Source organism: Ammospiza nelsoni, chromosome 7, assembly GCF_027579445.1.
Source record: "Ammospiza nelsoni isolate bAmmNel1 chromosome 7, bAmmNel1.pri, whole genome shotgun sequence".
NCBI classification, from domain to species: domain Eukaryota; kingdom Metazoa; phylum Chordata; class Aves; order Passeriformes; family Passerellidae; genus Ammospiza; species Ammospiza nelsoni.
The window spans coordinates 306,914-428,809 of record NC_080639.1 but is presented as its reverse complement, the minus strand read 5'-3'; the positions used below and the strand labels follow the sequence as shown (position 1 = coordinate 428,809).

At 49.7% G+C, this 121,896-nt stretch overlaps 7 protein-coding genes and 14 non-coding genes across 24 annotated transcripts; 8 read left to right on the top strand and 13 right to left on the bottom strand.

The window, feature by feature from the left end:
• The first annotated feature begins 497 nt into the window (after window positions 1-497).
• Window positions 498-25,829, top strand: COL6A2 (collagen type VI alpha 2 chain). Of its 2 annotated transcripts, none has more exons than XM_059475511.1 (28): window positions 498-698; window positions 4,802-4,939; window positions 5,624-6,222; window positions 6,696-6,716; window positions 7,358-7,423; window positions 7,825-7,878; window positions 7,960-8,004; window positions 8,184-8,210; window positions 8,531-8,557; window positions 8,661-8,705; window positions 10,025-10,078; window positions 10,482-10,544; window positions 10,791-10,853; window positions 11,297-11,386; window positions 12,185-12,247; window positions 12,626-12,688; window positions 12,813-12,875; window positions 13,360-13,422; window positions 13,836-13,886; window positions 14,828-14,863; window positions 15,286-15,348; window positions 15,592-15,654; window positions 15,858-15,893; window positions 16,116-16,161; window positions 16,287-16,439; window positions 16,611-17,063; window positions 17,341-17,379; window positions 24,419-25,829. In XM_059475511.1, exons 2-28 carry the CDS (start codon window positions 4,831-4,833, stop codon window positions 25,024-25,026), a joined length of 3,063 nt encoding a protein of 1,020 aa, XP_059331494.1. In that variant the 5' UTR covers window positions 498-698; window positions 4,802-4,830; the 3' UTR covers window positions 25,027-25,829. The 2 variants fall into 2 exon arrangements, with proteins under 2 accessions (XP_059331494.1, XP_059331495.1); XM_059475512.1 differs by lacking the exon at window positions 24,419-25,829 and adding an exon at window positions 20,076-22,799.
• Window positions 25,830-26,600: 771 nt separating this feature from the next.
• LOC132075659 (uncharacterized histidine-rich protein DDB_G0274557-like) lies at window positions 26,601-28,748 on the bottom strand. Its single transcript, XM_059476264.1, has 4 exons — window positions 28,702-28,748; window positions 28,265-28,300; window positions 27,704-27,888; window positions 26,601-26,890 (listed from the first exon to the last, which is right to left on the bottom strand). The coding sequence occupies exons 2-4, from the start codon at window positions 28,281-28,283 to the stop codon at window positions 26,852-26,854; spliced, it is 243 nt and encodes an 80-aa protein (XP_059332247.1). The 5' UTR covers window positions 28,284-28,300; window positions 28,702-28,748; the 3' UTR covers window positions 26,601-26,851.
• Window positions 28,749-30,179: 1,431 nt separating this feature from the next.
• On the bottom strand, window positions 30,180-36,248 carry FTCD (formimidoyltransferase cyclodeaminase). Of its 2 annotated transcripts, none has more exons than XM_059476154.1 (14): window positions 36,078-36,248; window positions 35,140-35,323; window positions 34,651-34,779; window positions 34,452-34,540; window positions 34,022-34,201; window positions 33,796-33,933; window positions 33,372-33,503; window positions 32,672-32,733; window positions 31,884-32,013; window positions 31,612-31,773; window positions 31,187-31,230; window positions 30,968-31,106; window positions 30,591-30,686; window positions 30,180-30,431 (listed from the first exon to the last, which is right to left on the bottom strand). In XM_059476154.1, the coding sequence occupies exons 1-14, from the start codon at window positions 36,129-36,131 to the stop codon at window positions 30,345-30,347; spliced, it is 1,626 nt and encodes a 541-aa protein (XP_059332137.1). In that variant the 5' UTR covers window positions 36,132-36,248; the 3' UTR covers window positions 30,180-30,344. The 2 variants fall into 2 exon arrangements, with proteins under 2 accessions (XP_059332137.1, XP_059332136.1); XM_059476153.1 differs by having other exon boundaries at window positions 35,140-35,326; window positions 36,078-36,151.
• A 318-nt stretch (window positions 36,249-36,566) lies between these two features.
• Window positions 36,567-36,648, bottom strand: TRNAS-CGA (transfer RNA serine (anticodon CGA)). Its single transcript has one exon. It is a non-coding gene; the product is annotated as a tRNA-Ser (tRNA).
• Window positions 36,649-36,772: 124 nt separating this feature from the next.
• Window positions 36,773-36,844, top strand: TRNAP-AGG (transfer RNA proline (anticodon AGG)). Its single transcript has one exon. It is a non-coding gene; the product is annotated as a tRNA-Pro (tRNA).
• A 386-nt stretch (window positions 36,845-37,230) lies between these two features.
• TRNAA-UGC (transfer RNA alanine (anticodon UGC)) lies at window positions 37,231-37,303 on the top strand. The gene has a single exon. It is a non-coding gene; the product is annotated as a tRNA-Ala (tRNA).
• Window positions 37,304-37,601: 298 nt separating this feature from the next.
• Window positions 37,602-37,673, bottom strand: TRNAP-AGG (transfer RNA proline (anticodon AGG)). Its single transcript has one exon. It is a non-coding gene; the product is annotated as a tRNA-Pro (tRNA).
• Window positions 37,674-39,638: 1,965 nt separating this feature from the next.
• TRNAA-CGC (transfer RNA alanine (anticodon CGC)) lies at window positions 39,639-39,710 on the bottom strand. Its single transcript has one exon. It is a non-coding gene; the product is annotated as a tRNA-Ala (tRNA).
• A 4,952-nt stretch (window positions 39,711-44,662) lies between these two features.
• Window positions 44,663-44,950, bottom strand: LOC132075246 (feather beta keratin-like). The gene has a single exon (XM_059475455.1). It carries the CDS (start codon window positions 44,948-44,950, stop codon window positions 44,663-44,665), a length of 288 nt encoding a protein of 95 aa, XP_059331438.1.
• A 4,800-nt stretch (window positions 44,951-49,750) lies between these two features.
• Window positions 49,751-49,832, bottom strand: TRNAS-GCU (transfer RNA serine (anticodon GCU)). The gene has a single exon. It is a non-coding gene; the product is annotated as a tRNA-Ser (tRNA).
• A 1,816-nt stretch (window positions 49,833-51,648) lies between these two features.
• Window positions 51,649-51,720, bottom strand: TRNAA-UGC (transfer RNA alanine (anticodon UGC)). Its single transcript has one exon. It is a non-coding gene; the product is annotated as a tRNA-Ala (tRNA).
• Window positions 51,721-52,090: 370 nt separating this feature from the next.
• Window positions 52,091-52,162, bottom strand: TRNAP-AGG (transfer RNA proline (anticodon AGG)). Its single transcript has one exon. It is a non-coding gene; the product is annotated as a tRNA-Pro (tRNA).
• A 1,466-nt stretch (window positions 52,163-53,628) lies between these two features.
• Window positions 53,629-53,704, top strand: TRNAA-UGC (transfer RNA alanine (anticodon UGC)). The gene has a single exon. It is a non-coding gene; the product is annotated as a tRNA-Ala (tRNA).
• An 834-nt stretch (window positions 53,705-54,538) lies between these two features.
• On the bottom strand, window positions 54,539-54,610 carry TRNAV-CAC (transfer RNA valine (anticodon CAC)). Its single transcript has one exon. It is a non-coding gene; the product is annotated as a tRNA-Val (tRNA).
• A 1,133-nt stretch (window positions 54,611-55,743) lies between these two features.
• Window positions 55,744-55,815, top strand: TRNAP-CGG (transfer RNA proline (anticodon CGG)). Its single transcript has one exon. It is a non-coding gene; the product is annotated as a tRNA-Pro (tRNA).
• A 605-nt stretch (window positions 55,816-56,420) lies between these two features.
• Window positions 56,421-56,492, bottom strand: TRNAP-AGG (transfer RNA proline (anticodon AGG)). The gene has a single exon. It is a non-coding gene; the product is annotated as a tRNA-Pro (tRNA).
• A 3,199-nt stretch (window positions 56,493-59,691) lies between these two features.
• On the bottom strand, window positions 59,692-59,773 carry TRNAS-GCU (transfer RNA serine (anticodon GCU)). The gene has a single exon. It is a non-coding gene; the product is annotated as a tRNA-Ser (tRNA).
• Window positions 59,774-59,907: 134 nt separating this feature from the next.
• TRNAM-CAU (transfer RNA methionine (anticodon CAU)) lies at window positions 59,908-59,980 on the top strand. The gene has a single exon. It is a non-coding gene; the product is annotated as a tRNA-Met (tRNA).
• A 480-nt stretch (window positions 59,981-60,460) lies between these two features.
• On the bottom strand, window positions 60,461-82,163 carry MCM3AP (minichromosome maintenance complex component 3 associated protein). Its single transcript, XM_059476250.1, has 28 exons — window positions 81,395-82,163; window positions 81,086-81,309; window positions 80,373-80,451; window positions 78,978-79,125; window positions 77,810-78,006; window positions 76,696-76,835; window positions 76,114-76,311; window positions 75,631-75,899; window positions 75,297-75,459; window positions 74,579-74,739; window positions 73,855-74,099; window positions 72,888-73,078; window positions 72,140-72,240; window positions 71,211-71,342; window positions 70,532-70,645; window positions 70,231-70,383; window positions 69,616-69,813; window positions 69,229-69,297; window positions 68,390-68,524; window positions 67,830-67,983; window positions 66,402-66,660; window positions 65,980-66,077; window positions 64,738-65,128; window positions 64,361-64,618; window positions 63,746-63,875; window positions 62,818-63,012; window positions 62,035-62,185; window positions 60,461-61,916 (listed from the first exon to the last, which is right to left on the bottom strand). Exons 1-28 carry the CDS (start codon window positions 82,161-82,163, stop codon window positions 61,758-61,760), a joined length of 5,481 nt encoding a protein of 1,826 aa, XP_059332233.1. The 3' UTR covers window positions 60,461-61,757.
• Window positions 82,164-82,480: 317 nt separating this feature from the next.
• On the top strand, window positions 82,481-84,297 carry YBEY (ybeY metalloendoribonuclease). 2 transcript variants are annotated; one of them, XM_059475684.1, is made up of 3 exons: window positions 82,481-82,845; window positions 82,931-82,999; window positions 83,114-83,348. In XM_059475684.1, exons 1-3 carry the CDS (start codon window positions 82,507-82,509, stop codon window positions 83,198-83,200), a joined length of 495 nt encoding a protein of 164 aa, XP_059331667.1. In that variant the 5' UTR covers window positions 82,481-82,506; the 3' UTR covers window positions 83,201-83,348. The 2 variants fall into 2 exon arrangements, with proteins under 2 accessions (XP_059331667.1, XP_059331668.1); XM_059475685.1 differs by lacking the exons at window positions 82,931-82,999; window positions 83,114-83,348 and adding an exon at window positions 84,060-84,297.
• On the top strand, window positions 83,198-95,089 carry POFUT2 (protein O-fucosyltransferase 2). Its single transcript, XM_059475683.1, has 9 exons — window positions 83,198-83,429; window positions 84,060-84,310; window positions 85,332-85,476; window positions 85,770-85,880; window positions 88,029-88,095; window positions 89,526-89,651; window positions 90,209-90,389; window positions 90,635-90,758; window positions 91,051-95,089. The coding sequence occupies exons 1-9, from the start codon at window positions 83,254-83,256 to the stop codon at window positions 91,202-91,204; spliced, it is 1,335 nt and encodes a 444-aa protein (XP_059331666.1). The 5' UTR covers window positions 83,198-83,253; the 3' UTR covers window positions 91,205-95,089.
• Window positions 95,090-121,896: the final 26,807 nt, after the last annotated feature.

The following is a 121,896-nucleotide window of genomic DNA, read 5'->3' as shown; positions in this document are numbered from 1 at the left end:
ACCCAAATCCAGAAATTAATTAATAGAAACTGGTAATACTCTTGGCTGGCTCTGAGGAAGGCTTGCATATTTGCAAGGGCAATGATTCCACGATTCTGGGCAAGCTGCTCTTTTTTAAAATGTTCTTGTTTTCATTTGCTCCACTCAGGATACGTTACAAGAATAGAAAGAGGAGCAGGACGGCAGGGGGGAAGAAAGAGAAAGACTATTTGATGGTATAAATAAAGATGTGGGGCAGCAATGCCAACCCCGAAAAGGGGCCTCTCATCATGGAAAAATGACACTTATTCCAGTTTCGCGTCAAACAAAGATGCCTTCAGCTCCAGAAGGGACAACCTCGGCCCAGCCCACCCCGAGCCGCGCGGGAGCGGAGGGGAGGGGACCCTGCCAGGTCTCGGTGGACCCACAGTGACTCTCCGTGGATGCGCGGAGCTACTGCAAACGAGAGTGCCCGTTCTGGAGGAGGAGGAGGAGCTCAGAGGGCAGTTCCCGGCGGCGGGGAAATAGCGGCGCTGGGCTGGAGACGCCTCCGCTGCTCCTCCCGGCCGCTCGTCCCGCACATCGCAGCGCCCGGAGCCCGGAGCCGCCCGCCAGCCGGGGATGCAGGAGCCGTCCTGACACCGGTCGCGCCACAGAGCCCTTTTCCCTCACGCTGCACAGGGACTTGGGGGACAAGTTTTGATGACCTAATTTTCCAGGTAGGCAGACTTTTTCACTCCGAGTACAGGGGTTCTGTGGCTACTTACTGGCGGAGCTCCAGCCGGGAATAACATAAATCCGTCTGAAATTTCAGCCTGTGCCTGCTGCTGCTTACTGGCTTTCCAGCGAGGTGCCTATTTCACATTTAGACAGTGAGTGCTATAAGAGAATATAAATTTTTCCTTTACTTTCAGGTCTTGGCTAGTTTGGGTGTTTTCCCAAGGTTTTGGGGTTTTATTTCCAGGTGTAAGTAGTGTGCACCACAAACTGCTAGAGATCTAGAAAATCCCTCAGTTGAAGGGGGTGGATTAGTTCAGCAGTAACAGTGAAGTGATAGGAGCAGGACAGAGAACTGCTCTGCTGCACGATTTCCACTTCAGTTTTGGGATTTCAGAAGATATGATTTAGACTCACCTGTGGTCCCTGTCTCCTATTTTTGCTGAATTACATCAGCACAAGCCCGTCTGTTTTGGGAGGTGGCAGCACATTTAGGAATTCCTGGGAATTCATTGCGCTTGGTGGCAGGGGTTTGCTCCCCTCAGCCTTCCTGCAGACCAGGCTTTCCCTGGCTGATATCCCTGGATAATTATGTGGAATACCTGGAGAAGATCCGAAGTCTGTAGCTGAAACCTCTCCCATGGGTGCTCTGCCCAGGGATGAAAACTACAAGGCAAGTTTGCGTAGTGGCTGCAACCAGCACTGAAATTTCCTCCTTGTGCAGTGTGTGTAAACCACAGGCACACAGACGGGAAGGAAGAGGAGGTGCATTGAAAAGAGTTTTGTTTCAAATGAGACCAATTTTTCTTTTCTAGTTTCATTTATTAAACATCTGAGTGGAGAAAATGCTGCATGCACAAGTGAGTGACACCACAGGCATTGCATGCTGGGCATGGCCATGGAAAATGCTGGGACTAAGCAGCAGGGAGGCTTCAAACTTTATTCTGAATATTTTAGCACAGCCAGCATAACTCTCCTTTCTTGAGAGGAATGCAATTTGTGTGGCTTTAAATTTATGTAGCTTTAGATAAGTTCCTTGAAGACAGTGTTAATTTAGACAGCAGAGCATCTTGATTTTTGGAATTTGGGGAACAGTTTGGTCAGTTACAATGGGTGTTCTGGCGTTGGAGGAGACATACACAGTGCACCAGGGGGACCTTCAGGAATATCAATGTATAGGATAAAGCAGACCATGGCTCTGCCTGGCCAGGTGCATGAGGTGACATTTCCACTGCACTGGGATCTGCTCAAAGTGTTATTTGGGATTTTCACTAAGATGTAAGAGCAAAAATAACCAGATATAATTTGCACATTTGAGCCACTGCAAGGGAATTGTTTGCCATAATATCACTTTTGGTTCAGTTACTCATGTTGGAAGAGAAGCAAGCGGAGAACTTGGGTCCCCCTGCCACTCTTTTGCAGGGCTCTGTCTAGATAAATCCATATATTTTCAGTTATGTGCATAACATCCAGGTCACCTGGGATCTCCGTGTGAGACCAGCAAAGACTATGCATTTCTCTGCACCTGAGGTAGGAACACAGACCCTCATTCAGGGAGAATGGTGCAAGACAGTGCCCTCATAAATTTTTCAGAGGATCCACTGCTTGAGATTCTCTGTTGTTTTTCCCTTGTGTGCAGAGTGAAAGAGGTGATACACTCAATGATACAAATACTGAGAGAAGGCCTCATAGGAGCAAAGGTCCTGCTCTGGCAGAGAGAAAAGTCAAGGAAGAACAGGATGGGCAGACCCAAATGTTCAGGCATTATGAGTCAGATCCCAATTTTCTCTTTGCATTAGTTTTTTGAACTGTGTTCAAGAATTGCATTCAATGTACAGAAAACAGTTAGTCTGAAATACTGGTGAAATCTGAGGTTTCCATCTCAGCATCTTTCAGTGGCAGGTGGGACTTTAAGTCAAATATCAAATGTTACAAGAGCGTCACAACAGCTGGTGGTGCTCTGAGGATGACAAAATGGGCAGCATTGCCCACCCCAGCCTTGGCTGGCCCTGAGGTGGGTACTGGAGCCCCCAACAGCCCCCCACTGTGTATCCAGGGGGGTTAATACCAGGTGGGAAGCTGGGAGAGCAGGAGACTGACAGAGCTCAAGCTGCAGAGTGGGATAGAGGAGGTGCCAGGAGGATGCCAGGGAAGTGGGTTGTGTCTTGTGTTTTCAGGAGTCGCTTCCTTGCCTCGTTGTTCTGCCCATGGAGAGTCCAAGGCTGTGGTGCTTCACTGGCCCAGTCCCAGGGGCTCTGGGCAGGAGCTGTCCTGTGCCAGAGCTGGCCCTGGTTGCCTGTGCAGGCCAACTGCTCTGCTCTACAGTGCCTTCCCACCCACACACACAGAGGGAAGGAAGGAGGGAAAGAGGGAGGTGGTTAAACTCAGCATGCAGTGATGAGTCAGACACTTGGCCAAAGCCCTCAGTGCTCCCAGCCTCTCCAAAAGTTGTCTCCATCTTCCTCAGCTAAAGGCTGGCTTTAAAATGGTGCTGTCTGAAGGCTCAAAGCTGTTGTGTCCTACAAAAGATCAGGATCTCTTGCAGCTCTGTTTTATGAAGGGCAAACAAAACAAGGAAAGCCTACAGTAGGCTTAGAGAGGGAAAATCTTGATCTTAACTAAAACGCACATTTAGCATGGAAGTGTTTTATCCCTGCCATACCACTTTTATTCTCTGCAGCACAATGGAAGTTTAGCCACACTGACTTGAGAGGGGCATCATAGAATCGTAGAGTGGTTTGGGTTGGAAGGGACCTGAAATACCATCCCATTCTATCCCATCCCATCCCATCCCATCCCATTCCCTGCCATGGGCAGGGGCACCTTCCACTAAACCAGGTTTCCCCAAGCCCCATCCAGTCTGGCCTTGGACCCTTTCAGAGACAGGGCAGCCACAGCTTCTCTTGGCAACCTGTGCCAGAGCCTCCCCACCCTCACAGGGAACAATTTCTTCCCAATACACCACATAACCCTGCCCTCTGGCAATAGGAAGCCATTCCCCCTTGTCCTATCACTCCAAGCTCTTGTCCAAAGTCCCTCTCCAGCTCTCTTGTTGACCCTTTTGGTACCAGCCAGTGCTGTAAGGTCACCTCAGAGCCTTTCCTTTTCTAGACTGAAGAATCCAAATTCTTTCATAAGCACAAGGCCTAGTGTGGAGGAGGGCTGTCACTGCTGCAGGGTCTCAGTAGCACTGACACCTACCTTTCCAGCATAAACCAGTTTGCAGAAGCCTGTGGTGCACTGCAGCTGGCACTATAAACTGGAAGGGGACTTGTCCCACCAGGCAAGAGCTAGGGCACCATGTGGAGAGAGGTCTCAAGGGAAGCCAGGGAGGGCTGAGCTGCCTGTATTCTTCAGTGATGCTGTTCCTCAGTCAGCCGTGGCAGAACTCAGCTGCATTGCTTACTTGCCCTCCCCCTGCATTGCCATTGCCACCAAATGCATGTTCAGTGTCCCTTCAAGCCTTGCACTCTTCCAAAAGTTACCCCCCCTCCAAAAACCCCAAAACATTCAAGAAAGAAACTGTAGACAGTCAAGAAAGAAACTGTAGACAGTCAAGAAAGAAACTGTCTTTTTGGACTGGATTCAGGTCTTTTTTTCATGACATCCCACAAGCCCCTTACTGGTTAATGTTGAGTTGGCTACCATGCAGAGAAGCATCTCTGGGCCACCAGAGGGCCATGTTGGTTGGTTCTGGGATCCTCTAGACACAAAGGTGAGCATCTCCCCTTCCTCCATATTCTACGATGATGACAAGTGTTGCTTGAATGTTGCCTGAGAATATCCTTTCAAATCCCATGTACCTTTCAACACTTCCATACGTTCCTAAGAATTTTTCAGACCAGATCTCTAACTCTTCTGCTGCTTTAAGTTGTCATAACCCTACATGAAATAAACTCCCCCATGCAGCTGTGCCTTGAAGGCATGGTGATGGGTTGAGCACTGAAGATGTGCATTTCTTCAAGAGATTTTTTTATTTGTCCCTTCACTCCATGGGGAGTGGAAGGGAGCATTGACAGGGAGCATAGGCTGGCTTTGTGTCACGCCAGCAGAGTCAGGAGATTGTGCATCATGTTTAACATGTAACCTGTGTGTTTTTCCACAGGCATCTGAATATCCTGAGGGGCTGCTGAGATGTTTAGACAAGCCTTGCTTCCCACTCTCCTTTGTGTGGCTCTAGTTCCTCTCCATGCCGCTCAGCTTGATGTGGATGCTGGAGATGTCAGTCCTACCTCCTGTGCAGGTATTAACCAAATAATTTGGGTCACCTTAGTGGGCAGCCATTTTAACAAAAACAATGCTCAGTTGTAGAACCTGCTTGGCAGGAACTGATACTGGGACATTCCACCTCCCCTGGCCCTTTACACTCCTGTGGTAACAATCCATCTGTGGGGAACACCGTCCTCCACCCAAAATCACGTTTCCATGTTTGCTTTGGTGTGCAGAGAACTAGAGATGGAAAGAGCTGGGGTCTGCCAGTGGTGGTCTCTCCCAGCAGATGCAGTAACAGTCACCAGTCAGTCACCAGCAGTCAGCTCTCTATCTGATGCCAGAAAATTGTTCACTTTAAATCTGGTGATTTCCTCATTTTTCAGTTACACTGCAGAGGTGATTTACGGGTCCAATTGGACTCTTACCAAAAAAAAGCAGGATTTTCAAGACTGATTTAGTACTGAGCAGTGCTGGATTAATGGTTGGACTTGATAGTCTTAGAGGTCTTTTCCAACCTTAATTATTCTGTGATTCTATGGCAGATCTTAGAAGTCCTGGTCACTGGGGAACCATCTGACCCAAACACAAGTGTCACTTCTAGAGCTAGGTGGGACTTGTGCGTTTCCCGGCATCACACTTGGTCCAAGTGTCTGGGGGATAGCAAAGGGGGTGCGTGAAGTGCTCTGACATGGTCTGAATAAATGTTTCCATGCAGAAAAGAGGAACTGCCCCATCAATGTCTACTTCATCATTGACACCTCAGAGAGCGTGGCTCTGCAGACTGTGCCCATCCAGAGCCTCGTGGACCAAATAAAGCGCTTCATCCCCATGTTCATCGATAAACTGGAGAGCGAGCTCTACCAGAATCAAGTCTACATCACCTGGCAGTTCGGTGGGCTCCATTACTCAGACGTGGTAGAAATTTACAGCCCTTTGACAAGCAGCAAAGACATTTACCTGCCCAGGCTATCTGCCATTAATTACCTGGGCCGGGGCACCTTCACAGACTGTGCAATCTCCAATATGACCCAGCAGATCCAGACCCAGATGGCCAACGGCGTGAACTTCGCAGTGGTCATCACCGATGGCCATGTGACGGGCAGCCCCTGTGGGGGGATGAAGATGCAGGCTGAGAGGGCACGAGACATGGGCATCAAGCTGTTCGCGGTGGCCCCCAGCGAGAAGGTGTACGAGCAGGGTCTGCGGGAGATCGCCAACCTGCCGCACGAGCTGTACCGCAACAACTATGCCATCACCCAGAGGGACACCCTGGAGATCGATGTCAATACCATTGACAGGATCATCCAGGCTATGGTAGGTGCAAGGAGGGGAACAGGGGGCACAAGAGGAGCAGTTCACAGATGGGGGATGCTTTCCCTTCTGTTGGCTTTTGGAGATAACCTTTTGTAGGGAAAGTGCAGCTTTTTTCTGGTAGTTAGCCAGGATGCCTTGCTGTGTGTCTCTGTTTCCCAGCTTGTCTGGGCAGGCTGCCACCCTAGTCCTGGCTCTTGCTGAGGACCAGGCCATACCCCAGCCTGCTCCCCATCCAGAGGCATGCGGAAGAGTGTGCCACACTGAGACACATGCTCACCATCAGCATCGTCCTTGAGACTCCAGCTATGAGGCACTGTTAATCAGGGGCTCTCCAGAGGGCATCTCTACAGCCAGGGGACCTTTACCACCTCCTCTCCCTTACCACCACACTCCCTTCCAAGGGTGAGCTGCTGTCTCCCCCATGGGACTGAGCACCTTAACTGATCTTCTTCCTCCTGTTCTCTCCTTTACAGAAACATGAAGCCTACGGCGAGGTGAGTGAGCAGCATCTCTGTGTCTTTGCCACATGACGGGTTTAATTTGCCCCAGCTGGAACAGACCAGCTCCCTCCCCAGAACAGCATGGACCTTCATGGGATGGGTCCCTGCCCACCTGCAGAGTCTACAGACACATTCCCTTATCCAGCTGTTGTAATGGCACACTGGACTCACTCCCTGCCTCCCCCTCACCTGCAGTGGGTTCTGGTCTATGGAATAGACTCATTCCTTCACTTTGGTGACCCATTACATAAATGGTGCCCCTGCTGAAGCTCCTGCCCTGCTGGTACTACAGGAGCAGGGTTTGGCACACAGAGATTGTGCAGGGGATGCTCCAAAGAATATGCCAGTCCCATGATGACTGCAGATGAGCAAGCCCCCACCACCTCTAACACGTGGCAGTCTTGTTCTTCCAATCTGGGCCCAGAGCCAAGCTATAATGAACATGCTCATAGCAACTTTCCACTCTTAATTTACGCGCAGCACTTCTTTGTGTGCTTGTTGCTGCTTCAGCCCTGATCCAATAGATTTTAGCCCTGAGTTGATGGGGAGAAGAATGTGGAGAGCTGTGGGTGCAGAGCTGAGCTGAGTTTGGGATGTACACTATCAGTACCTAAGTTTAATTTCTTGTATTTCAGTGCTACAAGATGAGCTGCCTGGAGATTGCAGGGCCACCTGGTCCCAAGGGATACCGAGGACAGAAGGTAAGTGGGAAAGGCCTTAGCTGTGGGAAAGGTAATAATGCCCCTGCCTGCCACAACCACTGCAGGGTGCCCTAGACCTCACTTCACATCACCTCAGCTATTTTCTCAGGTAGCACCTAGCTGGGAAATATCCCCCAGCATCTGTCTTGGCCCTTGGAGAGACAGCCAACACTGGTGTGCCCATGTCTGTGCCAAGGCTGATGCACTGCCAGCCTTGCAGAGAGACACTGGAGCACCTGAGGACACCAGAACTGAGACAGCAGTTGTCACAGCAGACCTCTCACATGCACAAGGGTGTCCCACTCTCCTGCTCCAGCTCTATGTGCTCTGATTTCCTAGAAACTGCCATTTTCTCAGTCAGCACCAAGCCTGGACTTATGCTGAGTTTTTCCTTTCCTTAGGGTGCAAAGGGGAACATGGGTGAGCCGGGTTCCCCGGGGCTGAAGGGACGACAGGTGAGTTGTGGAAAATCCTCCCCTCTGTTTGCTACATCTCTGATGACCTCAAGCTAACTCTCCGTGCCTTCCTCCCCAAAGGGCGACCCAGGTATTGAAGGTCCGATCGGATACCCTGGTCCCAAGGTAAGAATCACATAGCTAATGGCTGAGCTCTTTGCATTCCCCGATTTTTGGTAAAGCAAGGGAAACTTTGCTTCTCCCTCACACCTGCCCATTTCCTGCCCCAGACCTCTGTGCTCAGCTCCTGCTGACTGACCAGGCACTAACACAGGGATTTGTTGTTTTTTTTTTCCTTTGTCCAGGGTGTCACAGGGCTGAAAGGAGAGAAGGTGAGAAAGAAGAGATGGAATGGCTGTCTGGCACTTGGCAGGGACCACGCTCCTTTCTGATGCACAGAGGAGAGATTAGCTGTGATGGGGAAGGATAGCAACTCTATTAATGTGTAATTTTGGGCCTGGGGAGGAATTTCCAAGGGCATCGCAAAGCCTGTCTCCTCCTTCAGGCTTTGATCACGGTCTGGTGAAGTAGGAATGGGTTTAGGGTGTAAATGGAGGGCGAGAGGTAGGTGGTGGGGATGGGGACTGAAGGGGGAGGTGGGGTGGTGGGGGATGCAGGCAGCGTCTGACTTCCTGTCCTTTTCTTTTCCCAGGGAGAAATTGGATCTGATGGACGGAGGGTGAGAAAGAACTTGCACTAACTTGCACTTATTTCCAGCTCCCAAACCCTGGGACTGTGTGTTAACAGATCCCTCTTCTTTTTTTTTTTCCCCACGACCCAAGGGTGCCCCTGGCTTGGCAGGAAGGAATGGCACAGATGGACAGAAGGTAACTGGGAGCACTGGGAGCACCCTGTAATGTTGCTGCCACTGTTCTGTTTCCTTACCCTCTCTCATCCTCACGGGCTGTTTAGTTTCTTTTCTCCCACATGCTGGCTTTCTGTTCCAGCTGAGGTTCCTGTGAACTTATCTGTACATTATTCTGCATGTCCTGTAGAAATGCATGAAGTAATTCCGGTCACAGGAATGAATGTCACAATATGCTGAATTGAAAGGGACCCACAAAGATCAAGTCCAATTCAACAGGACACCCCAACAATCCCACCCTGTGCCTGAGAGAGTTGTCCAAACTCTCCTTGAGCTGCGGCAGGACTGGGGATATGATCACTTCCCTGGGGAGCCTGTCCAGTGCCCCACCACCCTCTGGGGGAAGAACCTTTTTCTTATATCCAGCTTAAATCCCCCCCACAGCTCCATGCCATTAAGTGTCATCCCTTGGTCAGCAAGCTCTCTGCAGGATATGGAGGTGTGACCCAGTCTGTGCTCCTGCTGAGAAGGTGATAAGGCCAGATAATTCGGGTGTAGATACCTTATCCTGATTGTTAGTGAGCCCTACAGGACACAGACACAGAAAGCTTCACAGAAATTTGGTTTTCAGGGCAGTTTGTCACTTCATCTCTAAGCTATAGTTTGTATTTAGTATTAAAGCCCTAAAGACAAATTCAGAGGTCTCACAGCAAAGTCCTTGGCTTTGTCCACTGGCCAGCACACCCTGGCTTTGCACAGTTTCCTATACCCAGCCCCCAGTGTATCTCTGGGTAATAAGTTCTTCCCACTCCTCAAGCACTGCTGAAGCTCTAAAACATCCTTCACTCCTCCCCACTCTAAAACACTAAAGCCCTTCAGCTGCCCCCAGCCTCTGTCCCAGAGCTTTCTCAGCACACTCAGCCCTGCACTGTCTCAGTGACAGAGTTGTTTTGGGACACAGGGTGAGGCAGTCCCTTCTCTGGGGTGTCTGTCAGCAGAGTGGTTGCTGCACACCTAAGCTGCTCTGACGGGAGAGGCATGAGAGAGGAGCAGCACAACCCTGAACGTGAGTGACCGCCAAATCCAGCCTCAAGGGACATTCCCATCTCTCAGGGTACACTCATGGGATGAGCCTGCCTGATTTCCTTTAGTCTGCTTTCTTCTCCACTTTTCTTCATGTTCAAGGAATGCCCTTCCTATTTATTCTCCAGCTGTTGACAGATAAGGTCAGCAGATGATGCTAACATTATTAACATTATTAATGTCAGCAAGAAAAGCTGTGTTTTCTCTTCAGCCACCTATAACTTCTCAGTCTTTTCCTTTTGAATGTAATCTCTCCAGGGCAGGCTGGGGAGAATTGGACCACCAGGATGCAAGGGTGACCCTGGTGACAAGGTAGGAATGCTTTACTCTTTCACCAGCACATCAGTTATTTAGCTGCTGAGTGGTACATAGGTAGAAGAGTGGCCAACAAGAGATTACTGGCCCATTTTCCTACTGGCTGTATAATCTGATCCCAGACCTGGGATCCCTGGAATGGGGACCATGATTTGATTTTTCTGTGCCTCCTTTCCATGGACAAGCAAGCTGGGAGCCCCCAGTGTCCCTTCCTTCCACACAGGGAGGAGGAATTGCCTCTTTCATGAGCATTAGCAACAAGCAAAAATGACTTTAGCCTCTAGAGCAACTTTCTAAGCACTGGCTTAGAAGTGTTATTTTGATTAGGAAGTTTTATTTGATTTATTCTGCATGGAAGTGTTCCCAATGTGAAGTGGTTCTTTGTTATTTCCCTCCCCAGGGCCCTGATGGCTACCCAGGAGATGCGGGAGACCAAGGAGAAAGAGGAGATGCAGGCATAAAGGTACAAGTGCTCTGGACAGACAGCAGGGTGTGGGCAGAGGCAGCCAATGGGGACAGCTAAACACCATTGCCTGTATTTTTATATATATAGCCTAAATCCTTTACTGTTTGTGGAGCTCATAGGCTTTGGGGTCTGGATTTCATCACCAGGCACAGGTGGTGAGGGAAGGGCCTTGCTCCTTTGGCTGCTTGTGGTACGGGGTGCTGGTGAGGCAGGCAATGACCATTGGCTCTCTGGGTCTTTCAGGGGGATCCTGGCCGGCCTGGTCGCAGTGGACCCCTGGGGCCCCCAGGAGAAAAAGGAAGCCAGGTAGGTTCATGCTGCATTCAGATGTCTCCAGGGTTTTACTGTGGTCTGTTCATAAAATCACAGAATGGTTTGGGCTGCAAGGGACATGAAAGCTCATCCAGTCCCACCCCCTGCCATGGGCAGAGATGCCTTCCACTAGCCCAGGTTGCTCCAAGCCCTGTCCAGCCTGGCCTGGAAAACTTCCAGGGATGGGGTAGCCAAAGCCCCTCTGGCTTTGGGCAGGACTGGACAGATGCTGTAAGGAGCAGTTGACAAGCCTGACTCTGCTCCAAGGCTGGACCCCCTGCTCATGCCATGTGGGCATGCTGGGTGTGTGGAAGCAGAACCGGGTGCTCATACACATTTCTGCTCGAGGAGGACTGCTTGACACGGGATAAAAATGGGAGGTGTTTGCACACTTTGACCTCTCTTCCAACAAGCTGTATTTCTTTTTCTTCTGCAAGGGACTTCCAGGCAACCCTGGAGCTCAAGGGCCTGCTGGAGCCAAGGGAAGGAAAGGTGAAGTGGGACCTCCTGGACCCAAAGGAGAGGCTGTAAGTGGCTGAATAGATCCCTGGACATTGGGCACTGCAGGAACCTGAGGCAGTTTAATGGATGAGTGCTGAGAAACTCCCCTGTTCTGCTTTGTGCATCCCAAAAGATGTGCAGATGCTGGTCTCCTTGTCTTTCCCATCCTCACAGAGCAGAACTCCCATAATCCTAAGCTTAATGTTAACCATTCACCTTAGAGAAGCATCCTGTGTTCCCACATAACCACACAGCTCTGCCCTCCATGGATGCTCAGGGACACTTTGGTTGTACTCTGGCAAGTTCCCCAAACCTCTGGCTCCTTGAAGGATCTCAAAGAGTCAGGATCTGGTGGTCATTATGGCAGAGCTCTGTGAAAAGGGCAGTGTCACATATCAGTGGTGTCGCACAGACCCAAGTTAATATGATGGGGCACTGCAAATTTTGGGGAGTGGGTTAGAGAGGAGGGCATGATCCCTGGCACAGCTCCACCAGCACCAAGGGGCCAGAACCCAGCCAGAGTGTCCCCTTGTGCAAAATCCAATGGGGAAGGCAACACTAGATGAGCTGGAAATAAATAATAGTCTTTATCCCTGAGGGAATGAACCAGGTATGTTTGTGGTCACTGTTGTGAAACACACCTGGCTGTTGCTTCCCAAAAGGAAGCATGGGCATCCCTGCTCCCCTGCTGCTGGGAACCCACTTGCTTAGCAGGCAGGTGTACATCTCAGAGGGAGGAGGAGGGCAGCCAGGGGTCACTGCCCAGGTGACATCCATCCTTTCACCCATTTCACCCCATTCATGTGACTTCTCTGTCTGCCAAGGGGCGACGTGGAGATCCAGGGACGAAAGGCAGCAAAGGCACTCCCGGAGGCATAGGAGAAAGGGTGAGTGAAGCAACTGCCCAGATTATTGCAAATAAGCCCCAATGTATAGGACTGAGGATTGTGTGATGTGCTACGACCCAGCCATGCAGTGTCCATTTAGCATCCGTGCAGCACCAGAGCTAGGAATGCAGATCCCACTGCGCTGTGCTCCCACTGTGCTACTGGCACCAGGTACAGCCTCCTCCACCAGGGTTTGGTTTGGAGAGGGGATGAAGTGCAGCAAACCTCAAGGTTGAAAGACACATTCAGAAGTCATACTGCCCTGATATTGTTTCAAACCAAGAAACACAGGGTTGAGAAGGACATCACAAAGCACTGCCGCACACACAGATAGCATTGGAGACATCCCTGACCAGGAATATCTTTCCCTTCTCACAGGGAGATCCTGGTCCGGAGGGTAATCGTGGTTTGCCTGGTGAGGTTGGAAACAAAGGAGCCAGAGTAAGTATGGAGCAAGGCTTGGTGACAGCCAGGAGGAAGGGGGAGCGGTGGTGCCACCCAGGGCAGCTTGCCTGGCTTTCCTCCTCATGCACTGTGTATTCTTCTGTCTTTCTTTGCTGTTCAGGGAGAACAAGGACTTCCAGGACCTCGAGGCCCTTCAGGTGCTGTGGGAGAGCCAGGGAGGATAGTAAGTCGCACTTGGGCATGTGTGTGACCATGCCCTCCTTCTGTGGTGAGAACTTGCCCTGCTGACACAAGCTGTCTGCACTGTCCCTCCCAAGGAGAACCTGCACGCGACCTTCTCTCAGGGAGGCTCCAAAATCGAGTGTTCCCATGACAGTGTGGAAGGGATCTCTGGAACGGGTGGGTCACTGGGGAGAAAGAGGATGGGACTCCACAAGCACCTATTTGTCCCGGGTCTGTGCTTAGTCCATCATGCCACTGTGGCAGTAGTGCTGTGACATCCAGGTGGCTCTACAGGACATGGGACCCCCACTGCTGAGACACCCACTGCTGAGACAGTCACTGCCACAGTAAACTCACCAGCAAGGGAGATGGTCCTGCAGCATCATCTTGAGAGCTGGTTTCTCCAGCACGGTCCCTTGTGTGCCGGGGGGCAGCAGGGAACATCCTCACTCACTTCCTGCCTTCTCCCTAAATCTGTCCTGCAGGGATCACGTGGGGACCCTGGTGACTTGGGCCCAAGAGGTGATGCTGGACCACCAGGATCAAAGGTAAAGCTCATGAATTAACCTCTACATTTGGAATGGCTTTTTTACTTATTTATTATTTAAAAAAAAAAAAAAAAGTAGGCAGTTTTCACAGCAGAAACTTGTGTGCCTCATAAACAGAATCAGACCTGAGCCTCCCTATGGGGTAGAGATGTAGATCTTTCTCTGACCAAGGAGCTCTGATTACACTCGTCACTCAGAGCAAACTCAGGGGCATCCCTGGCATGTGACATTCCCAAGACCCTCCAAATGCTTGCTCTGCAAAGCTATTCCAAAGCTATTCCCAGCTGCAGAAGCCTTGGCTCCTGGTGGTGTCTCACACCCAGAGAAGATGAAAATGGCTGTAACTGTCACAGACAGAAGCAGGTCAGAAGGGCCGGGTTTGGTACCTCACAAGTCTTTTTTTTTTACCAAAGGGTGACAGAGGCAGGCCTGGCTTTAGCTACCCTGGACCCAGAGGACCACAGGTATGTATTCTTCATCCAGTACGTGAGGAGATCTGTTTGAGTGGACGTTGCGATTGGATCTGAAGCGACTGAGAAAACAGGGAAGGAAGAAGAAAAATGCTCAGGGTCACAGATGTGTGGAGCCTGTGAAGGAGAAAGGGTGTTCAATACCAAGACTGAACCTGGTCACAGTCCATCAGGTGCTGGGGACCCCAGTTCCAATCATGGTGATGATCTCTCAAGCATCAGCCTGAAGCTACAACTGCTCTTCAACTTTTCGCCCCTCACTGCAATCTTTGGGTGTACTGGTGTATTGGAATGAAATCCCAATATTGCCAGATGGAACGTGCCTGGGCTCGTCTGGCCCTTGCTGCTTGACCAAGGGTGGCAGCTGTGGTGGTTTCACCTCAGAGACACCTTTGGCTGGCTGGATATTGCAGCTGGGCACTGGGGACAAGTCCAGGCATGCAGGAGCTCAGGTTTACCTCTGGCAGAGAAGCTTTAAGGTGAGGTGAAGGAAAAGGAGTCGGGTTCTGCTGGAGGATTTGGATCCAGAGCTTTATGCTGGCCCACAGGCCTCTGAATCCAGCAACAGCTCTGTCAAACAGAGCTGTGTCAACAGAACTGTCAAACCACGTGGTTGCTGTGTCTTTTAACCCCAGGGAGAGGGGCAGGGAAGGGGTAGGGAGCCACCAACCAGGTAAGGGGGGGAAGTCTCAGGGGACAAATGACACCTGGATGGCCCAATGTCCCCAGGGCTGAGAGGCATCTTTTGAACTTCGCCAGGAATGCCAAGATTGACAGCAGTCAGCAGGGGGCAGGGGAAGGGAGAGGTGATTGGCACACCTGGAGAAAGAGCCGGGATGACTGAGACAGTCACATTACATCACATCAAAACACTGGTGCACAATGTGGGGCCAGTCCTGGACAGCTGCTAACCTCTTCCTCCTCTCCTTTTGCAGGGTGACAAGGGTGAGAAGGGGCAGCCAGGGCCCAAGGTGAGTGTGCTTGTCTCCATCATCTGTTTTGTTGTACTGACTGGAATGCCACGGAGTTATCTCCCAGCATCCTGGGTTAATGGCTAAGGAGCCAGACCTGCCAGCAGCTGCCCTGGATGTTCCCTGCAGCTGCAGCCTGATTATATCTCCGAAGCCCATCTGCCCATCTCCTTTTGAAATCATACGAAAAATGTGTTGCAGAGCTTCTATTTTTGGGATTTTTTTGGTGGTTTGTTTTTTTTTTTTTTTTTTTTTTTTTTTTGTTAATGCCTGTATAAACATTGGTTGCTGTGCTCTGAGCTGCTGTTTTAGAGGATGGTCTCCCAGGCCAGGCAGGCATGTATTTGTGATGCCGCAAAACCTCTGCCTGAGCACATCCAGATGTGCTCCATGCCGGATCTGTTTCTCCTTCCATCGAGCAGGGAGGACGAGGTGAGCTTGGACCTAAAGGAGTACAAGGGACCAAAGGAGAGAAGGGAGAGCCGGTAAGCAGATTGCCTGTGCTGCCCCAGGGTCAGTGTCTCCCTCCCACATTGCTGCCCTGTATGCTGGGGATGACAGTGCCGCTGTCTGCCTGGTCCCTGTCCCCAAGCTCAGGTGTAGCAGGCTGGTGACTGTGCTCAGCAGAGCTGGGGCTGACCAGGGGGTCAGGAGGGGCCCTGAACACCAGGGGCTGCATTACTAACATTGCCCAGGAAATATTTGACTCTTCTGTACTTCTTCCCCAGGGTGATCCTGGCCCAGGAGGAGAGCCTGGACAGCGTGGTCCACCTGGTGAAGCGGGCCCTGAGGTACAGTCCCATGGCATTGTGTCTGAGCAGATGCTGTTGGAGGGGACACAGTTTCCAGATGTATCCACTGGCTCACAGTGGGCCTTCTCCCCTTCTCCTTCCCCTTCTGCAAAAAGGCACATTTTTGATGGCTCTGACATCTAGTTCCCAGAAAAAGAACTCTTGGGAAAACTGTGCCTGAAATCCCTGTGCTCTTCTTACAGGGGACGCCTGGCCCACCAGGAGATCCTGGTCTGACTGTAAGTAACGCCTGCTACTCTTCCTCCTGGGGCAATAATGGCTTTTCCGTGCACAGCCCAAGAACAAAATAGGACATCAGGTCCTTCTGCTGCCCTGGCAGAGGTGGCCTGTGGCTACCCATGAAAGCCAGGGAAAGAGGGGAGAGGGCTGGCTGGGTGGGAAGGGAAAGGGCAGCCTTTGCTTTAGAGGGAAGCATTCACCCTGCACCTCTTTCCTGGCAGGACTGTGATGTGATGACCTATGTGCGAGAGACGTGCGGATGCTGTGGTGAGCTGATATCACCTCTCCCCAGGGAAGGGGAACAGCCACATGAGGGATTGGGACAGGGGGTCACCAGAAGGTTACCAGCATCACTGACCCCTGTGTTTCCCTTCCCCTGCCCCTCTCCCCAGACTGTGAGAAGCGCTGCGGTGCCCTGGATATCATGTTCGTAATAGACAGCTCTGAGAGTATCGGCTACACCAACTTCACCCTGGAGAAGAATTTTGTCATCAACGTGGTCAGCAGGCTGGGGTCTATTGCCAAGGACCCCAAGTCAGAGACAGGTATGGCCTTTGTGGGGACACAGTGGGGCATGGGGAAAAGAAAAGGGTCTTGGATCCTTTCAACCTCAGTGGTTATTTTCCATGTCTTTTCAGACCAATTGGGCAGCTCTTTGACTCTATCCACTTTTTCCCAAGGATGCAAAGCCAAGTAATGTGACACTTTTTTGGCAGGTGCCCGTGTTGGGGTGGTGCAGTACAGTCATGAGGGGACTTTTGAAGCCATCAAGCTTGATGATGAGCGTATTGATTCTCTGTCGAGCTTCAAGGAAGCAGTGAAGCGCCTGGAGTGGATCGCTGGAGGCACCTGGACACCATCTGCCCTTCAGTTTGCCTACAACAAGCTCATCAAGGAAAGCAGGAGAAAGAAAGCCCAAGTGTTCGCTGTGGTGATCACAGACGGGCGCTATGACCCCCGGGATGACGACAAGAACCTCGGGGCTCTTTGTGGCAGAGATGTGGTGGTCAACACCATCGGCATAGGCGACATGTTCGACCAGCCGGAGCAGAGTGAGACCCTGGTCTCTATTGCCTGCAATGAACCCCAGCGAGTCCAGAAGATGAGGCTCTTCTCAGACCTAGTGGCAGAGGAGTTCATTGACAAGATGGAGGATGTGCTCTGCCCAGGTCTGTCCTTGTCTTTGCATGGAGCTGGAGTTTTGGGCCCCAGGGTTTGGGGAAGGGGGCAGAGAGGTGTGCCAGTAAGTTGGCCAGCAGCTGGGTCATCCATAGTGGGATCTGACCTTAGCCCTGAACTAAGAGTCCTTCCTCAGATACAGACCAACCTTTTGGGGCAGTCCTTTGATGTTCCTGTAAGAGACATTGTCCTGCCACTCCTACTGTGCAAACTGTGAAAGGGGATGGCAACACATGGCTCATTTTTCCTTGTTTCTTTTGCTTCCAGATCCACAGGTTGTCTGCCCCGAGCTGCCCTGTCAGACAGGTAAACATTTCAAGTAGCTTCGTGCCATTTGCACAGACTCTGGGGGGAGACTGCACGACTCTCAGGAGTAGGAGAGCGGGGAGCAACCCTGTTCAGTCCATTTGGAAGGCAGGAGTTTGGGGAATAGTGTTAGTTTACGTGAGGAGAGGCCCCAGGGCTTCATCTCCTGCTCTTTCCCTGTCTCTGAGTTCTCTGCACAGGTAGGTACAAGTGCACTGTGTGAGTGCACCAGCATGGCTCATCCCTGATATTTCTCCCCATCCAAATTCCTGGGAGCCTGACTTGAGTTTGGTTGTGACCTCCAAACTCAAGTCAAAATCTCCTTGCTAAACACCCACTTGCATGACCTTTTTAGCAGAATGCTCCTTGGGAGTGACAGGCAGAGCAGATATTAGGGATCAGTTGGAAAATGGCAATTTGGTGGACCTAAAGCTTTGGCTTCTCTAATGCTGGCTGTATTTAATTAACAATTAACTCAGGGTGTTGTATTAAAGGAAAAGACAGTAAGGATCCTCTGGTGCTCTATGTGCTTGAAGGTAGCTTTACTGGCTCACATTTTGCTTGTTAAGGGGCAGATGTGCATCCCAAATTCCTAGAGATCCTGTCTGTCTGAATCTCAGTGTCTGTTTAAATACTATAGATGAAATCTGTGCTGATGCACAAATTTTATAGAGGACCACAGTTTTGCCTGTTCTGCAATTTTTGTCTCTTCTCTTGCCATTTTTTTTTTTTTGTGCAGACCACAGCTTCAACTGAGCCTTATAAAGAATATAAAATTTCATTTTTAAGTAAGTCCCTTTGTTCCCATGCAAAGGAAAGGAAAACTGCTCCCAGGATGCACAGAAATCCAGAGAAGATCTATAATTATGCCTGTCTAAAATATCTTGCTGGTATTTTGACTATTTGCACCTGGTCATGATGGGGACATAGTGTGCAGCTGTGATGCTGAGCTTCTCTGATGTGTCCTTTGAAGAGCTTTACCTGCAAATCTGTGCACAAGGAGGTGAAACCCCCAGGCCACACTGGTGATTGCTCAGGTGTCTTCAAAGGTTTTGGTTTTTGCAGCCTTCCTATTTCCAAGGAACACAAGCAGTGGCACACTTGTTTCTCCCGGGCTTGGTCCGTCGAAGCCCTGCAAAGCAAGGCAAAGTTGTCAGTTCTTTCCTTGTAGTGCAGTTGGGTGTTCCTGTTCCTGATGCAAGGTGGGAACATCAGACAGAAGACAGAGGCAGTGGAATGGCTTGTTTGCTGGTGCCAGGGGACCAGAACAGGAATGGCTTGAGGAGGCATCTGAGGGGGTTCCCTCTTCAGTGAATCCCTTAAGCCATGCCATACACAAACCGGGCTAAGTGCGGGCAAGACCTGTGCCCCAGAGGACTTGGGAGGTAGAGTGATGAGGCTGGGTAAGGTTGGCCTTCTGTCAAAGTGCCCTTTCAGCATGGGCAAAAGCTGTTCTAGGTCTGGTAGATGAAATTTTAAGTAATAGTTTCAGGAGTCTTTGGGCAAGGAGCCTCCCACCCACCACACTGGCCGGTCCATGCTGCGCTGCTGTCACCATTTAGAAGGATGTGCAGTGGTCACACTTCCCTAGTGGCAAGGGAACATGTTGGATGGGATGGGATGGGACATAAGGCACATGTCAAGGCCTGGGGCTTCTCTGGTTTTCTCAGAACATCCCATGAGCTTGTGCCAATTCCCATGCAGTTCCTCCGGCTGGAGACGGTGCCCTTCGGAGGGAATGTGAGTGTGCCAATGCACATCCGTCCCCAATGCGTGTGCTGCAGACCGGCCAGACAGGTCAGGGAGGCAGCTCAGCCAGCCCAGTTCTTGGCCCCATGGCTCAGCGTGGTGGTTCTGACACTTGGAGGGGCAAATCAACTGCCCCAGCTTCAGCCTGGGTAATGCCAGCAAAGCACAGGCAGGGACAGGTACCGCATAAAGCCTGTCTTCCCCCCATGCTGCCTCAGGGCTTTACCTGAGATCTTCCCATTCTCAGCACAGCCCCTTGTGTCTCATTAGTTACTGCTGTGCTAACAGGATACTGGGGGGTCAAATGCTGAGCAAATCTGAACTAATCACTTGCTTCATAGAGATCGCATGACATCCTGAGAGGCTCTTGCTAACCGACGCAAAAGGCTTTGCTTGGAGCTTTGGGGTTTTATTCAAAGTTAAATTCAGCACAGCCAGGTGCAGACAGAGGCTCTCGGGGCTCTCACCAGCCCCGACACCATACAGCTCTGACTGCAGTCACAGCCCTGAGGCTGAGGGCCAGGCAAAGAGATCACATAATGCTGTCTCTTAGATGTCTGCCTTACAGCATCACTTGGGCAGTTTGCACAAAGCACATCCTAAGCTACATGATGGGTGAATCCCATCTGCAGAAGGAAGTGGCCTTTTTCCTGAGCACTGTTCCTTCTCCATCATGCCTATGGCGGATCAGTAGGAACTGGGGAGTTCAGGTTCTGTGTAATTTGCTGGAGTCACTCAGTTGATGTGTGAAAGATTTCAGGGCAAATCTCATGGTTCCTTAGACACAAATGGCAGAAAGATTTAAAATCTGGCTTTGGTCTTTACTTTCCTGTCCTTGTTAACTCTGTTCTTCTCTGGTGCAGTGCAAGTAGGAAAGCCAGGTAGCTTTCAGAGACACAGCCATTGCTAGCAAGCCCTGAAAATATTCTTTTGACGCTCACTTGCAGATGACAGGAACCCTGGGAGTGTAAACCCACTTATTTTCCACCCCATGGAAGAGGGAGTCAACATAGATTTCCCCAGCACCATACACTCGATCGCCCAGTTCCTAAACTCCACGCGGGAATCCCGGGACCCCAGCATGTACACCCAGCTGGTGGCCACTTTGGCCTTTACTGCCGAAAAAGCCAAGTTTGCCACTGGAAATGAGCGGCAAGAGTGGATGGACTTGTTCATTGACACCTTCAAAATGGTGCACAGTGAGATTGTGGGAGACCCAGAGACTGTGCTAGGGCTGTGCTGAGATCTCTCTTGGGGGTCACAGGGAGGTGGAGGCTGAGTGGAGGTGGAACTCATCGCTCCTGTGTGGCAGAGGGGACAGCACAGGGGAAGATGCTTTTAGTTCAGCAGAGACAGAGGCAGTGGAATGGCTTGGTTGCACTCAGATGGGGACAGGACACAAGGAGCAGTTCCCTCCAGCTTGGCCACCATGGTGGCTTTCCCTAGTAGTGTCAAGGAATGCTCTTGCTCTGCCTGCTGCTTTATTGCCAAGAGCCTAATGATGCATTTTCCCCATGCCTTCCTGCATATGTCCTTGTGGACCCCCTCCAAAGCATTTTCTGCATCCTCTCTCTCAGTTACCACAGGCTCTCTCTGGGTACTGCAAGGCTGACTAAGCAAGGTGCATCCCTGCTCACCACATTGTCTCTGTGGACCCCCTTGTGGGCAGCTGGGGGTGTGGAGGGAAGGAGCAAGCAGGATGGGAGAGGGAGCAACCCTCCCTTTCTATAGGGAGCACTGTCCCCTGGGCAATGCTTCTCTCAGAAGCTTTGTGGTCTCCCTTGGCCTTTTTCTCTGCTTGTACATTTGTGTTTCCTCTGTCACAATCCACAACATGTACCTGTCCATATACAAAAGGCAGATATTCTGTCATGTGGGGCTGGGTGGTCCAAAGCAAAACTCCTTGACCGACGTGAGTTGTTTAAAAGCAAGCTTGATGTAGTAGAGCCTACTCAATCCACACCCAGTGCTGCTTTGGCTCAGAGACTGCAGAGCCACCACCTGCACTGCAGGTATGCGTGTTTAGACAAGGCCTGGTATCTCCATCCGCTCAGCTGCCCCTGGTTGCACAGAGTCAGGCAGGCCAGTGCCCTTCCCACCTCCAGTTTTACTGCTCTCAAGCTCTATTTAGAGGTAGTGGAATTTTGTGTGCAGACACAGGAGTAGAAGCGCTTACTCTAACTGACATGGTATTATTGCAATAAAATATACTGAGCAAATGTCATATTTAATGGGCAGAAGGGAGATGTGCCATCTTCAGGAACGTGGCTGTAGTATTTCCAGGTGTAAAAAGTGGAGCCAGTTGCCAAGCTCAGCCATTGGAATTGCCTGCTTTGCACTTACTACAGTGCTCCCCCAAGGTTTCAGCACTTTTTCCTCCCAGGGACAAGTTGCTGAGAGAACTCTACTGCTATCAGTGCAAAATAGAGGGGAAAGAGTTCTGAGGGCTTTCCATGACATGCTGTGTGTTTTAGGTGAAAGCAAAAAGATCAGCCTCTGCTTGACTCTGGTCATAATTCACATATTCCAGACAGTCTGTGCAAAGCCAAACTCCCTATTCTCTCTTGATTTTTTACTGCAAAATTAGTGTGACTTAGCCTGCTGGGATGCAGGACTGAACTCAGAGTAGTTAAGCTGCTCCAGCCATGATGCCAGAGAAAAATCTCCCAAACCCCATTGATTGGAAAAGGTCTCAGGGCTGGAATATTTTGCTGAACAAAGAGAGAATTGGGGAAGATTTCAGCTAAGGAGGTGTTGATTTTATTTAATTTCATAACACAGTGGCCATTTATTTCTAGCCAAACACTAGAAACAAAGTTTTTTACCTCTCAAAAACCTTCAGCTCTTTGGAGGTGGGAAGAGGGAGAAAATGTCTCTTTGCATGAGGAGTATTTGTGCTTGTTATTGTTAGAGGCAAATGGGTGAAGGAGTGGTTTTTTTTGAGCATAATCCTAGCTAATCCCTCTGATAAAACCAGATGGATTTCATCACAATAGCAGCTCCTTCAGTGAAGCTCTTGGGCAAAGTAAGGACATGATAAAGATAAGGAGCTCTGTAAAGGATGGTCCATGCCTCTCCAAAGACAGGATGAACTAGGAAAGGAGGAAACCCCAAAAAGGTCTGGGATGTCAGTCCCCACTTCACTTTCATCTACACTGTCAACACTGGGAAAGAATAGAGGAAATACAAGTTCCTCAGGTTTTAGAAGAAGCAGGAAGGTGATGTGAATGGGTGGGGCTGCTCTGCACACACCAATGGCAGAAAAATCAATGAAAAAGAAAAATCAGTTTCTGATTATTTGTGTTGCCTTCGTTAGACATCCTCGACTGTGAGCCACAGGCATTCATGATACACATGAAAAGGACCAATGCACCAGTTAAAAGCACGACAACATTGGTTGGCCTAACTCATGGTGGTGCCTTTGAGAGCTTCTCTTCCAGTTAGGATGAGAATCTTGCTGTAGAAAAGGGTGCTCAGGTCCTCAGCCTCTCAGAAATGGGAACAAGCTGCAACCAGAGCCTGACACTGAACAGGACAAAGCCAAGGCTTTGCTGCCTCACATTCCCTTGGGATAACTCATACGTAAAGGCACCTTATCAAACACTGGAAAGCAGTCTTCTCCAGCTGTGAGGGCTGAGCAGCAAGCCTGGGGAACGCTCCTATCAGATGTGCACTACACTCTGGCTGAAGCTCCATGGATGCTGCCCTCTGCTTAGCCAGGAGTTCTTCAGGCTTTCTTGTCATCTTAAAAACATGTGGACAGCCTTGGGGGAGGCTGTTAACACTGCCCCAACATGACACACAGCCCCTGCTCCCACCTGCTTTCACAGACCCTCACGTAGGTGTTGCACTGTGTGGTTGCAAGGGGGATTCCTTCCTGCCTTTCCCCCTCCATGGCTGCTCAGAGCAGGTGAGGACCAGGAGTGCAGGTGCTGCCAAGGTGAGGTATCCTTGTGGCAGCAGTGCCTGGAACTGCAGCATTAACGTGCCTTTGCACAACATTTCTCACAGAAGTTTGGGCAAAGGTGAGTATGCGCCTTTATTGCTTCAAAGGAGAGGAGGTAACAAGTGAGAAGACAGAAGGAAATGGCCTCAGGTTGTACCACGGGAGATTTAGATTGGATATTAGGGGAAATTTCTTCACTGAAAGGGTGGTCAGGCACTGAAACAGGCTGCCCAGGGAAACAGTGGAGTCATCATACATGAAAGTGTTCAAAAAACATGATGTGGTGCTTAGGGATATGGTTTAGAGGTTAACACAATAGTGCTGAGTTAATGGTCAGACTTGAAGATCTCAGAGGGCTTTTCTAACCATTCAGATTCTGTGATTCCCTGGTTCTGGGCTGAACCCAGGCGTAAGCACTGTTCAGCACTAGGAAAGCTCTGTCAGGCTGGATTCACTCATAGTGTGGAAATTTAATCCAACATTACACTCCTATCCCCAAGGTTACCCCTTGTTGCCAGAAATGGATGCTCAAGGTGGGGCTGCTCCAGAAGCTCCTGTTCTTTGCCAGGGATGCAACACAACATGGCAGCATCTTTGGGACTTCACCCTTTCAAGATTCAATCTCAGACCCACTCCCGCTGCTTGGGAATGCTAGGGGCATTGCCCTGCTGCCAGCTCAGGAGGAACTCAGAGGAACTGAATGCAATGCGCATAACTACAGAAAAGGGAGGAAACAGTGGTCCCTACCAGCTGACTCAAAAGATAGCTACTTTCTTCTACTTTTTGTTTTTTCTTGAGTTTATTCACTGCATATATTCATATATTCTATATGGTTAGACTGGGCTTGGAGCAATCTAGTCTACTGGAAGGTGTCCCTGCCCATAGCAGGGGGTTGGAACAAGATGAACCTTAAGGTTCCCTCAAACCCAAACCGTTCTGAGATTCTCTGATTCTATGATTTTATATTAAGAGTAACTCTGATGGTAAGCCGCTCTCCTGAAGTAACTGAGAGGTTTGCAGGTGCTGCTTGCCATTAATCTCTGGATATTCCTCTCACAAATAAGAGCTGGAAATTGATGTAGGGCAGTGGGCGTAATTCTGAGACTTAAATGCACAGACATGTCTAACTTCACTAGGGTCAGTCCCAGAATTAACATTCATTAAATGCCCAGTAGCTGAGGGCATCAAAAGCAAAGCTCCTACATTTCAAGCTGTAAAGACAGGCTTTGGTAGTGGGCTTGGGCTGGTCCTTCTTTGGACAAGGGTGCACAGGGGCAACTCCAACCCAAATTATCCTCTAGTTTTCTCATTCTCCCAGCTCCTGTCTTCTTCTTCCCCCTGCAGAGCTTGCTGTAGCCCAGTGCACCCAGCGCCCTGTTGATGTCGTCTTCTTGCTGGACGGCTCAGAAAGGATTGGGGAGCAGAACTTCCAGAGTGCCCACCGCTTCGTGGAGGATGTGGCTCAGCAGCTGACGCTGGCCCGGAGCAGCAGCGACCCCATGAACGCCCGGATCGCGCTGCTGCAATACGGCAGTGAGCGGGACCAGAACGTGGTCTTCCCGCTGACCCACAACCTCACCGAGATCTCCGACGCGCTGGCACAGATCAAGTACCTGGACTCGTCCTCCAACATCGGGTCAGCCATCATCCACGCCATCAACAACATCGTGCTCAGCCCAGGCAACGGGCAGCGACTTGCCCGGCGCAATGCTGAGCTCTCCTTCGTCTTCATCACCGATGGCATCACGGGAAGCAAGAACCTGGAGGAGGCCATCAACTCCATGAAGAAGCAAGATGTCATGCCCACGGTAGTGGCTCTTGGGAACGATGTGGACATGGATGTCCTGCTGAAGCTTGGCCTTGGAGACCGGGCAGCCATCTTCCGGGAGAAAGACTATGACAGCCTCTCCCAGCCCAGCTTCTTCGACAGGTTCATTCGGTGGATTTGTTAAAAGAAGGGCACATACACAATCCTTCTCTCACTGATATACACACCCCTGATATTACCTGTTGTATTTTCTTCCCCCTGTATGGTTGCTAGCCCTGAAGACTTGCCCTCTGGGTCCTCCTTTCTAACCAAAATCCAGAGCTCTTTCATGATTTTCATGATGAATCATCATCATCATGAAGAGTCATCATGATGAATCTTACATTTATGGTGCTAATTAAAACCCAGATCAAAGCAGGATACAGAGCCATATGAAATACTTCTGTAAAGCTTTGCACACACCAAGCCTTGCACACACCAAGCCATGACTTGTGTATGTACTGTAATCCTAGGAGGGCTTATCAGAGATGCAAGAAACCTTTCCAGTGTAGTAGGACCAATGAATAACTCAAACTCTCAATATCTCCTAGTGCCTCTAGCCCATCCTTTCTGGGAACAGCAGGATGGTGTGAGAGGTACTGCTGCCTTCCACAGATGCTTCTTTGGGGGGGTTTATCTATGTTAAATTTCACAAATCATCTCCAAGATCTTTATTTTCCTGTGGGCCACCTGCCTTGATTCCTTCTGTTATTCTGCCCTTCATCAGAGCCTGCTCATCTATTACTGCACTCAGAATTTCAGCTGAGAGGGGCAGCATGACTCCCAGCATCAACAAAATACTGGACAGCCACCAGAGCTGCCTCCCAGTCATCCCAGTATGCTCAAAGCATCCATAGTACCTTCCTCCCACCAGTATCTCCTGAGCAATGCCCAGATTTGAATTCAAATTGTGCTGTCTGCAAAAATAAACAAACCTTTCCCAACCTATCCTGAAAATGCCTCTTTTTTTCTGTAGTTGTGGGGTATGGAGACCCTGGGGGGCATCCCGATGGTTGGGGAAACATAAGAAGCTTCCCTCAAAAAGCCGATAAGACCCCATTGGCTCCTTCCCCCGTTCCTATGTCTGTTCCTGCATCCCTGAGCCACTCCCTCCCTATTCCCTGATTGGCCATTCTCTTTGTACTGCCCCGAGACCAGAGTGACCCCGGGCCCCTGGGGAGAGAGAAACCTGGACCCTCCATGTGTGTGTGCCTGGGACCCGAACATGTTACTGCGTGGCTGAAACATCTGTGGATACCATGCACAGGCCCTTTTTGCTTCTTTATCCTGGACTTTCCTAGCAGCAATTTGGGCTGCAACAGTGTGGATTTTTAAAATTATTTTTGATGAGCAGCTGGTTTTCCTGGTTTCAAGCTGGTAAATCCAGATAATCATGGAATCACAGAATGGTTTGGGTTGGGAGGGAACTGAAAGATTATCTCATGGGCAGGAACACAGATTGCTCCAAGCACTGGTATTGAACACTACCAGCTCTTCATGCTCCTCATCTGTTCGTGGGAGAATCCCTCTGCCATGGTGAGCTTTTGCCTATAAATTATTACCCTGGCATGGAGGATGGCAACCCACATAATTACAGCATCCCCCAGGCACTCCCTCTGCTACGCCTAGGAAAGCTCACACGAAATGTAAGGAAGTTTACGGGATCAATGTTAGCAGCCAGCATCATTGCCCAGGAAAAAACACACAGACACCAGCAGATTGGAAAACAACATGTGATGACTTTCAGCAGGCTCTCCCGGAAGATAAAGGGTAGAAATGTTGTCCATTAACTTGGACATTCCAGGTCAAACGATTTACAAACTCTTGCACACAAGAAAAATCACTCAGCAGGCAAAACACTGCTCCAGGGGAAAGGGGGAGGGAGAGGATTGACATGCAGGGGGTTCCCACGAGGAGTTTGGCCTCATCTTTTGCTGATCACCATGGAGCAGGTGGAATATGCCAGACCTTTAGTCAGAGTCAGAGCTGCTGCTTGAGCTGCCAGAGGGCTGGGGAAGAGAGAACAACTTTAGGACAGCAGGGAAAGGAACCTCTGTCACAGCATTCCTGAGATGGGTTAGTGACCCTGTGGTGGCTGCCCCATATTGTGGGAAGGCTGGAGGGTTTTTATTATTTTTTTACAAGACTCTTAAGGTCAATAAAGGAAATTCCAGAAAGGTCTTGCTTTCTGCCAGCAAAGACCAACATCACAGCAGATCACTTCCAGAGCTGTTTCCCTGTGAGAGGAGCTGCTGGCAGGATTTGTTTGAGAAATGCTCCCACCCCCAATGCTGGAAATAGGGCCTCGTTTAGCAGTTCCTCATTCAGACCCACTCAGGATGGTGCCCATCCCTGGAATGGTATTTTCTGCAGAATTTAGCACAAGGAATTGCTTTTCCTTTTCTGTTTTTTTGTGGTTTTTGTTGTTTTTTTTGTGAATTTTTTGTTTTTAAGGGGGAGTCAAACAGTTCCTCTGCTGCAAGACACTGAGTGAATGTCCATTATGGAGGCACAACTTGCACTCAAGTGAGCAGGACAAAGTCCCGGGATTTCATATACTGCACGGTGTGCCCCAAGCCATGCTATCACTTTAAATGGCTTCAAGGAATTTCATGGATTGCTTTTCAAATTACTCACTTAATATGACTCATTCTTGCCTATTTATTATTCTAACAAGTTTCCACATCTAAAAACAGCCACTGATGTTTGGGCAGTTTGTTCCAGCCACTACAGGGTAGGAGAGGAGAGTCCCAGCTGCTGTGGTATGCTGGAGGAGGTCTGCAGCAGAATTAGGGAAAGGTTCACTGCTGTTTCACTCTTACCTTGCCTTCATGGTGCTTGCCATGCTTCTTCTTATCGTGCTTCTTATCGTGCTTCTTATCGTGCTTCTTATCGTGCTTCTTATGGTGCTCCTGGTGTCCGTGAGGATGATGCCCTGATGGGGGGTGCCCATGGGGGTGCTGGACCGGCGGAGCAGGGCAGACTGCCACGCCACCAGGGTAGGGACCTGTGCCAGGACCAGGGTGTCCTGGAGGGGCAGCAGGGCAAACTGCAATGCCACCAGGGTAGGGACCTGTGCCAGGACCAGGGTATCCTGGAGGGGCAGGAGGGCACACTGCAAGGTGTGGGTGTGGCTGGCCTAGGAAGAAGAGGAACCTGTAAGTGGGCAGAGACAGCCTCTCCCCAGACAGACAGTACAGGGAGCTGGTGCACCCTTCCACCCAACGGGCCCACTCTGGTCTTCCTCACAAAGGACATCCCACACCCCTCTGGGATGCAGGTAAACCCCCCAGGTGTCTGAGGCCAAAGCATAGAGCTCCCCTCTAAGTCCTCCTGATGGCTGTGTGGTACCTGCAGCCCTGCCTGGCCCCACAGCCCCTCACCTTGGTTGGGGTCACACATCCTTAGTGGTCTCCAAGCTGAAAGGGAAGGACAGGCACTATTAGTCACCTCCTGCCATGAGACATCGCCCAGCCAGCAGCTGGGACCTGTCTGCTCTGCCCCACATCTGCCCCAGCACAGGGACCACGCTCGCTTCCCCCAGAGTGCCATTCCCCCACAGACCCCGGCCGTCATCCTGTCCCTTTGGTGACAGCACCAACTCCCAGAGCGACTGTCCCCCACTCCATGCACCCCCAAAGCCTAGGCATGTGGTTTCCATTTTTAATAGAAATAAATCCACACTGGCCCAGCTGGGGTGCCGAGCTCATGCCCTCGTGGGCCACAAGAGACTGGGGACACGTGCCTGGGTACAGTGCCCACCTTGGGGACAGTGCACCCATGCTCCCACTGCCCTCATGCTGCCCTGCATTCACCAAACCTGTGGAAGAGCTCCCAGAAGAAGCAACGTCGGCAGCACTCGGGATCCCCGTCCTTGGCACGGCTCTCCCGGCTGTAGGCCATCCTTAAATAACGGGGCCCTGCCCCTTTGAGCAGGGGTGCGGCGGGCAGGGGTGACACCTGAGAGGTGACACCACGCCCTCACCATGGGCATGCGAGAAACGTCAACACGCCGCTCCCAGCCGGCACAAAGGTCCCACGGGGATAATAAACACAGGCTATGGAGGGCGGTGATTCCAGCTCCCGGCGACAAGGGAGGGATAGAGTGAGTCAGCTGACCCCACTATGAACCCTGACTGTGCTCCCTGTGAACCGGGTGACCTTCCCACAGACGGGGCTGTGGGACAGCAGGTGTGGGGGCCTGACACTGCTCACAGTGCTGCCAGGGTGTGCAGGTGGAGGACACAGTATCTGCTGACACACTCGGTCAACAGGGACAGGAGGCAGGGCTGGATGCCCTGATTTTCAGGTTTTCCTCTTGGAGGATCTATGAGGAGGGTGTAGGATTTCTCCCATCTCAACCCACCCCATCTCCCTGCTAATGCCTCTGATGGTGCCTCATGTTTGGGAGTGCTCCCTTCCTAAGCAATTCAACGGGTTGGAATTGTCACACACAGCCTGAAAGACACCTGGCAGAAAGGGACTGTGCCAGGTCTTGCCCCAGATCTCGGGTAGGAGGGTGTTTCATGGGGGTTTCTGAACAAAGGAACTGTACAGGGTCAGGAGGTATTCATGCACGGGGATCTCCTTACAGGCAATGCTACAAGGATCCTGCCATCCCTTCTGTTAGGATCACTGTGGTCCCAGACACTGCCAGCCCAATCGTCTACTTCTGCCCTGGGGATCGGAGGATGGAGCCTGGGGTCTAAGTACCAGACAGCAAAAATTCCCCTTGTCCAGGGAAAGGCCAGGGAATATGATGCTGGATGTGCCTGAGCAGACCAGCTGTTACAGATACATATTATAATATTGACTTTTCACAAATATTTAAATGGATTTGATATGTGTGATGTTAAAGTAACTTTGTTATATAATTTCTATTTCTACTGTCAATTAAGCTTACACATAGTGAAATAGCTATGCTTGTGTTAAAATGCCTGCTTGGATGGGATAACATCCAATAAACACAGGATGAGGAAACCTTCTAGATATGCCAACTATCAGCACTCACCATTAGAAGAAAGCATGGACCAAGGCCCAAACTGGAAGTGATTAGCAGAAGGAGTCAAAACCACAGCCAAGAAACACACATGCTCTAAAAAGGTGGACCAAAGGAGGGGCCATGTCAAACAGTTCCTGGAAAATGTAAACTAGTTTATGGATACGCATAAGGGTCTATGAATATGCAACAGGCTGATGTAAGGGAAAAGGTATTTAAGGGGGATCCCCAAAGGTGGCAGTGTGGTCTTGGCTGAGTGCCAAGATGCACCCGTAAGAACCTTTGCTCCATGGTTCTTGTCTCCTATTGTCCTTTATTAAACTTCTTAAGTTTTCACAGGAGAGTGAATGTGTTATTCACACAGCCCTCCAGAGGTGAACACCTTGCCAAGCATAGGCAAGGCCAAGAGTATTTCCCAGCTGTATTTGCCACTGCAGAACCCCCGGAGCGCTCCCAAGCCTTTCTCAGGCCACCCGCTTTTCCAGCAGTGCCAGCACAACTGCCGAGCCTTGCTTCGCCTCTTCCAGCAGCCCAGACACCTTCTGTGACATCTGTGTGGGGACAAGATAAGTCATTTGCCACCCGACAGGCCAGAAGAGCCATCCCCTGGGCACCACATGTGTCCCGCCGGTGGCAGATGGGCACAAGGGGTTCCAGGCCACCACTGCCCCCTCCGCCACCGCTCAGCTGCACCGCCAGGCCCAGCTCACCACAAGCTTGAACTTGTCGTCCGTGATGTCCTTGAGGTTGATAATGACATTGAAGTAAGCTCCGAACACTGCCGCTTCCAGCATTTTGGCTCCCACCTGGGAAAAGTCAGGCTGGCGAGAAGCTCTCCTGGTGAACCAGCTCCACCATACGGCGCTGAAGCAAGTCAGACCCTCATGCTGCAGGACTCCCACCCTGCACCACCCAGCAGCATGCAGCGCTTTCCAACCTGTTGGTATTCTCAGGAAATGGCTGCCAAAGAATTACTGGGTGGAAATTACTGGCCAGTTTGGGAAGCACAGCTGGAGAGATGTACCCTGGAAGTCAGGACATGAGGGAACACCTTGCAGGGCAAGTGTGTGTGAGCTGGGGCCATTACCTGGATGTCAGATTTGCAGGCCAGGTTGCAGTGTTGTGCCAGCTCCTTCAGAGCAGGCCAGAGCCCATTCACCTTCTCTGCCAGGCCATAGGGCACCCCCACGGCCATCTTCAGCCCCTGCTGCATGGCAGCTGTGCGTCTGAGAGGAGGGACAGCCCTGGGTTGAGCGCTGGGTGGCTGTGCCCACACAGTCAGCCAATCCCCACCAGCCCAGCTCACCTCTCCCGCTCCTCAGGGGTGTTCTTGGGCAGCTTCATGGCTTCCTGCAGGCAAAGAAAAGCAGGTTTGCTGCCATCACCCATATCATGCCTTGCATCGGGTGTCAGGGCACATCCCATAGCTCCCATGCTCTTGCAAACCTCCCTTATGTGACAATGTCCCTTCCCCAGGCCCTGCTTTAGCATCCCTGGAAGTGTTCAAAAAGCAAGCAGAAGTGGCACTTTGCCATATGGTTTAGTGGGCATGGGTGTACTCAGTGGAAGGTTGGACTTGATAATCTTGGAGGTCTTTTCCAACCTTAATGACTCTGTGATTCTAAGGTCAGAGCCCTGGTCCTAAGGAATCCAGAGCACATCGATCCCAGCCCTCCTCCCAGCTGGAAAGTCCTCCTGTTTCCCTGTAGGATGCCTCTGCTGGAACCTCACCATGTAGCTGTTGAAGGCACAGGAGTCAGCATCCACCATTGCCACCAGCTCGTCCATGGCCTGGTGGAAAGGGGGGACCAGCTTCCTCATGATGGAGTCCAGGTCCTCAAACTGCCGCTTCCCGTAGCTCATCAGCCCCACCATGCTGCCCAGTGCTGCTCCCTGCCAGGGTAAATCCTCCAGTAGGACACAGTGGGCACTGCTACCACCATGCCAGCTCTGCTTGGCACACCAAGGCCCTTTAGGCCTCTGTCTTGGTGTGGGGCACATACCAGGGCTCCCGCAGCCGCAGACACGGAGCCTCCTCCTGGCGCTGCTGACCTTGCTCCGACCGCTCGCACAAAGGCACCCAGTGGCTTGGCCACCAGCCCCCTGCCCACGTCTCCTGCCTCCACCAAGTACCTGCAGCACAGGTGTTTTAGAGCCCTCCAGGCACAGGGACACCACCACCACCCAGACCCAGCACTGCCCTCTCCAGCATTGGCCCCGTGAATTAGTAGGGGACTAAAACCCAGCCTGAGGGTCAGGGTAAGGACTGGGAACCCCATGGGGGACATTTGGGGAACACAGGCGGTGTGGGGGTTGCTCTGCATTAGCCAGGTTGGGCTGATGCAAGCAGCATTGGTGGGATAGAAACACCTCTGCAGCCATGGCCCAGGAAGGGTGACAAGGACTTCACCTCGTGGATGGATTTCCCTTCCTTTCCCCCCACAGACTCATGTTTCACACAGGTGCCACAGCATGTGAACCAGAGGCAGTGAATTTTGCATGGGGATAGGGGAAGAAATTTAGCATTCAAATCTGGCCACAAAACCTGCTCCCACTGCCTGCTGAAGCAACCTGGAGTTTCCCCCACTCCATGTGTACAGCCATCAGCATTTGGTAGCAGGGACCGCCCTGATCTTGCCCAACCACCCAGCAGAGATGTCCCCAGGCTGTGAAGAGGAGCTGGGAGCAGCCACCACTCCCAAAACAAGCTGAGTACAGGATGCAGGCATCAGGATCCCCCCATCCAGGGAGGAATGGGCACCATGACAAGAAGTGGGATGTGAGTCCCTACTCGATGATGCGCTCCCGAGGGTGAAATGGAGACAGGGAGTCCAGACCCAGACGACTGACCACCTGCAAGGAGCAGCACCACTGTGTCAACCCTGTCACGTAAGTCCTGTTGCATCCTCATTCCCCACTGCTAATAACCATGGGTGAGTCAGCACTGGGACTGGGCCACCACCCAGGGAGAGGACAGCTGGCACCACCAGCCTATCCCATCGCAGACTCGGGGGTGGTGTGGGGTCACCTCTGAATGACTGGGAGCTATACTGATAAATCATTAGCTTGCTCTTATCTAGCACATTCCCCACAGGCTGGAAAAGTCCCTCCCTCCTGCAGTGGAACAGCAGAGCTTGTCTCCTCCTTTCCAGCTAACTCCCCGTCCTGGGACAGCCTCCCATAATGCCACACACTGTCCTTGAGCCCTGGGTACACTTCCTTCCCCTCCTGGCCTCCATGCAGGCAAGACGAGCAGCTGCCACCCACATTCAATCCTCATACGTTGTGGTTCCTGCTCCCTATGCATCTCAGCATCCTTAGCTCAATAAGCAGCTTGTCCTACCCCACAAAATCCACACTGGAAACAAATGTCTGAGGCCTGAGCAGTCCCAAATTTCTGCTCAGTGCCACTTTGGGAGGCTGGTGGGGGGGTGGGATGTGTCTCTCCCATGATCCCACCCTTGTGATGGTATCAGGGGAAGCCACATTACCAGCCTGATCTTCTGTTCCTCCTCCAGTATGAAGAGTTTTTCCTTCTTGATGTAAAAGTCAGCTGCATCCAGAATGGCCTTCTTGGGAACAAGCCCTACCAGCTGAGACCCCACCACAGGGAGATTCAATTCCTGCAAAGGACATCCGAAATGTGATTTTCCCCAGAGGCCTGCTGCCACTACTACCTCAGCCTGGTGGTCCTCATCCCTTCGCAGGACATGGGAAGCTCACAGAAAATCTTTCAGCAGAGGAGCTGGGAGCTCGCAGCAAGTTGATGAGTTTCTGGGAGTTTTGTGCCATTCAGCACTTTGGCTGAGCTAAGCATGAGAGAAACCAGAGCCTGACCTGACAGTGAGGAAGGAAACTTGTTGGGAGATGTCCTCTGGGAAGCCCCCTTGGGAACAGGCACCCCAAGCCACCCACCTGTGCATCTCGGCAGATCTCCTCATAGACGGTGTGGAGTGGTGTGGTCTCAAAGTCCAGCAGGTTCGTTGAAACCTGGGCCATGTTCTCCTCCTCCAAATACCAGCCAATGCCTTGCACCTTCTTCAAGCGCCCAGGCTGCCAACAACTGCCACATTCAGGGCACAGCCCAGGAGGTGTGGGGACAGGCAGGTGTGCTCCTGGTGTGCCCGTGCTCTTGATGTACCTGGCTGGGGCCGCGGCCCTGCTCACGGATGTTGAGGGCGATGCGATGAGCCTGCTCCTTGGTGCACAGCAGGTTGATGTTGTACGCAATAAGGAAGGTCCGGGCACCTGTCACTGTGGCTCCCCACCGGGGGACAAAAGTTGGGGGCCCAAAATCAGGAGCCCACTCTGGTTTTGCAAGCTGGAGTGGAGGGAAGAGAGTGTGTGTACTGGCACTGCCAGGAGCACATGCCACCCTCGCAAGGAGGGCATCTCCCTCCCCAGCTGGAGTCTGCCATGACCACCTGTGTCACCAGCTCCTCTTGGTGCAAAGGGACTACACCAAGTAGTCCTTGGTAGCCCCCAGTAGTCCAAGGCAGCCCCCAGTGTGCTCCCTGAAGCCAGGGAAGTACAGGTCAGGTCTGCCCAGCCGGTGCCACCACCAAGCTCACCTTCTCAGGGAGCGCCTCGTACTCCCCAGCACGGATGGAGGGCAGGGCTTTCCTGCTCTCGTGCCGTGCTGCCGCTCCATACAGGTAAACTGCAAGACACAGCTGGGGGTGAGCACTGCCAGGCAAGGCTGGCACTTTCTCCAACAGTTGAATCATGCAGGATGGGATGGAATGTGGAGAGGTTCCTGAACCCACTCACCAGGTACACCTAGCTCTGCTGCCAAGCGCTGCCCGAAGATGTGGGCACAAGTGACACACTCCTCCATGCTGACATTCCTCACTGGCACAAAGGGACAGACGTCCAAGGCCCCCATCCGAGGGTGCTCACCTGGTGGTGGGGCAGATATACAAGTGGGAGGTGGGAAGAAAAAGCAGACAAGGAGGGAGAACACACTTTTGCACACTCTTACAGACTGGACACCATTGCTGTGAGAAAGTCATAGAATCACAGACTAACCCAAGTTGGAAGAGACCCACCAGGATCATTGAGTCCAACCCCTGGGCCTCCACAGGGCAGCCATAACAATCCCACCATGTGCCTGGGAGCATTGCAAATGCTTCTTAAACTCTTTCAGGCCTGGGCCTGTGACCACAGTCCCTGTTCCAGTGCCATGCTTGGTCCCAGCAGTATGGCAGTCCCCTCTGTCCCTCTGTGCCAGCCCAGCCCCTGGGCCTCTCCCAAGCTCACCCAAGTGTTGGCTCATGTCAATGAGCTGCCCAGCCACACGGGCTGCGCTCAATGCCCCTTCCACCACAGCCTCAGGGGACCCCACAAAGGTGTAGACAGTGCGGTTGGTGGAGGCGCCGGCATCCACATCCAGCAGCACACATCCCAGTGTCCGGGAGATGGCCTGTGCCACTGCATCGATCACCTGCTGGGCAGAGATGGGAGCAAGGGGGCTGAGATGGATGGGACTATACAACAGCCATGGCTTTTCAAGAGAGGGGGCATCTCAGATCTTCCCCTTCCCACTGGTGATGGGGTTGACAATGACCCCGTGATCAGTGGGGATGCAGCCCTGCACAAGCATCCCACTCCCATCCAGGGGGTTTGGGGCACCCTGGCTCCCCAAACTCCCTGTGGTGGGGGAGAGACACCTGGCTGCTGCTGCATGTCACAGAGCACCACCATAAACTGCTGTTCCTGAGGATACATCCACCTGCCAGCTTCCCAACACATTTGGCTCTGCTAAGCCTCTTCCCTGCAGGAGGCTGTGTTTTTACACCCATGCTGGGTTTACTAAATTCTCCTGCCACTGGCAGAGCCAAAGTTCACTTGAAGGCTGATGCCCAGGACAGACTCCATTAACCTTGATAGTGTGCTTTGTCACAACTGCAAGCAATGTTTCTCTGCAGAGAAATATTCCAGACCAAGCCCAGAGCTGGTGCTACAGCAACCTGCTGGCAATGGTGGAAGAGGTCTCAGCCCCTGCTTCCCACTGAGGTGCTATAAGGGACTCAAAGCTAGCTTTAGACATTTTTGGAACCAGCCAAGTGGTGAAAGGTGCATGGCACTGCAAAGGAGGCATGGCAGAGTCTAGCAGTGCATACCGCTCTGCAGGGGGAAACCTGGCTGTCAGCAGCCCGGTGTCACCCACCCCTCAGCCCTTCCACATACTCCCTCACCTCTTTGTTATTCCCCTCTGAGAAGTTGGGGACGCATTCCACCAGCTTGGCCATGGTCCCACGGTCTGCTTGCAGCCCTCAGCCCCCGGCTCGGCTCTTCACACCCTGGGGGTTTCCTGCCCTTTCCCGTCCCACTGCAGAGCGAAAGCCTCTCAGCAGCCAGCACGTTGCCTCTTTCCCAAGCTGGAGTTTCTCATTAACTGAATCGATCTGTGGCCAGGGGACAGAAAGGGGCTTGGATAAACACCATCATACTGACCCTACCGTGCTTGGAACAGCTCCGGGCACAAGGGCTCTGTGAGGCCAGATGGCAGCACTCACCAGCACCAATTAATATATAAAGAAAAAAAATCTGCTGCAATCAGCAAGATTGCTCTAGTTACTAGTTACCACGAGCTACAGACAAATCACTGCAACATGACCGCTATTAACCACAGGGGGGCCACTCCACGCAGGACATGTGCACTACGAACACCGGCTAAAATCCATCGCTGTGAGCAGGATTCGAACCTGCGCAGGGAGTCCCTATTGGATTTCGAGTCCAACGCCTTCACCTCTCGGCCATCACAGCGGCGGTCCCCCGTGCGGCGGGGCGCGATCCCCCCGGGCTGCACGGCGCTCCGTCCTGCCGGGAAGGGCGGAAATGTCCGGGTGTCCCGAGCCACGTGGACGAAGCAGGGCCTGCATCGCGCCGCGGCTCGTTGGTCTAGGGGTATGATTCTCGCTTAGGGTGCGAGAGGTCCCGGGTTCAAATCCCGGACGAGCCCTTCTTTTTACACACCCAGCCCCCACCCTCACCACACCTCAACTCACTGCAAGCACCCGGCCCTGGCATTCGCACTCCCCCCTCGCCACCTCCGCCCGCCCGCCCGCCCGCCCGACACTGCAGCCGCCCGACACTGCAGCCGCCCGACACTGCAGCCGCCCGACACAGGCCTGCCACGCCTCCACTCTGCCCCTTACCTGCCCTGCCTGCTCTGCGCCACACTTATTCGCCCTGCTCCAAGCCCCTCCCCAGCCCAATGACACCTAAGGCACCCGCACTGCCTGCCAACACCTGAAGGCCCTTTCCCCAGCTTGGGCGGCAGGGCAAGGCAGCAGACACAGGCATTTGCTCGGATGCAGGAGAACGCCGGGCCAGGTGCCCTGGCACGGGGATGTAGCTCAGCGGGAGAGCGCTTGCTTTGCATGCTAAGAGGCCCTGGGATCAACCCCCAGCATCTCCATCTCCTTTTGCCGCTCCAGAGCCCTCCGCATACGCATACACGGCCCCCAGAGAGCCCCAGATGGCCCACAAGAAATCCCTGCGGCTCCCTGTGGGCACGGGGCAGCTGGGATTGCCTGCCGGCAACCCAAGGCGGGCAGCAAGGAAATGCGTGGCGAGATGTCCCTCCTTGGCCAGGTGCCGTAGAGAGTGGAGGCAGCCCGAGTCCCTTCCCCACGGGGCTCCCGGTGTCTCCTGGCGTGAGCACGGGTGCTGGGGCTCACGCGGGTGTCGGCGCAGCGCTGGGTGTGTAAAAAGAAGGGCTCGTCCGGGATTTGAACCCGGGACCTCTCGCACCCTAAGCGAGAATCATACCCCTAGACCAACGAGCCGCAGGGCTTAAGCTCTCCCGCCCTTCCCGATCTGCCCCAGCGCACCCCGCACACGTCCCCGCTGCCGCTCACAGCGCGGCGCTCCACGCTCACACACGCTCACACACCTCGCCGCCCTGCCCGCACACCGACACCACGCACACGCACATGCACAACCCTGCACAGCCCTTCCACGCCTCACACACGCCACCGCCCGCACACCGAACACGCTGCTCGCTCCACTCCCCCCTTAGCCCCTGGCCCCAAAACCGCAGCGCCCCCATGCACCCACAGCCCTGACACGCACACACGCCCATTGCTGACACTGAGCACAAACACCGCTCACAGCACATCCCCTCTGCACCATGCCCCACAGCAAAACGTGCCACAACAAAGCACCGGCCATTCCAACTGCTGCAAGGGCCGCCGAGGGCCACTGATGGAGGAAACAGAGGCTGTGAGTCCCATGTGCTGCATCTGGCATCTCGTGGCTACAGCAAGAGACACCTCCCTGCTCCCACACTGTGCGAGGCCACACGCAGCCCTGGCTGCTTCCTTGGGCAGCTCCGGGTGATCCAATGAGGGCCCCACATGTCTCCTTGCACACTCCACTCCCGTCCAGTCACCACATGGTTTCGTCCCTGGCACAACTGCAGGTTTCCCCTGGCAAAGTCTCTGACGTCTGGATCCATAAATCAGCTCAAAATGATAAGCCCAGGATGGGGACCCCAAACCAATGTTTCCCCACTCCAGCATGGGCATCCCAGGGCCCCCTCCCTGCTCTTGCCCAAAGGGTGTAGCTCAGTGGCAGAGCACTTTCTTTGCCTGCAAGAGGCCTTGAAATCCACCCCCAGCACCTTCATGTCCTTTTGCCTCCCCAGACCCCTCTCTGCTGGATGCAGGGCTGCCAGAGTTCCCTAGGAAAGGCCTGGCGCTGCCTCCTGGCACCACCAGCCTGTGTGGAAATGCCCAAGACTCTTTCCCTACCCTGCCCAGAGGCCACAGGGCACTGGAGCACTTTGTTTTCCTTCTCCACAAGTCTTGGGATGCCTCTAGAGGTGTACATCGGTGCTGGGAGGAGCAGCTGGGAAGGAGGGCTAGTGGTGCCAAAAACCTCTTCTGGGAGCTGGACCAACGAGGTGGGGTGCACTGCTCTCCCAGAGATGTGGGACAGGGTGGTGAGGGGACATCCACTCAGCAAGATGGGAAACTGTTCCACCTTCCCACACCACTCCCCTCAGTATCTTTTTACTCACCTCTCCCGGGTCTGCAAAACCTGGAGAATCCCGGGTGTGTCACTGCCCCGGGGCATCACAACCCCTGCCTGGGGCATTTGGCTGCTCCCGAGAGAGGAGCGGGGCTGCGCTGGATGCCAATGACCTTCTCATATCAGCTTCTACCGGGAACCCCAGCGAGGGCACCCGAACGCTCTCGGAGTGGGTATCTGGGCATTGGGTAAAACCCATGGCGGTGAGCAGGCTTGGAGCCTGCGCAGGGAATCCCTGCTAGATTTCAAGTGCAGCGCGTTCACCCCTTGGCCATCATCTGCCGGACAGCAGGGAGATGTCTGGGGTGTCCTGGCCAAAGTGGGAGTGCGGTATACTCTCAGGGCTCTGGCTCGTTGGTCTGGGGGTATGATTCTCGCTTAGGGTGCGAGAGATCCCGGGTTGAAATCCCCATAGAGCCCCCCTTTTTATTTGGGCACTCGTCGCTGGATTCTGGGCACGCGTGGGGCCAATCTGCCTTGCACAGGGGACACGGGGGGCTTGACACAGCCCAGCCGTCGTCGGGATTGGTCGTCTCCTGAGTGGGGAAGGGGCTATCGGGGCAGTGGGGGACGGCAGAGCGTGGGGTCCGTGCTGCCATTTCGGCCGTGGGTGGGCGGCACAGCCATAGTGCAGGGAATCGCCTTTGGGGAAACCTGATGTAAAAGGAGTTCGTCCTCGCCGCCTCGTGGAGGAAGAGAAAAAAAAAACCCGCAGCAACTGGAGATGCTGGGGATTGAACCCAGGGCCTCTTACATGCGAAGCAAGCGCTCTCCCACTGAGCTACATCCCCTCCCGGGTGGTTTTCCGGGGGGCACGTTCTCATGTTACTGTAGGAATTGGGTTTTTATGTGCCAAAAGTACAGTTGGCTGAAGGGGAGGAGCTACAGCCACCCCGCGGGATGTTGTCTGCCGGGAGCTGGGAAATGCGAGGACTGATCATCCCACATCTGGTCAGCAAAGAGCAGCAGGCATGCAGTCCCACAGGAAGAGCTGATCTAACAAAGGTGTGTCTCCAAAGCCAGGGCTTTATCCAAAGGAGGGGTTTCCCCCAAAAAGGAGGGGTTGTATCCAAAGGAGGGTTTATCCAGGAGTTGAACTCAGGAATTCTTGCAAAAGTGCAAGACATCTATCCCTACACCAACAATCTGGAGTGCTGCACCCCTTTTGCCTCCCCTGCCCTACAGTTTGTATTTCAGCGTACAGCTGAGGCTGTGTTTTTCCCAGCACAGCCACGGAAATTGAGGAGGAATTTCCAGGGCAGCCATGCCAGGAGGAAACCCGAGGGCCTTTTGAAGGGACTCCGGTGGCCCTGCATCCAGCATGGAGGAGTCCGGAGAGGCAAAAGGACATGGAGATGCTGGGGGTTGATCCCCAGGTCTCTTGCATGCACAGCAAGCACTCTCCTGCTGAGCTACATCCCCTGCTTTGGTAGCCTCTGCCTGCCGACCCTTGAAGCTTCATACTGCCTGTGGGAATTGGCCAAGCCAGGATGTGGGACCAGCCCTGTTCCAATCCACATCACAGCCCCAGAGACCCAGAGTGGCTTTGGTGTGCTCCTGAGGGACAAGAGCTGTGACTGTTGGGTAACTGATTGTTTTTTTTCCCAGCTCCCATGGGGGTCAGCAGGGTGCTGGTGCTCCTACGGGTGCCATGGGGGCACAGTTCCAGGGCGGGACATGGGGAATTTTCTACTACACAGTTCCTGAGGGCTGAGTTGCCTGTAGCTGTGCTGGGGTGGGAAGATGAGCTGCTGCAGGAGCCCCAGCTGCTAGGGACCCCCCTTCACACAGGAAGAACAGTGCAAAGAGATGATTTGCAGACTGCAGCAAGCCTCCAATGTCTATTGTAACACATGGCTGTGCTAGAGCAGACATTCTCCCCATCCAAACCTCCTGAGCTAACTGAGGGGAACTGGGAAGTTGGTTCAGCCACAGCCTTTCATATCCCAGAAGGGTGGAGGAGAGCAGGAAAGGGAAACGCTGCACCCCATGATTTCCAGGTCTCGTAAACTCATAACCCCCCACAGACACATCTCCTTCAACCCCACATAACCAATGCTGACAGGAGCTACCCCACACAGCAATAACTACAGCACGCTTCTCCTCTTTGGGAGGTATGCAGACGCCTCTCAGCAAACCCGAATTAACAGCCCTGCAATGTTTTATCAAACAATTCTTGAGTTTAAAACTTAGATTCCCTCCCAGGACCCTGCAAACCGTTGGGATCTGGGCTCCACTTTCACTGTGCTCATCCCAGTCTTTCCCTGAGGGCTGCTCTCCACAGCAAAAACTCAGAGTAGAGGAGGCTGTAGGATAGCCAGGAGCGATGTCTGCTGGTGATGTGGGCTCAGGGTGACACAGTGCTGGTAGAGCCAACAGGGCTGCAATACTCAAGTCTTGTGAGCCCCATTACCACAGGGAGCACCAGGAGGACCAGACCTGCATGCCTGTGCCTTTTAATTTGTTTGCTTCTTCCCCCTTGACTCACGTGTGGGTAGGCTGTTATTTTCCAATTTTATTGGATCTCCAGCCCTGGGGAAGAACTGGAGCCATTGGCAGAGCCACTGCCTGTCTGGCTTCCCAGGTGTGGCAGGGAGGGCACCCTGAGTCCCTGCCTTGTGCTTGATCCATGGGTGTCTGGGGTGGGATATCCTCAGTGGTGCCCTCTCCTCTCTCTTATCCTGGCCATGCAGCCACTTTCTTTCCCCTTCCTCAATCTGGAAGGTTGCCCCAAACTCCATCCGGCCTGGCCTTGTATACATCCAGGGACTGGATGGGACAAGTCCCATCTCTCTGCTTGCCGTGCCTGCAGGTTCCCAGCTCCAGGGGTTCTCTCTCACCTGGCTGGCTCCAGGTGTATCCCAAAGTACTCTGGCCAGCAGTCCTTGCCCTAGTGAGGAGGATGAAGGATGCTGCCTGTTGATGCAGCTCACCCTCCAGCATTGCCCTCAGCCCAGTGCCCCAGTGCCTGTCTGGAATACACCTTTGGCAACCCAGTAAAGGCACAGGTGGTGGATCTGTCTTTTCATCCTCTCCCACTGCTGTGACGCACCACAATTTCTGCCTTCTCACCAGAGAAGCTGCAGATTGATGCGCTGTCTTGACCCACCAATAATCTAGCCACCACCAATCCCAGACCTACCACCAGCAGCATGCTGCCTGGGACTTCCATAGTGTCATAGAATATCCTGAATTGAAGGAACCCATAAAGATTATCAAAGTCCAACACCTGGCTCTGCACAGACACCCCAACCATCCCAACCTGTCCCTGAAAGGGTTGTCCAAGTGCTCCTGGAGCTCTGGCAGCCTTGGAGCTGTGCCCATTCCCTGGGGAGCCTGGTCAGTGCCCCACCACCCACTGGGGGAAGAACCTTTTCCTAATCCAGCCTGACCCTCCACAGGCAAAGTCTCCATTACGAATGGTCCCACTCACTTGCTGTTCACAGCAATCTCCCCTTTTCCACAACAGCTCTCTCAAACCATGACTTGTCCTCTAAACCATGACTTACCCTCTCCTTCCTACCTCATCCACTCCCAAGTTGGAAAGGTACCTGTTCTTCAGGAACCTGAGGATACTAAACAACCACAGGGAGAAGGTTTCCTCCAAGATCATGAAGCAGCCGAGAGAAGATGGGAAGTGGGCAAAGAGATGATTTGAAGACAGCAGCGAGAGAAGATGGGAAGTGGGAGGCATAAATCTCAACAGGCATGGCCAGAGGGTGGCACCTGGGCCATACTCCAGGCTCTTCTCAAAAATGCTTCTGCTGCTTTTGAATGCTTTAGGTAGGCAATGCTGGGACCAAATCCCAGGACCCAGCTATTTCCCTCCATGTGCCTCCACCTGCTAAGCAATATTTTTCATCCTCTTCTTGTTATGTAGCTCTGTGTGTCTCACTGGAGCCTTTGGCTGCAGTGCCTCTAGAGAAACCTGTATTTAGGGCCTGATCAGCAGGTCTGGGGGGTCCTGCCTGGGTCAAGGGCTGGCCTGGGGGGCAGGGGGGAATATGGTGAATTCAGGACTGCTCTTGAGCTGGAAGCCAAGGAGGCACAGCTCCCAGCTGGAGTCACAGCTCCCATGGGAGACAGAGTCCCCTGACCCTCAGGATAGGCAGCACTGAAAGGCACCGAGGTCCTCATTTCCCCACCTGTCTACACTAAGACACCACAATTTTCAAGTCAAATCGAGGAGCTATTTAGATTTTTGTAAACATTGGATTTTCAGAAAAAAAAAACCCAAAAAACACACAAATTAAAATCTGTACAACCTCACCAGTGGAGTCATTCAGTGAAAAGCTACATAAAAAATGTGATTATTCTGTCCACCTGCTCCCTCCTGGACTATTCGGTCCAGCGGGTTTGAGGAAGGCAGCTGTACAAGGCCCAGAGACCCACAGCTTCCCAACAAAACTTCTGCTGGAATTTCAAAGCTTTTTGTAATTTTTAATTCAAAATTTTGCATCCTATCTCTGCAGACAATTGCCAGGCTGGGATAAAAATATTGAGCAGTCCTTGGAAGAAGGACACCTCCCTTCTCCTGGTGCACTGGCTGATGAGAAATTGCCATGCAAATTTTCTCCAAATTAGGAGCACCTCAGCAAAGGTCTCCTGGGCATTAAAACCAGTTGAGCTTGGTCAAAGGCTTTTGATGACCAATAGGCTTTCAAGCTCAGCATAATCCCTCATTATGAATGCTCACAAACTTTATGCACATAGTCCTATTCCTTCTTCCATCAGCTGAAAAGGTTCTGCCTCATGATCCATGGCATCTTAAAAAGAGGCTTTACTCAATTCCTAACATCTTCCAGGGACTTTAGTGTCCCCTCTCCATCAAGTAATTATTGTCTCTTCTTTTTCACTCTTCACTGTCACCCATTAAACACTATGTGAGCTTGGCATAGAATGCCCATCCAAAGAAGCCCATCTGCCAAAAATCCCACTTCTGCCTTTTTTTCCCTGACTCCATGCCCGCCTCCTTAGCTCAGCCCCACAAAATATCACTGCAAAATGCAGGGTAATTGCGATTTTGAAATGTCAAACCTTCACATTCCCAGCTCCTTGAGGAACAGGCAATAAAGTGTGCTCTTGCAGGAATTCCTCCCTTAGCAGGTGCTTGCTATGGGGCAGGAGGAGAGGTTTCCAGGATAAGAAAGTTGCCTTGGGACTGGTTCCAGCAAACCACACACGTCTGTCAGCACAGGGAAGAAAGAACTGGGTAGCAGAAACCCTCATTTCATGTAAAAACCAAACCTCCCCAGCTGCCTCCAGAGGAGGTCACCCCTTCAGGCTCCTGAACAAGGAACAACCGAAGACTCAGGCTATGATGTAGCAAGTCTTTAATGAGAAGGAGAGTCAACCAGTTCAGAGTACAAAGTGCGCTTCCAGTGCCCAGTAAAGAAATGGATAAACCCCACTCTGGGACAAGCTGATCTCTACAAGAGGTGTCCCCTTGTCCCACCACCCCATGATTATCATCTGCCATCTACAACCTGCTAGAAGCATTTATTGACCAGCCAGCAGCAAATGCTGTGTAGAATATGGAAATATAAAGACTTAGTGAGATAAAGGTGTACAGAGCTACGGTCTGGAGTGACAAGCTTGCATGGCTACCATCCTCCTGGGGCAACTGCTGGGAAACCCAGGGGAATCTCCTTAGTCCTCTCCCCTAGTCTTGGTCGTGTGCTTTGCTTTCCTTTCCTGACCACATTGCTGGCACGGGCAGGAGGAGCAGCCCGCTGGGGACACCCTACAGCCCGGTGCCCAGGCACAGCAGTCCTGCCCTGCCCGGCCCCCAGGAGCCCACAGGGATGCCGCAGCAGCGCAGGTAGCTCCCGACCGCCGCCGACGCCGTGGAGCCCACCGTGGTGTTCTGCGGGAAGGAGCTGAGAATGGGCCCGGGCAGCGTGACCACGACCGTGGGCGGCTGGATGAAGGCGGTGGAGTCCCTGCAGCGGCGGAAGCAGGGCTGGGTGCAGCTGGTGGCCAAGGGCCGGGGACCGCAGGAGGAGGGCAGGCACAGGTCGTAGCAGGACATGGCTCAGCAAGGATGTGCACCTGAAAGCCAGAGCTGGATGTAAAAACAAGGCAGAGGCCGGTCTGTCCTTGCTGAGCCCTCACTCAATGCCTCCCATAATAAGAGGCATGAAAAAGCAAGCTACAGGGTGAGTTTGGATGGTTTAGAAACACCAAAAGAAAGCTTCCCCCCACCTTGCCCCATAAACCACTCAGGAGAATGAGGGGAATTTTGTCTGAGCTGCAGGTTGGTCTGGGAAAGTTGGAGGCACCAGGTTCTGGGACCACAGAGCAGACCTACTCCTGCTCCGAGCTGATGGGGAGCCTTTGGCAAGCAAAGTGGTCACAAGATGCGCGTGGTTGAAGCAAAACCCACTTAAATCAACACAACATGAACTGAACCATTCCATCCCAAAATATAAGGGACATTTGATGCTCATCCATAAACAGGGACACATTAATCCCTGCAACTCAGGCATGTCCTGTTCTAATTTGTTTCTCTGCTTCAGCAAGGAAAATCATGCAGGATGCAACTGATTATGTGGTTGCAGACCCTATAAGCTCTGCATCCTGCAACCCCTTGCAGTCTTCATTTTAGGGCAGAAATACACCCTTCCCTTATGTCCTGTGTAGCTGGAAGGGAAGAGGCAGGGGTGGGGAAAGGGATGGAGCCTGTCTCGACTTACCCAGATGGAGGTGGCAGTGGTGGCAGCTGGAGCAGGTGGTGGGGCCAAGCACTGTCCCCACAATTTTATAGGGTGGCCCAACCCCCCAGGGGAGTGGGTGTGTGCCTTCAGCCTGAAATTCCCCAACAACCAGCAGTTTTCTCCTGGAAAGCTCCCCTGACTGATTAAACAGTTCCCTCTTTCATCTCTCATGTTTTGCTTCCATGTAATACTGAGTAAGATTGAAATGATTTGGGCTACAGGCATTAATTACCTTCCTTCCTAAGGCCAAGGGACATTTTAGGTCTTTATGCCACCAGGCAGGAGAGTGTTTCAACAGAATTTAGAGCAGACATATCCCCACCTTCCTCTCAGCACAACCAATTCAGCTCTCTCATGCACCTGAGGTGAGATCAAGGATGTAAACTGAATGGAGGAAGGAACATCCATTTGGAGTGAAATCCTGTGCCAGGAGTTTCATGGAGGGCAGGAAAGCTGAGGGGCTGCAGGACTGAAGGAGTGAGGATATGAGTGATGTGGACACAGGGAACTGACCTAGCCCAGCGTGAGCAATTTGTTATGGGTTTGGATGCACTTAGAGGATTTTTCTGCTTTTTTTTTTTTGTGTGTGTGTGGGGGGGGGGGGGGGGGTTGTGTTTTTTTTTGTTGTTGTTGGTTTTTGTTGTTGTTGTTGTTGTTTGGGGTGGTTTGTTTGGTTTTTTTTTTTTTTTTTTTTGTTATTATTCCTCATACCTGGGGTATAAGTCATACTTGGAAGGCACATCAGATTTTAAAAGCAAAGTGAGGCTCTGAAGTCCAGCCACACAGATGACACATACCTAAACTGGCTGATTTTGTGCAGGGAACTGACTTCCAAGAGCCCTTCCATCCCACTCTTTGGATAGGGTGGTAGCAGTGAGCCAGAAGGTCACAGGTGTCCTTCCTTGTGATGGGGTGACATTGTCAAGACAGGGTTAATTACAGTAATTACAGGCTCTGGTGTGACACTGGGGATCTGGGATCTGCTGTAAGCCTGTTAGCTATTAAACATCCCAAACATCTCAACCTGCACTTAAACATGAATCAGCCTCACAGTGGGGAGAGGGAATTGCTGATGTGGACCCAAGCAGGACCATGATGAGCCATCATGAGCTCTAGAGGCAAGGAAAGTCTGAAACTGGCTTTTCATTTCACACAAGCAGAGCCCAACTGACAGCACAAACATCTCTTGCCCTGGAATAAACCCTGGCAGAACTGGGAGACGTGTACTATGTGTGTGTGGGGCTGTGAGCATCTTGTTAAAGATGTGCCTTGTGGGGTTTGGGGGATCATTTGAGTTCTTGAGATGACTTGGCCACAATGGATCTCACTGAATGGTCCCTAGTGACTTCTCTGCTTGCCTGTAAGGGCAAAATAGCCTTTCCAAGGTTCTGAGGCCGAACTCAGCTATTTTTTAACGTCATTCTGGAAGGGGAAAAAGGGAATCACATCTTCTGAGGTTCAGCAGAGGACATGGGCTTCAGGGAGAAGCAACCTGGCGGCACCTGGAGTAAGGCAGGACGCTGTGTGTTCATCATTCATAATCTCCTAAATTGCGACTTGGGAAGCAGGAAAAGATGAGGTTAAAGTTTAAGCTTTACTGTGCTGCTTTTTTCTCCACTCTTGAATAATAAATTGATGCCACAAGTGCATCTTGGACCCACAGCTTGAGAATTAAACCCTTCTTCTACCAAGCTGGTTTGTTTGGTTTTTTCTTTTTTTTTTTTTTTTCTGTTCTATGTCTCTGTGCACTCCCATTTTCTCAGGAAATCAGCCCTTCCTGGGTGACTCCCTTCCACGCTTCCAGGCACAGGGTGGGATATTCAGAACTGCAGCCTCACTGTGTGTTTCAGTTTTGAAATACAGTTTAAGCACTTGAAATTCTGCTCACACTGGACCATCATGCCCGAGAATAATATCCATAGATGCAGTGATGCTTGGGATAAATGCAATGTGGCACTCAGAGGGGAAATGTTGTCGAATGTGAGCTGATCTGTGGACTGAAATAAGTCCTTTTTCCAGAAAAGACAGCAGGGGAAACAAAAGGCACATGTTAGGAAGATAAAATAATCTGATCTGTGTAGTGACTGAATTTTTATAAACGAAAACAGATGGGGAAAGGGCAGATATTTGGGAGAAAAACAAAGACTGAATTTCCAATCTGTATTCATTTCAGGGAATGAGCACTTACTGCTTGAGATGTGACTTTCTCTGGATGAACCTCAAACCTGAGAAAATTTCATCAAACAAAACATGTTGGATCCATTTCCTTAACTTCAGCATGGATCCAGGATGTGTGGCCACCTCAGCCCTGCCCCTTCCTGCAAGTAAGGACACAAAAAACATGGCCCAGGATCAATAATCCATGTGTTTCCCTTCCTATCACCAGTCCTAGCTGCACTTTGCATTTTGATTTCCAATGACCCAAGGGCTGGATGTGTCCGAGACTGGCTGGAGGGCGGGAGCTTACCCCTGTCCTAAAATTTCTCCTGAAAGCTAAAGGCAGGGGCACATCTTGGAGCAGCAACAGACCTACAGCATCCCATCTCCAAGGAATGTCTGCATGCAGGGTGCTCACCCAGGGCTTGCCTCCTGGCAGCAGGACAGTCATGGACCACTCCCCAATGGCTGATGGATGAGTGGGACACGCCAGTGCCAGAAGGCAGAATCCTGATACAGCCAGACCCAGGCACAGAGCATCCTGGCTGCCTGTGTCCTTGCCAAAGCAGACTCGGGGTGCTCCAGGGCCACTCTGTGCAGCCCAGGGAGCCCAGCGGGTGCCACTGGGGAGAGACAGGCTCCGGCTGCCAGGCGCTGTCCCAAGGCTGCAGATGATCCAGTTCCATGCCAAAGGATCCCTGTAATTTCCAGCTCCCAGAGTGGGCTGATACCCCACAGCACCACTGAGAGTGGCACATTCCCTTCAGGAGGACTCGTCACCGCTCACCAGGACAGGGACATGTGTGTGCCAGGGCAGGGTTGAAGGGTGTCCCAATAGAATCAGTAGGGGTCCTCTCCTGGCTGCCTGTGCTCTGCAAGTCCCCAGCCCTATCCTGTGACAGCAGTCCCCCTGCCATGCACTGCTGTACCTCTGCACCCACCACCCCAGCCCATTTCATCATCTCCAACTGCAGGTTGGTCTCTCTGCAGGGCTGGACCCAAACTCATGCATTTTTCCCAGGAAATCTCACACAGATCCCTTGCAGGGCACCTGGCTGTCCAGGCAGCAACATCTCCCCCTTCCTAGGGTGGCAGACCTGGCCAAACAGCACAGCATCTCATGGCAGTGGAATGGGATGGGGCCGGTGTTTCCCCCCAGTTTGGTCATGGTTTCTGGCTCAGGAGACACTGATAGAGGGAAGCAGCTTCTCACTCGTCCCCAGAGAAATCTCCCCAAGGCATGGGAAGGAAATGTAGCCACAGTGACGGTAAAAAAGGTGTGGGCAGCTAAGCCTGAGCATCCTCACCTTGTCTTGAAGCCATGGAATTGCTCGGCCACATGCTCATCAGTGGAGAGGAGTAGAGGGGAGAAAGGGAAGGCACTAGAAAGACTGGCACGATACACTTCCCCAGGTGCCTCAAAGCACAGACTACCGGATGCAAGGCTTTCCTCTCTGCTTCTGAGATTCCAGAAGCAGTTTTACCTCTTTCCTCTTCATCTTGCCATTGGTCACTCTGTCCTGTCTCCAGGAATCTCCACTGTGAGCACTGCTCCAGGCACAGGAGGGAGCTGCCAGTGCACAGTAGCTCTGCCTTCTCCAGAACAAGCTCTTCTGAGACATGCCAGAGGCAGCTTTTGACTCCCATTGGCATCCTTGAGGATGCCCAGGGATGGGCAGTCCTGACCTCCCCTGCCTACAGTTCAGTGCTCCTGGAGAGGAGGCAGCAGCAGGATGGCAGGAGAGCAGCTGGCAGGTGGGCTCAGGCACCCTGCTGCCATGGCACATTGCACAGAAGGGCCACACCACACCCTGAGCCACGAGGAGCAGGTGCAGCCCCTGGCAGCAGCAGCCCAGGGGCAGATGTAACGCGCATTTGACAGAGCAGAGCAAAACACCGAGAGCACGAGGTAAGCTGCGCAATAAAAGCAATCTAAGGGACGGAGCACACAGAAGAGCCGACGAGGGTGGGATTCGAACCCACGCGTGCAGAGCACAATGGATTAGCAGTCCATCGCCTTAACCACTCGGCCACCTCGTCCTCTGATACAGGGGTCTTTTTAGCAAAATTTGGTTTTGCAGATTTTTTGGGGAGGAGGGGTGTTGAAGTGAGGGGAGAACGACCATCCTATAATGCATCAAACTCCGATTTATTGATCTATCAGTCACTTTAAATAACAGTGTTAATTAACTTCATGCATATTACAAAATCCAGGTTTACGATAGGCTAACAGAGAAAACTCTAACCACTCCTTTTGTTTTACAATACCGATAATTGTTTACACAAAACAAAACCAGTGTTCCCACTGTGATATGAAAGGTTCCCAAAACTTCCACATCTGTTCCCAGGGTGCCATCTTTTCCCAGAGAGGGTGTTACACTTATTATGGGAAGACTGTCTGAGAACCTTATTGTTTATAGAGTGATGCCTGAGAGAGTCTAATTGTTTATAGAAGTCAGACTGGGAACTGCTTTTGGGACTGCTTCGCAACTACCTTTTACTTTTCTCTCAATTGCATGGCTTCATGGCCTTTTTCTTTAAGCCATGCTTGAACTAAATTCCCCACAGGGGGTTGTTTCTTTTGTTTTGTTTTTTGGTTTTTTTGGGGGGGGTTTGTTGGTTTGTTTGTTTGTTTGTTTGTTTGCCCAATACAGCAATACTGGAGCTGGTTCTTCAGGGTGTCCTTTGGTGAGCAAGGCTGTGCAGGCAGAGCCCTGGCAGCTCCTGTCACAGCAGGGCAGGGAGACAAGCAAGTGTTTGTGATTCATTTGCCCCTCTCCCTGTTCCCTTCTGTGTCCATGGGGTGGCAAAAAGTAACATGGCATTTATTGTTGCCACAAAAACGCCTGCACCAAACATCTCCATTAGACACCCACACCCAACCTGTGTCCAGAGGGTTTTCCCACATGATTCAACACCAGCTGTGCAAAGTAATAGGGAAGATGGGAGGGGTCCAGACAGCATCTAATGTATCTCTTATTTCCCAAATTGCCTGGTTTCTGGAAATAGTTTAGCCCAGCTTTCCAGTGTGAGGTGAGAAGGGAGAGGAAGCAGAAGGAAACATTTTATTCCCAGAGTAGAGTCAGGCAGGACAGAGAACTGGGGGCTGACAGCGCTCTGAGCAGGACAAGGACCCCCAGCAGTGCACCCGGTTCGGGACAGGGAGGAAAAATAGTCCCTCCGGCTGAGGTACCACTGGGAGCTGAACCCAAGGTCTCCTGTTTACAAGGCAAGCACATTGACCAGATGAGCCATGGCACCCACTGGCACTCCTGTCACTGGTTGCTCCTTAAAACACCTGATGCTCTGCTCACTTCTCTGCCCACATGCTGCCCCAGGTTTGGGGTTTCCCAGCTGCAAACCCCATCTTTTTTAGCTGCTGGGAACACTCCTGGTGCTGACCCACGGCCCTGGCACAGGGAGACCAACACATCCCATAAGCACCACCAGCTGGGTTTGGCAATCCCCAGACCCTACAGGGACATGCTGCCCCCTCGCCTTGCCCTGGTAGAGCTGTTCCAGCTGCCACCCTACACTGCCCTGATCTGACAGCCTGTCTCATCTCCCTTTCTGAATGCTCCTCCTAAGCGCCAATCATCACACAAAGACAATGGTCATGCCAGGAGACACAGTGAGCCCCGTGGGGAAGGGACTCGGGCTGCCTCCACTCTCTACGGCACCTGGCCAAGGAGGGACAACTCGCCACGCATTTCCTTGCTGCCCGCCTTGGGTTGCCGGCAGGCAATCCCAGCTGCCCCGTGCCCACAGGCAGTCGCAGGGATTTCTTGTGGGCCATCTGGGGCTCTCTGGGGGCCGTGTATGCGTATGCGGAGGGCTCTGGAGCGGCAAAAGGAGATGGAGATGCTGGGGGTTGATCCCAGGGCCTCTTGCATGCAAAGCAAGCGCTCTCCCGCTGAGCTACATCCCCGTGCCAGGGCACCTGGCCCGGCGTTCTCCTGCATCCGAGCAAATGCCTGTGTCTGCTGCCTTGCCCTGCCGCCCAAGCTGGGGAAAGGGCCTTCAGGTGTTGGCAGGCAGTGCGGGTGCCTTAGGTGTCATTGGGCTGGGGAGGGGCTTGGAGCAGGGCGAATAAGTGTGGCGCAGAGCAGGCAGGGCAGGTAAGGGGCAGAGTGGAGGCGTGGCAGGCCTGTGTCGGGCGGCTGCAGTGTCGGGCGGCTGCAGTGTCGGGCGGGCGGGCGGGCGGGCGGAGGTGGCGAGGGGGGAGTGCGAATGCCAGGGCCGGGTGCTTGCAGTGAGTTGAGGTGTGGTGAGGGTGGGGGCTGGGTGTGTAAAAAGAAGGGCTCGTCCGGGATTTGAACCCGGGACCTCTCGCACCCTAAGCGAGAATCATACCCCTAGACCAACGAGCCGCGGCGCGCTTCCTCTCCCGCAAGGCCCCCCTGTCCCCGTCCGGCCCCGGGCCCGCCCCGCCTCCCGCACGGCCCCGACGCCGCAGCCCCGACACAGCGCTGCGCCCGCCCCGCCAAGCGCCAAGCACCCCCACGCAGCCCGCATACCCGCGCCCCGAACCGCGCCCATAAGCCCCCGCACCCCGAACCGCCACCCGAACCGCACCGCTAAACCTCCGCACCCCGAACCGCGCCCCGCTGCCCCCACCGCCCTCACTGCTCCTCCCGCGCCGCGCCGCCGGCGCTGCGATGGCCGAGGGTTGAATGCGTGGCACTCGAAATCCAGCAGGGGCTCCCTGCGCAGGTTCCAATCCTGCTCACTGATATAGGTTTTACCTGCATAGATGGGAGTCGACCCTCCCGGTATAAATGGCGTCTTAACTTCTCCTATCAAGGAATATGTAGCATCGTAGAGCAGGGAGTCATGGACCACTCACTCTGGGCTCAAGGGAAGTCCTCCCGGTGATGAGGTTACGTTTTTTTACCAATGGGCCAGCTGGGACCCACGCAAGCCCAGGGCAGTGGTGCCAAGGTGCCCAACAAGGCAGGTTTGGGTGTGTTTCCATCTTAAGGTATGAGGAGATGTGGGTCTCACTCCCAGAGGAATTGTCGTTTTGGTCAGAGCCTGTCCTGTTTTTCTCTGGAGGTGCAGAGCCCTCTGGGGTCTTCCCGTTGTTCCCCCCCAGTCACTGCAGCTTGGGGCTGGGCAGGATGAGTGGGGCAGCTCGAGGGGCTGGCATGGGGTGTGGCACCCCCTGTGTACCACTGATGTCCCCCGCACTCTTGGGCCTGCCATGCCCGCAGGCAGCACCAGTGCTTTCGGCAGGGGTCTGTAGAGGGCTCTGCTAGCCCCACAACCAACAGGGAGGAGTCTGGAGAGGCAAAAGGACATGGAGATGCTGGGGGTTGATCCCAAGGCCTCCTGCATGCAAAGTAAGCGCTCTCCCGCTGAGGTACATGCTCCTGTGCAAGGGCAGGGTGGTGTCCAAGGGTCCCAGCTGTCTTCATGGTCCTCCTGCCCCTGTGGCCACTGGATTCAGAGAAGTTTTGTACCATGGACCTCCAAATGCCAGCCCCACCTCCTGGGCATAGTAAGATGATTTCCTTGCGCCAGGCTGTGCCAAGGGGCAAAAGGCAACATTAGGCACCCTCCTCAACTCCCAGAATTGGGGAGCACAGATCTGGGGCATGATTCTCACTTAAGGTGTGAGAGGTCCTGGGTTCACCTCCTCGATGAGCCCACCTTTTGGGCGCCTAACTTCTTTGGCTGGCGCATGGGCCTGCGGCATAACCAGGGCTCTGACACCGAGGGCTGGGTGCTCCTTCCTGGCTGGGTGGGCAGGATTGACACCCCAAGACTGGCAGTGTGCACCCCAGGGATGAGGGGACTCAGCCAGGTCATCTCCCTGCCCTTGCTGCCTTGTACAGGGGCATGTAGCTCAGTGGGAGAGCACTTGCTTTGCATGCAAGAGGCCCTGGGATCAACCCCCAGGACCATCTCCATGTCTTTTTCCCCTCCAAGACCTGCTGTATCTCTGGGCATCGTTGGAGATGCTTCCCTGTGCTTTCTGTCTTGTGGCCAAGACACCTGGATTTTTTCCCAGCCATTAGTAAATATTCCTGCATGTTCCCTTTTCCCAACCCTCCAGGTGTGGGTGCTGGGGCTGAGCAGAGCCCCACACCAGGCTGGGGGATGGCATAACCTGAGGCAAAGTGCACTGTCCTGGCTGTCATCAGCTGAGTCAAGACCACTGGGGCTGTGATGGCTGAGGTGTGAAGGTGTTGGACTTGAAATCCAATAGGGGTTCCCTGTGCAGGTTTGAATCCTGCTCACTGTGACAGGTTTTACCTATGGCTGGGTGGGGTGGGCCACCAGGGGAACTGAGAGAGTGGACAGGGAAGGGGCAGTGCTCTTGCATTGGGTGGGCTCGTGGACTCTAGCTTCAGCTCATGCATGACCCCTCCTTTTGGGCACCTGTGGCCAGGCATGGCCTCTGCAGTGTCAGGACAAGGGAGGGGAGGCACTGCCCAGCATGGAGGGCACAGGCAGCGTCCCTAGCTGGGTGACCCCTGGGATGGAAAGGTGCCATGACTGTCAGGAGAAGAGGGTTACCCAGTGCCCATGGGCACAGGCACAGCTCAGCCATGGCCAGGGCTGGTTCCCTCCTGCGTTGGGAAGTAGCTGTCAGGGCACTGGGGGTCATGCTGCCACCGCAGCCTCAGGGGGAAGCTCTACCATGGTGCATCACTCACCTTTGGGGAGCCCTTCCCAAGGTAGATGTGAGTTTATCATCACTGGCCCGTGGAGGAGGTGGGTTTGAGGAAGGAAAAAAAAGCTGGAGATGCTGTGGGTTGAACCCAGGGCCTCTTACATGTGGAACAAGTGCTCTCCCACTGAGCTACATCCCCTGCCTGAGTGGTCACCTCTGGGGGTTCTGCCAAGCCCCCTGCTCCTTGTGGCCCCCATTTTAAAACCAGGCAGGTACAGCCCATAGCCATGCTGTGCTCGGCAGAGTGGGAGCTTCAGGTGAAGTTTAGAAACTCCCACTGAATCTTGAAATGTGGAGAGGAACCCCTGGCTTTCTAAACTTTTCAGAGAGGAGCCTAGGTGTGGCTGGACCCAATCTTAGCCCCAGATTTTGGAGTGATTTATCTCTAAAATATTGTATAGATGTAGTAGAAATTTTATACAGCTTTATCCTGCAGGATTAAAAATAAATATTAAAATTAATACTTACACAAATACATATTCTTTATTACGATGATTAGACAAAAAAATCTTAACAGAATTATTTACTACACAATATAGGTGCTATAACAACTATTACAATATAGTGCACTATGAAAGAATATTGATACAATTTTATTAAAGCAAATATATTAAAGCTGCCAAAACTAATTAATAAGTAAAGTTTCATGTTTCTCACCCAGACCAGCCAATGACTGGGGGCCAATCTCTTGGGCTCAGCCTTAGGGAGTGACCTTGAGGAGTGTCTCTCAGGGGGGAATCTCTACACATACCCTTAAGAAATGATCTGTCAAAAAAACCTGCCATTCAAATATGGGACTTCTATACTATAAAAGCATGGACTGTAAGCCACATATGTCCAGGCCAGCTGTGCCAGCTCAACAGTTTTAGTAAAGTTATCAGTAATATTACTTGTTTGTTCCTTTATCCAGATATTTTGCCAGAGCTACTGTTCTTCAACTCACTATCAGGATGTTTAAATTTGAGGTTGATGAGTCAGGCTGGTTTCAGCTTTATTCAACACCAAAAGCAGCGTGACCTATTTTCTTCATTTAACACTGATTGTTTGGAAATAGAGCATTGTTTGTTTCCTCCATTCCAGTCTCTGGCATTCCAGAGCAACCTGCTACATATGCCCAGATGACATCTCCACAGCCAGAGAAGAACAAGGGTGAACTCTTCATGGTGACCATCGATCAGAGACAAACCGAGCTGCCACAGGTCCCATCTCACACCAGGCAGTTCTGTGAGTTCTCGAACTAAAAAGAGGCTTTTCTCAAGAATGTGTTAATCTGGCTCGTTGGTCTAGGGGTATGATTCTCGCTTCGGGTGCGAGAGGTCCCGGGTTCAAATCCCGGACGAGCCCTGTTTTTGGGTACCTACGCGCCTTGGGATGTGGTGGAGCCAGGGGGATGGGGATGGAGGTAGGGAAGCAGTGCCTGCAGAGCAGCGATGGGCACAGTGTTTTCTCTGGGCACATCCTTAAACCAGCAGGGGCGCAGGACTGGGAAAGGTGGAGTGCAGCCTGTGACAGTCGGGTTTGGAGCCATGCGGGGCAAAGTGGGGCGAAGGGACTTGGCCAACTCCCCTTGCTGTGGCACGGGGATGTAGCTCAGTGGGAGAGCGCTTGCTTTGCATGCTAGAAGCCCAGGGATCAACCCCCAGCATCTCCATCTCCTTTTGCCGCTCCAGAGCCCTCCGCATACGCATACACGGCCCCCAGAGAGCCCCAGATGGCCCACAAGAAATCCCTGCGGCTCCCTGTGGGCACGGGGCAGCTGGGATTGCCTGCCGGCAACCCAAGGCGGGCAGCAAGGAAATGCGTGGCGAGATGTCCCTCCTTGGCCAGGTGCCGTAGAGAGTGGAGGCAGCCCGAGTCCCTTCCCCACGGGGCTCCCGGTGTCTCCTGGCGTGAGCACGGGTGCTGGGGCTCACGCGGGTGTCGGCGCAGCGCTGGGTGTGTAAAAAGAAGGGCTCGTCCGGGATTTGAACCCGGGACCTCTCGCACCCTAAGCGAGAATCATACCCCTAGACCAACGAGCCGCAGGGCTTAAGCTCTCCCGCCCTTCCCGATCTGCCCCAGCGCACCCCGCACACGTCCCCGCTGCCGCTCACAGCGCGGCGCTCCACGCTCACACACGCTCACACACCTCGCCGCCCTGCCCGCACACCGACACCACGCACACGCACATGCACAACCCTGCACAGCCCTTCCACGCCTCACACACGCCACCGCCCGCACACCGAACACGCTGCTCGCTCCACTCCCCCCTTAGCCCCTGGCCCCAAAACCGCAGCGCCCCCATGCACCCACAGCCCTGACACGCACACACGCCCATTGCTGACACTGAGCACAAACACCGCTCACAGCACATCCCCTCTGCACCATGCCCCACAGCAAAACGTGCCACAACAAAGCACCGGCCATTCCAACTGCTGCAAGGGCCGCCGAGGGCCACTGATGGAGGAAACAGAGGCTGTGAGTCCCATGTGCTGCATCTGGCATCTCGTGGCTACAGCAAGAGACACCTCCCTGCTCCCACACTGTGCGAGGCCACACGCAGCCCTGGCACCCCATAACCCCCAACAAGGTCTGGAAGATGTAGAGTGGGGGACAGAATGAGCACCTCCTAGTTCATTGATCTAGAGGTGTGATTCTTGCCTTGGGTGTAGGACGACCTGGGTTTAACTCCAAGATATCTCTTACTTTTGGCCACTCACCATGTCCAGCACTGAGGGTGACCCTTGTTAGCTGGGTACATCCCTGTGGGAAAGATGGACTCCAAAGGACTGGTGGCAAAATGCTGCTGGCGGAGAGAGATGTAGTTCAGATCAACCCCTAAGCATTCTCCACATCCTTGTGCCTTCTCAAACACCTCTCTGATGGTTGTGAGGCTGCCAGAGCTCTCCACGAAAGGCCTGGTGCTGTGTCCTGGCATCCCAAGGTTGTATAAAAATCTTGTGGCTGTTTCCCTACCGTGCCTGGAGGCTGCAGAGCATAGAAGGCATTTTTTAACTTCCCCACAGGGCTCAGGACGTCTCTTGGGGTGAAAATCGATGCTGAGGGGACCAGCTCAGAAGGAGGAGGATAGTGTAGGCAGATTCATGCAACAGTTGAATTCAGGACCACTTCCACTCTAAAACACATACCCAGAGCACTGAAGGGGGGTACACTGTCCTTCCAAGGATGTGGGAGAGGGTTTTGAGGAGTAATACACTCAGAATCTTCAGGATGCTCCACCTCCAGTATCCAAATCGTGAATACCGCCTGAGGGAGAAGAGAAGGTAGGGCTTAGGGCCGTGTGGCTCTTCATGACGCTCCCGCTATCAACTCCTGCCGGGACTCCCAATAGAGAGAGGTGTCAGGGCTTTGGGTAAAACCCATGTCAGTGAGCAGGATTGGAACCTGCGCAGGGAGCCCCTGCTGGATTTCGAGTGCACCGCGTTCAACCCTCGGCCATCGCAGCGCCGGCGGCGCGGCGCGGGAGGAGCAGCGAGGGCGGCGGGGCGCTGTGGCGGGGCGCGGTTCGGGGCGCGGTTCGGGGTGCGGAGGTTTAGCGGTGCGGTTCGGGTGGCGGTTCGGGTGGCGGTTCGGGGCGCGAGTGTGCGGGCTGCGTGGGGGTGCTTGGCGCTTGGCGGGGCGGGCGCAGCGCTGTGTCGGGGCTGCGATGTCGGAGCCGTGCGGGAGGCGGGGAGAGGGGGTCCGTGTGCGGGGGGGGGGGCAGCCGGGCCTTGGGGGAGGGGGAGAGCGCCACGGCTCGTTGGTCTAGGGGTATGATTCTCGCTTAGGGTGCCTTAGGGTGCGAGAGACCGCGGGTTCAAATCCCGGACGAGCCCTTCTTTTTGGGCATCATCGCCCTCCTCCCGCCTAGCCGGTGCCGAGCCCGACGGGACCCGGCCATCGCCCTTTATCCCTCAGGGACATGTGTAGGGCTTTGAACGTAGCGTGGCATACAGAGCGTCACATGGGGCTGTGCCCTGTCTCTGGAGTCCCGACACATTGGTCCTGCAGAGAGACCCTATTTTTGAGTTGGCAGCGGGATGGGGATGGCATGGGAAGGGCTGTGTCTGTGGCCATGGGGCACTCCGGCAGTGGGGCAGGTGGGGGCTCTAGCTCAGCTGTTTAACATATCTGTCATGTAAACAGGAGATCCTGGATTCGACTTCCAATGGCTCCTGGAAGTCTGGTTTTCCTCTCTGGCACAAGTTGGGGACACTGCTGGGGCTTCCCCACTGCTCGTTTGCCCCTCACAATGATGACACTGACTCAGAGCAGCTTGGGTGCACGTTTTTACTGAAAGCTTATTTCAGGGTCCCCCAATGGACATAAAAATTCACCAAGGTGTCCCTCCCACCCAGGACCTGCCCCTGCCCTGTGGTGCCTGCAAGCCCCACAAACAGCAAGGAGGATCTGTCTCCCTCGGCATGGCTGCCTAGCCCACAGCCCACCCTCCAGGTTCCTACACTTGGCTGGAGCGACCTGGCAGCACCTCAGGTACCTTCCCAGGATGCCCAGACATGTCCAATGGCCAGGATGAGCCATAGGAGAGGGCTAATCCCCGCTGGGTGGGGAGAAGGGAGCTGTTTGGATGCCTCTCCAGGTAAGTCATCTACAGCCACACCCAGCATCTGGGGGATAGGGATGGTGTGGGGCCAGGGCACCTTCCTCTGCCCCTCTGGGCTCCCACCACGTGCAGAATCAGATTTGCACTGTCTTTTGCCCTCTTTGCTGCTTTTTGCCCAAGTTACAACGAATGGGCATAATTAACAACAACTGTGATGGGAAAAACCCTCCTATACCTTCTTTGCCTGCTCTCCCCGCAGTATCCAGGGTATCCATCCATGGTTTCACACTTCCTTTGGCCCAGTTTACTTCCCTATTACACTCTACGTTTCAGAAGGTTATAGCCTGACTGCTCAACAGCCACTTTCGGCAGTAATCGCTCTTGTAACGATTTCTAAGTGCTTTCTTCTCCATGCGTCTTGGATAGGAGACTATCCGCCCCTCTACATGAGGACGTCGGCTGGCCCTTTAAACATTACGTCAATGTCTTCTGCCATCCCCTTTCCAAAATCTCCAGGGCACGGGTGACTTTTGATCCTGGAGAGGATGCAGATGCCAGTGTAGCCCAGGCACTAGCTAGTACCATTTCCCCTCCCGCCCCCGCCGAGTCCCCATGTGCCGCAAGAATCCGAGCCCACCCCGAAGGTCCCCAGTTCCCCCCGCGCGGCAGCAAAATCTCGACGAGGATGGGATTCGAACCCACGCGTGCAGAGCACAATGGATTAGCAGTCCATCGCCTTAACCACTCGGCCACCTCGTCCCCCGGCAGCACTGTGTCGCCCCCTGCCGGTCTGATCCTATCGCCGCAGCCCCTTCCCTCCCTGCCCCGGGGCCGGTCCCGGTCTCGTCGTCTGTTCGCCCGCCGGACGCCCGACGACAGGAAATCGTTCCAACGCCCTCTTAGCGTAGTCGGCAGCGCGTCAGTCTCATAATCTGAAGGTCCTGAGTTCGAGCCTCAGAGAGGGCAGCGTTTTGCGGTTTACTGGGGTCTTTTTTTTGTTTCCCCGTGACCACCCGAGGTGGCTCCGCAGTGTGCCCGGCCCAGACATTGCCGACGCCTTCGTACGGCCCCGCGGCGGGCGGCTCCCACGGGGCCGGGCCCTCAAGGGCACGGGGAGGCCGAAGGCGGTGGGAGGAGCGGTGTGGGAGGAGCGGTTCCCACACGTGGGGGGCGGACGGAGGGGCAAGACCTAAAGAAGCGGCCGAGTGGTTTAGGTGCTGGATTGCTAATCCATTGCGCTCTCCACGCGTAGATTCGAATCCCACCTTTATCGAGATTTTACTGGTGCCCCGGGTTCTCCATCAACAGATAAACGATAGAGGAGAGGCCGAAACAAGACCAGCCCCCCGGTAACAGACAGCAGCCACCCTCCCCACTCCCTTCCCCCTTGAAAGCATCCCTCACCATGAGCTTTTACAGAGGAATGAGGCCACCTTTCAAGCCACTGAAAATTTTATTAGGTACAAAACACAATTTACAGCAAATAGTATCAGCCACATTCCCAGAGCTCCGTGGGTTTAGACAGCTGAATTTCATGTAAACTGAGAACATCAAAAGCAGGGCACACGCTTCCCTTCACACGGAACCAGTTAAACAACAAAATAAGCCCAACAAAAGCACATGGAGCAGGAACAGCCTTAAAGCACACCCTTTCCAATTTAAATTTATTTCAACTTAGCATTAAGCTACTATTGCTATTTTGGGTTTAAGATAAATACTACAAATGAAATGCTATTTAAAAAAAAACTGTAATATTACTTTTTTGGAAGGCAAAGACAGTTTCAGACTACTGAGGATTTCAACTTGGGTTGGGCAGGCAAGATAATCAGTTTAGTGCAGTAATTTATATTCAACCTGGCAGAAGGCTCTGTTTGAGAGAAACTGGCTGATTTTGTAAGAAAAAGAAAAAGATGAACTGTACTGGAGTACTGCAGATATGAAGTACATCTTTGAATTATTTACTGGGAATTAAACCAAAACCAAGAGCCTTCAATTTCCTAACGTAATGCTGGAGACTGCAGACTATTTGCTCTTCCAAAAAAAAAAAAAAAAGAGGAAAATTGTTTTTCCATAGCTGTTTACTGAAGACTGAAAGAAGTATCCTGTTTTCCAGCATGACATAGAATCTGTGGAATAAGCACCTCAGGTATTTTAATGCTGAAAACCTTGAATAAAATAGAACTTGGGCCCAGAACAACAAAAATCCTTCTGAATTTGCACTGAGCAACAAGAACTACAAAAATCATGGCCAAGTGCTGCTCCAACTTGAGAACGACCTTTTTGACATTCCTGGAAAGAGAATAGGAATTCCAAACCACAGTGCTGCTGCCAAGGCAGTTCCTGCATGAAGGAAGCACAGACTGACATAACATTTCAGGGACTGTGGCTATGGACAGCAATTGCTTCAATGTTCCCAGGGGCCCGTGCTACCCTACAGCTGAACCTGATGAAGCTGTGTTTACCCACAATGAGAGCTGGGAGAAAGAAAAACCACCACTGTTGTTTAAGGCATTCTAAGAAAAAGCATTTGATTCGTCTCTGTGCCTGTGGAGCAGAAAAGGAGAGAGTCCCAGACCATCCATGACACGCTCACACTGTGCCCCGCATGTGAGAAGGGCCCAGGCCCCATAGCTGCTCCATGTTCTCATCCCAGGAGAACACCTGCTTGTTCCGGAACATGCCCAGGAGTGCATCTGTTCAATCACCTGGACTTCTTTCCTGAGTCTCCATGTCTCAGCTTGGCTCAAATGTCCACCATGTCCACCAGAGCAGAGAGGTGGAGCTCAGAGGCAGCCTCGGCCTCCTTGGTGGCTCTGAGGAGCTGCTGCAGGTGTTTGAGTCTATCCGACAGCACAGAGCTTTTCTCCAGCTCCGGAACCTTGTGTCCCTCCTGGCTCCCAGCCTGGGCAGAAGGAAATGAGATAAGACTGAGATTTTCTCCCAAGGTAATTCCCACTACAGGTTTTGCAGTTACTGCACTCCTCAGAGCTTTAGTTTAGCTCAGAACTGCCTTCTCTTACCTCTTGAGCAGCTGACATGGGACTCTTCACCAAGGGGCAGGTGGCAGCTGGGCTGGAGAGCAGAGACTGAGGGAGATAGAGAGGAAGACCCAGGAGATCCCCAAGGGGCTCCATATCCTCAGCTAGATATTGGTGCAGCTGCTCTTCAAACCTGGATGGGAAGGGCAAGAGCACCAGTCAGATGGCAGCCTGGCTTTGGCCCTGTAACCAGTGCATTACACTAGGAGCTTTTTTGGATTCAGAAGTTTCTGACCTCCACAGCCATATTCAAAACAGTCTCATGTGCCCCACTGCAGCTATCAAAATCCGTCACAGAGGACTGTGGTACAGAGAGGAGTCACACAGACTGAAGAGACTCAACTTATGGGAAGGCAGAAGAGACAAAAACCTCTTGGACCAACCTCAAAAGCTTTAGTTCTTCATCTTTGTGATCTGCAATGCTACAAACTGACATCCCGGAGAGGACTGTATAGACATTTGTGACACTGGGGGACACACAGACCACTGTACACACTGTACTCCTTCAGTTCTGGTGGTGTGACTGACCATAGAGTTTCCAACCATTCCTGAGAATTCCAAGAATTTCTACCATCCTGGACTGTTCCCCTGTTGCACAAAGGAAATAGTAGGGAACTGCCCTGATGTCCTTGATGAAATCAGATGGAACTCAAGACAGTCAAGGCTCTTTTCTAGTACAGTTTAACTTCCTATTCCATCCAAGGTACAAATTGTTTAAACCCTGGGCTGAAGCTGCAAGGAAAAGATGCTGCTCTGGGAACTTACCTCTTGTTTTCTACTTTTTCCAGTTGCAATTGTGCTAACAAACGCTCCTGGGCCAAGGATGTGTCTCTGAATTCATCTGTGCTTGGAATGCTCACTTCTTGAACTGGCAGCATGCTCATGCCAGAGCCATACTGACCTGGCACCATGGAGATACCATGCAGTTTCTTAGAAGACTTGGGAGATTTTATCTTTGATCTGAAGAGGGGAGGAAAAAGCAACAAACAAAACCACATTAATTGATATGAGTGTGTTGATTTTTCCTTCTTATCTTGAAGCTTGGAAATAGCAGGGAGTGAGAAGTGATCATTTTGAGAAATAATGCCCTTGTGCCAGGGTCCAACACAGCACCACCTGTGCATGGGATTAGAGAGGAACTAATCTGACAGGAGCATAGGATTCACCCCAAACATCATTCACTACACAGCAGAGCTGCAGCTAAGCTGCCGAGAGAGAAGAGAGTGGCTTCCATCTGAACATGGCTAGGGAAGTGAGCTAGACTTGACATCTCAAACACTTTAAGGCATCCTTCCCCCTCAACCTATCATTTTCTCAGACTCACACTGTTTTCCCGCCATGCTTTGCGGGATGCTTTGGGATGCTTTCAAGGGGGAAGGGAGTGGGGAGGGTGGCTGCTGTCTGTTACCGGGGGGCTGGTCTTGCTCTGGCCTCTCCTCTATCGTTTATCTGTTGATGGAGAACCTGAGGCACAACTCCAAAGCCTCAGCAGCAGGGTATTTTTTTGGCAGAAGTTAATTTCTACACTTTCAGCACTCCCCAAGCAATCCACTTCTCTGAGAGCTGTGTAACTCTGTACAAATAAAATCTACTTCCTACTCTGTTTCAGCACAGCCTTCACATCATTTCAGGGAGATGTACACAAGCAGATATACACAAGGAGGATGCCAAATGCTACTTTTCAGCACCCCACCTCTCGTGGCCTTGCCGGATCTCCTCCTGTGTCCGCAGCCTGGCTTGGTCCCACGAGAAAGGCACAGTATAGTTCTTTAAGTGCTCCTTGAAGAAGTACACGCGAATCTGACCATCTTTGCTTACAGCTTCTGTGAATAAACCCAAACCCAACGTTTATCATTTGCACAGGTTTTCTCCTTCAGAAGAACAGCTCATTATTAAAAAGGCAATTTGGGGCAAGAGCAATTGTTTACTTTCAAACAGATTTCAAACAGAGTCTGGGACAAGCTTCATTAATCAACAGAAGTCATAATTAACTGTGGCAGCCTGCCCTCCCTGCTGACACAGCTTCTGAAGGGTAACTCTTAGGCCTTTGCTTGATTCAAACCCTCTCCCATTGGGAGGGCAGGGCTGAAAGACTCTAACCAGAGCCACATTTGTAGTCAGAGGATTGAGTTAAGCCATAACCAATACTAAATACATGCTCCAAAGGGAAGACACATGCAGAATACAGCAGGACCACAGCTGCCTCCCTGCTACACATCACTTGCTCCTATATGGAAAGGCACCACTGGCAACGTGTTAAATACCATCACAAAAGAAGCATCATGCATGCCACAGCAGGATACAATACCTGGAGCAACAGGCAGTTTGGGAGGTTTCCAGTCTCTGAGTTTATGGTCAATACAGACTGCCAAGATACAATCCCAAGGGATCTCATCAACAGAAGGTCCATCTTCACCAGAGTTCCCAGTTGCTCTGGTTTTCCAGTTTTGGTAAGTTTTGCTCAGCATATTCTCCACCTGAGACTGGATCAGTGGTTGAGTGTGGGAAGAACTTGCAATCTGAGAGACATACTGAAAAATCATGTGGCAAACAGGGTGCCAAGGAGCTGTGGAACAAAAAAAACCCGAAGTAAATTTCAAGAGTTTGTAACAGAACCAACACTGCACAGGCACATCTTGGAGAACAATGTGCTGCCAAGAAGATATTGGAGTGTGAAGTACTTACCGCCTAAAGGAGGCAGATCTAAGTATGGGATCTGGAAGGACAGCACAGCCTTCTTCAGCCAACCCAGGTGATCTGGCATGTTCCACTGCACGTGAGGCAACACCTTGTTACCCCCTGCTTCTGAAAACTCTGTGACAGGCCAAGACAAGTCACAAAAGTGCTCTGAGGATGCCACATCTGACAGGAACTGCAGCACACTGTTGTAGAGCTCTATGATGGCCCCAGGCTCCTGAGATGGCAGCCCAGCTAAACGCCTTTCCTTCCAGTCGTGGTAGAAACGCTTGCCAAATTCTCCATCAATCCCATCCTCAATGTACTCCTGAAGGGTCTGGCTGCAGAGCTCAAGGGAGGCAGGACACTGGGACACCAGCCAGCCCACAGCCGCAGAGACCTACAACACACAAAAGAGGCAGAGTTGGAAACTGCTCTGCAGTGAATGGGACAAAAAGGATTCAACCCTAAGTTTGAATAACATTCTCCAAGAGAATATGCAGCAAAAGGCAAATAAATCAGGCATCATCATACTTATATTTACAACAATAATTCTCCAGCTAGGTGGCCACAAACTGAATTTCCACACAGCAAGCTCAGGAACAGACAAAGAAGAGGCTGTTCACATGAGGTAGAGGTATGCAGTGGAATTCCCTGCTGCCAGATGCTGGGGTTGTTGAAAACTTATCCAGGAAAAATTGGACAGAACCACAGGAATTAGCCCAGGGTGACTATATCATGTCGGACCGTGGCAGTCCTTGAAGTGCAGACCTAAGTTTTGAGGGTTTATGGGGGAGCATCACTCCAGGCTTGTCAGGGAGAGATCTGTATGATTGTATTCCTGTACAGAACATGAGAGGTAGAGGCATCTCAGTCCCATCCACCAAGATGGGATAACTCTGGATGTGTAACTCTGTACAAATAAAATCTACTTCCTACTCTGTTTCAGCACAGCCTTCACATCATTTCAGGGAGATGTGAAGCCAGAACATCTACAAAGGGTCTTCAGCATTTTAGGACTAAGAGCTTAAGGCTAAAATGGTTTATCCACCAATTTACCAGCACTCCTCTGTTGGACAGCAACACAGGCAGGGCAGACAAGAGTCGGTTTAGGTAATCCATGAATTTTGGTCTCAGGGCAGTTTTCAGTATTTTATTTTTTTCCTTTTAAGAAATGCCACTGATCTCTGGTCAGTGAAAATAGAACAGTCACAAGTAAGGGAAATAATTCCTGCATCTTGCTGTTCTTACCCTTCTGGTGCCTTCTAAGTCATTGACAGAGCCTGGGAGCTCTACAACAGTGTAGTCTGAAATAAGATGGGCTGAAATCAAGTCCTGGAGCATCAATCCTTAAAAAATAAGAAAACTCATCATGTACACAGAGTAAGAACACACATCCTTGGGCCATATGCTCTGCATTACATTCACTGCATTGCTGCTCCCCTCCATCTCTGCCCACAGACTCTCTGGATCAAATACTGTGTGTGAAAGAAAACTGGAAGCCAAAACTGGCAAGTTCTTAAGGCCTCAAGACTTTTAGGAAAGCTCTGGGATGTGCTGTACTTCACAGCCTCTTGCTTTAACTGTAACTAAGAGGCTGCACTAGTCACAAGACTTCTGCTTTGGGCAGCCCTAAACATTCATTGTTTCAAGACACAAAAATAATTACATACCATCTTCTACTTCTTTCTCCGCAGCCTCCTCTTTTTGACTGGGGACTAGAACCACCAAGGGAACTATGGGGTGGAAAGGTTTTGCCTGAAGCAGCTGTTTCAGCTGCAGCAAAGCTGAAAGCCAGTAAACATCATCTTCTGCAACATCTTCACTGCTAACTCGGGGGGGCAGGAGAAGAACGAGGCCACTGGTCCCAAGCAAGTCCTTTTGTGTCTCAGCCAAATCAAGTTCAGAGTCAGAGAGTGCACCATGTGCCACCTAGATAGGCAACAAATATGACAACAAAAATATAGCTAAACAAAGCTATTTCCACAGTAAAATCTGCAGTTTACTGTCACTGCCACTCAGCTTTGACATCCTTTTCCTGGAGCTCTACACAACCTAAGACAACAAGCTGTTGTCAGGCCAACATCGATGCATCTGATAGGTGAGCTGAGCACAGAAGTGCGCATCAGCACCTGCTTTGGGACCAGGAATTGATGATTCAGGTTCTACTACTACAGGTATTTCTCGGCTGATTGAAAACAGAGAAGAAACCCCATCTTTTTCACATCTCTTCAATAACCCTATCCGTCTGTCTTAGGCTGGAAATGCAAGATGTGGCTTGGGTGTGTTTATTCTATGCCATCTGTTAGACATGGGGTGTTATCTTCTGTTAATTGGGCCACCTGTTAAAATTAGGCAGAGCAGTTTTCGTCATCTCTTCCACAAACCAGTCCTCCCTCTGGGAAATGTCTTCTGTTCATGGGCCATTGAGTGTCATTGCATGGCTGATAAAATTACATCCTCCCCTTGTGAGGTGCTCTGCCCAGGGGGAGGAGCCAAACATTCCTTGCTGGATATAATCTGAGATTTGGAACACAACAGTCAGGCTTTCCCACTGGATTCCCAGAGGAACAGCTTTCTTCTCCACTGGATTCCCAGAGGAAGACTAGGCCCATCTACACCACTACTGAACCTTCAAAGGAAAACTCCACCCTTCTACAGGATCACTGCTTCAGCAGAACCACACCTGTGTCTGCAGGAGGACTACCGCCACCCTTTAATTGGACTGCTACCAGCAACCTGACACACAGGGAGTCAGGCCATATTCTCACTCTGTCAGTGTTGTTTTGTATTACTGCATTTTTATTTTTATCGTTTCTTTTATTTTCTTTTATTTTTTCCTAATAAGCTACTGTTATTCCTACTCCCATATCTTTGCCTGAGAGCCTCTTAATTTGAAAATTTTATTAATTTGGAGAGAGGGGGTTTGCATTTTCTGTTTCAAGGAAGGCTCCTGCCTTCCTTAGCGGACACCTGCATTTTCAAACCAAGACACCCTCACAGTATCATCTCCCTCCATCTGACAGGACACAATATCCACTAGAAAACAGCTCACCCTGCTTTTATGGCCTCTTAGATATAATGAAATTGTTCTCACCTACCTTTATACACACACTGACTTTAATGCTTCTGGTCCCCTGCATGCCAGGAGAACTAAATAATGTCAGCGTTTGAATTTTGCCTTCTGCATGTGAAGCATTTTTCTCACAGTTTCTGTGTCCCACAAACTTGGCTTTCAGCCAATCCATCAGTATCCTGAGCAAACAAAAAATAAGGCTCTGAGAGGTTTTGTTGTTGAAATTGGCATTTTAGGGTTTTAGTATCAGCACCTCTAAGATACCACAATCTATCATAACCCTATAAATTTAGTTTATGATAAGCAGACCTAATAAATAGCTATAAATTTTAATGAAATTATCTATCATGGTTTTGTTTTCAGTATGAGCAAAAGGAATTAAACAATGTTAAAGAATTCAGATAATTGTAATAAATTACAGCTATATTGTTTAGAGTACTCTGGACGGAAAATAAAAAGCTGGAAATCTGAAATGGTACAGGCAAAATTACATCAAGGGCTGTGTACTACTAATCTTCTTCTACCTAAGTAAAAGAAATCTGCCCTATTTGAGAAAGGGACCCAGCAACCAACTCTTCAACATACCTATTGGGATCATCCTTGGAATATTCATCATCACTGGGCAAAACCAAGAGTGCCTTCCAAAAAACTTGTTCTTGTTGAACTGGAATATGTTCCGCGATTAATGAGACAAGATCCAGGGGAGTCCAAGCTAAATCACTTAGAGAGAGACAAAAGAACAGGTGAAAAGATCCACCGCAGAGCTATTTCACAGCTGAAGAATGTCTGTCTTGCACTGAACAAGCTACAATACTATAGTGTATTGACCAGTTAATTCTTTGGATCTGTTCCTCATCCTTCAAGAACTGCAGCTGCTAAAGCTGACACATGAGCCTTACTCTGGGGATTTCAGGAGCACATGCATACTGCTTCACTTCCACACTGATCCAACACACACCCAGGCCACTGGAGAGCATGAGGAGCCATGGGAAGCCAGACCTTCTGCTGCAGTTCAAATATCTCAATCAATATTTTCCGACCACAATCCAGGTCACTGATAGCTCATTTACTCCTCTACCCCCATAGCCCATCCCAGGCCCCATCCCATCCAGGTACAAAGTCACACCCCATAATACCCATCAGATCCTTAAAATTACACCCAGGAGGATCATCTGACCCAAAATCTTCATTAATTGAATGAAAGGAGTCCCTGCCCGTGGCAGGAGGATGGAATGGACAAAATGATCTTTAAGGTGCTTTCCAATCCAAACCATCCTATGATTCTATGAAATTCCCGTTCTCCTTATTTCAAAACACCCTCAGAAGCAAGGCTGCAAGCAGACATTCGGGCATGGTTAGCCATACCTTCTGGCATCTCTCACACATCTGCTACAGCATGCTTCTAAAGCCAAACCCCAGCCTACCTTACCAACTGCTGGTAGAAGTGCTGAACTTTCATTTCATGCACTGTCTTGTTTCTCAGCAAGTTCAATCTGGAAATGAAATATTCTTAGTGGTATATTTTATGTGTATGTATATAAATATGTGTATAAACACATACTTTAAACAAATATAAGAACACCGAGGCCTCGGAAATATTACAGAGGCCTCAGAATGTTGCTGTTAACAGAAAAATTTATTTGGATTTTCAGTCTTGGTCATGACATTTATGGAGAAAGTATTTTGGAAGTTATTTAAGAATAAACAGTTCTGCAAACCCACTATAACATTCACAATGAAAGAATTTTTGGTAACTTATCTTCCAAAAATCAACCAGATTTCCTACTGATGCCACTGGAAGTATCCCTTACCTTGTGCAAGAGATTCCTAGCTTTCCTCCATTCCCCAGGTTTACAAATCTCTTGCACAAATTCTCCATGGCTATAGGCCACTCTGCACTGGGGGACAGTGCTTTCAGCTGATGTTTGGAATCCAAGCCACAGGGAGCAGCTGGAAATGCCCTCATCTGACGTTTCAACTTTGTCCGAGCTACCACTGCTTCCCTCCATCTTTGGAAAAGAACAGATAAATAGGTCACATTAATGAACTCTTCTGCAGACCTCTGTCACCAGATATTTGTAAAATGAACACCACAACAACCACAACACACTGAGCATATGGGCAGGAAAACCAGTGATCAGCAGAAACAATACAAGGATAAACTACTACAAGTTTCTAGACAGAATGAAGCTAGAATCTCCTACCAAGTTCATTACCTGACTACAACAAGATGTGATCCCCTCCCCACATACAGTAATTTAGCAGAGGCTGGTACTAAGACTGTAAGGTCTACCTTTATCAAGGAGATAAGACAGAAAAAACTGTCTCAGAAAGAACACAACCAGAGAGTGGTAGTTCCATCTCTGTTAACTGCTCCATGCCAACGCTCCCAAGTGAAGTAGCCGTGTCCCATGGTGGTAACTCACCGTTGTAAGTATTTGCAGAAACACTGGAGCTCCTGAAGAGTTTCCTTGGCAATCTGGAAAATCTCATCCTCCAGAAAGAGCTCCATGAAGTGGCCACACACTTCCTCTGAACAACGGGCAATTCGGGCTTGTCTGTCTCTTTCTAAGGCGCATCTGGTTCCAAATAAAACAAACCAAGACTGCTAAGGTGAAGACCTCCAGCAGATGTCAATTCAGTGGGCTGAGATGCAAACAGGGAAGTCCATGACATTTAGGAAACTCTTGGGAAAGCAAACTACTGCATGCAGCACATTGTACATACCTTAACTCATTGACTGAAGCTTCTTTAACACTCTCCTTTATAACTTCTTCCATTAATTCCATACCCAGCAACTGGCTCAACTGCTTTATTAACTCTTCTCTTTCCTGCTTTTGCCTGGAAGGACAAAGAAAAACTTTACGTTGGCAAGCTTGCTGTTTAGTTACACAAGCACTACATGCAGTTTGTCTAAAATTATTTCCCACTATCTGGTTTCTAAATAAACAGCTTTGCATGGAGCCAGGTTTCCCTTAAAAACACCTTAAGCAACCCGATCTACTGAGTGGCATCCCTGCCCATGGCTGAGGCTTGGAACTAGATGATCTTTATGGTCTTTTCCAAAGCAAACTATTCTAGGATTCTATTTATTCTTATCCCAATAAGCTACAAACAAGTAGCTCCCCCTCTGGAAGCTCTTGATTAAAGTTCCTAAATTTCCCACCCACCATTTTCACCATGGCTCTGAGGCAACCAAAATGCTAACCAGCAGATTACCCAAGAATGCAGAGGGAGTCCTGCCTGTACAATCCCAGGGAAGTTCAAGGTGAGACTATTCTGCCACCATGGCAGAAAGACAAAGGCCTTGAGCAGAGGCACAAGGACTCAGGCTGGCACCAGCTGTCCTTACATTGTCTGGGGTCTACCCAGCCCACTGTGCCCCACAGCCAAAGCAGTGCCTCACCTCTCCTCCTCCACTCTGCGCCGTTCCTCCTGAACACGCTGCCTTTCCACACTGAGCATGTTTCCAGACACTTCTCTGAGGATCTTCCCCATCACTTCAGTCACAAGTTCCTCAATGGTGGCCTCTGAAGCACTGTGCAGAAACAGCAAATCACTTCTCAAAGCCCGAATTTTTTCATTCAAAGCCCCAGGTCTATATTTTCTCAGCCACACCTTGCTCTCTGTGGTGGGCTGACTCCAGCCATTAGCCAAGCACACACACACTGATACTGGCTCACTCCCCTCCCCACATTGGGACAGGGAAGTAGGAAGAAAAAAGGAAAATTGTGGATGGAAATAAATACACACTGTAATACATAAAGGCAAAACCCCCACTCCCCCATCAAGCAAAGTAAATGCAGCCAGTCATCACTTCCCATGGGAAGAGCAATACCCAGACAGTACCCAATCAATGTCCACCCTGGAAGCCACAAATCTCCAACTTCTTCCTCTAACCCAGTTTTATTGCTGACCATGACATCACAGGGAATGGACTTTAGTCAGCCTGGGTCAGCTATCCCATTCAAACAGCGCTGGAACAACAACTGTTTGGGTCACATCCCACATCTATGACTCTACCAACTGCCCTGGAGAGAAAATTTATCAGAAGCAGAGAAGCAGCCAGATCTGGACCTGCTCCTCTTGTCCCCCTTTGGGCACCTTCCCTTCCATAACCAGGCAAAGCTTCCAGAGGTTTGGGTCAGCCTTCCCTTAAGGCTAGAGCTGGGATGTGGCAGACATCTGAAGAAAGGTCTGCTTTCCCTTCCACTGTATCAGTAACATAGTCTCCATCACAGACCTGGCAGTGCTTAGTTTTACACATGGTGCTGCTATGGCAAGGGGCAACTGTGGTGACAGACTCCAGGAGAACCTGCAAGAAATGCTCTTTACCAGATAGCAGCAGCCACGTAAGCTACTCCTGCTCTGCCCACTTCTCTGCACTCTCCTTCGAGGACATCGTGCACAAGCCCATCCACCACTTCAGCAATGTCCTGCAACACAGCAGAAGAAGCAGCTGAAACAAGGTGTAGTCCTTCTCAGGAGTAAACTGGGAGTAAGGTTCTCCAGCCTTCCTTAACTGACTGTAATTCACAGCAGCACCTGTATTTCTGCTTACAAACTGAGCCAACTTAACCAAACACAACAGCCTGCAAACTTCAGACTATTTAGACTATCTAAAAGGTTAGTAACAGCACAGAAACAAAAGCAGATTTTTGTACTAAATATGGGCAAATCAATTCAGGAAACCATAACTGAGGAGAGACTCTTATTTTCTTACTGTAGACTTCCATTCTAGCTGATTTAATTCCAAATTATCAGGTCTACCCTTCACTGAAATTTGCCATTATCTAGGTAGAATATGACAACAGTACTGTACAAAGAAATGAGACTCTGAGACCAGTTCAGCATCAGCATACAAAAACTTGTGTGGGAGGGAGAAAAACAGCACAGGTAGATGCGGTACACATTCAAGACCCAGCATTAATGGTCACGTAACCACAGCAAGAAACTTTTGTCATGTCTCTTTTGACATACATGCATGTTACAAAAAAATTAAATACCCTAAGAACTTGGTTACCTTTTGTTATATTTCACAGATCTTTCCCAAATATTTCCTGATGGGTTTAGATTTCCCTACCTCATCTGAGTAACCAGGCTGAGGCTTTGAAGGGGGAGGCTCAGGCTGTGCAGCAGGCTGGGAGATGGGCTGTGCAGAGGGTAAGACTGGCACCAGCTGACGAGGCAACAGCGAGGGCAGAAGATGAGATGGAGACTGGACTCTCACTGCTGTGGCCTCTAAATCCACACCTCTGCTTTCCACTCTTCCTTCTTGGGAGGGAAAAGGAGAAAAATTAAGGAAACCACATCAGTCACAAACAGAAGCAATTTTTTTCTTCAAAAAACTGGCTTGTCTGATAAAACTCAGTAGGTCATAAAATAAACCCATAAGAGCAGTTTGTTGCCTTAAAGTTATATCATTGAAATTAATTTACATTTATTAATATTTTATACAAAACATTTAAACATTTAATTGCACATTACCCTCATTACCAAGCACATGTATTTCCAACAAAGCACCTGTTTTAAGTCAGGCACACCTGGCACCTACACACACTATCTGTATTCCAGCAAGGACAGAAAAGCACACATTCAGCTAACCTGAAAACTGACATGTTTATACACACAGCGGCAACAAACACCTGCAAATAAAAAATATGCAAACTGCAAAGGGAAGTTGGTTTTCCAAAGTAGTCAAACATTTGTTATTTCACTTATGTTGGCAAAATTTGGCTCAATAGAGAATTTTCTGAATTGGGAAATACATTTTATTAATCAGGTTATTCTTGGCTTTTACTGATACATAAATACACCTCAGCAACCTGGTCTAGTTGAAGGTGGTGGAACTTGATGCCATGTCAGGTGTTGGAACTTGATGAGCTTCAAGGTCCCTTCCAACTCAAACCATTCTGTAATTCTCTTGCAATTTACAATCTAGTCCTTTCACTACATCTAAATTATCATGCAGTTTCAATCTCTGAGCCACAAACAGCTTCTGCCTTGACAATGTAATCTGAGCAGTACCTAAAATGCAGGTTTGCTCTCACCTGTTGCTTCCACACTGGGTTTTTGGCTACTGCTGGCCTGATCCACAGAGGTGCTTCCACCAGTGTATTTGTTCTGCCCATTGAAGCTGGACACAGGCACATGATGGGGCACTGGGGGCAAGGGCCCCCCGTTCACAACCTCGCCAACAGAGACAGTGAGCTTCTGGCTGACAAACAGGGATTTCCGTGGCTTGGGTAATCCATCTGGCTCCAGGAAAGCTGAGCGATTCAGCTCCATGTAACCACTGGGGAAAAACCAAAAAGTGACAACCAGGCATATGTCCACAAAACTCTGGTAATCTACAGGCTTTCAATTCTGAAACTTATTGGTTCAAAACAGAATGTTGACAGGAATAGATGACTAACTGGCATCCTCAAGGGATTTTTTTCCTTTCCCAGTCTCTCAAAATTCCGAGTTTGGATGAACACACCTTACAATGCATGGATTTTCATGGCAGACACTTATCTGCAGTAAGGTTATCTATGAACTGCTGTCCTCCAATATCCTCTAACAGTTGGTTTGCACTGTTCAACTCCAACCTACTCTATAGGCATCACTATAATGCCAGTTTCCCATGAAACAGAACTGTGTCCTTATCTCCTATGGACACCCATGCCCTGTTCTTGGCCCATTCTTTCCAACTTTCAGGAACAGCTCCTCCACATTACCCTCTTTGCTTGACATCAGTCTCCCCCCACCAGGCATCACTTTCCTCACACTCACCCATCTGATACACTCAGGCCATAATAACTTATAAAATCAGTTGCCTCCTCGCAGTCTTTGAACAGCAGCATGCGGACGAGGTTGTCCAAGGGGAACGCTGTACTTCTCTGGGTGCTCACAGTGTAGGCAATATTGAGGGATTTGAGACCATCCTTACGAATCTGGGGGAAAAGAAAAAGCCACATAACTACTAGGAGAGAACCCAAAATAAACCATAAAGTGTACAATAAACGTGATAATCATGTTTAAATGCACCAATACTTTGTCATCAAGTATCCACACAAACAATTATTTAGAATTGCAACTTTCTTTTTAAATTCTACACACTTGCTTTCTAGTTTCTGTTCCTCTTTCATGATACTTGTTTTGAGCATATCCCTTTGTGATTCTTCTTCAGAAAAAACCTTGCAAAGTCTTCTGAAAGTGCAGACTCATATTTCTTTGCAGGACTCTCAGGCCTGCTTCTCTGCTTCCCAATTGTGTTTCAGGGAAATATTTATTTGTATACAATTACAAGAAAAAAAAAGAACATTTCAGTATTTGCCTTTCATATCACAGCAGAAAGGTCCTGATAAATTTTTTAGCACTTCTAAAGAAGTAGTAACAATATTATCTTTATGGCTCAATATCTACTAAATTTTTTATTGATTTCCCCTTAAATCCCAGCCTGTCTTACTCATTAAATAATTTAAAAAACATCCATCTGTTTTTTCCTCACCTGGTTGAAATAACAGTGTAAGAGGCAGGCATTCAGATAGGAAGCTGCTTGCACAAGCTTGAAAAACCTCACAAAATTGTTGCTGTTTAATGCAGCAAAAGCTTGAACTGCAAATCTAACTTCCGGTGAGTTTCTAACCTCTGGATGAAATTGTTGAACTTCTCTGTGGAGTCAAAAGACAGGGACAAAACTTTTGCTTCACTACTGAACAATCAACAGCAACTTGCAACAGCAAAGAATAAAAATCAAGAGCATTACAATTTGTCTGGATTTAATTCTAAACTCAATTCTTCCCAGAAGTAAAGAGAGAAAACAAATGATGTCTTGTTCTCACCTGAGAATATCACCCTTGTTGAGATTCAGCAAGACGTTATAACCTCGGAACTCTGCTTCACTCTTGCAGAAAATCCCCTTGTTAGCTAAGTCCTGATACATCTCCTTCAAGCTCTGCAGGCATTTAGTCATGTTCTCATTGTTAATTTTAGCATCAAAGGAGGACATGGGCTCTTCACACAAGTGGTGAGCACAGTGGATATGAAAGCGAGTGCACTTCTCAATCAGAGACACCATCAGCGGGTTGCAGAGGTGTTGCTGGGTTATATCCTAACAGAATGAAAAAGAACACATTACATGTATTTTTCAACTAGTTGAACAGTGCAGTCACCTGGCACTATCACTGGAAAACCCATTTCACTGTGCTTTGAGTCACTGTGCCATTCAAAGCATTTCAGCAACTATTGCTTATTGCTTCCTTTTTTTACAGCATGATGGGATCTTTTGCTTTTTATCACCAAACACCTCCATCCACAATGCTTACCTTTCTTATTCCACGAGTTCTGTTCCAGACAAAATCATACCATTCCCGGTAGTTTCCTTCTCCTTGATCCATAATATTTGTCACTAAATAGTCCATGGTCATGCTCAGTACCTCAGAGGGTCTCAGTTCATGGGGCAAAGGTTCCTCCTGATCTGCTGAAGACCTGCTATATTCCTTGATTGCTGCTGCATGATCCACCTGCAAGAGGTGAGGAAAAGAATAAAAACCTAAATATGTACAACTTCCCAGCAGTAAAGAGGATTTCATCCCACCTATGCCTTAAACTTCAGTAAGGAGTTGACTATTGAAGTGTTGACTTAGTCTCAAACTCATAACCTTTAAGACAATATATAGCTATAGACAATTACATATAATATGTAATTACAGCTTTAGAAGTATAGTTCTACATAATTGAATAAAAGACATGACAGAGTGAAAAAGCAAATCTTGTTTTCCAGAACTCAAAGGCATTAATTAAACAGCCTACAGAATTTTTGTACCAGAATTACCCCTGTAACCAGCTAAATAATATTGACAGCTCCAATGAGCATGAGACATACTGATATCCTGGGAATCTCATACCTTATCAGTGCCTAGAAGCAATTCAAAGATGCTGAGCTGGTTTCTTGTCTCCCTCATGTAACGCTCTTTTTCAGGACACATATCTGGGCAAGTACCAACAACAGTTTTTGCTTTGCCAAGATCAGTCCTTTTTATTCGAGCTAAAAAAAAAACACAGAAAAAAATGAACAAACACTAAGCATCCCTTGGGTCTTGGGTTTTTTTCTTCACAATAAGCTATTACCCTGATGTGCCAAAACATCCCTGAGCATGCAAGACTGTACCCAAACTTTGGTATAGTCACAAATGGACAAGGATGGGGGCTCTCCCCACTCTGAGGCCTGTCCAAGTATCACACATATTGTGAGTTTTGCTGAAAAGACCAAAGCTTTAAAAGACACACGCTGTTTGTTGTCCTAAAGAACAGCAAATTCAAAATTCTGAATCAAGTGGACAAGAAGTCCATAAATATTAAAAATAAGATCTTAAATTAGAAATAGGATCAGTTTTGAAACTGCAAGAAAAGCATGGAAGGTGTTACAATCACCACTGTGAAACAAAAGGACATTTCTTGAAATAATTCTCAGTTGTGTAATAGTTTGAATTTGGAGAAATACTAGAGGTACTGGCACAAGTTGCTCAGAGAAGCTGTAATAGCCCCACACCTGGAAGTGTTCAAGGCCAGACTGGATGGGGCTTGGAGCAACCTAGGATAGTGGAAGGTGGTCTTGCCTATGCCACAGGGGTGGGACTGGATGAGCTTTAGGGCCCTTCCCAACTCAAATAATTCTGTTATCTGTGGTCCTGCAAAATGCAGTTAAGGCTTTGGGTAACCTTCTTTAAAGGGTCTCTAGAGAAGCAGATCTCTCTATGTGCCCTCCTTCACAGAAGATGGACATTCACCCTTCCCTTTACACAAGACATTGCATGTGCAATAAATAGAACAGATTTGTGTGTTTTACAAGAAAAAAAAAAAACCAGAAAATAATACTCTAGGAGAGTATTTTATAGATGGTTCCACATTAAACTCTCTTTTAAGCCATTTCCATAATATCCCAACAGCTTTGCCACAAAACCCAAACACTTCTTTCCAGCAGAGAAGCAGATAACACACTCATTAACTTATGTTAATTACCTTGTCGCATGATTTTGTCCCTCTGGTCCAAGAGCCTGTATCTCTCTTCAGATGTCTCAGCCACCAATCCCACCAGGTTACTGAGAGATAACAGCGAAGCTCCCAAGCCCTCTGAGCTCTGCCCTTCAGAACTGGAATCAAACAGCTCTGCTTCAAACTGCAGTGTCTTTCGAAGGCCAGGCTTCTTTGCTGGAGAACTAAATAAGAAGACTTTTCTATTAATAATAATATGTTAGCGCATGCCCTGGTCTCAATCAGTTCACTGCTATTTAGGATGCCAGCATCTCTTCAGAAGAGTATTTTGTTCACAGGGAAACATGAACAATGTATGGATGTGCTGCGCTAACACCAGCCCCGGGAGTCAATCTGGTTAAATCCTCAGCGCTGCCCTGACAATGCTGCCAAGAGTTCTGGCATTGTGGAGAAAGTCCTAACAGAAAAGGACTTACTGAAAGTGTCATAGAGGAGACAGAAATTGATGGATTTTGTAGCATTTTGCAACACTATGGCACAGCAGTTTGTATTTTAAGTTAGGAACTGGCTTGCTGGAGACAAACCCAATTTTCTTTCTACAGCAACAGAGATTATTAAAAGATTTTACACGGCCAAATACAAACATGCTTTTTAAATCAAGGACTACTGATTCCTTCATAACATATTACTAATTTTATAGTTATGTGATTACACATATCAAATTACTTTTGTCAGACTAGAGGTGTGACAAAGATGACAATCTTGCCACTTCTGTGACTGCCATCAACCAGGAAGACTGCTCACTTGAAGTAAGACAATGATCCAAACTACTCCAAAAATGAGACCCTCATTCCACAGAGCTCTAATTGCCTCCAAAGGAAACCGCTTGCTTGAGAAGCTCATTGTATCACAACCACAAACAGCGTCATTACTGCTCAGTCCTAGTTGGGCTCAGCACTGTTTGTTCGCTTCCCTCATGCCTCAACTTTCACCAAAATAAAAGACCCTAGTAAGCCATTAGGAATATCCTTCTGACAAAGTGTGAGAGCTTAAGTGCTTCTAATTCAGACAAATCAGAAAAGAAGGGAAGCAGCCTCCCTGAAGAGAACGTGACTATATTTGGCACACAGTGATCACTGTTTTTCGCCAAGCTCCCCATATCCTGCCAGGTGGATTCCCAGAGGGGAGGACATACCTTCTCCCAGGCATGACACTGCTAGCAGAAGATCTTATTAAAGGTTTTCTAAGAGGGGAATGCTGATAGCTTTGCTCTTCACTGCTTTGTCTTCCTTCATCTTCACCTGCTTTCTTCTCCTTGGATGAAAATTCCCTTTTTGCTGGACCTGAAATCACACATAAATATGAAACCAGGTACCTGCCAAGTAGTTTAAGCAATAGCTTTTTCTTTACCCCATGGAGGTGGTGATGAAAACTAAGACTCCCAGTCTTGTACATGCATGCAAAACTTCCCCAACAATTTGTACTAGGAGCTATACCAAGTTTCCACCAATTGCTGTAAAGGTCATTGTTCTATAAAGAATCAGTATTTTTAAAGACAATATCACTTAGCAATAATGGTAATTAGCAATAAATAGTCTAATCCTGAACTGAATCACAGTTCTCTCAGATTTGCAATATAATCCACAAGCCATAACTCCCAATGGGATACAAAATCCATTCCATCTGCGTAAATCACAATTCCAAGTGCTCCTACTGAAAGTATTTATTTCACGTATCCAAGCATAGACTCAGGCTGGCATGAATTAACACCTGCAGGAAAGGAGAGTTTCTTTTTCCAGAGACCATTTTTCTACCTGTATTTTTTCAGCTGGATTTCTTGAACCCTCCAAGAATAGTTATTTTGGAATGCTGCCATAGACATAACACCATGATAAAATTACATGGGCAAAGAGGCAGCCCTAGAGCTGCTGCTTCAAGATGTTAATTTCGAGGAGACAACTCAGCAGCTATTTGTTTTCTGGAAGGCAAGGCTGTGGTTGGTCAAAGCCGAGGTGAACCATCCGTGTGCTGGCAGCTGAAGTGCACCCACGGGCTAGGTGCACTTCAGGCACACACACTGCATTCATGGAGCAAAAGAAAAGGAAACACTTGACATTATAAGTATTCCTTTGGGGACTGAACAATCTCCTCTTGCCCTAATACCAAGCAGGGTCTGGAATTCAGGTTTCCCACTTCTAAACTCTGTAGGTTATTCTCTTTTTTTGGTTCAAACGGTGTCTAACTATTGATGCACAGAACAGCAACGTCAGCAGACACTGCAGAGATTCTCAGGACACTTTCCTTAGATTGGTTCTCAGAACCTTTTCCTGAAAGCCAGAAGTTCACATCCCAGTCCATGATCTGAGGCAGGCAGCAAGGCATTTCAGACCCCTAAAGAATATCCTACTTCTGGACAGAAGCACAAAGATGAACATCACCATATTGCTATTGTATATTGCATCAAGGATTCAACCATGATATTGCCTAGTAAGAGATAATTTAGGTATGTCATCCTCAGCACGTCAAGGAAAAAAAGAGCAGTTGGCACGCTATTTATACATCATTCAGTAGTCTGGAAACACAGACTTACTTGTTTTCTTCTTTTGCCAAAATGTTACTATGTCTTTGTGCAACTCTTTCGCTTTTTTTCTGGCCAGAACTGCAGAGGCCTGAAAGGAAACAAAAGAAGAGCACGGAAACCTATTGGCATCACAACACAGAAACACACAGTGCAGCCTTTGCAAGAGAAACATTTACTAATCCCCAAAAAATTCTGGTTGCTGCATTTTAACTTCACTTAAGACCTACGTGCAATCAGCTGAATTGGTCTCCACAAGAAAGTGTTGCTTTTCTTCAAACAAGAGTGTAGTTTTCACTACTGCTGGCCCGACCCCAAGCACTCAGATATAAGTCTTTCTTCATAGAATCAGAAACTGGATTGGGTTGGAAGGGACCATTCAGCTACATCTCCCTGCCCCCTGCCTTGAGCAAAGACACGTTCCACTATACCAGGCTGCTTCAAGCCTCATCCAACCTGATCTCAGACATTTCCGAGGATGGGGCAGCCACACCTCTGGGCAACCTGTGCCAGGGCCTCATCACCTTCAAATAATTTCTTCCTAGCATCTAACTCCTCTTTTAGTTTACACTGTTTCCCCTTGTCCTCTTCCAATCTGTCCCTGTAAAAGTTGCTTTCCCTCTTTATTGTAAGCCCCCTTAAAACACTGGAAGGGGCTCTAAGGTATCCCTGGAGGCCTCTCCAGGCTGAAAACTTCCAAGAGTTATGCCACTTCTGATACTCACATGATCAAAAAAGTGGAGAACAGCCATTTTTTTATTGCGCCTGGTCATGATCCGGCGAACTTTTGCGAACTGGCCGAAGTGTTTTTCCAGCACAGTCCTGTCGTTCAGGTAGTCAGGGATGTTCTTGCACTGGACAGCCGTCAGCTCGGCGGTTGGCAGGACCCCCAGCCCCTCCGTGCTCTCGCTGCCGCGGCTCCGGCGAGCAGGGGCAGCGGGGGCCGCATCTGCGACGAAAAGGAACGCGACAGCAGTCAGCAAGCGGGGAGACACCCGGGCGGCAGGGCTGCCCCCCACCAGACCTCCGCCCACCTTCTCGGGCGGGCTCCCGAGCCTCGGCCGGCGGTGGCTCCTCGGCGGGTCCCCGCTCGGCCTCGGGGCCGTCCCCACGTTCCCGCTGCTCCCGGGCCTGGCTGCGCAGCAGATCCTCCAGCGTGCGGCCGAACAGGATCCCACCGCGGGGCCGGCTCAGCATCACGGCCCGCTTCTCCGGCGGCGCCGCTGCCCGCCCGCCCGCCGCCGCCCGCCGCGGCGAGCGCTCCCGCTCCTCCTTCCGCTTCAGCCCCTTGGACGGCGGCTCCCCCGGATCCTCCGGCAGCACCCTCAGACCTCTCTCTTCCGGCCGCCCCAAAGCGGCAACGGGACGTGAGAAAGAGAAAGGCTCCCGCGCCACCGCCGCCTCGGGGCCCGTCTCGGACGAGAAGGCGAAGGACGACGAGAAAGTAAAGGCGGCGGGGGCAGCCGGGCCCTTCTCCGCCTCGCCGCCTGACAGAGGCTTGAAGGCGGCGGCACTCTCGGGCGCCTTGAAGCGGAACTCAGGAGCGGCGAAGACACCGCCGCCCCCACCTGACGCTTCGCCGGAGGTCGGGAAGCCGCCCAGGCTGGTGGGCGGCCTGAAGCTGAATCCCGCGTTCCCCGCCGGGGCCGGAGCCTGGCCCAGCGCGTAGGGCGGCGCGAAGGTGGCGGCGGGCGCAAAGGGAAGGCCGGCGGAGCCGCCGCCCTGGCCGAACACTGCGGGCTGCCCGAAGCGCAGCGGCGGCGGGAAGGAGGGCGGGCTGCGGAACGGGCCCCGCGCCGACATCGCTGCGGAGGCGGCCTCGGACCGCCGGACGAAACGCGCCCCGCATGCGCAGTGGGGAGAGGCCCTAGCCATGGGGCGGAGAACGGCGTGAAGGGGAAAAGTGGGCGGGACTAGGCGGCAGCAGACCGATAGGGGCGGGAAGACGGGTGGGAGCAGCGTTGTGGCGGGCCCGTGGGCGTGGTCTAAGTGGGCGGGGATTCAGTTGGGCGGGCATACTAACGGTTGGACAGAAGGGTGGGCGGGGTTCTTGCATAGGGCGTGGTCTCGGTTGTGGGCAGGACCTCAGGACCGAGGCGCACTGTGGTGGGCGGGGCGTCGGTCGGGTGGCGGTGGCGGCGCTGCCATGAGCGTGGTGCTGCGAAATGCGCAGCGCGCCGTGCCCGTGCGCCGGGCCCCGCTCCGCCGCGCCGTATGTGCCTTGCGCTCCGCCCTGGGCGCCTCCCGCTTCGACGTAGGGCTAGTCTGCGCCAGCAACGCGTTGATGCAGAGACTGAACGGCGTCTACCGACATTGCCTGGAGCCCACCGACGTCCTCTCTTTTCCGTTCCACCAAGTGGAGGCGGGGGAGCTGCCGCGGCCGTGTTGCCGCGGCGAATACAACCTGGGGGACATCTTCCTGGGGGTGGAATACATCCACCAGCAGTGCCGCGAAACCGGGGAGGATTTTGACGGTGTCCTGACGGTGAGTCCGGCTCGGGCCTGGCGGGCGGTGGGGCGGGCATGCGGCTCGGTCAGTAACACATGTTGTGCTCCTGCCCCCCGCGCAGGTGACGGCGGCCCACGGATTGTGCCACCTGCTCGGCTACCGGCACGACACGAAACCCGAGTGGGAGCAGGTGCGGGATGCGCTGGGGCCGGGGAGGGTGGGTGGGGTCCGGCATGGGGTGGACCGGAGGCCCCGGTGACGGGAACCGGGGTTGGCCCGGTGCTGACCGCCGCTGCTCCCGCAGATGTACCAGAAGGAAGTGCAAATCCTGGAGGAGTTGAACCGCCTCACAGGCTCCCGCTTGCGGCCCCTCACCGCCGGCCTCTTCTGAGAGACGGAGAGGGGCAGAGGCTCCTTCGGCGCCGCCCCGGACGTGTCGTGGGGATGGCGGCGCTGGGGCCTGGCGGCCGCTGTGCCCCGACACTGCCGCTGCTGCTTGGCCTGGCCGCGCTCGCCCTCCCGCCGTCGCTCGCCGCCGCCTCCGAGCCGCCGCCCGCCGCCCTCCGCGCTGGCCACGCCGCCTCCTCGCTGCCCGCCGCCGCTGCCGCCTCGCGCACCAGGTGAGCAGCGCCGGCCCCACCGCGTCCGACCCCGGGCCGGTCCTGCCCCTCGAGATCTCCCCCGCCGCGCGATGTCTCCGCCGTGTCTCGGCCCTCAGCTGGTAGAGGGCCTCCTTCGCCTACTGGTGCTTTTTTGGGTTGTTTTTGGAAGGTGACATCTCAGCTGTCCGAGAGCTTTGGTCTGTAGAATATCCTGTGTTGTAACGAACCCCACAGGGATTATCTAGCTCCCACATGTATTCTTTTCCTCTACTTCTCTGGAGCGTGCCCTCCTGCCTTTGTGTCCAGCTTACAAGAGTTTGCCTGGGTTATATGCCTGTGGTTTCACCATTTTCACCACGCACTCCACGTTACCCTTTGGATGAGCAAGATTCTTTGCTCGTTGACCCTCTGCAAGAAAGGCTCCTTTCATGTGCCATCTCGCCAGGAGACCCTAGTGGCCCCTCCAGCCCCTGTGGCACACACTGTTCTGACTTCCCATACTTCTTCCCCTTCCAAGTACCACAAATTCAAAAAGAGGAACAACTTTCTTCCCAACAGTTTCATCACAGGATTGTAGGGTAAAAAAGAAAAACGTGTAATAGCCTCAATGTGCTCCCAGAAAAAATGGTATTCCTTTGTTCTCCCCAGATACCTTTTGTATGATGTAAACCCCCCTGAAGGGTTCAACCTTCGCAGAGATGTCTATGTTCGCATTGCTTCCCTTCTAAAGACCCTGCGGAAAAGTGAAAACTGGGTGTTGGTTCTGCCTCCCTGGGGACGTCTTTATCACTGGCAGAGCGCCGATATCCTCCAGGTTCAGATCGCTTGGGCCGAGTTCTTTGATATCCCGAGTCTCAACAAGAACATCCCTGTCATCGAATATGAGCAGTTCCTTGCAGGTGGGGTACAGAATCATGCAATCTACAATTAATTAAATATTTGATATGGTTTCTTAAGAGGTTTGTCCTTATAGGGGCTTTCATGTAAAAAAAAATCGTAGAGGTGGCAAGAGGAGGGATGGGAAGAAGTTTTGCTGAGCTACACAACCACTGGGATGGAATAACCCAATTACTTGGCAGCTTGTTTGATGTAGCACTGCTGCCCCCTTGACTTCTGGGACCCTTGAAGATAGACAATTAGTACCTGTGGTTAAATTCACCTGTGGTATTTCCGTGTGGTTTTGACCATAATGACAAGACCATAAGGAGAGAGGCAGCTTGTTGGAATACAGACAAGTCACCTTTTTCCTGGATATGGTGGTTGGACAGTAAAAGTTGTGAAGCAGGTTCTTCCCTTAACTTACTTTTTCATCGTTGATATTGCGTATACTTGAAATATCCCTTGCTCTTTGTGTCTAAGAGAAAGGCTTTCCATAAGAAAGTGAAGTTGGTTCCTTTAGGATTTAATGCCATGTTGAGCTAATCACCAAATTTTCAATTGGTGAACACCGCAGACTAACATCTTCAGCAAAGGAAATAAAGGCCACCAAATGTCACACTGCTGCAAAGAGCTCTGAAGGGAAAGCTGTTCCCTGCCTGCCAAGAAAATGCTTGTAGAGACCCTGAACTTTAGGAGAAGAAGGGCTTGTACTTGGCATTTTTCTTGGAGGCGCTCCTCCTGTGGCAGCTGCTTACAGCACTGAAAATCTGTGTGTTTTAACCACGTGACAGTGATTCTGTTGCATTTGGCACATTAAATCACACAGAGCTGGGTGGGATAGCAGGTGATCACATTGCCTGACCCTTTTAGCTTTTCTAGCTCTCACAGAACTTCCCTTCCTTCTTTATAATGAAAACAGAGAAGAGAGAGTAGTGTAATATTAGCATTTCTAGCAGATTTTTAACTGCAACTGATCCTTGTTCATACCTTTACGGTGTGGGTTTTAATGCTTACAAATCCTTTGCTTTGCCTTCTGTTCAGAGTCAGGTGGGCCCTTTATTGAACAGGTTTATGTGCTACAAGGCTATGCAGAAGGATGGAAAGAAGGAACATGGGAAGAAAAAATAGATGAAAAACCATGCATTGATCAGCTGATGTACTCCAGAGACAAACATGGCTACTACAGGTAACATCGAGCATTCCTTCTGGTCTTTACAGTTGTATTCAGAGAGATATTTCCCTACTGTAGATATCTGGGTGCTTGGAGTTCACTTTGTTTTTAAAAAGCCCGTGAATAGTAAAACATTGTACTTGTATGAGAAGATCTAATTCTATAAAGTTGTTTCTACACTGAAAAGCAGTGTAAAGGAGGTGGCTAGTTTATTTGTATCATATGTAGTTTTTTAGGATGTTTTGTTTTATATCTGGCATTAATTTAAAATACAAGCCTGTGAACCAATCCTCTGTGTTCCCATTTAGGGGCTGGTTCTGGGGTTATGAGGAAACACGAGGCCTAAATGCCTCTTGCTTGTCTGTCCAAGGATCTGCCTCTATTGTGGCTCCCATCCTTCTGAAGAACACTTCAGCACAGTGAGTTGCCTTGTATAACTATGTATTGTTGTATAATTGTTGTACAACCCCATTGCTAGGTGGCAAGAGCAGGGGGAATTTAAAGGGTTGTCCACTGTTGAGATACTTCACCACTGAATTATTGTACTCTGTTAAAATAATAAAAAAGAAATTTACAGTGCAAGAAACACTTAACTGTAAGTTTAGTTAAAGATTGCAGTGCTCAAACCTAAGAGCAGATAGCCTTGAGCTCCTTTATATTCCTTCTCAGGCAGCCTTTGTGACTCATACCTCCAAGGTATCATCAAATAATCCCCTAGATCATGCAGTGTAAGAGATGCTAAACCATCAGCTGTTCCATATTCTACTCCACAGCACATGTAATTTTACATCTCTGGCACATTCCCCCTCAGCAGTCTCCTCTGCAGTCCTGGAAGAGCCCTGGCTCCATTAGTTGCTCGCCATGTGAAAGCCATTCCATGCCTTTGGTTGTCACCACTGCCAATCTCCAAACCTTATGGAACCAGTTCAGCAGGATCCTGCACTGTGTGTGGGTAAACCTGTTACATTGCAGTACAAATGGCATGTTCTGTCAAGTGCTCTCATCTTTTTCTGCTAACTCTTGAGACACAGGTTCCTTATTTTAACCTCTGAGTGTTGCCTTGATGTTGGCACCAAACTGTCCTCATTCCTGACCATCAAGACCTTTAGTTATTAGATGAAGCCAGGTTTTGTTGGTTTTTTTTACTACACTCACTCCTGCGTTAGAATTCATCCACCACTTTATTGGCCAGTGATCAGACTTCTCTAATTCTTCATAGTTGGCCTTAGCTGCTCTGAGGAATTTAAAATAATTAAGCTGTGTCACCTACTTTCATGCCCTTCTGTACGTTGTTTAGGAATATGGTGAAGAGACCTTCCACTTGTGACCTCCATCTGCAATGAGAGCCATGCATTTATCCCTGTCTCCATACTTTTTTTTTTAATCCATGCAACCTTTCTGTGCCATGTTTTAAGAAAACCTTTAATGAAGGCTGTCAGGAAATCTTGTTAGGCAATGTTCAGTGAGATGTCCCTTATCTTCATGTGTGCTAGTGTCTTCAAACTACTATGATTGTTCAGAGCTCTTATCTCCCATATTGCTCTTCTGGCTGGGCAACCAGTTGTGTGGCCCTAGGACTGGATTTTTACCCCTCAAGTGTGGTCACTTCAAGGCAACTTTTCAATGCATTTCAATTAGTACCCTCAATCACCTCCAATCATCCCGTTAGATGTAGTGCTGCTTCTTCACCAGCACAGTCTTGTCTGTTTCCAGGTGATTTAGGGCCTTCCGTGCGGGTGTACAGCTGATGATCAGCAGTGGTAATCCAAAGTTGATTGGTTATTTGCTTCCTCTGTTTTTAGTATAAGGAGATGCAGATAATGATCTTGATCCCTTTTAGCAGAAGCATTTTTCTGTGTGTTTTCTTATCAGTGTGCTCACAAACTAAATCTACATCTCTTATGCTCTGGAATACTTGAAGCTCTCAAAATCTCTTCTCTTAGAATTTTCATAGTGCAGTTATGTTTCTAGTACGCAATCCTGAACTGTGTTTATTTGTGAGAAGGGCAAGCTGCTGTCTACTACCACACATTTTGGTAATGTCTCTGTGTTCTTTGATCTGTTGTTTTACTGTAGGACGTTTTATTCTACATGTGGAAAGCACCTTCTCTGGGTTTGTTTTCATGATCTTCTGCTTGCTCCCAGAGGCTGTTGTGTGCTCTGAGGCCGAGCATTATCACACAGGTCACTTGTCCCCTTTGGATTACTCTCCCTGTTAGAAATCTGATTTCTCCTATAGCAACTGTTACAAAGACTGTGAGAGGTGGTTAATGCTTGTTAGTGTTTAACTTTCAGAGTCAAGATATGATTTATTAGGGAAGAGAGCAGGCACAGGGAGTGACATGGTTCCCTTCTCTCCCTAGCAGACTGTGGGTCACAATTTGCCTTGTAGAGAACTAGCATTTGCCTCCTAGGAGCCTCATTCCCAGGAGCCTGTCCCTTATTCCCCATGTTCCTTTAGCAAACAGACTATATTCTGTGCTTTATCTCAGCAAATGTGTAAAGAAACGTCATAATGTAAGTTCTATTCCTAAGGGAACTGCACTCAGTTTTACAATTTTCAATAGGTCAGTGATGTTAGACAGAGCTGAAAACCTTCTTCATGACCACTACGGAGGGAAAGATTATTGGAATGTGAGTATTTTACAGATAGCTTCTCTAGACTTTTTCCCTGGCTCTGCTAAAATTCAGTAACCAATGCGTGCTTCAGTTTTGCCTTGGGTTTCTTGTCTTGAAAGTCACTTGTGCCTTCTGTTTCAGCAATGTGTGCTAACATGGTTTCAGGCTGCTGTGGATTAATGTGACACAGGAATTTTCCCTGCTGTCTTGTGCCTAAAGGCCTAGTGCTGCAGGTCATGGTGATAAAAGGACTTCCCCTATATGACATATCTACAATCAGAAGAGAGCAGTTTCTTATCTAGTCAACCTCAAGATTAGTCTTTTCAAAAGAATTCTGTAAAGTGCTCGTTGCTGCCCCAAATCCCTCCCCACTGGCTTCAAAGGCAAAATTCCCATGGGTTTCAAGGCAAAGGTCTATGGTAAATAATTCCTTTCATAAAAGTTTTAAGAAAATGTTGAAGTTCAGACACAGGAAAATGGAACATGCCATGGAGTGCTTGATATAGTTGAAATTCCTAAGAAAAACTGACTGACTGTCATGATACTACAAAACAAATTACACGGACCTCAGTCTTGTAAATATTGGGCTATTCACTTGAGATGTGGCATGTTTCCAGAAGTAGACCAAACACTAGTTTGCTACCCAAGAATTATTCATTGAGAGTGACCTCTCAAAGAAAGAAATGCAACTATATTTTAGTATGACTTGTCCTGTAAAAGGAGACATGAAATCCACATGGGTCTATAGCACACATTTCTTAGCAGTGGCACTTTAAACATTGCCCCAGTGGTTTTGCCTGATGTCCAAACAAAAATTTTCTCACTGCAGCATGGGCCCAGGGCCTCTTCTCTTTTTTCCATGTTCCTCTGAGAAGCATCTCTCCCTTCTCTGTTTCTTTGCAGACAAAAAGGGAAAAATTGAGATTTCTGTAATTCTTTTGCCTGTTAATAAAAAGGCCACTTGTGGCTGTGTGCAGGGGTAACTGCATCACCGAATCTTAGAGATTATTACTCACAGGTTAAGGAAATAATTCCTTTTTCGTCATTTTTCCACTGAATTTCCTAGGCGTGTCTGTGGCTAGATACATAATATTTTTAAAGCAGGTTTTATTCTTAAAGGTGTTTAGCACACTAAAGTGTTTGCCCAGCTTTTGTTTCCAGAAGTGAGGTATATTGCTAGGGTGTTTAATTTGGTGTATCATGTATTCTGTTGTGTAAATAACTGCAGTGTCCTCCCTATACCTGTGTATTGCAGGGGCAGGTGAGTATGCTGGTTATAAATATGGTGATAATTAGAAATAAACTATTAAAGCTTGGATAAAATCGTTGCTTAGAGTACTGCAGAAGTAACTGTATCCTGAAAGTGCTGTGTATGTGAAAGTGTCTCCACCTACTCATTTTTAGCTCTCCTTTTTTTGACTCAGTGTCTGCTCTTATTCCAACAGACCCGTCGGAGCATGGTGTTTGCTAAACACCTTCGTGTGGTGGGAGACAAGTTTAGGAAGAAATACCTTCAATCCACTGATGAGGCAGACAGGACTCAGTACAAGGAGGACTGGACACAGATGAAGGTAAAATCCTTAATAGTCTGTTTCCCATAACAAATATTTTATTTGTGTATTCCTGGTTGTGTGCTGTAGGACATATTGGAAGGTACAGGTGAGCAACACCCTTCTGTTCACATCAAGGTGGATACACATGTTCCTCATGCACCTTCTTCTCCCCATGTGACACAAGCTAACAGAGTCTGTCGAGGTGTGCCTTACTGGTTCTGAAGGCCAGATCTTTGTTGCCCTCATTTCAGTAAAGGAAACTTGAATTTCTTCCTGTTTTCAACACTATGTGTGGGTGTAATGTTCAGCTGCAACCTGCCAGTTGAGGATTTATTTGGTAAGGGAGAGGAATTTTTGCTTACAAAGATTTGGCACTCCAGTTTCTCTTGCATGATGGTGGCCACCCAAGATCTAAATGTTGCAACAAGTGTCCCAAGCTACTTCCAGTCCATACTTGAAACTTTCTGTCTGCAACTAGAGAGATTCTGTGCCTTATACAGAGATGATTGCATTCTGGTTTTACAGTGTGAACAGTGATACTCTCAAGTTTTAAAGTTTCAATCTTTCTCTTGTAGGTTAAGACAGGCACAGCTCTAGGTGGCCCATACCTTGGGGTTCATCTCAGAAGGAGAGACTTTGTTTGGGGTCACAGAGAAGATGTGCCTTCCCTGCAAGGAGCAGTAAAGAAAATCCATAGCCTATTGGAGTCACTTAAACTTGAAAGAGTTTTTGTAGCCACTGATGCTGTTGAGGAAGGTAGGCAGATCACAGTTACTTGAGGATTGGTAACTTCAGAGGAGTGCAGCAATTACCGCTGGCTCCCCTCCCTCCCTGCAATGCTGTGAATTTTGGTAACTGAATTTGTAAAACTTGTTGGTAGATTTTGGTGTCACTTGCTCTGTAACTGTTCACCCGGGATTTCCTTAAACAAACACATTGTGTGACAGCAGTGAGTTGCTGTTCATAATGCAGAGATAAATTCATATCCTTCCTTTTTTAAGAGATTGAACTGCTCAAGAAACTGCTGCCTGAGATGGTGAGGTTTGAACCCTCTCTGGAGGAGCTGAAACTCTATAAGGATGGGGGCTTAGCTGTGATTGACCAGTGGATTTGCGCACATGCAAGGTAGCAAACCTGACTTTTATTCAGCCAAAGCTTATTATTCAGCACTGTCACAAAACTGAATATGATTTTTGTCCCAAGGTTGTTTACAAATAGTGTAAGACATTATATAGTCAATGATATAATTGAGATGTGTATAGTAGATGTATAATGGTTATATTGTGTGTGTATATACAATAATTTTATTATCATATCATTTCACTGAACAGTGAAGTTCATTGAACTGAAATCTAATTACTTGCAATTTAAAAACTTGCCCTCCCCTCACAAACCCTCTTTTGATTTTTTTCCACAGATATTTTATAGGCACCTCAGTTTCAACATTTTCCTTCCGAATCCATGAGGAAAGGGAGATCTTGGGATTTGATCCAAAAACAACTTACAACCGATTTTGTGGTGAAACAGAGAAAAACTGTGAGCAGCCAGCTCACTGGAAAATTGTATATTAAACACAAAGAAACACAAAGGTTTTGATACTGTTAGAGTTCAAACTTTTGAGGAAAAATCATGGGGAATTACCTGCTTTGGATCGATGTATGACCCAGTCTTGTATTCTCAGTTCCCGCTCCCCATCCAGCTGTGGGTATGCCGTGGGGTAGCTGTACTGCTCGGTGTCTCTGGACCTCACAGCATTTCTATGTGGCTGCTGCACCTGGGTCCCCAGTATGTTCTGTGCTTGCTGCCATGTGGTCCCACATGCACCAAATGGGTTGCTGCAGACCACAGGGGCCTCTTGGCTGCAGAGCTGTGATGGGAAGCAGCAAAGCGATGCCCAGGATGTGGCAGTTCAACCCAGCCTCGCCTGCTGGAGCATTTCTTACCTTTCCATGGTTCTCTCTGTGGGTCTGTGGTCATTTTTTAACTGCAGGGCTGGGGGTCCTGGCCATGTCACCAGGAGTGCTCACCCTGGGAGTGCTAGTCTCAACCCAGGGAGGAATTAAAAGTGGGGGAAGCTGCTTCCACTCTAAGGGCCTGCAGGGCCCATCTCTTGGGCATTCATCTTTCATGTGAAGGCACATTGCCTGGCAAAGAAAGAGACTGGTACCTGGTGGAGCAGGGCCAATATTCCATTTTCCTGAAGCAGCTCTCTCCTCTGCCTGCCGCAGCAGGGGAGCATGGGTGTGTTCAGCACTGCTACTGGAAGGGGAGCAAAGCTCGTGGCCCTCTTAGGAGGGTCCTGGTTGCTTCAGGGCCTTGCTTTTCCACTGGTTTGTGTCCACAAAGGAAAGACATGCAGAAGGCAGAACCATCACCACAGTCCTGTACTCAGGAGTCCATCAGCCTTCCCCACAGTGAAGGTGGTTAAACCCTTCAACTACTCTGCAAAACTCAGCACCACTGCAAAAGAGAGCAGCAGTTTATCCACAGGGGGCTTCTGACACATTGCCCATTATGTGTCTGGAGGAATCCAAGTGCTTATTTTGTGTTTTTACAAGTGTGGCCAAAGCCACACACACGGAGCCATAACAAATTTTCACACTGTACCAATAAAAACTAATAACATTATTTCTTAGACAACTGTTGGGGATAAAATTCAATGCAAAGAAAAAATCTAAATATAAAAAATCAAGATGCTGGTGCACACAGATGCAGTGTTTCTGCTTTTGAGCTCAGTCTTCCCTTCTTGTGTGAGGTCCCTTTAATTTCGTCATGTTTGTATTTTTTCATCTATTTTTAGCTAAATAATACTGATAGTCAGTCATACAGTGCCCAGGATTCATCTCGTAAGTCAGCCCTGCTGCTCAGGTCTCAGCACATCAGGGTGTAGCCCTTGGTGTTGGTCTTCCCAATCGCTGCAAAGTTTCAAGTGTGTGTTTAAAGTGTCCCCTTGCTATTGGCTGGTCTCCAGCAGTGCCCCTTCATCGCTATTGAGTCCCTTTCTGGTGGCCCAGGTTAGCCTATGCTTCTAACACTCTCTGGATTCATGGGACTGGGGATTCCAGCATGCACCACAGAGGATTTTTCAGGGACATCCCTTGAGCCCCAAATCCATGTGAGTCCAAAGCAAAAATCGCTGGGAACTGAAGGCAACAGGATGCTTCTTGAGAATTTTGAAGTATTCAATGTGTCCTAAATGTTAGGTTTGAATGAATGCCAATTGTCCAGGATTGTGTGTTTGGAGTTGCTGGTTTAGGGATGGCCGGGTCTGGATTTGGATTTGTAGGCACCGAGAGTTCCTTGTGTCAGGTTTAGGTTTGGATTTGTGGGACTTGTTGGAGAAAAGAAGGAAATGGAAATGCACATTTCTGTTCTTGGAGAAATTATCAGGATGGGAGAAAAGAGGGTGTGGAACTGCTGGGAGCTCCTGGAGTGAGGGAGAGGATCCAAGGATGGGAAGCAAAAGCTGTGAAACAAAGCCCAAAAAGGGGCGGGCAGTGTGGGCACCATGGGGGAAAGAGGGAAAGAATCCCTGCTCCTGGAATCCAGCAGGGGGCAGGGGAGGATAATTTTCCATCCACTGGCTCTTGGTGGAATCCTAATAATGAAGGTCAAAGAAAATGGTTCATTTGTTACTAGGTTTGGAATGAAAGGTGCCATTATGGAGGGGAATATTTACCTATTAAAATTCTGTTGGATAAAGGAAGAGAGGGAGGAAGTAGCTGGGGGATGAACTGGTGGCTTTCTGGTGGATACAGGGAAAGACATAGGAAGGGGGTTTTATGTAAAATGCACCTCATGGGTACCATCAGGAAAAGCCAAAACTGCCCTTTTTTCCAAGCTCTGATATTCCAGAGGAGTAAACAGTGGTTAGCACATCTATTCCTGTGTTCCTTGTATGCCTAGTGGTTTGTTGGGAAGAGATAATATTAGGAAATGAACAAATCCAGGGATGTAATTCCTGATAGTAAAGCCCTGCAAGCCCAGGTTTTCATATTCTTCCAGCACACAAAGGCAACAGAGGGAATCCTGGAGGAAGTGGAAAATGCTGTCACTCCATTGATGGAACTCCTGGGACACTGAAAGCAGCAGAAGCTGTAAGAACAAAGTTGGAACCAGACTCCAGCTGGGTAAGGCAGACACTGTTGGGGAGGATGAAACAGCAAAGCCTTATAAATATGATTGCCTGGCAAAAGATTTTGAGAATATAGAAACTATAAGTGAGATTGAAATGAAAGCAAGTTTTGAGATCCCTTAGTTACTGAACAACTGGGAAACAATGGTGTGGCCAGCTGAAGGTAATCCCCTCTTGATGAAACAAGACCCTCTGCTTGCAGACAGCTCCAAGGGTCAGAGCAGACCCTACCAGCTTGGCAGAAGGGGTCCAAAGAGGAGATTTTAGGGTTTAAAATGTAACACAGTATGGTGATGTAGTGATTCTTATAGGCTGTATGGAAATGCTATAGGATTTGTATGTTGTACTAGATTGGTTAGTGAGAATCAGAATATTCAACACAGAAGATGATTTATTGTATTGTAACAGGAACTTTGCTCACTTCTTCTTCTTCTTCCCTTTCTTACTCACTTCTTCTTACTTTCTCACTCCCTCACCTACTTACTTTCCATTTACCTTCTTATGTTTTTACGTTCTTACTTCTTATCCTCTCTACCCCTCTCTTCTCTCGGGCCTGCTCCAAGCTGCGGCTGGCAGCTCCCAGCAGGGCCCTGCACCACGCCCTTTGCAATAAACCGATAGTTCCACGACCTGGCTGCAGAGATCTCTCCATCCGTCCCGACTGTGTGTGACCCCCGGCTCTCCTACAAGACACCAAATCCTTTGGAATTAGAACTGGGCAGGGGTGAGAAGAATTAATAGCTAAATCTGTACCCCCATGGATTCCTGAGCAGGATCCCAGCAGGGAAGACTGGAGGGATACTCCACAAGAAAGTCCAAACTGGGAACTGTTCCCACATGGGAGCAGCAAGCCTTGGAATTGCCTGAAGGGAAGAAAGAGGGATCGTTTGAGCTCAAGGATCAGCTGTTGAACGTGGTGATGTTATCAGATGATTCCTCAGGAATGTTTAGTTCCCAAGCCAAGTCAATCTGCTGCCTTGTGAAGCTCAGAAATCTTGGAAGAACCCAACTAATATAGGAAATAGACTGGCAGATAAGACTGCTGGGGAATGGTAGGGAAATCATCCTAACAGAGGGCCTCCTTTTGAACTGGAATGGTGCAAAAATTATCCAAAAGAACAGGAGTCAAATGGGATTTACAGATTCCTTGGAGACCACAATCCAGTGGGAAGGCTGAGAAAAGGGAACAAAGCCTGCAAATGAGCCAAATCTGCGGAACACCTCAAATTACTAGAAACACTGTTTCTAGAATGCACCCATGTAATTCCTTAAAGGTATGGCTCAGTTAAGGAGCAATACCAATAAAGCCCACAGATGAAAAGCCTGTTGTTAGCTTTTTTTTTTCCCTTTAAAAACCTCAACTATCAACTATCTAAAGAATGGTTTAGTAATTCAGGTGAGTTCAGCCTGCCACATTCTGTTGAAAAAGGATCAACTAAATCTATGCTCTAAGATAAAAAGAGCAGTTCAATGTATGAAGGAGGGTGCAACACACAGTATTATTTTCCCATTGAACCTTGGCAACAGGAAAAGCTTCTCTCTGCCCCAGGAGCTGCAAGGAATTTGGGCCAGTAAATGACATCTGAGAATCACCATAAATTCAGAGGCAGAAAGATCTACCATTAAAAGGTAGAAAAAAGGGAAAGGTTTCAGAAAACATCTCTGCACTAAAATTAACAAATATTTCCAATTTCTCTGTGAGAAGAATAGAACCCTGCAGCAATTAAGGCCGCACAGTTCACAGCAGCGAGAGCTCAGCACACATCCAGAAAGGCAGTTCCAGCATCTAAAAATAAAAAAAAAAGAGAAAAATTTGATTTATTTTGTTTTAAAGTTACCTGAAGTTCTTAAAACCAAACCAACCTTTGCTCCTGATTTTGGCTCACTGACACAGACACACAGGAAGCCAAGGGTCACACAAATCCTGCTTGCAGAATTCCTGATCCAAACCCTCACCTTTCCCACCCAGCGCTGAGGGAAATCTGCCAGAGGATTAATAAAGAACCTTTGTTGAGAGCAGTCATCACCTCAGGCCTTCAGGCTTGGCAAGATTTGGTAGTGAATGGACTCAAATTCAACTCCTCCATCTAAATCTCTGACAAGTCTTCTCAGAAAGATATTGGACAGTCACTCAGAGCGCAGAATTTAAAGACTGCATGAGGAAGAACAGAAGCTTTGACATGAATTACACGAGTTCCTTTTTCTCCCTCAGTCACTCTGAGACTGTCAGACCTGATCTTTGCAACCTAAAGCAGACCTAAGTCACTGGTTCCAGTAGTAGCTGCAGTTCCAAGCTTTCTGTTCCCTGCATTGCTCACCTAAGCACTCACAGCAATCTCATCTCGGCCCAGTGACTCTCTGTCCTCAGAGGGAAGGAACCACAAACTGGTGGGACACAGCTCTGGCACCACATTTCCTCTTCCCTTCTCCCCTTTTCCAGCAGACCAGGCTGCTGGAAATGGCATTTCTTACACAGTTCATCACAGTAGAGAGGAGAAGAGGAACCTGTGACTTACCCACACCATGGGCAGTACCACGTTGGGTTTGGCTGCTCAAACACCAAAGCTCTTGGCAGGGATAGGACAAGTTAAGTGGTTCTTCCTGTCCTCATAGAGAGGAGAAAAGGGAAGGTAAGCCCACTGTGGCATCAAAGACTCCTGCACTTCATCTTTTGGCTCAGATTGCTCACCATGGAGTTTTAGCCATAGAAAAGGAGAGGTGACACCAAATCAAATGGAAAAGTGTTCTTTCCCAGTGTTTTTATTCCAGGCATTCAAGGAAGCTAATTTTTCTTCTAGCTTTGTTTCCCCAATTTTAGCAGAACCATTCTCATCCTAGGTCCCACAAGTCAGTTGTTCAATCCTTTGACTGGATCTGGACAAAGGAAGGGACATACCCAGATTACAGGAAAGCATGGAGAGAAAGCCCTTCAAAACTGGACAGAGAAAAACAACAGGAAATGCAGGAAGACAGAGGCCTTCTTTGCATGTCTGCATTCCTTTTCTAAAGACATCTGTGCAGCTAGATGCTCTTTGCATTTGGCTTCCTTTAAAGGAATGGATTTGCTGCTTAAACACATCTCAGGCCCAGATGTAACCAGGAGAAGGTGGGATGGAGATGAGGAGTCAGGGAATGGCCAGGGTTATGCAGGGCCTGGGAACATTGAGGATGGAGAAGAGAATGAGCAGGGATTGTTCTCCTTGTTTAGATCCATCAGTGCTGGGAGCTTGGAAAACACAAGGTACCAGAGGGATCCTGGCCAGAAGCAGGATAACTCTGGGATAAGGGCAAGCTACTCCTGGTACAGGGCTGTGCTGAAGAAGAAGGGAAATTTTTTTCTCTCCCCTTTCCAGTGGGATGCGACCCCTGCCAGAGGCAGGAAAACTGCCTTGCAATCCAGTACAAAACCTGCCTGGCAAGCCAGGATCTCAAGGAGCCAGCAGCCATTTCTCTTGGATTTCCTTCTCACAGGCATTTTAAGCCTGCTTTGCCTCACAAGCACTTTTCTGCCAAGGGTATTCCCATCTTTTTTAGATCCTGAATAAAGGTTTGGAAAGCTGACTTTGGTGAAAGAACTGCTTCCTATTTTGATCAGTCTTAAGTTGGATTTTCCCTCAGCACCAAAATCAGGGGGTGAACCCAATGTGGCCTCAAAGGGCCATAAGATCCCAGCTGTCCTATTGCCAGTTCCCTCAGCACTAATTTGTTTGTGGAGAGCCTGGTTCAGTTCCCAGGCTTGATTTTGTAAATAACTAGGTTCTCAGACACCTTTTCTATAAACAGCAGGATTCTCAGACAGTCTTCCCATAACAGGCAAAACATTCTGTCCTTGGGCTCTCTGGGAACAGATAGCTGCTCTGGGAACAGATATGAAGGTTTTGAGAACTTTTCATATCACAGTGAGAACGCTGGTCCTGTTTTAAATAAACAAACCACGGGTATTGTAAACAAAAGGAGGGGTTAGAGTTTTCTCTGTAACCTATCGTGAGCTCAAATTTTGCAATATGCATGAAGTTAATTAACACTGTTATATAAAGTGGCTGATTTAATCAATAAATGGGAGTCGATGCTGATCAACAAAGATGGGTTGGCTCCCTTTGCTTTCAACATTTGTTGAACCTTTTCAGGGTTAATTTAGCAAACTTAAGGGTTTGGCAATGTCAGGGTCAAAACAATCAGAAATTTGTGAAGAAGAAACTGAACTAAAGCCGGCTGAAAGTGGTTCTTGCTGATGACTCATTACAACCACTCGTTCAAAGGAGGCAGGATTGATTCAATACTCACCAGCCCATCTGGCCAAGACCAGACCTCTCTGCCCACCGAGGACACAGCAACCAACAGGGATCTTTCTCCCACTCTCCAGCATGGACCTCCTTCCTCCACACACAGGGAACTGCAGCCACTCTGGGAACACTGACTTAGTCCTCGGCTGGCAATAGGAGAGGCACAAAGAATATTTAGAACTCTTTCTGACCTCAATGCCACCCAGACCTGGGAGAAAGCACTTCCCACTGCTCCTGGAATTTTCTTCCTTGTCCCTTCCAGCTTTGGAAGGTTTCTGTGGGAGCCTGGATTATCCTTGTGGTTCAGAAGCTGCATGTGGTACCTAAAGCATTCCCTTGGGAACATGAAGCTTCCCTTGTGCCTTTCAATTATTTATCCCAAATATTCTCCCCAATGATCCACAACCTAGAAAGAAAAAAAGGGAAAAGAAGGAAGACTAGTTCATTCTGATATAAGGAGTATTGGTTATCCCAACACACGTCCAGGTGAAAAAACATTTCTGCCACTCTAACAAACACTCTTGATACTGTCTCAACTCAATAGTAACTATTTAAATATTACATTAAGAATCATAAGGACACAACTCTTCGAATTCTCAAGAATGCCTCAGCTTGGCTACTTCAAGGACTTCCCCACCCAGAAAACTGAGTAGTCCAAGATTTAAACACCATATTTGATACAAATCTGATAGAAATTTGATAATGTTTGGCTACTAAACTTTTCCAAAAGCTGTGGAGTCAAGGCTGGAAATCCTCACTGAAGATTTTCCATGTCCCATCTGGATTTATTCTTGGGAAAACCCCATTCAGAGGACTTTGCTTTAAAGGGGTTGCACTTGATGTTACAGACACAGAATTCCTTTGGGATTTGGCATTTCCTGCACCTCCAAACATCTTAAAAGAATCAAATGCAGAGTCCTGAGTCTCAATTATTCCCACTTTCCTCAGCTCCACATGGATTTGTGCTTCCTCTGAAGGCCTGGAAAGGAATTTGGGGATCCGCTTCAGTTGGTTTGATTTTCAGCTCTTTCTCTGAGGTGGCCCAAAAAGCAAACAGAAAAAATCGCTGTAACAGCACAAAATCTCAACCCATCCCAAGATGCAGCTCCTCACACTAAACCTTGGAAGAATCCATGGTGGTTCCAGCGCTGCTCTAACCCCACCTCAAACTGAGTGTCCAAGGAGCTCTGCCTAATTCACATCCAAGCCTGGATAGCTGAAAGCTTGCAGGAAAAGGGGAGGCAAAGCGAAGGGGAGAGGGGAAATAATGGAGTCTTGGGTTTTCCCTCTGTGTGCAATAGAAGTGAAGGGCAGGATGGAGAGGTTCCATGGTGTTTTAGGTTGGAAGATGTAGCTGGGGGTGTGTATTCTATCACCATTTGTTAGAGGTGGGGCAGTTATCTTCTGTTAATTGGGCAGTTTTCTTTATTTCTTCCGCAACCTCCAGGAGGTATCTATCTTCTGTTAATGGGCCAATGAGTGTCACTGCATGGCTGATAAAATAACATAATTCCATTGTGAGAAGCTCCACCCAGAAGGAGGAGCCAAACATTCCTTCCTGGATATAATCTGAGATTTGGAACACCACAGTTGGGCTTTTCTCGCTGGATTCTCAGAGGAAGACCAGGCCCATCTACACCACCATTGGATCTTCAGAGGAAGGCTACACCCTTATTACAGAATCCCTGCTTCAACAGAACCACATCTGCCACTCCAGAACTGCAGCCACCCTTTAATGGGACTGCTACTAACACCTTGACACACAGGGTGTCAGGTCATATTCTGACTCTGTCAGTGTTGTTCTGTATTACTGCATTTTAATTTCATTTTAATTTTCTTCCCTAATAAAGAACTATTATTCCTACTCCCATATCTTTGCCTGAGAGCCCCTTAATTTTAAATTTATAACAATTTGGGGGGAGGGGGTTCACATTTTCCATTTCAGGGGAGTCTCCTGCCTTCCTTAGCAGACACCTGTCTTTCCAAACCAAGACAGATGGAAAAGAAGTCCCAAAGGGTGCTTAATTCCAAGCAGTTAGTGCTGCTGAGGTTGAAGCCAAGAGGACAAATCAACTGGGATCAAACAGGAGTGGCAGACAGGATGGGTTATGACACAAACCAACAAAGCTGGAGTTCTCTTTCTTTTCCGGGGCTCTCTCAGAAATTCTCCATGTCTGGACAAACTCCCAGTCTCCCTGCTGGGGAGAATGGACTTGGATATCCCAGGTGACTGCTAAGGCTCAAACAATAAAGTTAAGCAATGATCAAAGCGGTTTTCCCAAGGAAATTACATATTCTCTGAAACTGGGATAACTTATCCCATGGCTTTGTCCAGGAAGAGTCACAGTTGGATATAGTCTCCCATTAAGGATTACACAGGGGCTCACCTTTTGCTTGGAGCTTGGCTGAATTCCTCAGCAATGCCAGGATGTGGCCAGAACAGGGACAAAGAAGGCTGCACATGTGTCCCTTGCATGGGGCAGCTGGGAATGGAAAAGCTTGGGGGTGCTTAGGGGGTGAAGCATGGCAACACCTGACCTCCAATCCAGTTACAAAGCAGTCTCCACTGATAAATGGCAAAGAAGAGCTGACTGACAGACTTTGGGAGGGGCCAGAGCTGCCTGATGCAATCCCCACGGGTATAAAAGACTAGGCACCCATCTTGAAGACAAACCAGCCAACGGGTATCCATGAGGGCAGTTCCCAGTGCTGCGAATTTTTCCTTATGTAGTCCTTTGTTGTATTTTTATTAAGGTTTAATAAACCTTCTTAAATTTTCAAATTGAGCAGTTGTTTCTCACACTATTAAACAATGCGTGACTGTGTAGACCAAGATAAGAAGTAAATATGAATAATGTTTAGAAGCACAATAAACAGCTTTTGTTTGATTCACTTGGAATTGTGCAGAGTCCTTTGTCTTCCCTCCTCAGTGTAATACACCCTACAGTGTTTAGTGAGGTATACAATCTCTTTTAAAGTACTATTTTCTAAATCAATTTAAGATTATTAAAGGAAATGTTCCATGTCTTGGTTAGGTTTCACAGCTTACATTTAGAAAATGACACATCTTTGTGTTTGTAATGTCTTTTCTTGAGGTATTTGAGTAAAGTCGTAAGTGAATTGCCACTCTAAGGCTCTCATAGATGGTTTACTGTGTACATTTGGAGCTTTTGGATCTCTTTTATGAAGGTTTCTCCCCTTGGTCATGATGGATATATACAATATTAACACTATTCAGCTGCATTTGTAGAATCCTTTTGTAAAGTTCAAATATTTAAAATATAGTGTAAAATCAGTGTAAGAGATGACACTGTAGGTTTCATAGAAGTCACAGGAATTGATGTTACTTTTAACATAATTCTTATCGTTTGCAGAGATGGTGAGAACAATACTGGCTTAATTAAACATGGACAACAATATCTGGTAGAAAGGGTCTCAGATCTCAGTTTCAGTCTGCCTCACCTGATGGTATCTCATTAGACAAATGAATATAAAGTGTCCATTTTGGTTTGGGTGTCTGTTTTCCTCTTGAATGCTGTGGTACTTAAGTTTGGCAAATCAGCACTTCCATAAGTATTCATTTTGCAAAAGTCAGTTTTGGATAATAGTTATGGACTAAAACAATAACATTCCTTTGTATAAATTAAATAATACTTTAAAGAAATGAATAAGCTAGGAGTTATGTACAAAAGAAACCAACAAGCATTGTTGAAAGAAAATGTGAAATGTTGCTGAAATGCAAAACACTTTTGCTAATAACTGAAACTGTAAGGTTTTTGGAAGAGGAAAACAACACTTTACTGAAAATAAATGCATATCTGAGGAGAGATGTAGCATTGCCAATTATAACTAAAACTGTGAAGGCATACACAGAAATTAATATTGGGATGGTACTTGCTTTTATGATAACTCTCAAGTCTGACGTTTGATGACTTTATCAAAGGAGTTTTTTAAATTAGTCACTAGAAATGGGTCCTGCGGACAGAAACTGCAGCTGCGGTTGCAAGGCACTGCGGTTGGAAAGCGGCAGTGGCGGGTTTGAGGTGTGGTAGGGAGCGGGGCGCCGCTCTGTTCGAAGGGGTTTGACCGCTGGAAAGCCCCCCAGCCCCGGTGAGCCGCGGCCCCGGCCGGGACGGAGACTGTGACTGTGGATCTCGCTTGCCGGCAGTGGCTGGCTGGAGGATACCCCGGTCCCGGGGACGGCAGCTGCGGCACCGGCTCGTCAGCAGCAGCGGGCAGTAAGAGAGAGCCTCGGCTAGAGTGGGAGGTTCCCTGATCTCGGCGCCCTTCCCTGGGCGGCGGCGGCGCGGCAGCCCCGCCACCGCCGAGCTGTGTTGCGACCGGGTTTTCTCGGTCCCAGTGCGGCAGCTGCTGTCTGGGGGCTTTCTAAGGTGGTGGCTCAGCAGGGGTGGACCTGCCGGGGTCGAACGCAAAGCTACAGCGCCGTGCTGTCTCAGCAGTGGCAACGGCGATGGCGTCATCTCCAGTGTCCTTTGAGTCTGTAACCGGTGGGGCAGAGCTTGGCAGAGCGACAGCAAACTCCGCTCCGCGGCCGGGCACTGTCCCGCAGTGGGCAAGGCATCTCTTAGTGGAGCCGGCTGGGTGCCTCGCAGCAGCTGCAGCAGCAAAGCGCCTCCACGCCGCTACGAAGCGCCACCTCTGGGGTCCCAGCCGGGGCAGCAGGGCACAGCGGAACGGCAGTGGCCGCTCAGTGAGGCTCTGCAGCACGGCGTCTCTGCGCCCTCTGCATTGGTGGCAGCGCGCTGACAGGGGCCATCTCCGCAGTTCCACACAGCAGCAGGGCACTCCGCCGGCACACCAGCCCCGCCCAGGGCAGCGGCACGGCTCAGGACGACCAGAGGACATTCTGCTGGGGAGACGTCCCTGCAGGGGGCGGCGGCGTGGTCCCGGACGGCACCAGCAGCAGGCTCCGTGGGCAGGTCGCCCCTGGTCTGGGGGAGACTTCGCAGCTCCGTGCAGTGGTTCCGTAGCGCGTTGTGGCTGCTCCGCCCGTCTTCCTTCCCCGTGTGCCTGGCGCGGTGTCCCACACTTCCCGTCGCCTCGGTGGACGGTACCTGCTGTGTCCCCTCCGCCGTCCTTGCGTCCCACTCTAATTGATTTAACAAGTCGATAACAAGCTTCCAGGGCTTTATAACATTGAGTATTGAAGTGAAGGGGAGACGACCATCCGATTGATGCATCGAACTCAGATTTATTGATCGATCAGTCACTTTATATAACAGTGTTAATTAACTTCATGCATATTACAAAATCCAAGCTCATGATAGGCTAACAGAGAAAACTCTAACCACTCCTTTTGTTTTACAATACCTATAATTGTTTATTAAAAACAGAACCGGTGTTCTCACTGTGATATGAAAGGTTCCCAAAACTTCCATATCTGTTCCCAGGGAGGATGTTTTGCTTGTTATGGGAAGACTGTCTGAGAACCTTATTGTTTATAAAGTGATGCATGAGAGAGCCTAATTGTTTATAGAAATCAAGCCTGGGAACTGCTTTTGGAACTGCTTTACAACTACCTTTTACTTTTCTCTCAACTTCATGGCCTTTTTCTTTAAGCCATGCTTGAACTAAACTCTCCACACTTCCCCTATCTTTTTCTTTTTGAGAAAGGAGGTTAGTTTGCCGGGTTTTCTCTATCATCCTACTAACCATATTTTGGATACAACTACAGAAACAAGGTAAAATAAGTAAAAGCAATAATATTACATATATTACAAGGTTTCTTAACCATGGTCCCAATCCTAAACTTTTAAGCCACTCATCAATTCCCAATCCTTCTTCTTCCTTAAGGCTGTTAAGCCCTAGCTGTAGCTCTTTTATCTTAGCATGAATAGATACAGCATGATCAGATAAATTCATGCAACACATCCCTTCAAACTCTTCACACCCATGGCCTTGTGCTAGAAGTAAAAAATCTATGGCAGCTCTATTTTGTAAAACAGCGTGATTAACACTTTGTACATCTGCAGTTAACATATCTAATATCTGTGATGTCTTATTTAATTCACCCTTAGCCCAGCACCCTATTTGTTTTGCTAAATTCATTGCTTTGTTTGCAGCACCTCCTGGTAGGATAGTTGCAACCACCACTTGTTTCAGTGTACTCCAGAACCATGCATTTCCTATTTGACTACAGTCTAAGTTATGTAAGCTGCGCCTCTGCCTGCTTGTATTATGACTTAGTTGCATTAACACAGATATATTGGGGTGGAATAATGATAACTTGCCTAAATAACAAGGTCCACCCTGCGGCTGGGCTGGTATGCCATTCCAGGCTCTATCTCCGCAAATTAGAAATATCCCTGTGGGTAATTTCTTAGGTGTCATGATACTAGAGCCTTTACATTGGTTATAAAGCTGTTTGGACACTATGTCCGGGCTTAGAGATGAATCCAGAGTAGCCCATGTCTGTTTATGCTGATTCATCTTTTGAAAATTAGAGTAATCAAAGCTGAACCACCCACCGTTGGAAGTGCTGGTCATACTAGCATTTGCACTTCCAAAAAGATCTAACTCCTCAGGTGGGGAATGCAAAGGAGTATTAAGTGATTGAATTAGCAGACATTGGCGGTAGCCGTCACTCTGACTGGCAGTATACCCTTTTTGTGCGGGCAATTTAATATTTATCATATTGCGCATACACAAGGCGCAGTTATTAATAAGACTGCAAAATTCTTGAGGAGACCGTACTGGAAGCCCTACCAAACACGTTCAAAATGGGTTAGTAACTCCTCCAAGGCTGAGACAAAGCGATGACTGGTTAATCTGTCTAGCAAGTGTTATCCATACATTATCTCTAGGTTGACTAAAATGTGTTACCCTTAATTCTTCAGCTACCACTACACCAAGCAATATAACAAAAGCAAACCTCATTTTTCTGTTTTTACTTTGACCTTCTTTTTCTTATCAGATTTTAACCTTACTGTTCCCGATACCTGAAGACCACACCTTTGTAACCTTCTAATGCAGTTATCTAATGCCTGATTGGGATCTCCTCTTATGGGCCCTACAACAGAATGTTGTGTTAAGGGTACCAGCTTTCTACACCTTACAGAGGCAATATATGATGCACTTTGAGTTTTAACCCTTTTCAAAATACCTCCCACCGATAATAGGCCAAGATTTTCTGCTCATGAGATTCATAAAGGTTTAAAGCTGAGGCAGTGTTTAGCCCTGTCTGATTCCGTAGTGCCCACTCCCAATTATGTTCCTAGGTGTGTCTATAATTACAGGTGTTACACCATAAATGAAAAAGTGACAACTGATCCACCCAAAAGGTCTTGTCACAACCCCCACAACACAGTGTAACCCAAGCAGCACAATTTGGGCTGTGACATTCAAGGCAGTTCTCTTTTGCCGGTCCTCTTATATGGAAAGATGATAATGATTCAATAATGTCAATCAGTTCCCTGGTCGTCCGGCAACGGCATGTTATGGCCCTGTCGATCACTTTCGAGTGTCCCTTCAGTTGTAGCAGTAGTGGTTGCAGGATCAGGAGCAGCTTCTTCTCCAGACGGTCCTTGTCCTCCTTCGTGAGCTGATCCACCAATCGCTGCATCAAGAACAGGTTTAGTCCACTTGGCAGGTACCCACAATGGTCCTGTGGGGGTGGAAATACAAAGATATCCCCTTCTGCAGAACAGGACCTTAGCAGGATCCTTCCATAACCCTGTCTTGGGATCTCGGTATTTTACCCATACTTCTTTTTTTCTGTTCACCAATCTCTTGTGGCTTATAGTGTAGTTCTGCTGTAGGGTTGCCCTACATCTCCAAACACACACAAATGATTAATCACAAATAAACTTTTCAATAATCTTGCTTGGGGGTCAGTTACTTCCTCATGCTTGGCTAAATACTTCTTTAAGGTACCATGTGCCCTTTCGATGATAGCCTGCCCTGTTGGGGAATTTGGGATACCTGTAACATGTTCAATTCCCCAACTTCTTAAGAATTTCCCTATCCTTTGACTGATATAGGCAGAACCATTATCCGTTTTAATTCTTTTTGGTGTACCCATCACTGCAAAGCAACTGTACAGATGTCTTTCCACATGTATAGCTCTTTCTCCTGTCTGAGCTGTTGCCCATATATATTTGCTATAAGTATCAATGGACACATGTACATACTTTAGTCTGCCAAAACTAGGGACGTGTGTAGTGTCCATTTGCCATAATTCGTTTGTTTGCAGGCCCCGTGGGTTTACTCCTAGGCCTAAACCACATCCCCCATTATGGTGACTACAAGTCGGGCAAGTCCTCACAGTAGCTTTTGCTTCTGAGAGTGTTATCTTAAATTCTCTGCTTAAGCCTTTTGCATTTTGGTGAAACATTGAGTGGGCCTCTCGAGCCAATTGGTGACTTGACAGAGGTGTGCTTTGGGTAATGGTGACCAATCTATCTGCCCTATCATTCCCTTCACCTAAACCAACATCCCATTTGTGACTTCTAATATGAATTACAGCATAAGCATGTTCCCTGGATCTTCTAGCTCTTTTTAACTGCAATAATAGTTCATATAGCCTTTGATTTTGCACCTCTTTTATGGAGGCATCTTCAATTCTTGCTACAACTCCTGCTACATACAAAGAGTCTGTAACAACATTCAAAGGTTCCTTAAACTGTGCCATTGCCCATACCACTGCTAACAGTTCCATGGTTTGTAGGCGGTCCACTGCTTCCCTTGCAGAATATGATGCTTCCATACTCCCTTTTCTTGCCAGGTTATTGCAGCAGTTCTTGATTTCCTGCCAGCATCTGCAAATGCAGTAACGGCACCTGAGATAGGAGAATTCTCTCGCTTTGGACGAGTTATCCAATCCCAGTCCCCTATCCATTGAATCAAAGCTGGTCGAAGCTGATATGTTTCAATGGGGCAACATGCACCTAAGAGAGCTTCCTGCAGTTCCTCTGAATTAGTCAAATACCAGTCCAAGGTATCCTTTTTCATTGGTATCTTGATGGCAGCTGGTTCTGCCCCAGCCACCTGCAACATCCTTTCTCTGCCCTTCTTTATCAGATCCGCTAACATTTCAATTTTTTGAAAAAGAGTCTTAGTTTGCTGCAATGGGGGGGAGATCCATTCTAATATCCGTGTTTCCCCCGTTTCTTGTTTGCATTGCGTAAGTGCTCCCAAAAGATATTGTGGGCCCTTCCAAATGGTCAGATCTATGGGTGAGTCTGGATCCCTTCGATAAACATGCCCATGCATAACACAGTCCATAATTTGCTGAATGACCCACTGTTGTTTGTCAGTAATACACACCGGATGAGTTGGGTCAGTTCCTTTCAACAGTGGACGCAACTCATGGAGTAGTTCATTGGGTATTCCCACCATTGGTTTTAATCACTGTAAATAACCTAAGAATTTTTGAGCATCATTTAAGGCGGCTATTTTTGTTTTTAATTGCAGCTTTTGAGGTTTGACAGTTTGTTCTGTCATAGACCATCCCAGGTATTTCCAGGGAGCAGTTGTTTGGATCTTCTCAGGAGCTACTACTAGAGAGTATTGTGCCAGTGTGGTTCTTATTTCCTGGACTTGTTGTTGTGTGAAAGGCATCGGTTGAGCAAACAATACATCATCCATATAATGATATATTACTGTATTAGGCCATTGCTTCCTAAGAGGTTGCAAAGCTGCACTGACATAAAGCTGATACAAGGTGGGGCTGTTGCGCATGCCCTGCGGAAGAACGGTCCATTCAAACCTCTGATCAGGTGCTTCTTTATTAATCGCAGATAATGTGAAAGCAAACCATCGCATATCCTGTGGGTGGAGGGCGATAGTAAAAAAGCAATCCTTTAGGTCAATAATCAGCAAAGGCCAATCCATCGGGATCATGGCTGGGTTAGGTAATCCAGGTTGTAATGAGCCCATAGGTTCCATCTGCTTGTTAACAGCACGCAAATCATGGAGCAGCCTGTATTTTCCTGACTTCTTTTTAATTACAAAAATTGGAGTATTCCAGGGGCTGGTAGATAAACGCAAGTGTTCCTGTTGAAATTGTTCTGAGACGAGCTGATGTGCGTGTTGAAGACTTTCCCCTTTCAAAGGCCATTGCTTAACCCATACCGGGGTGTCAACAATCCAGGTGATGGGAATTGGGAAAGTCCAAGCAATGGCTTTTACTCCAAAGGGTGTTCATTTGTCAAAACCACCCCTAGCTGAGCCATAATGTCCTGACCTATAAGGCATTGAACAGTAGGTGGTAACTGCACCACTGAAAAAATTGCTGTAAGCTGTTTCCCATCGATGTAAACTCGGAGGGGGGGCGAACGGCTAGCCAGGGTAAATCCTCCGACCCCGGATACTGCAGTGGCTTCTGGCTGCAGAGGCCAGTGTTGAGGCCAGCAATTAGGACTAATGATGCTGGAATCTGCTCCAGTATCAAGCAGACCTGAAAATGACCATTTTGGCCTTTGAATTCTACTTCTACCTTTTTCTTGGGTCTCTCGGCAAGATTTAAAGTTAGCAAAGTAAGTCCTCCTGTGGAACCAAAAGCATTTTCTCTCCTCTCTTGACTTTTTATGGGTTGAATTCCTTTAGTCATTTGCTCAAGCGGTACCAGCTGAGCAATCCTTTGTCCCTTAATTATTTGAAGAGGAGGAAAAGGGGTGTAAGCCATCACCATAATCTCTCCCGTGTAATCCGCGTCAATAACACCAGGTAACACAAACAGTCCCAACATAGATGTAGAAGATCTTCCGAATAGTAGAGCACCTACCGCTTTGTTCTGTATAATAATAGGTCCTTGGACCCCTGTTGGGATTTTTTGCGGGTGCGGAGTCATCAGTGTCACGTCTACTGCGGCTGCCAGGTCCTTGCCGAGGCTCCCTGCTGTGGCAGGTTGGAGGCTCCCTGCTGCAGAGGGTTGGAGGCAGGAGGAGGTGCTGTTGTTGCTGCAGCGGCGACTTGTGTCTGGGCGTGGCCGCTGCGGGGATACGCGCTCCTGGGGAAGTTTCCTGACCTCCGTCTACAAACGCCAGTATTATGAGTGTCCATACGGCATTTCTGGTACCAGATTCCGACAGCCTGGCATTCCCGGTGCAAGTGGCCCATGCCTCCGCATCGGTAGCATTTCATGCGGCCCCCTTTATTTGATGCTGCAAATGCAGCTGACGCTTGGAGAGGTGCAAGAGCGGCTAACACCTGATTCTGAGAGGACTTTGCCTGTTCTTGCAAGCCTAGTCCTAACTGTTTGATCGCATCTACCACAAAGCCTGCTGTCCGGTAGGTACGAGAGCCATCCTCTCTAATGCCTCCTCTATAGTCCAATTCGCACCTAAGGTATTAAGCACGCTCCTAGTAACAGGAGTTACAATTTTGAAGGGCACACTGTTTAAGGAGGGCCCCGCGCATGTATTCCGGCACGCCAGCTCTCTCAATTGCAGCAGCAGCTTTGTCAATAAAAGAGCCAAATGATTCCTCTCTGCCTTGCTTGATTCCCATATATACTGGTATCCCTCCTGGTTCCTTTACCCTTTCTATTGTGAGTCTGACTAACCTTATAGCCTCCTGGCACTTCTCCTGGCCTATTAAGGCTTGTGCCTCAGTACGAAGGAAAGGTCCCAGACCCCTAAGCTCATTAACAGTGACGCCATGGAGGGGGTCATCCTGCTGCCTTTGAACTGCCACATACTCGCTAACAAGTGCTTGCCAATGAGCATTAAACAGCAATTGTTGATGTTGGGTAAAAATTAATTTGACTAAGCCATGACAATCATTAACAAGAAGAATGCTAGTGTCAAAAATATAGTTGAGCATTTGTTTGGCTGGTTCGCTTTTAAATCCAAACTGACTAACAGTAGCTCGCAATTGAGATAACATTTTCCAGTCAAGAGCAGTGATTGTCGCTTGTATGCCCCCCCCGTCCTGAGGAGTGAAGACAACCGGACAAGCCAGCTCACTAGCCATACTTATCAGCTCTTGATCTCCCGTTTCTATTGCATTTTTGGCCAAGGCAGCCCACGCATCTCGTCTTTCCCTCGCAATCATCCCCGCTAGGTCGTTTTCCGCCCCAGGGATCAACTGATTGCTTTTCGGGAACAGAGTATGCAATTGTGGCCCCGGCTGCTGCGATACAGCAGATACGGGAGACTCAGAAGTGCTCCGTGTAGCCTGCGGCAAGGCAGACAATAAAGCACCCTGCGGAGCTTGGCTCGTTAGGGGGGGCGGCGAAGCGGGTAAGAAAGCGCTCTGTGGAGCCTGGCTCGCAGCCTGGCTTGCAGCCTGGCTTGCAGCCTGGCTCGCAGCCTGGCTCGCAGCCTGGCTTGCAGCTTGGCTTGCCGAGGGAGGTGGTGAGGCAGGTAATAAAACCGTCCTTGTTGCGGGGCCGAGAGGAGTTCCCGACTCCTTATCAAACTCCCTGTCTTGATTGTATTCTTTGTTACGATCGTGAGCAGCAGTAGCCTGGTGAGCAGCCCTTTTTTCAGCCTGAAACTGCAACAGCTCGGTATTAATGACCCACCATAATTTACCCCACTTCTTAGCCGTTTTATCATCGTCTAATGTAGCCTGCCATAATATATCACCAAATTTACGCCATTCTGACAGCTCGTGAACCATGTGGGGATTTACAAAAATACCCCTTTCCAAACCATAAGCCAAAAGTCCCGGTAATTCTTTCTGTAAATCTATCCCCTTAATCTGCCTTTTTTGCAGGAAAGTAAAAAAAAGTTCATATGCGGCTTGCCTTTCCATACCTATATTGTAAGTGCGCACTTTGCAGCTCCTCAAGGTCGCAGCCGCACGTATCGGCCAGGCCCGTCTGTACGGCGCCTAGGGCACGGTGCGTCTCGGCGGGTTTTCCTCCGCTTTTTTCTTCGCGCTTATTTGCCGTTCCGGCTGCTTCGGAACCCGACCCGTTCTTCATTTCCCGTGGTGTTCGCTATCACGTCGGGATGGTCACCACTTATTGAAGTGAAGGGGAGACGACCATCTGATTGATGCATCGAACTCCGATTTATTGATCGATCAGTCACTTTATATAACAGTGTTAATTAACTTCATGCATATTACAAAATCCAAGCTCATGATAGGCTAACAGAGAAAACTCTAACCACTCCTTTTGTTTTACAATACCTATAATTGTTTATTAAAAACAGAACCAGTGTTCCCACTGTGATATGAAAGGTTCCCAAAACTTCCATATCTGTTCCCAGGGTGCCATCTTTTCCCAGAGAGGATGTTTTGCTTGTTATGGGAAGACTGTCTGAGAACCTTATTGTTTATAAAGTGATGCATGAGAGAGCCTAATTGTTTATAGAAATCAAGCCTGGGAACTGCTTTTGGAACTGCTTTACAACTACCTTTTACTTTTCTCTCAACTTCATGGCCTTTTTCTTTAAGCCATGCTTGAACTAAACTCTCCACAACTGAGGATGGTCTCGTCGCCTGAAATAAACAGGGCAGGAGACTTCTTCTCCTTTTTAATGCCTTTATTAAAAGTGATCAGCTCAGGATTGGGCAGCTCGGCGGGGCTGCAGTCTCCGTCATTTCTCTCAGGGCGACTCAGAGGAGAAGGATAAGCACAGCTCTGTCCACTAGGGGCAGAGCTGGGGAATCACGTCCTCGTGGGAGCCTTTAGGGTGTGGTGTTCCCATCAGATGTTGATTTTGCTGGCTGTCTTAGCCGGCCCTCATCTCCGGGGACAACTCCTCTGGTCAGGGCGAGAGGGACTCCGAAGGTGTTCCGCATCTCTGCAGGCTCAGCACTCGGCTCCTCACGTCCAGACATCACTCCAGTCTCTCAACCCTTATTTGGCTCATTGTTTTTGGGGTTTTCTCCGTGCGTTTGGAGTCGGGGTACCCACACAGCATGCTGGTCCTGGAGTCACTTTGCATAACCCCCCCCCACCCTCTCAGGTCTCTTCACCCTTCTGGGAAAAGTACAGTTTAGCCTCGGGCAAGGCTCTGCTAATACAAAAGGAGCGATTAGCCACAACGACCCGTGATTACAATAACAAAACAAGAAGAACTTCAGCAGCTACAGTGATCTGGCTGCCTTTTTGTAACTTTTTCTCACAAAAAAAATATTAACCGAATTTTTGTTCATAACAGTCCACTAGGGGCAGAGCTGGAGGTCCTGTCCTCATGGGAGTCTTTAGGGCGTGGTGACCTCTTCTCTTCACCTCTTCCGCCTCACCCCCTCTTCCCAGTCCCGACGCCTCCCATGCTCAGGGTGAGAGGGACCACGAAGGTGTTCAGCATCTCTGCAGGCTCGGCACTCCGTCCTCACGTCCAGACATCACTCCAATCTCTCAACTCTTAGTTGGCTTATTGTTTGGGGGTCTTTTTTAGCAAGCTAGAAGCAGTAGCTTCTCATGGCATGCTGGTCTTGGGGTTATTTTGCATGTCTCCCCCCCCCCCCAAAGTCTCTTCTCCTCACTGTTTGGTGAGGTCCCCACCCTTTACTGTCCCAGAGAAGAGCCATTAACTTGGCCCCAGCTCAGCTTTTACTGATACAAAAACAACTATTAACAACAATGACCCGTAATTACCATGACGCACAAGCAGCACCCCAGCAGTAACAGTGGTAACCTTTTTCTCACAAAAAAAATTGGCAGATTTTTGTTTATAGCATCACCCATGGAGGCAGCTTCAAATATACATTGGCTAGCCTGTTCCTAAGTTATTAAAGTCTAGGGAGGCTTCCTCTGTTTTATCTAGGCTGTGGCTCTTACATCACACCAGCAGGGCTAGTAGAGCCAGCTCATCATATTTTGTCCCTCTTTTGTTTAAAACAAAAGTCCATGTTTTAAGGAAAGGGTCTGGACCTATGACGGCTTCCCATTGAAATAAACAGGGCAGGAGACTTTTTCTCCTTTTAATGCCTTTATTAAAAGTGATCAGCTCAGGATTGGGCAGCTTGATGGGTCTGAAGTCTCCTTCGACTCTCCCAGGGTGACAAGGAGGAGGAGGATATGTGCAGCTTTGTCCACTAGGGGCAGACCTGGGTATTACAGCGCCCTGTGTGGGCGCAGCTGGTGAGAGAGAGACGGTGAATCTTGTTTCTTGATCAGAAGGCATATTTATTAATATATGATATAATACATTATAGTTATACTAATAGGAATATAGAGAGAGGTTTGCAGAGCTGCTAGCTAAGCTAAGAATAGATAGCAAAGAATCCACAACAAAGTTGTGTCCAGGGACTCAGTCCCCTAGCTTGCACTGATGATTGGCCCTTAATTATAAACATAGAAAATGAGCCAATCAAGGTGAATCCTATTGCATTCCACAGCAGCTGATAAGAATTGTTTACCTTCTCTTCTGAGGCCTCTGCCTTCCAGAAGACACAGAAATCTGAAAGAAAGGATTTCTGTGGAGAAATGTCTGCGACATCTCACCTTTCTAAATTGTATAAAATAAAAAAAAATGCTGATGTGGAATGAACAGGAAATTCCTTCACCTATAAAATATAGAATACTAACAATTCACTAAAACAATCCTACAATATAAGAAAATTGCCAAAAACAATGCAAAGGAAATTGAAGTCCATGCAGCTGAGTTTCAGGAACAGTCCAAGAGCCAAAGTTGTTTCCCTTGGAATATCTGAGAGTCCTTTTGGTCCTGAAACAGACTTCTGCAAAAGAGTTCCATCAATAGTTATCAAAAACCATTGACAGTCTTAATACAATTTTAAACAATTTAAAACAATTTGTACAATTTGGAAATGTCCTTTCTGGCCTTTCAGTGCTTCAGCGCTTCAGAGCTGCTGCCCAGTATTTTCAATCTTTTTTATTTAATTTTAATTTTTTTTTTTTTTTTAATCGAAAAGCAAAAGAGCAGCAGCCAGGCAGAGCAGTGCCAGAGAAGCACAGAAGGAAAGGCCCTGGGGGCCCTGGCCCATACTGGACCAGGAACCCCAAAACTGGCTCACACAGGGGAACCCGGACCGGTAGGACAAACCAGAATCCCCAAAAACATAAGGAGGCCTCGCAGTGGGCCCGGCCCAGAAATTTCCTGAGCCAAACGGCCCAGGCCAAACCCATAAGGAAGGCTCTGCATATCCACAGGCCTGAACCCTGCTGCCAGCATAATGGCAGCACGGGTAGTGAGATGCTTCCTTTCCCCTAAACCACTGAGGCATGCCAGCAGCAGGGAAATAGAAGCCTTCCCCAGCAATCCCATCTGGGGTCTGGAGATGTTTGTTTCCCACAGCATCACGGCACCACCCCCACTGGGCTGGAGACCAAAGGCAAAACTTTTGGGAGCCCCCTCCCCCTCACCGCTAGGGCACAAGAGGGGCGGCAGAGATGGCAGCCTCCATGGGACAGCAACCGAAACACCACCCCCCAAACCGCCGAGCTTGAAAGCCGGCAGCTGGACTGCCGCAAGAGTCAGCTGGCGGGCAGCCCCCGCGCCACTGAAGGAGAGACCAGGCTCTGGGGCCGCTTCCTGGGGCAGGCCCGGGGCTGGCGGGCCAGCCATGGGGGGCGCCGGGCCGGGGTGGGGGCCCGCGGGGCTGTGGGTGACGCTGGGGCTGGCCTGGAACGCGGCAGTGACTCTGGCCGCGGAGGAGCCGGCCGAGGAGGGAATCACGCTGATCGTGGGATCAGCCGCGGGCTGCTCCGAGGGTCCCGCAGGTTCAACGGCGTTTTCAGCCCCATCCTGAACAGGAACTGTCTCGGCTGGAGGAGGCGGGGACGCGTGGGAACACGCTGTTGCTGCGTCCCTTGGCTCTGAAAGCGGCGGCAGGCACGGCACCAGCGGAGCTGGGAGAAGCGGCGGAGCGTCGCTGTTGCTTAGCAACAGGTCAATCGGCGAAAGTGTTGGCTCTTCTGCCTTCTCCGACGCTGAGCCGGAAGCTGGAGATGCATCCTCATCGCCTAGCAACAGCTCAGGGACCGGAAGTGCTTCTTCAGTCTCTGATGCAGGCTCTTGCAGGGGCGTGGAGGAAGCCTCAGAGACCGGTGCCGCCCCCATGTCTGAAGGCAGAGTCTGAGAGGCCGGCACTGGCTTGAGCGGCCGCTCCCATCCCCCCGGAGAGAGAGAAGGGGGAGGAGGAGAAGGCTCTATCTGAGCATGCTCCGGAGCAAGAGTAAAAAAAACTTCTTCGCGCCGCGAAGTTTCGCCCCCCCCGCCGTGAAGCAGGGGGGGGAAAAAAGCCCAAAGTCATCACCCACCGGGTCTTCTGCCAAGGGCGGTGGAAACGGAGCTTGGCCATAACAATTAGCGATCCATGGAAAAAGAGCTGCTCTGCGTTTCAGAACTCGGAAAAGCTTCATAAATGCTGGGTAGATAGAAGGCAGGACACGTCCCTCAATGTAGACGCACTGGATAATGGAGTCCATGCACTCCCAGACAAAAGCATCCAAAGCATACAGAATATCAGCAAAGAACCCAAAAAGCTTTGCCCATCTAAAGAACCCATAGATATCTGTTTCTGACAAAAAGCAACCATCTTCTCTGCACCAATATTTCCAGAGGGCTATGAGTTTTTCCTCTGAAGGGGAGAATTGAATCTCTTCTGGCAAGGCATGTGTTTGCCATACGAACAGCCACAAGCTACGAAGGGCTGGTTCATCAGGGATAGAAAAGTGAACAGTACCTTTTGAAAGAGTCCAGCGTGCTCTGGCCAGCTCCACAGGTCTGCTGCTCTTTTCCATCATCTTTCCTTATGGTTTTCAAGAAGAAAGTTCTCTTTGTGATCAGCCTTGGCTGTGAACTCTGTCCAAATCTTCAGTTCTTCAGCTCCTGGCTTGAATCCACTTTCTGATCACTTCAGAGCAACCATCAAATGCCACACATACAGGATTTTTACCCAGTGCAGCAATTTTGCTCCTCTGGTCTTATCAGATTAATTTTTGCTCTTACACGAGGGGTCACCAGATATTACAGCGCCCTGTGTGGGCGCAGCTGGTGAGAGAGATACGGTGAATCTTGTTTCTTGATCAGAAGGCATATTTATTAATATATGATATAATACATTATAGTTATACTAATAGGAATATAGAGAGAGGTTTGCAGAGCTGCTAGCTAAGCTAAGAATAGATAGCAAAGAATCCACAACAAAGTTGTGTCCAGGGACTCAGTCCCCTAGCTTGCACTGATGATTGGTCCTTAATTATAAACATAGAAAATGAGCCAATCAAGGTGAATCCTATTGCATTCCACAGCAGCTGATAAGAATTGTTTACCTTCTCTTCTGAGGCCTCTGCCTTCCAGAAGACACAGAAATCTGAAAGAAAGGATTTCTGTGGAGAAATGTCTGCGACACCTGGGGGTCCAATCCTTGTGGGAGCCTTTATGGCTGTGACCCCTGGTCTTCAAGTCCGCAGCCTCACCCCCTCCTAGATCCCGGCTTCAGGACTACTCCCGCGCTCAGGGTGAGAGGTCACAAAGGTCTCCAGCATCTCTGCAGGCTCAGCACTCCATTCCTCACGTTTAGACATCACTCCAATTTCTCAACTCTATACTGGCTCGTTGTTTTGGGGTTCTTTTCAGTGTGTTTGGAATAGTAGCTTCCCATGGCATGCCGGTCCCGAAGTTGTTTTGCATGTCCCCCCTCCCACATCTCAGTCCCTTCTCTTCACCATCTGGGGAGGTCCACGCCCTTCTTAGGAGAAGAGACATTAACTCAACCCCAGCCAGAGCTTTTACCGATACAAAAACAACTATTAACGACAACGACCCACAATTACCATAACAAAGAAGCAGCACCCCAGCAGCAACAGTGGTCTGATTAGTTTTTTTAACATTTTTTCTTCACAAAAAAAAAGGGCAGATTTTTGTTTATAACACTCTATACCTCCCTTATATCGGCCATCACTATAGCTCCCTATAGATTCTTTATACCCACAATGTCCCCCCAGACCTTACAGATCCCTTATAACCCCCACAGCCTCCCCCTGTCCCCCCAGATCCTATAGATCCCCTATAGCCCCCTGTGTTCTGACAGGCCCTATAGATCTATACTCCTCATGTTCCTTCAAATCCCCCCATCTGTGCCCTCCAGGCTAAATAGATCTCCTAAAGCCCCCACAGATCCCTATCCAATGCCCCCACAGGGTGCTGCCCAGGGCAGCAGGCATTGCAAGAGATCTGCAAGTACCAGAGCAGCACCTGCCTGCTGCTGCGCCCCAGCCTCTTTGCCCGCCTGGTGAGAACCCCCCTCATCCCTAAAATCCCCAGATACCCCATTTTCCCCCCCAGAACCTCCCCAGCACCCCCCATGGACTCCCAAACTCCCCTGGGAACCCACAGATCATCTCAGATACCCACAAAATCTACTGTGGGACCCCCAAACCCCTCCAGGAACCCCCCAATTTCACCCCAAAACCTCCAGCATTGTCTGATCTTCCAAACCACTCTGTATCCCCTCTCCTGGGATCCCCAAATCCCACTCAGGACACCCCAGATCAACCCTCTCGACCCTGCAACTTCCCCCAGAGCCTTCAAATCCATCCTGGCACCCTTCAGCTCCCCATTGGACTCTCCCAAATACCCACCGGAAGCCTTCAAACAATCCCGAAGACCCCTTCAAATCCAACCCCAAATCCACCCTGGGACCCCTGAAATCCAACCTGGAACCCTCCAACCTCCCCTTGGACCCCATCCCAAAAACCCACTGCGATTTTCCAACCCCCTACAGACCCACCAAGTTACCTCCCAGAACCCCAGATCACCACCTGGGACTCTTCAAGACCATCCCTTTCCCCCAGGGCCCCCCCTCAACCCTGTTCCATCCCTCCCCATGTCCTTGTCCTCCCCATCCTTGTGACATGGTGGGCCTGTCCTCCCCCAACATCCTTGCATATCCTCCAATGTCATTCTGTGGTTCCAGACATCCTTGTGTCCTGCCACCTTCAGAGGCTGCATAGATTGTGAGTTCCCTGTGCCCCTCCTGCTGTGCTGGCACTGTCTCCCTGTCCCATCAGGGTGTCCCCATGTCTCCATGGCTGAGGGTGTTCCCAAGATGTTCCCAGAGTGGTGCTTCCTCCCTGCCTCCCACCTTGGAGAAATCAGGGTGTCCCCATGGTGATGTTCCCATGTCCCCACTCCCCAGTGTATTCCCAGGTGTTCTTGTCCCCAGTGTTCTTCTCCCTGGGGTGTCCCCAAAATGTCTCCAGGCTGACAACAAGGGTGCCCCCAGGTCCCTGGGATGTCACCAGGGCAGTGTCTCCATGTCTCCAGGCCATCGCCATGGTGGTGGCCCCAGCCCGGGATGTCCCCCATGCCCCCATATCCCCTCCATGTTGTCCCGATGTCCCTGCACTCCCTGTGACCCTGCTGCCCCCATGTGCCCCCCTCGCTGTGCCCTCTCTGCTGCAGGTGCGGGAGCTCTGCCTCCTCTTCACCCTCGGGGTTGATTACCGCTGGCAGAGCATGGCCCTGCTGGCACTGCAGGAGGTGTGGCTCGGGGGGCCCAGGCGTGATGGAGGTAGGTCACAGAGGGGCTGTAGGAGTCCTATGGGTCCTGCAGGAGTATCTAGGGACTTAGGGGCGTGGGGAAGGGGCTGAGGGGGATCTCATGGGTACTGAGAAGGTTTCCATGGGGGCTGGGGGTCTGTGGGTGCTGCAAGGGGGGTCTGTGGGTGCTGGAGGTGTCTCTGGGGGCTGGGGAGGTCCAGGAAGGTCTCTTTGGATGCTTGGATGAGGCTGAGAGGTTTGTTGGGTGTATGTGATGGGAGTTGAGGGGGAGTCTAGGAGGGTCTTCATTGGCTGGGGGTAGGGTCTATGGGTTCTGGGACAGGGTTCCATGGATGTTGAGAGGGTCTCTGGGTGCTGGGTGGGGGGGGTCCCTTATTCCCAGGGTCTATCGGGGATTGAGGATGGGTCATTGGGTGTTGATCCCCCCCTAACACATTTACAAGCACAAGGTGCTTCGGTCACCCATGGGTGGGTTTGGAGGGACCCTGCCCCCCAAGTGTGTGTTTGGGGGGGGTCTCTGACCCGGGGGGAAGGTGTGGGGGTTGGGGCATGCTGGGGAGCTTTGGGGACCTTCCCTCAGGTTTTGGTTCACAGGCAGCAGAGGCCTTCATGGTGAGGCTGTTGGAAGATGCATGCCTGTGCTCGCTGCATGCCCACCAAGTCACCCTGATCCCCCAGGATCTGCAGCTGGCCCAGCGCCTGCGGGGACCCAAAGTGGGGGGCATCTGAAAGAGCACCCCCTGGGGAGTCTCTCCTGATAATTTCACACCCATAATCTTACTGGGACCTCCTATGGGACCATCATGCTGAGACCCTCCTCCCACCCATAGGGTCCTCCAAGCTCCCCCACGTGGACCTGCCCCATAGACTCCCCCACCTCAGGATCCCTAATAACCCCTTCAGGGACCCATCCCTGGGTGGAGGTCCCCTTCCTTAGTCCAGCACCTCTCAGATTATTGAGGACCCCTACCCATGATCCCCCTGGAAACCCCATCACCAGCATGCCAGTCCCAGGGAAACCTACCCAGGACCTCCACCCTGCTGGAGACCCTCCCAGTTCTGCTGTACCCCAATAAATGTTTGTGACCCCTAGGTGCTATGCTGGGGAGTTTGGAAGGGATTTGAAGGTGGGGCACCACAGGGGGTAACTCTGGAGGGCAGGAGAACCCACAGGGAGAGGGGCTCTGAGTATTTTAGGTGAGGGCACCTGGGATGGGGGCCAGGAAGGTCTTGGGGCCCAAGGGGTTCCATGTATAGTGGTGGTGGGGGGTTGTCTAAGGGGTTGGTGCTTAAGGGATTCGCTTTTTGAGCGGAGGTCAGGGCTTTGGGGACGGTGCTTAGAGGTGGCTTGAACGTGGGTAGGGTTGCCTGTGGGGGGCGGGGCTTAGTACCCCTTGTGCATGGAGCTCTAGAGATCTCCTGTCCATGGGCGGAGCTCCGGGGGTAGGGCTTCAACGGGGTCCCTGCTATGGGGCGGGGCTTGGGGAGGGCCACACTTGGGGGGCAGGGCTACGGAGGTTCTGGGAAGTCCCTGGCTGCTGTTCCTGCTGCTGCCACTTGGGGCGCTGCTGAGCAGAGAGGGGCGGGACCTGGGGATGATGCGCTGGCAGCACCTGTGCCCAAGGGCACGAGAGGGACCCCAGAATGGACCTGCCCAACCCCAACCCTGCCCTGGGACCCCAACCCCCCCTTCCTCATGCCTTGGAGACCCCTCCCGAGCCTCAGAACCCAAAAACTACCCTGGGACCTAAAATCCCCTTAAACCTGCCCATCCCTGCAATCCTTGGGGTACCCTCTGAGGCCCCCAAACCTCAGGGACCCCAAATATCCCCCCTAAAATCCCAGCCAAGCCCCCACCCACCTGGTTTGGGATACCTCCAGTTTTGGGGTCTCCTCAACCCTCTTTTTCCCTAGACAGTCTGGTTCTCAGTTTGGTGGGGAATATTTTTGTTACTGAACTTTCAAAGAAAGTTAACAATGCAAATTGTGGACAGGACAGAAAATTGCTTTGACATCTCTAAGGACCCTATAAGCAGCAGTACATCTGATAATGAGGAAATCACATAAAAATCCTAAATTAAAGATGAAGCCTTCTTTGATAGTCAGGGTCTGCACACTGTTACTAAAACAGTGTGGTTTTAGTAAAGCAAAGTTCCAGGAAAAGTATAGCACACTTACATAGTAATTGGAAACTGGATATGTTTAGAGAGTGTCTCTGGAAGAGGGTGATTAAATCATTTGTCTCAGGTGGAGGCCCAAGGCTTCTGGAGGCCAGAAGTGTTTTTAATGGTGAATGACCAGAGAAAACTGTGGTTTTTAACTCAGAGTGCTGCCTATTGAGCAGGAGGTTGCATCCATTAGAGAGGAATGGTTTGCTTAGGATCGAGACCCCAGCCATAGATCACAGGACAGAGAGTGTACAGAAGGCAGTGTTTTTGCAACTGATGAATGACAGATATTCCAGGACAGCCCTCACCTACATCACTGGTTAACCAAGTATGTGGCTGCCATGGTTAGAGTTTTGCTGGACGTGATAAAACACTGCAGCATAATTTCAGAATCACTTGAAGCAAGTGTTAACCCCACAGAGAGAAAGACAAGGGAAAAACCCTTATCGTGGGGAAAGAGATCTTCAGGGCTAATTAGCTATGGCAGAAGGATTGGTTTCACTTAACAATTAGTAAACAGAACAACAATCAGGAGATTGGAATTGCACCAAGGAAGCAGACTGCCCAAAAGGGAGCAGCAGGGTCCCAGTGCATGATGAATGCAGTTTGAATGAAAGGCTTGCAGAAAGGAATTTTTTGGGAAATGATAAATTATCCACTGCTGTTCTGGAGAATGTAGTACTTGGGGAAAAGGAAAGTAGCACTCTTTTACCACAAGCAGGATAAAGATGTTGATGTGGGAGTTGGAACTCCTGGGAGACTTATCATTACTATGGCCTCACAGGCTAATGTTGTTAATTTGAGTCTTAGAACAACTTTTGGCATCCTCAGTGAGCTGGGGGCTGGCAGCTGCAAACATTTAAGGAAGCTCACCAAAAGTAAGACTTACACAGAAAATGAGGTATCAAAGTTGCCACTGGCTTCTGAGATGGAGACAGGAGAAAAGCTGAGAATCCAAGTGGATAAACTTATGACTGAGAAAGACCATCTTAAGACCCTACTTGCTTCAGCAGAGTGTAAGGAAAGACAATTATTTTAGAATTTGAATAGGGAAATTATAGAAGAAAGAAACAAGACCCGAGAGAGGAAACCTTATTTATCCCTGTTACTGAGAAATGAACAATTGCAGCAACAGTTCCAGGAAGAAAAGGAGAAGAGATGAAAACTGAAAGAAACAGCAAAGGTGATGCTTAAGCAAGCTACAAATTCACCTTATATTGTGCAGAGTCCATTCAGGTGGCTGATTTACAAAAGCATTCCACGCACAAGCCAAGTGAAACTGAA

Excerpts from the sequence above, each read along its gene's own strand:
- MCM3AP (XM_059476250.1), bottom strand. The coding sequence starts at position 82,163 with ATGTCGGCGCGGGGCCCGTTCCGCAGCCCGCCCTCCTTCCCGCCGCCG. Across the intron at positions 79,126-80,372 it reads TTGGCAAAAGAAGAAAACAA|GTCCAGCAAAAAGGGAATTT; the intron begins GTAAGTCTGTGT and ends GTGTGATTTCAG. Across the intron at positions 63,876-64,360 it reads CAAACTGCCTGTTGCTCCAG|AAGCTGTAAGCAAAGATGGT; the intron begins GTATTGTATCCT and ends GTTTATTCACAG.
- POFUT2 (XM_059475683.1), top strand. The coding sequence starts at position 83,254 with ATGGCGGCGCTGGGGCCTGGCGGCCGCTGTGCCCCGACACTGCCGCTG. Across the intron at positions 85,881-88,028 it reads CTGAAGAACACTTCAGCACA|GTCAGTGATGTTAGACAGAG; the intron begins GTGAGTTGCCTT and ends AATTTTCAATAG. Across the intron at positions 88,096-89,525 it reads GAGGGAAAGATTATTGGAAT|ACCCGTCGGAGCATGGTGTT; the intron begins GTGAGTATTTTA and ends TTATTCCAACAG.
- LOC132075246 (XM_059475455.1), bottom strand. The coding sequence starts at position 44,950 with ATGTCCTGCTACGACCTGTGCCTGCCCTCCTCCTGCGGTCCCCGGCCC.
- COL6A2 (XM_059475511.1), top strand. The coding sequence starts at position 4,831 with ATGTTTAGACAAGCCTTGCTTCCCACTCTCCTTTGTGTGGCTCTAGTT. Across the intron at positions 8,558-8,660 it reads TTGGATCTGATGGACGGAGG|GGTGCCCCTGGCTTGGCAGG; the intron begins GTGAGAAAGAAC and ends CCACGACCCAAG. Across the intron at positions 14,864-15,285 it reads AGGGGCAGCCAGGGCCCAAG|GGAGGACGAGGTGAGCTTGG; the intron begins GTGAGTGTGCTT and ends TCCATCGAGCAG.
- FTCD (XM_059476153.1), bottom strand. The coding sequence starts at position 36,131 with ATGGCCAAGCTGGTGGAATGCGTCCCCAACTTCTCAGAGGGGAATAAC. Across the intron at positions 30,687-30,967 it reads CCTGCAAATCTGACATCCAG|GTGGGAGCCAAAATGCTGGA; the intron begins GTAATGGCCCCA and ends GACTTTTCCCAG. Across the intron at positions 30,432-30,590 it reads ACGACAAGTTCAAGCTTGTG|ATGTCACAGAAGGTGTCTGG; the intron begins GTGAGCTGGGCC and ends GTCCCCACACAG.
- LOC132075659 (XM_059476264.1), bottom strand. Across the intron at positions 26,891-27,703 it reads GCAAGCACCATGAAGGCAAG|CCCTCTGGCAGCTCAAGCAG; the intron begins GTAAGAGTGAAA and ends TCTCTTCCCCAG.
- YBEY (XM_059475684.1), top strand. The coding sequence starts at position 82,507 with ATGAGCGTGGTGCTGCGAAATGCGCAGCGCGCCGTGCCCGTGCGCCGG. Across the intron at positions 82,846-82,930 it reads ATTTTGACGGTGTCCTGACG|GTGACGGCGGCCCACGGATT; the intron begins GTGAGTCCGGCT and ends CCCCCCGCGCAG. Across the intron at positions 83,000-83,113 it reads CGAAACCCGAGTGGGAGCAG|ATGTACCAGAAGGAAGTGCA; the intron begins GTGCGGGATGCG and ends CTGCTCCCGCAG.